At 46.2% G+C, this 144179-nt stretch overlaps 1 protein-coding gene and 1 long non-coding RNA gene across 3 annotated transcripts; both read right to left on the bottom strand.

Annotated features, from left to right (window-relative positions):
• Positions 1-32290: 32290 nt before the first annotated feature.
• Positions 32291-35202, bottom strand: LOC142019879 (uncharacterized). Its single transcript, XR_012647207.1, has 3 exons — positions 34829-35202; positions 33644-33790; positions 32291-32934 (listed from the first exon to the last, which is right to left on the bottom strand). It is a non-coding gene; the product is annotated as an uncharacterized LOC142019879 (long non-coding RNA).
• A 14205-nt stretch (positions 35203-49407) lies between these two features.
• Positions 49408-120649, bottom strand: SMAD6 (SMAD family member 6). Of its 2 annotated transcripts, XM_075006982.1 has the most exons (4): positions 118956-120645; positions 111892-111948; positions 109521-109598; positions 49412-50323 (listed from the first exon to the last, which is right to left on the bottom strand). In XM_075006982.1, exons 1-4 carry the CDS (start codon positions 119764-119766, stop codon positions 49782-49784), a joined length of 1488 nt encoding a protein of 495 aa, XP_074863083.1. In that variant the 5' UTR covers positions 119767-120645; the 3' UTR covers positions 49412-49781. The 2 variants fall into 2 exon arrangements, with proteins under 2 accessions (XP_074863084.1, XP_074863083.1); XM_075006983.1 differs by lacking the exons at positions 109521-109598; positions 111892-111948 and having other exon boundaries at positions 49408-50323; positions 118956-120649.
• Positions 120650-144179: the final 23530 nt, after the last annotated feature.

Below are 144179 nucleotides of genomic sequence, written 5' to 3'. Positions count from 1 at the left end.
CACACAGCAAAGTTATTAGCACAGGTGATTGTATGTTTCACAAGCATTATTCCAAAAGGTAGCATTTACCAATCTGACTAAGGATTTTCTTCACTCCCCTTTTTGGATTTATCTTCACACATTTTATAGGTATTAACCACATTTCATTTTTCCAATCGACTGGTATCAGATCACAGCCAGAGGCCCAATTTCCCTGTAAAAATTAAAGATTTAAATATGAATGTAACCCCATTAGATATGCAGCAAATTAGTTTTCAGACACACTATCACAGATATTTTCTCTTTGGCTCCACTATTTCATAGCTTGCAGCTTCTGCCTAGTTGAAAATCAGTGGTTTGTGACCCAGCTCCTGTCAGCACTGGGTAGCCTGTTTGAATATTGCACATAAAACAACATGTAGTGAATAAAGTGATCCTGTTGGCTAAATTTAAATTTCTCCTAAGACCATACTGGTAGGAAAGAGATCCACCACCATTACGAAAGAGATGGTAAGTGAAATTTGCAAGATGTTCCCACAAATCTAGTGATGCATTTAACAATTGTAGATGAGTCACCTCACAAACAGCCCAGAAAATAGATTTATCCTGCCAAACTTCCAAATGGATGTCACAAAAGTACAGTACTTAAGAGGGCTCCATCTGTGTCCCGTTCTGTGAGCGTAATTGATTGCACCTGCAGCAGTGGGGACATAAACATTTTACATCCCAGGCACCCCTCTGCACTCAGAGAACAGGGAGTTGTGTGCCCAAACTCCTGACTTGCCTGTGCAAATGACCAAGAGTTTGTGTTTCCACCATCAGAGCCCGGTTGAAATTGGGCCTCAATGTTCTCTTTGTGATGGTGTATGTGTAACAGCTGTCAAAATAGCCACTGTCCTGATTTAAGGTTGCAAAGCATGTCACACGTGCAACATATCTAGCACATATCACTATTTGTACATGAAGTTTTATTGTCCAGAATGATGGTCAGCCTCACAGACACCCTTTATACTAGATTATTAAGTTAGTGATCGCTCATGACATTGACTTAAGCTACAAAAATATGCATTGGCCCATGATGCATGACATTATAGTAGCAGCATCCAAACTTTTCATCAGAACATTTGATCCATCAGCAAAACTATAGTGAAAGCAGGGAAGGAGGGGCAATGACCGGCTTTGAAGGCAACAGCTGTGCAAAATATTGCCTGGTGGAAGGAAGATGATGAAGAGTGTTTATAATGCCTCAGCGGGCTCCCAAAAGTGATGGGGCACACCCCTCCAGCAGTTCCTAGATGGTAGGAAGGAGGGCGTCAGGGGTCTCTGCATGCCACTGCCAGCAGGCTTCCCTCCCCCAGGTACCTGCTGGCCACTATGCTATTCTGTATCAGCTTGTGAACAATCAAACTCCAGGCAGAACCTCTTTAGTCCGACAACCTCAGGACCTGACTGGTGCCAAACAAGAGAATTTGCCACACCACAGGAAGTCACTATTGTCTATCACATTACTGACACTTCCACTGCTTATTGGACTCTTAGAAGCCATTTAGGGATATATTACAGCTAAATAACAGCACAGAACACTGAGAGCCAGGACTGGTGGCTGTAAACAAACTTTATGGGGCCATGGGAAACCTGGCCTCAGCCATGATAAAGTGGACATCCAGCTAACCAAAATCAAGCTGGATGATGGATATTGCTGGATGAGAGAATGTTGGACTTGAGTGATTCAACCTGTACTTAAGTTATGTTAAATCTTTAGAAAGAGCATTCCCAGGACTATAATTCAAGGAGTTAAGAGCTAGACAACTGCCCCTTTTTTCTTAACTGGGACATAGAGACAATGGCGGGGGGTGGCGTGGAGAGAGAAACAGGAGGGCCATTTGGCCTTGGCCTCAAGCTCAAAAGGGGCCTCCAATTTAGACACATGTTAATTTCTTGGTATTTCATGAGTTTCACAACTTGTTTTTATGTGCATCCCTCAATCGTAAGGGCACATGCACAGAAAAGGGTTAGAAAAGCATTGTTAAATTAAAAAATATTCAAATTCTGCCTCACTTTTGCTGGTGCCTTATTTGTTTTCATTCATCATCAGTTCTCATTTTTATTTTGGTGAGGGGCCTCAAAAGCTGGATGTGGCCCCAGCCTCTCTGGACCACGGAGAGGCCTGCTGGGAAGTTTCTGAAAGGTGAATAAAAGGTTGTCTTGGATGAATATTTTCCTATAATGGGGGGCGGGGGCGGGTACCAAGGATGCTGCCCCTATAGCTTTTGCTTGTTTGCTATGAGTCATCTTTTGCCGCCCTTGTACACCAACACATTGAGCAAAGCTGATGACTGAGCCCACCTTAGTGGTTTATAGATAGTGCTTTTTGAAAATGGCCAAGTCAAGCCAACTCAGTCGCTTGGTTCTTATCCCCACTGCAGCACTTACTTCTGCCTATACATAAAGCTAGTATACCCTGGTTTGAACTTTGGCCACAGCAATAAGTATATTATCTCATCAGCAATGATCTTTGGTTGGTAGCTTCCCACTTGGGGTGGGGGGAAAACCCCAAACCAAAAACAGAGCCAGTTCTGAGGCCTCAGACTCAAGCAACACTCCCAACCCTACCCGTGAGAATGTTGCCACCAAAGTGCCTCAAAATTTTGTATAAACTGTGTCTTTAAAAACAATTCCCCTGTAACAGTGCAAGTGAGAGATGGTCCCAAAACAAACCCCAGTGTGGTCCATTGGCACTGAGGTACTAGAACTTTCAAAGATAACTAGAACACCTTCTGATGTTACAAAAGCTTCACTTCTGCTCTGGATCCCATTTTGCTACTTGGTCCTTTCTCTGTAGGGTGCCTCTGCATAATCACATGCACTCCAGTGGGAAGGTCTCTCTGCAGGTCACTTCCAAGAAGCTGACAGTCCCAAAAGTGTTCTCTTGAGGGCATTGGGGAGCTTCCAGCTCCTTTTTATCAAGGATGTTTCCTCCAACATTAACAGCGAACAGCTCATAGTGTCTTACTAGACCCACAATTGTAACGTGGATGAAGGAAACCCCACTACCCCACTGTTGTCTACAACAGCTACAGCAACAACTAAGGGCTGCTGCTAGGAGGCAGCCATTGTATTTCCAGAGCAGAGAAGAGCAGATCTGAGCTGGAAAAGGCAGGAATGAAGACCTCTGGGGGCATTGTCTGGCTGCAGTGAAATCACTCAATCAATTGCATATGGGCAATGTCCACTGATTGATGGTTATGAACCCTGAAAGTTGTCTAAGGGAGGTAGACCTTTTTGCTAAGCCACCGCTCCACTAGCTCTAATGTCTCACAATGTAGTGCTAACCCCGGGGTGATGCAGCTAGCATGGGCACTTTTCCCTGGCCCACCGGAAAGCAATGCACAGACAGTAAGTTATCTGCATTTTTATCCCATTGCTCCAAAAGATCTTGGTGCATTTATCCTCTGCTTTGCCAACATGGAGCTCCAAGGAGCGGTTGCATCTTCCATACAGCTTTAAGACTTTTTATTAACGCACCTTGACACGTTTACAGTGGAGACGTCTGATGGGGTTGCCCATGAGACCGTATGACCCACCTGCCACCTTTATTAGCAAATATCTCCAAGTACTGGATAGGGGAGGTTCCAGGATGCTACAGAGAATCCTTTTCCACATGTCTGGCTGGTGGGCTTTGCCCACTTGCTCAGGGGTTTACTAGTTACCATATTTGGGGAGGGTTAGATTGGCAGAGACCCTGAGTTTTTCACTTTCCTCTGCAGCATGGGGCATGAATCACTTTCTTCTTTGAACTCAAGTCAGTGGTGTTTCACAGCAGTGTTTTTCACCATTTTTAAATCACTTCTAAGTTCTCTGGTGCCGCAGATGCTGGTTTTGGTGTTTGCACCAGAGGCATGCCAAGGAATTTTTGTTGCTGTTTGCCTGTCTCTTGCAAGCACGTAACATCTGCTTTTATGTAAGAGAACATCAGCCTTCTCTGCAGAGAACCTCTTCCCCCATCCCTCCCTTGAAACTGATGATCTAAAGTTCTATTTTAGGCTGAGGCCCTGTAAGGAGCAGTTTATGTTGACATTTATGACAGTCTTCTTCTGCAGTCTCAGGGCCTATGGTTATCTTTGGTTTCTCCCACAGTTAATTGCAATGGGAGATTAACAACAGGTGAGATAATAGAAACAGACCCCTTTATATCAGCCTTGACTCATGGTCACAGGGCAAGTGACAGAGCCACATCAGATACCTAGCCTCAGCGTTGTTGTGCAAATTAACTAATGTTCTGCAATCGATTAATTTTATATATTAACATCAAGATAAAGGTTGCTATACAGTTATTCCACATGCAATTTATTAGACATGTCCTTAGTCTAACTAATCAATTTAATTGTGCCTGCTTTCACTATGATTTAATCACAATGGCATCTGACAAAGATAGGGTGAGGCTGCAGACTCTTACTACTGTTAATGAGTATTTGAATAGTCCTCCAATGGGCGAGTAAGTGTTAACCAAAATGCATTTAGGTCTCACAGTCTAGCTCCTGTTGACTGATCGAGCTATTTGGAGGGTAGAGTGAAGGACAAAATGCCAGAATGAAAGGCTGCAGGCACATGCACCAACAACATGGAGCACATGTCTTTGAGGAGAGGCTTATTTAGTCTACAGAAGGGTAGAGTGGGGCGCAGGGGGGATTTGAGAGTGGCCATCAACAACCTGAAGGGAGATTAATAAGAGGATGGAGAGGGGCTGTTTTCAGTGGTGACAGATGACAGAACAAGAAGCAATGGTCTCAAGTTGCAGTCGGGGAGCTCTAGATTGGACATTAGGAAAACTATTTCACCAGGAGGGTGGTGAAGCATTGGAATGTGTTACTGAGAGAGGTGGTGGAATCTGCATCCCCAGAAGTTTTTAATTCCCATCTTGACAAAGCCCTGGCTGGGATGATTTAGTTGGGATTGGTCCTGCTTTGAGCAAGGCGTTTGGACTGGATGACCTCATGAGATCTCTTCCAACCATAGGATTCTATGAATTTAGCCAGTAGTCTGCACCAATCCCATCCTCAGGCCCAAACTCCTTTGCACCTTCGCTCATCCAAAGAAACAAGGATTGGTTAAGATAAGAACATAAAAAGGGCCATCCATGGCCAGCTTTCAGGTCCATCTAGCCCAGTAGCCTCTCTTTTGACAACGGCTGATACTAGGTGTAAGCAGAACAGGGAATTATCCAGCAATCCATCCCTGCTCTTCCAGGACTAGCTGCTGGCAGTCAGGGGTTTAGGGACAGCTGGAGCAAGGGCCTGCATCTCTGGCCATCAGGGCTACGAGCCACTTATGGAGCCATGTTCCATGAACACATCTAATTCGATTCAAAACCCAGTTCTTACTTTGGCATTTATAACATCCTTAGAAGCATGTTCCTCAGGTGGACTGTGCACCATGTGATTAAATATTTCCTGAAGTTTGTTTTAAATCTGCTACCTATTAATTTCATTGGGTGCCCCCTGAAATTACAAGTAAGGATAACGCCTCCCTATTCACTTTCTCCACACCATTCATGCCTCTCACCGGCCGTGTCTACACTAGCCAAAAACTTTGACATGGCCATGCAAATGGCCATTTCGAAGTTTACTAATGAAGCCCTGAAATACATATTCAGCGCCTCATTAGCATGCGGGCGGCCACGGCACTTCGAAATTGATGTGGCTCACCACCATGCGACTCGTCCAGACAGGGCTCCTTTTCGAAAGGACCCTGCCTACTTCAAAGCCCCTTATTCCCATCTGCTCATAGGAAAAAGGGGACTTCGAAGTAGCTGGGGTCCTTTCGAAAAGGAGCCCCGTCTGGATGAGCCGGGTCAATTTCAAAGTGCCACGGCTGCCCGCATGCTAATGAGGTGCTGAATATGTATTTCAGCGCTTCATTAGTAAATTTCGAAATGGCCATTTGTATGGCCATTTCGAAGTTTTTGGCTAGTGTAGACATAGCCACCATCTCCTTTCCAAGATAAAACAGTGCTAGTCCTTTTACTCTCTTCTACCATGGAAACTGTTCCACCCCCTCACTATTTTTGTTACTCTCCCCTGTATTATTTCTAGCTCTTGTGTCTTTTTGCAATGGGGTGACCACAACTCTCTACAGTGATCAAGATGTGAGCGTACCATGGATTTATGTAGTGGGATTAAGTTACTTTCTGGTCAATACTATATACCTTTCCTAGCATGTTTTAACATTGTTAGTTTTAGTTTTTTTGACTATGCAGATTAAGGTGTTTTCAGAGAACTACCTGCAATGATGGAAATTAGCAGATTATTCCAGTCTAGGAGGGGTTGCAACTGCTTTGGAGCAAACTGCTCTGGACTAATTGGAGAAATGGTCTGAGATAAATAGGATGAAGTTTACTGAGGACAAATGCAGAGTACTCCACAGAGGAAGGACTAATCAGTTTCACACAAACAGAAAGGGAAGCAACTGTCCAGCAAGAAGTGCTGCAGAAAGGGATCTAGGGGTCATAAGACACCATAGGCTAAATATGAGACAACAATGTGACACTGTTGCAAAAAAAAAAAGCAAACATGATTCTAGGATGCATTAACATGAGTGTGGTGAGAAAGGCAAGAGAAGTCATTCTTCCGCTCTACTCGGCGCTGATTAGGCCTCAGCTTGATTATTGTGCACAGGTTTGGGCACCACATTCAAGAGGGATGTGGAGAAACTGGAGTGAGTCCAGAGAAGAGCAACAAAAATGATTAAAAGTCTAGAGAAAATGAGCGGTGAGGGAAGACTGAAAGAATTGGGCTTGTTAAGTTTAGAAAAAAGGGTAGACTGATAGCAAGCATCTAAAATAGTTTTACAAGGAGGAGGGAGAAAAATTGTTCTCCTTGGCCTCTGAGGATAGGACAAGAAACAATGGGCTTAAACTGCAGCAAGGAAAGTTTAGGATGGACATTTCAATGGATATTTCCTAACCGTCAGGGTGGTTAAACACTGCAATAAATTGTCTAGGGAGGTTGTGGAATCTCCATCACTGGGGATATTTAAGAGCAGGTTAGATAGATACCTCTCAAGGATGGTCTAGAGAGTGCTTGGTCCTGCCGTGGGGGCAGGGCACTGGACTCGATGACCTCTCTAGGTCCCTTCCAGTTCTAGTGTTCTATGATTCTGTGATGGTAAGATCTTCATTCAGATCATCTTACTTAGATAATCTAATTTAGATCCCATCACTTTGAAAAACATAAGCCTAACTTGGAGAACAAAAAGAAGTCTTGTGGCACCTTATAGACTACAGATATTTTGGAGCATCAGCTTTCATGGGAAAAGACCTGTTTCATCAGATGCATGAGTTGTTCTCGAAGCTACAGACCTCTCTGATAATAATCCTAACTATAGGTATAGGCCACGTCTACACGGGCACTTTTTTCAGGCATAAAAGGAGGGCGACAGAGGGGGATTTAGCCAGCAGAGGCATGTTTACACGGCCTCTGTACTGGCGGCACCCCGCCCCCCCACCAACAGTGAAATCTCACGCGGCTATGCTAATTACCTGCATGAGTTTGCAAATGGGCAACCATTTGCCATTTCTAGAATCCTCATTAACATAGCACTGCTAACAGCAGTGCTGTGCGAAGTGCCCATGTGGATGTGGCCGTAAGGTGTGGTACTAAGTACTTAACATTGAGTTTCATCTGCCATTTTGTTACCCAGTCTCCCAGTTTTGAGTCTTCTTGGTAACTCTTCTCAGTCAGCTTTGGAGTTAACTATCTGAGTAATTACATCTCATCTACACATTTTGCCATCTCACTGTTCAGTCACTTTTCCAGATCATTTATGATTATGCTGAACTGCACAGGTCCCTGCACAGTAATTCCCAGGTCATTGGGATCACATCTATGTAAAAACCCTGTGGCACCTTATAGACTAACAGATATTTTGGAGCATAAGCCTTCATGGGCAAAGACCCACTTCATCAGATGCATGAATGGCGGGGGAGAGAGTTTCCAGAGGGGCATTTAAAGAGGGGGGTCTTTAAATACCACTCTTTAAATATCCCTGTGGAACACCCCCCCATACATGCATCTGTTGAAGCGCTTCTTTGCCCACAAAAGCGTATGATCCAAAATATCTGTTAGTCTATAAGGTGCCACAGGACTTCTTGTTGTTCTCGATGATACAGACTAACACGGCTACCTCTCTGATACTCGTGGAGTGAAGGTACATCTACACTACCCAGCAGAGTTGATCTTCCAGGGTTCAATTTCGTACGCCTAGTGGGGATGCATGAAATTTAATTATCAGGGGTCACCTGTCAATCCCTGTACTCCTCAGACTACGTCTACACTAGGCTAAGAGTCGACCACAGACAGACAATTCTAGCTATGGCAATTGCATAGCTAAAATTCGACATATCTGTGGTCAGCTAACTTGACTGTCTATTCAAGGAAAGGTTGACAGGAGAGGTCCTCCGATCGACTTCCCTTACTCCTGCTGTCTCCTGAGGAGTACAAGGGTCAACTGTGACCCGAGAGGTTGATTTTGCACACCTCTACTAGATGCTTTAAATTGAACCCCAGAAGATCAGCCCTGAATGGGTCCATCTTCCAGGGTAGTGTAAACCTGCCTTCAATCTTGCAAGGCATAAGGGAGGGCGATGGAAGAGTTTCTCTCATCAGCCTCCTTCAGTGAGGACAGCCAGATAAATCGATCATAGATAAGTCGAATCGCGTGTCCGCAATCAGCTCTAAGGTTTAGTATGGACCTGGCATTCACTGCTGCATAGACAATTTCACGTATCTTCTGCTGGTAGCCTACAGATTCCAGTATATACCAAACAGCTTGTGCTCAAAGTTCTAGGCAGAGTGAATGGAATGCTTGTATGAAGAGCACTTATTTAATGATGCTGAAGAGATGAAGGTTCAGAAGGTTAATATTTAATTAATTATTCTTCACATCGTTCTTAATATATTCATCTTCGGCTTCCATAAATGCGGTAGCACCAGTTTTTCCAGCATGAGAACTTTGCCATATAACAAACATTTCATTTCAACGGCATGCTAAATAAGTGCAAAGGGTCAAGAGAGCTTAAAGGATGACATCATTCACTTTACCATTAATCCTGTGTTGAATATTATCCAGGAGAGAGTAATTTTTAATGAGGCCCTGGTTTGTCTTGTTTAAACTTGCACATACCTGAGCTGCTTTTAAGCCTGAACCCGCAGAAAGGAAAATAATACAACTTGGCTTAACTGCAAAAGAGAGAAGTGCTAAGAGTCCCAAATCCACCTTCTTTTATCTTTGAGTTTACTCAGTAGTACAGAGTAAATATAAGAAAATGGAGATTGTTACATTAAGGTACACCTAATAATAGTACAACATTTTTAGTGCCAATTAACTTGACCATTTCAACACTGCAAGTCATTCATAGTGAACTGCAGATAATATAACTGATGGCAGCAGTAAAAAAAGTAAGTACAATGCAATCAATAGTTTTAAGTATGATCAATTTCAACAAGTGGTACTAGCAGAGAGAGTTTGTAATAGCACCAAACACAGTACCTTGGTTCTGAGGATCTTGGGGGAGGGGGAAAGTGGCTACCAATAATTAAACAAGCCTCAAAAGTCTGCACCCAAGTAAGAGTATTAAATATTGAGGTCACAGATTGGGGTTTTTAAGGTTAACCCTGCCAGTCCATATTTATGCACCTAAAATATAAATTTTGGCATCTAGCTTCAGGTCCTCAGATTTTAAACATTAGGTCTATTTCTATTTTTTCCAAAAAACGAAAAGCAAGGCACCAGAGAATGAAGTAGTTGGCCTAAATTTGCACCTTGAATTAAGGAAAAAGGTTGGGGGCCCAAGCAGGGTTCCCTCTAATTTTTTCCATCCATGGGCAGAATAAATTTTGTTATGTGTGCCAAGGCATGTGTGGATGTGCACCACGAATAGAAACACACACTGCCTGCTGTGGGCGCTGAGCTAAGCATCTGGGCTGCACCCGAATCTCTCCTGAGTGTCCGCCCAAGTGCTCAGCTTACAGGGAACACTGGTCCCAAGCCCATTTCCTCTGCACCATGAGTATTTCAACACATCTGCATGAACCTGGAGAATACTCATGCAAGCAGTTCTAGACATTTCAGCGGCTATTCACGCAAGTGACAAATAATTTTGTCAGCAAGAGATTGGAATCAGGCCCCTAGAAAGGATCACTTCCAGTTTGCAGAGGAATATAGATTTTTCTGCTGTCCTGGAACAGGCTGGTTTGTTGGCCCGGGAAGACTGAGGTTTTGCCAGTCTCTGACCTACTTATGAGCAAACATTTACGAATGTTATACAATAGTGCTCAAGTGATGAATACAGAAAAACATCACGTATGAAAAGAAAGTGAGCAGAAAAGCTGGTGAGGTTCTTTGGTTTCGTTTTCCCCAGAGGGCTGCTAGAGACAGTCCAGAGTTGCCAGTGAGGTTCTAAAGTTCCTGATGACCTTTTAGAAGTTGAAATGTGGGGTTTTTGATGTAGGCTAAGTGGTTCCCAACCTTTTCACTAGTGTGAACCCCTAAAACGCCTCCCACACTGTTTGCACACCCCCATCAAAGCCAATGCTATTTTCTCTGATCATTTTTCTCTTTCATTTTTTTCACACATCTCTTGCAATACCCTCAAGGACCACTAGGAGTTCGCAGGCCCCGGCTTGGGAACCACTAAATTATAGGCAGATAAGTTTCTAAAACAAACTGTAGGCCTGGCCGAAGAAATGGGAGCCTAGGAAAACAATGCCGTGTTTGATCAGGGAAAGTCTTGGGCAGCTTACAGCGTCTGAGCCCCACGTTTCTGCAGTGTGGCTCAGGAGCAGGTGCCAGTTATTTATAAACATTTATCCTATGGCAGCTCCTAGAAACCTCAGCCCATTCTTTCTAGGCCCTGCATGAAAATACACAGTGATCCCCCTATCCCATAGAATGTGTCTAAAAGACAAGCAACAAGGCGTAAACAAGAAACAGTCAGACCAGGCTCAGGAAAAGAGCTGGCCAGGAGCAGTTTCCCCTGCAAGCTGTGTGCTTGTGCTGCCCCTGGGGAGAGAAGAAGATGCCACCCAGTTGATTAGAAGGACGCTCACAGCTAGCTTCGTGTTTCTATTGGTGGTACACATTTCACCCAAGCCTTGGTGCACTAAAATTATTCCACACATGAATGGAAAAGATTAGAGGGAACATGGGCCCAGAGTGTCCACAAATTAAAGATGTAGTCTGATTAAATGTCCAGGAATATGTACAACCAAAATTGGCCACCATAACAGGGCACATGAAGAGACCGGGTGTGCAGATCTTAACCAGTTAGCAGTAGTGCTGAGAAACCAGGCCCATGTCTGTAAACTCTTACTAGATGTAAATGCAGTGGGGCAGCCCAATAAGCATTTGCAGGCCTATGTCCAATGCAAGCAGGGCCTGATCCAAAGCCCTCTACAGTAATCAACTTCAGGATCAACTGCCTGTAACTATTCACTAATGTTTAGTGTTTAATACGCTCACAGCACATAATCACTAATAAAAACTGAACTGCCTTCCTCCTGGGGGCTTGTGCAGATTGTCCCCTCTGCCCACATGGGGGAAATGAGGCAGGAGAGTCAAGCAACTTGCCCCAGAGCATGCAAGTTAGCAGGGTGAGACCCCTGGGCCTCCAGCTTGCAGTGCCTCTTAGAGGCAGTGCATCTACTACCCAGTCCGCCATCAGCCCTGATGCGTGAGAAGTCTGACCACCAATAACCCTATCGAGGCCATGAGGCTACTCAGGGGTAAGCACTAAAGCATGGGAGAACCCTTCCTTTTGCTGGGACACACAAGTCACATGCTATTGTTTCTGCTCATTGATGGGCTAAGGGTTTGTTCAGAGAACCTGGCTGCCAGCGTGAACACGGACCTGTTCAAAACTTGCTTGTCCCAAGGATGCTAAATAGGCCCAGACTTACTATTCTGGGGGCCCAGGACTAATAGATTTTTAAGGAGCCTGCTAGGCACCAGGGTGGGGCCGAATATAGTGCTTCAGTGTTTGGAAGGGAGCTGCCAGGGAGCGAGTCTGGGGGGGAAGGTAGGATGTGGGAGTGGGCCAGAAGTTGGGTGGTCTGGGCTGGATATTGGAGGAGGGAACAGGATTTCAGAGAGAAGATGCAGAAGACTGGGATACTTACCCGGCACAGCACCGGGGGTGGGGGGAGGAACACATGACTTCATGCAGCCCTGCGCTTGCAGCCTATCCCTGCCACTCCCATTGGCCACAATTCCTGGCCAATGGGAGTGGTGGGGGCGGAGCCTGCAGGTGCACGCACCTAGCGGTGACACACATGGCTCCCACAGAGATGGGGGAGGGGAAATGGCCGCATAGCCTCTAAAGTCCCTTGCATAATCTGGCCCTGCTGCTAGCCATTCCTATGGGCTCATTTGCTAGACGGCGTGAAGAACGTGAACGCACCAAGCCGCGCAGGCTCAGCTGAAGTGAATTTTTATTCCAGTCAAGATCTTCTCGCTCTGTAAAAACGTTTCCTCCTGATGACAGAATCACCTCATCACACCTGTTGGCTGCCTGCGGGTGCAGCCAGGGCAGGCCGTTCTGTTACCTGACCCCTCTCCCCAGCACTAGGCCGGCCACCCCAGCTGTCGCTAGTGGCAGGGGACCTGCTTCCAGCGGCCTAACCTGGGGCGGAAGGAGTCAGCTCTGAGCGGCACCTTCTTACCACACCGTGGCCTGGTGGTGGCGGCTGCTCCCAGCTCTTCCCCTCACCAACAGCTGGAGGTGGTCCAGTGCCACCCTGCCTCCCTTACTGCTCCACTGGAGCCACCCTCAGCAACCTCTCCCAAGCCTACCTGGGTGCCAGAGCAACCAGGGTGGGGCAGGGGGGCAACAAGAAGGCCGGGGCTGACTGCATGGATCACTGACCCCCCCCGCCCTGCCAGGAAGGCTGAGGCATAGCCCTCCAGTTTGCTTTAAAAATGTTGGAGAGATTTGCCCCATTAGGCTGGAGTGAGAACTTGAGGTTTAGACAAGGTCACTCCCCCAAAGCCCATACCCCCATTCAGACATGAAAAATGCATGTCACACCTGCCCAGATTTAGCAGATCCCTGAAGTTTGCAACATTATAATAAATGAATTTTCACTCATCCTATAGTGTGACCCTGTGGTGGATTCCCTGGACTCAGTAAGGAAAAGAACAACAGAAAGGTGTCGTAACCCCACGGCTGACTCTAGAGACTTAGTAGATTACAACGTGGTACAGAATTAAAAAGTGAGCTTTTAATTTTTGTGGGCTAAGTCAAGTCCTCCAGCTCAGATGTTTTAGAGATGGCAGGTATGAGCTTCATTTCTAAAACGCATCCCCCAAGGCCCTAAAACAGTTGGAAAATTCTTTATGGCATGGAGGAGAAGCTTTGTAGACATCGTGATCTGTAAACCTCATCTCTGACCCTAAATGCAAAATGACTTTCAGAGTGACGAATAAATTTACAAGCAAAATATGATTTCAGCCCCAGCAACCCACTGAGAGAGTGCTTTATTCAGTAAGCTTGCATTAATATTAACGGAGCAATGCACAAAAGAGTAAACAAACATGTAATATTAGCTATATATTTGTTGGATCATTTTACGCATTTGAAGATCATTTGGTTTGTGGTCTTTCTTTTAAACTTCAGAACACGCCATTCTCCTTAGCTGCCCTGAGGACCAATACTGTTCCCATTGTAGAAAGTGTCAAAACCACTAATGACTTCAACAGGAATAGGATCAAGACCTCATATGAGGCCAGAAGCTTAGGCCAGGTCAACATTAGACCTTAAAGGTGATCGTAGGTCTGCAGTTCCAGCTATTGCAGCTATATAGCTGGAATCGGCATATCTACAATCAACTTATCTGACCATTCTCACTGAGGGAGGTTGACGAGAGAGTTTCTCCCATTGACCTCTTCTTACTTCTTATGAGAATGAGAACTACAGGGGTCAACTGTCAACCCCGATAGTTTGATTTCACATATTCCCATTAGGCGCACAAAATTGAACCCCAGAAGATCAAACCTGAGGAAGTCCATCTTCTAGGCAGGGTGGATGTATCCTTAGTTAGCTAGTGTAAATAACTGTATCGTCATTGAAGTCGAGTAACACAAGGATTATAATTTATTTGATTAAATGCTGGAAGGTAGTAAACAGATGAGAACGATTTTTCCCCCCCACTGAAATGTTTTGTGCATGAAAACTTGCTTTTCTGTGTGAAAATTTCCATTTTAATCAAAACATGGGGGTTTCCACAGAAATACAATCTCACGAGCTGAATTTTTTGGTGGGAAGAGTGGAGTTTTCAATAGAACAAATTTCAAACAAAAGAAAAAAAAATCAATATTTTTCCATTTTTGTTGAAAATTTTCAAGGAAAATATAATTTTCCAGCCATCTGGAACACTGGCTCAGGTTAGGCTGAGGGCTAGTGTATTTTCAAATGTTTTTTTTTTTTAAAAAAAACGTTTGATAGCTTAGAATTTAAAAAAAAATCCTGCAGACAATTTATAAAAGCAATTTGATCCTTACTCTGGATTAAACCACCAAATGTAATGTTATATACATATATTGTTCAGATAGAAAAAAAACCTTCAGCACAGTTACATACTTTTACACTGGTCCTCACATAACCAGGCTGGGAGCTCTGTGCCAAACAGTTAATGCAAAGCATGTTCTCTCAATGGCATAGCCCACGCGTGCCAAGTTTTACCCTGACGCTCATGTTTACAAAAAGCTCAGTTATAAATCCTTGGCAGCAGCACTGACAGCCTCTACAAGCCCTGGGGCAAGATGGGAGGAGGGCCCGGCTTCATATCCTAGAGGGGGCAGGGCAGATGGCTGAAGGCATTCAGGCTTCTGCACTGCCCAGATAATGGCCTGCTCCCCCACCCCGCCCCAGCCATGCGCTGCTGTGGCAACTCATAGGTGCCTGGAGGGTCAGCTGCCACTGCCACCCTGTGAACTGCTGGGTCTGGGGGCAATTTTGTGGTGTTCCCCCAGCCCCTGCTGTTGGCGGGTCTGATCCTCGGAAATGCAAAGAATTCTAATAGATCCGTTCTTGGTGCAATACAAACATTGTCCGTGTGATGACCTACAGCCAGATGACCTACAGACAATCCAAGCGGGTTTATTTGGAATTGCACTTGGGAGACGTTTGCTAATAAAGAAACATTTGAGTAAGCATCACAACATTTACCATAAAGTCATAAACAAACTGGGTCATTTAAAAGAAAACCACTTTTCTGGTGCAAAAACGGCCTTGCTAATGTTCGTCTTCAGCGAGAACCTACTGACTGTTGCTCGGTTTAAACCTATGTTGTTTATGCCAATATCGCCAGGTCGCGATATTCGCGAATTCACTTGTTTGCACCTGGCTTGTTGTCCCAGCACAGCGTGAGACACCGTAGCTGCCTGCATAGTACTGCTATTGCTGCTCCCTGGCGGCATGAGGCACTAGGCACCGAAGACGCCCGCGTGGTGCAGCTGTTGCTGCCAGTGCGGTGCTTCTGGAGCCACCGGGAGGTGCCCTAGGGGCTTGTGCGGTGCATCCAGGTATTCGTGAAATTCAACATTCACGAGGGTTCTCACCACCAAACCCTTGCAAATGTCATGACCCCACTGTATGAATGGCCATTCTTTCCAACAGCATTTTAGCTGCATCCCACAGCAAGCTGATTAGAACTGCCAGGATCTCCACGGCAATGCATGAACGCCTATGGCATTAAACGATGATTATTAAGGCTGCGAGTTTGACACAGATGTGGCCTCTGTGGGACCGCTCATTTCTGCAGCAGCTGCTGGCTGCAAGAGTGCCTGAGCACCTTGGGCAGCCACAGCCCCATGCAGCAAAAACTGTGCTCCTGAGCCACTGGGCCTCCCTGAAGTACCCCTGGCCACTGTACCTCCACTCCAGAGCACCCGCAATGTCCCTGGGCCACCCCACAGCACCCAAAATTTAGTCAGGGATACATAGTACAATTCATGGGACTTGCATTTTCGTTTACTGCTCATGACCTCTTCATGATGGACAAAAGTACCAGTCACTAAAACAGCCTCAATGAGAGCTTAAATATTTATGCAAGTTGAACGTCTCTTGTCTGGCACCCTTGGGACCTGACTGGTGCTGGATGAGCGAATTTGCTGGACCACAGGAGGTCAATGTCGCCCAGCAGCATTAGCAGCATTTCCACTTCTTACTGGGCTCTTAGAAGACATTTAGACATAAATTACAGCATAGAACACTTGTCAGACCTTGTCAGCTCTGGCCCTCCCTTTTACTGGGACCCCACTCTTTAAATACCCCTCTGAAACCACTGCCCCACTCATGCATCTGATGAAGTGGGTCTTTGCCCATGAAAGCTGATGCTCCAAAATACCTGTTAGTCTGTAAGGTGCCAGAGGACTTCTTGTTGTTCTCAAAGACACAGACTAACCCAGCTACCTCTCTGATACTTAGCACAGAACACTGAGAACCAGGACGGGGGGCTGGAAACAAACTTTATAGGACCACGGGAAACTTGGCCACACCCATGATAAATAGCCATCCAGCTACGTAAGATCATGTCGGATTATGGATATTGCTTGACGAGAGAGTTACGGATTAGAGAGTGTCAACCTGCAACAGCAATCACCTCCTCACCTCTACAGTAGGGCTACAGTTTTGAACAAAGTGTTAACGGAGCTAGGTTGATTACTACAGCTTGAAACTCGCTCAACCAGCAACATCCATCATCCACCATGACTTTAGTCACTTTGGATCTACCAGAGTAAATTGGACAGAAAATACCGTACCATCACAACAGGCTCCTTTGGGAGATACCCACTTCTTGCTGCTTCTGGCAAGGCTTGGGACTGCAACAGAGGCAGTCGTTCTGAGGGACTTCTAGAACTTCTGCTTTTGCTCCAAGGAAGTGGTTTAGATTCATTTGCAGCAGGAGGGACAAACTCAAGCCAGCTCTTATTACAATGCGATCACTGACCATTATAATTAACGCACCTACACTGCTCCTGCCATCTTCTATGGTAAATATTCAGCTAGTTAAGCCTCATGAAGTAATATTATCATTTCACAATCACAGAGAGGAAGAGACTGGGCCAAAGCCAGTAGCAGAGTCAGTAGAAAAATGCAAGCCAGGCTAGAAACCAGAAATCCGTGGCTTCCTCTCCATTCAATTAAGGCACAATATGTGACATCCCAGTTTGTTTTCTCCAGGTTTCCTATCAAACATTTTTTTCCAGGCCTTAAGTAAAATTTGCGTTACGTTAGCAGCTGGCTGCTAAAACTAGAAATCCCAAGAGCAGGGAGTTTAATAAATGAGAAGCAAGCCCATGGGTTACTGAAAAAATGCTCACTTTCCCAAGAGAATATAAGACTTATAAGAATAGACAAAAACAATCTTAAGAATAAAAGCCATCTCTACACTGCTAAAGGGCTGTTAAGTTATCCCAGTTGCATATGTTGCAAAATCATGTATTCCCTCTGTAGCAAGCTGTAAACTTCTGGCTTATCAAATGCTGAACATAATGCCAAAAAAATGGCTATTTCCTGCACTTGAGATAGAAGAATCCCAAGCATTGTTGCAAAATGAGGACCAACTGGCTAAGCAGCAGTGCCGCAGAAAAGGACTTCAGCATTACAGTGGATGAGAAGCTGGATATGAGTCAACAGTATGCCCTTTCAGCCAAAAAGACTAATGCCACATTGGAGTGCATTAGGAGGAGCATTTCGAGCCGATCTAGAGATGTTATTATTCCCCTTTATTCAGCACTGGTGAGGCCATATCTGGAATATTACATCCAGTTCTGGGTCCCCGCCGTAGAGAAAGGATGTGAATGTGTTGGAGAGGGTCCAGAGCAGGGCAACAAAAATGATTAAGGGGCTGGCGCACATGACCTGTGAGGCGAGGCTGAGGGATTTGGCCTCATTTAGTTTGCAGAAGAGAAGAGTGAGGGGGCATTTGATAGCAGCCTTCAATTTGCTGAGAAGGGAGTTCTAAGGGGGATGGAGAGTGACTGTTCTCAATAGTGATGGATGGCAGAACAAGGAGTAATGGTCTCCATGGTTACAAAGGGAGAGGCCTAGGTTGGATGTTCGGAAAAACTATTGCACTAGGAGGGTGGTGAAGGACTGGGATGTGTTACCAAAAGAGGTGGTGGAATCTCCATCCCTAGAGGTTTTTAAGTCCCAGCTTGACAACGTCCTGGCTGTTATGATTTAGCTGGGGTTGGTTCTGCTCTGGGCAGGGGGCTGGAGCCAATGACCTCCTGAGGTGGCTTCCAGCCCAAGGATTCAATTAACATAGCCAAAGATGACGCACTGATTGGCCCACCTGCTGTCTCAATTTTTTACCAGTTCTTACCCCGGCACCCCCATGGGCTTTCAATACCCAGTAAAAGAAAATGTCTGTGTTACAGGAGTAAAACCATGTAACCATCCATAGAGAACTTATCTGCTGAAAATCAGGTGACATCAACCACTGCGTCTAACACATGCTGTCTTCAGGGGCCACCCAGGGATTCCCTAGGGTCGGGGGAAGCAGGTTTGTAAATGTACAATGCTGTCAGTACATCTCCCTGTGCTAGCTCATCAATCAAAATGAAATCCACTCCAGCAGGTGGCAGATCCTCCAAGGATTCTCTTAGGATCATTCCTTGGAAAGGGCAGTGTTAGTACAGACCCAAGGATTCATACAAGAGCCACCAGCAAAGCCTGATAAGCGGAGGTGCAGAACAAGCAGAAGACATGGGCAACAGTGCCACCTGCTTTCCTTGATAGTACTCAGTTCTGGGCAGCTCTGAGGGGCAGTAATGGTGCTTCCTCTTCCAGCGTTGGTGTATCGTCCACACCAAGGGACCTATGCCAGAAACTAGTGTAAATGTGGGAGCCAATGAACTTGGCCCATGTTCTTAACATTACATGGAGTCCTACTGGCAACTTAGAGGATACTTGAAAATGGTAATGGGTAACTGGAGGCTGCCTAGTGGAGGTGCAACAACCTTCCTGCAGGTTTCAAAGTGGGAATCCATTTCTCTGGGTGTGTCAATCATAATGTGCATGGTCCATTTCTGAGCAGAAGACAAAGGGGGCTGTTTTCTCCTGGCACGTCCAGAAGGGCTCTACCTGCAGCTACACTGAGGTTGTTAGATGCTAGCACAGAGAGCTGGGATTCCTCGAACTCTGCCACTAACTTGATGTGAACCCTTAGGAAGGTCACGTAACCTCTCTGAACTGGGATTTTTCTCCATCTCTCAAGTGGAAGGGGATAATATTTACTTGTTTCCAGAGCTTTGGAGGAGACCTGTTGTACAAAGCAGAAGTATTAATAAGAGACAAATGAATCTCAAGGAGTCTGGAGTTTCAGGTAAGTACCTAAATGTTCTGTGTGCTCAGCTAATCTGTGATCTATGCCAGGAACCTGGGTCTGAGACTTGGAAATGGCACAAGACTGGGCTCTACTACGGGAGGTTTAAGTTCCCGTCCGTGTTTCCTATCAGCTGGGTGCATGGGTGGCTTCCCAGGAGAGAGTCAAGTGCTGCCCAGCTGATTAGCCAAGTGCCCACAGCCACGCAACATGAGCAGCATGTTTCTACTGGTGCTGCACATCTGCACATATTTTGAGGCATGTAAAATTTATTCCACAAGAGAAGAATGGAGAAAAAAGAGAAGGAGCTCTCATTACCATTCTGCTGTGAGTTGGGCTGGAGACGGCATAACTGGAATGACAGCCGTCTGCAGTGTTTTAGTGCTTCGTCCAACCCCTTCGGGAACCTGGATCTGGAGCAGCACTATATGCAACAGGGGGAAAAGTTATCTGACCTCTCTCTCACCCCAGGAAGCATGCAAAGGGATTTCTCGTTTTCTCCATTCCTGTTTGCCCATTCCTAATTAGTATATCAGAAATCCATGTCAGTATTTCATAACCTTATTAGAACAGGGAGTCTTAGCCAGGATTCTTGGTGTTCCAGACATTTATAGTTCACTCCCCATCCTGTTCAGAACACCGTCCTTAGGAGCCAAGCAGCCTGGGTGTTCCACAGAGACAGGGCCAAATTCCGCTCTCCACGGTTACGCTGCTATAACTCAGAGCACAGTTTGGCCCCATTGTGTCCTAAAAGGGGAACTAAAAGGGGCCCTATGGGAACCAGTGTGATTTGGCTCTAGATCGACTTCAAAGACTGGCCGGATGGAATATTATAACATTCGAGTTGCAGGGGTGACGAGTGCACACTGTTGCAGCTAGGGGCAGCCCCACAGGCAGATGAAAAAATTCCCACTCCAGCCAGCCATAAGGGAGTTCTTTTGTAGCTGCAGGGGTAGGAGGCCTGTTTAAGAGCTGGAGCAACAGAGTTGTAATCCCTGTTCCTGACATGGGTGGAAGAGCTTGGCTCAGTAGCAGCTGTCAGATGCAGAGCCTGAATTTGTCACAGTCCATTATGCAGTACAAGTAAAAACGTATGGATGTTCACCCACAACAAAATGAGACGCACAAGATGACAAATTTATGTTCTGTTCCACTTTGGGATGGAATTTGGACGCCCACTGCTCTTTGTGCTGGAATTCTTACTGGGGCAAACCACCTATAAGACACTGCCTGAGTCAGCACTCGGCAAACCTTCTGCCAGACTTGCACCCTCCACAACATTGCAGTTCTAATATCTAGCCGGGCTGTTCAGGAGTGCTCTTTAAAAGGGAAGGAGTTCACAGAGCTTTACCAACTGCCTGCTCAGCTGCTTGTACCTTGAAGGTACCAGTACCTTAACTGTTTAACGGAAATTCTGCTGTGGCGTGGGTTCCTGATAAAGTGATCCGTTCTAACTCCTGTGTGTCTTCAGGACAGATGTGATACAGAGCTTCTCTTATACCAATCAGGTTCAGTTGTCTGCAGTCTACTCAGTTTCAAAGACCCTGCTGTATATAAATTACCAAACTGATGTCCGCATACAACTGCCCACAGGCAGACTCAAACCTGGGGCCCTCCAGAGCTTAGCGCGGCAGCCTCTACAGCTTGAGCTAAAAGCCAGCTGCATCTCAGCTAACACTGAGGAGACTCAGAGGAATATATACAAAGAGTTTATTAATGTTCCTGATCGTGTTCCCTTGGGGCTCGCTGGATTATTCTCCGGACACAAGCAAGTCTGCTGGCAGGACTATTTGCCCAAACAGCCAATTTTAAGTCAGTCAATTACATGTACCTTAGTCAGCAGAAAAAAAATATCCAAATTTGAAATTCCAAGTACCCACCTTAAAAAAATCTACCCTTACGAGTTACTCTTACCCAGGGGTAGAACGCCTGCCATGTGAACTTCGTAGCCAATCAAAAGGAAAAAAAAATCAAATACACAGCGACCTGCTCCCAGACTAGTGACAGGCGGAGACTCTGTATATGCAGAAGATTTTCCATTGTAAATAATGTCATCCAAGACAACTGCCACAGGAGGAGACGGCAACACACACTGAATGATTTGTTACACAACATTAGGCCAATGCTAACCAGTTATTTCATTTCAGATAGGTTAGAGCAGGGGGCGAGGGGTCGGGGGGGATGAAATTTCTCGGGTGGGATGACACAGCATGATTGACTGCTGGGTCCCAGGCTCATCAGTCTCATTAAAAATATTGAAATGTTACTGGTTTTACATTTGTGTATTCCCATTTATATACCAATTAATATAGGTTTTACATTCTACAGACTTATTTTCTTACACGTGCAGAAAGGTGTTTTTTTTTTTTTCATATGAATGTAACCAAAATTTCCATCAGTTTGGATTACATTAGGCAGGTGTCAAAACACAAAAGCAGTAAAGTAGCACTTTAAAGACTAACCAAATAATTTATTAGGTGAGCTTTTGTGGGACAGACCCACTTCTTCAGACTATCGCCAGACCAGAACAGATGCAACATTTAAGGCATAGAGAATCAAAAATAGTAATCAAGGTTGACAAACCAGGAAAAAAATTGTCAACGTGAACAAATCAGAGAGTAGAGGGACGAGGGGGTGGTCAAGAATTAGATTAAGCTGGGATGTGAATTTTCTGGGTCATTATAGGGGCTCTTTTGCATACTTGACTTAATCTAGTTCTTGACCCCCTCCTCCTACTCTCTGATTTGCTCACCTCGACAATTTTTTTCTGATTTGTCAACCTTGATTACTTTTAAGGCACAGAGAACCAAAAAATGTTGAGTCTGTTCTGGTCTGGCTATAGTCTGAAGAAGTGGGTCTGTCCCACAAAAACTCACCTAATAAATTATTTTGTTAGCCTTTAAAGTGCTACTTTACTGCTTTTTTGTTTTGACAGTATATAGACTAGCACGGCTTTCTCTCGGTTGTGCGGCAGGTGGCGGGGGGCTGCTAATTGCAGGGATGAAAAGTGGGGCCCAATGTAAAAAGTTTGCCCATCCCTGGGCTAGAGATTCTGAGCCTGACCCTCACCAGGTGGAAATCAGCATTTCTGTATTACCTAAGCCTGATGAAGTCTGTGTTGGTGTCCACTGAACTACACCAGTTTACACCATCTCATAATCTGTCCCACTGATACTTCCTCTGGAAGGAGAGAGCTTGAGGAATGTCTCTGAGCATGCATCCTAGGGTGATATCAAGAGTGTATAGCACTCAGGTCACTTTTCCTTGAACAGCTGAGCTAGAAGTAGTAGCTAGAATAGTGGTCTCCAGGGGAGAGTTTTCATTTTAGAAAGAGATACCCTTCCTGGTAATATGTTCCAGTTCCCTCTTCCCCACTAACATCTGCTGCATATTTATAGGTAGCTGACTTAGCCAAAGGGATGATTCCACATATGGTATTGTATTGCTGTCTTACAACCACTCAAACTTGCTGCTCATGTGTCCAATGTGAGCTCCGACCCCTTTCTTGAGGTGGACGGGTAATGATGCACAGCAGCCTAGAACGGCCTGAGATACAAGCAGCCCATACAATAAAAGGACGTGCGAGGGAAAGAGGAATGCAGCACTCAAAGTTCTAATGCTAGCTATAGGAAACCCCCTGAAAGTTATCCCCTTTGTATAAGATATTATGAAACCCTGGATCAATCCATCATGGTTTTGTATTAAGCCCAGATGTAGACCATCTTCTCATCAAAAGCAGAGTGGCTGTAGTTATTAGAGTTTGAAACCAGCTGGCCAACTGTTTTTCCCTGTAGTGTAATAGATCCACTGCTCATTGGAGCGTATGTCCCACAGAATAGGTTTGCAATTTGTAGCCAGCATGCAATAGGCTTCAGCTATAATTTCATAAATCACACTGGAGCCTCTGTTTAAGCATAAATCTTCTGGTGCTCCAGCCTTGTGAGGGACAAAGGAAAGGTCTGAAAGGAGAGTTTGACTATATAAAGCAAAATAGATTGAAAGGCTTTTGTAAAATCCACAAGAGGTCACTGTCTTGGCAGAAATAATCCTCTAAACTTGGCTGAACATGCGTAAGTGATCTTATCTCAACTGCTTTGTTTAGTACGCTTGTGGCCAGGGATGGGTATCCCAGAAGGTGCTTGGATTCTGCAGGGTCAAGTGTATCTCTTGCATAACAAAAGCACAAAAATAAGAACCCATTGGTAACAGACCAGTCAGTTCTAGTGGAACACAAACCTTCCCGCCGTTCAGAGGCACCTGGTGAAAGTTACTCATTATAGGAAATGTAACAATTAATCAGAAAGTCTCAGAGGGATATTGGTGTAAGTACAAACACAAATTTCTCTGCCCCAGATTCGCAGCTAGGCAGAAAGCAGGCTCATGGACGAGCGCTCTCGGCACACAGCGCACATTTAGAAACGTCTGACATACCTGACATTTTTAATGGTTCTTTTATTTGTAGACCGGTGACTAGAGAGGCCTCACATATTTATCTAGCTCTTTTCTAAACTAGATAAATAGCCCTGGTCTTCACAACATCCTCTAGCAAAGAATTCCACAGGTTGATGCTTCACACAATGCACAAATACTTCCTTTCCTTGGTTTGAACCCTATTCATTTCATTTGGTGGCCCCCAGTCTGTGAGTTATGGGAACAAGTATTACTTACTTTCTCCACACCAGTCATGATTTAACAGAGCACTGTAATACGCTGCCTTAGTTGCTTATCTAATACATTCCAGGGAAAGGGAGAAATTCTGGTGGGTAGATTTCCATTAAGTCCACCTTTAAACTATGTAGGTTAAGTATAGCAGGGTGGGAGCGCTTATACATGTTACACATACACGCTTTGAACGTAATCTTCTAGCCACCCTCAATCCTGCTTGCAGACCCACTGATGGGTGGCAGGGGGGAAAGGGGCAGTTTCCCCAGGGATTCCAAGGGACCCAGGACACCCAGCCTCCACTTCTGTGTCAGAGACGGAGGCTGGCACCCCAGCCTTGTTAAATGGCCTTCGGAGCACCACTCCGTGTGGCTCTGAGGACTGGGTGGGGGCAGTGCTGAGGGCTGGCTGCCCTCCATTCTGCCCCTTCCACTCAAGGCTCCCCCCTCTTCAGGACCATGGAGCCACCTCCCACACTCCCCTTGCCCTGGTCCCATGGAAGCTGTCATCTCTCCTTGGGGTGGGGTTGGATGTGCATTACTACTTATTATTTGTTTAGATTTGGACTGGACTTTGAAGTGCCTCAGGCAGAAAACAGCGCAGCCAAAACAACAAGATCAAATTAGCTAGGTGATTTGGGCTGGGTCACTTTCTGCATTGGCCAGCACTTTGGCCCTGATCCTGCAAAACCAAAACACCAGCACCGCTGTGTATATAAGCAGCCCCCATGACTTCGCTGTGACTATTCAGCTGCAGCAAGCTATGGCCAGGTGCACATCTTCGTACAACTGAGATATTTGGCACAAACCTGCGGGGAAACCATCTGACCATACAACCTTTCAGTCAGAACAGCAGGGATCCAACACCATCTTTACAGTCAGAAAATATGACTGAACGACAAGAATTGGACTCGGGTCAGGTAAAATACCTGTTAAGTTGACTGAGGCCATTGAAAGGAAAGCTAGTGTGCATTTTGACAGAGCTGATCAATTATCTTTGCCCTCTTTGTAATCTGTGAACTTTACTTCAAAGCCAGGGGAAACCCTAAAAACCACTAGCTCCTAATCATGTTACAATAAATTTCTTTCTGGCAGCCCTGTACCATGTGGTAATCCTAAAAGCCAGAAGGAGAGAGAAAGAGCCCTGTATACCTTGTACAAAAGCCCTATAACTTAACACTATATAGTAAGTCAAAAAAATATTAAAAGGAGCAATTCCATTGGAAAATGCTGCTTTGTCACCATCAAAACAATCGGATAGCAGGCTTTCACAAATATTTGAATCGAAATGGAATAGTGCATTCCAAGTTTCTCATTTTGTTTGAACTTACCTTTATAATTTTATAAAGTTTTAACATTAAAATAAGCATGTCACTTTTAAAATAAAAAACTTTTTGGTAAAAATAATTTTTATATTCCCCCCGGCCCCTCCAAAAACAAAAAAACCCGCAGAATGTTGGTATCATTTCCTCTATATGCAGTTAAAAAAATTTCTCCTGGGACAGAAGTTTCATTTCCCAACCTGCTCTACTTTTCTATGCAAATTACATTTGTAGTATCAGCTTGCAGGGTTTTACCATACATTTCACATGATGGTTTCCCACCATGCTTTATCAAAATTGGGTTATGAATGTAAATATGCATAATGGAGAGATGCTTGATACCAGATTCCTGATGTAACCTATCAATTTTAACGTTACAATTTGCTAGATCCGTATATCCTATTTTGCTACCCATGCAATTAGAAAAGTGATGTTTAAATCTGTTCATAGTTTTAAATGTGCTGATGAAATCCATTACTGGTGGCCTAAACACAAACAACTGAGAGAGCAACTTAAATTGTAAACAGCCTTGTTTGTCCTCTATGCCTGGCAGGAGGTTGATAGTAGAAAGACACGTAACCATGCCACCTGTTAGTCAGAGCGATTTTGAATCAGGTGTAGCTCCATGGGAAGGAAGATTAGCTTAGGGAAGGGTCTTTTTAAGCAAGGGGAAGCTATCAGCTCTGTCTTCACCCGGCTTTTTCAACTGCTTGACACACAAAAAAAAAAAAAAAAGGAACAAAATCCTTTGTAGAGCTGGAGACTCAAGTCAGAATAAATGAGCATCTTTGACTTGAACACGATGCCTGAAAGTGCTCTTTAGGGTAAGAACCTGTATGCTTTAAGTTTTAGTGGATCAGAACTAGCTCTGTTTTGTTTTTATTTTAATTTAGTACTTTACTTAGATCTCTTTTCACTTCCAATCACTTAAATCTTACCGTTGGCACTTTGCAAACAAGAGTGTTTATTATCATGCTCAATGGCCGTGACCACACTAGCCCCTCCTTGCAGAGGGGCTATGCTAATGTGGCACTTCTGAATATGCAAATGAGGCACTGCTATGAAGATGCAGCATCTCATTAGCACAATGGGAGCCATGCACTCTCCAGAACTGCTGGTTTTTAAATGCATGCCACCTGTGTAGCCAGGGCCCTTGTGCAATGGCCCCGACTTCAAAAGCCCCTTCCTCCCATTTGGTTTTGGGCAGAAGGGGCTTTCAAAACCAGGAGGGTCGTTTCAAAGGGCCCCCAGGTACACACATTTCGAAACCAGCAGTTTCAAAGTGCATGCAGCCGCCTTTATGCTAATGAGGCTGCATCTTCATAGCAGTGCCTCATTAGCATATTCTGAAGTGCCACAGTACCATAGCAGTGTGGCCACAGCCAGTGTAAATAATTGTTACCTGGGGGAAACAATCATTGGGCATCTCTTTTTCCACTGATAGAGGGAACTTACCTGATAAGTCTTCCCTGTGTAAGACTTTTGCATAGGAAGATGGATTTATTTGGGGGTTTGGTCCCATTGAGGCTTGCTGTGCCCTGGAACTGCATCCCCCTAAAGGAGAAGTGGATCAGTGTCTGTATTGCTGGGGAGGGGAGCAGTAACCCCTACTCTGTGCATTGGCTGGGGGACAGCAGAGGATCTGGCCCTGCAGGATAGGGCGGTGGGGAACCCCAGAGACCAAGAAGGAGGAAGTCAGAGGCACGATCAGCACATCGCAGACATCCCAAGGGTTCGTCTGTGACCACATCCCATCACATCGTGTTAAAGTCTTTGTAAGCCACTTTGGCTGTTTTTCCTCCTTTCAGGAGTGAAATGCTAATAATAATCCAGCGAAGCGTGACTTTAAGTTGAAAAAGCTACGGGCTGTGTTAATTCAAGCAGCTCCCTTCTGTCTCCAGAAAGGAGAGGCGCAGGAGGCTTACATATAGGCCAAGGGCACAGCTCTCTTTCCTCTGAGCTTGTGGGCGGCATTGTGGCAGAAGGAAAACTGATGCCCCGTAGATAGAGTTAGGGAACCTAAAGGATAGATTGGCTGAAGAGATGCTCAGGATGGGCTTCCTGCCCAGCTAATGGTTTTCTAGCAGCTATTACGTGGCCTATGAGAGCCATAGGGGTGTGTCTACACTACAGCTGGGAGCAAGTCTCCCAGACCAGGTAGTCAGACTCACTAGCTTGACCAGAGCTAGTGTAAGATAAAAATAGCATAGACATTGTGGCAGTTCAGGCAAGCATCCAGGCTTGGACTGAGGGAGTTCAGGAAGCCTGGTAGTCCAAACATGGGCCTTCGTAGCCACACTGTTCTGTCTTAGCAAGCTAGTGTAACCCCCACACCTACTGGCTGTGGTTCATTGTCCTATGTAGTGGCGCTTAGAGAGGGTCTTTTCTACAGCCTTAACTAATGGGCAGTTGGCTTTCATCTCACATGATAGAGGCTCATGCACTAACCTCCAGAGGTCCCAGGTTCAGTTCCACCTGTTGGTGTTGCACTAGCTCAAGAGGAACTCACCCAGATATACCCATGCTGTAACACATGCTCCAAGCTGTTGACACGCCCAGCGAGACCACAGACTGGCTGGTCTGTAAGAAGAGAGAAACCACCTCAAGGAGGCTGCTGAAATGAACAGTGAAACAGGTTGCAGAAAACTTAAAACTTCTAAATTGAAAAAAGTGGAAAATTTCCAGCCAAAAATCACGTTTTATTTTCCCAATGAAAAATGGAAAGACGGGGAGGGCAGCCGGGCATGTCCTGGAAATGTTTATTTAATCAAAATCCAATTTTGCATCATTTTTTAAAATTCTTTTTTGACCAACTCTAGACAGCGACACTCCAAAGAGACATGCACTACACCTGGGTAAGGGAGATGGAGGGCTCAACAACTGAACACGAAAAGACCGTACAGACGAATAAGTAGGTACTTCTGCACCCAGGTCAAAATACGATATATGTGCACTCCACCTCCCAGTTGCAGAAGGTCTCTAGTGACTATTATTTATGCACCCTGTAATTCCTGTGAATTCTACCAGCCTCCCTCCAGCCCTCCACAGTCCCATGGCCCCCTCCCACCTCCTGAATCCCTGTTCTCCCTTACTGCGCTCTTCCCCATCCATGGTTCCCTATCCCCCACTGCCTTCTGGCTCCCCAAGCTCCCTGCCACCTTTCTGCCCCAGTCTCTCTCTCTTTGCCCAGGGCTCTCCCCTCCTCCCCTGCAGGCTGTGGCTCCAGAGCCTAGGTAGGCAGAGCCCCAGGGCTGTCTCCAGCCCTCAGCCAGGCACAGTTGGACATGCTGGAAGGAGTCCCTGACCACACACCCCATGGCAGGGGGACCTTGCCACTTACTAGAGCTGCACCCCAATTATGCCTCGTTTGCCTCCCCACCTCCCACCTTCATGGTGCTGACGCTGTAGGATTCTCATTTTGTGCTACTTCTGGCTCTCTTTGGGTTGGAGCAGAACCCAGCCCTTATGCAACTTCTCTTGGAGATCGCACTCAGTTTCATCCAAAAATTAAAACACTTGACAGCTTCTAGAATAGCAGTGCATGAGAATAGCTTCAATTAGTTATTGCTTAAGTAGCAACTCCAATAGGGAAAAAACCGCACAAGGGTGAGGTCAGTTCGTTTGATGGAGACCGTTCAACTCATGTGATGCGATCTGGCCCATCATCTTGGTTATGAATGTTTAGAGGAAGAAGAAAAGCGTTGAATTCCCCAGCATCTGAAGCATTTTAGTGTTTGCAAGAATGGGTTTCCCTTGTTCCAGTTCCCTAATCCTTCAGTCTTTTCAAAGTCTAACTCAGACCATCATTTCAGTAATAATTAACCGTGCAGGCTCTGAGTGCTCATAAGTCTTACACGTTCAAGCTCGGCACATAACAAAAGTAATGGCATGAAACAGACCAAACAACAAAATGCATTACACTAAAATAAAAAGCGAGGCAGCAGCTTGCAGGCATCTGAGGGGTTTTCCCTCCACCCCTTCAATTCTGAGCATTCTTCTCTCAGCAAGTATCAGGCATGTTCTTTGCAAACTGTGTTGTGGATTCGAATTGTGCCCACAACAAGCACACACTCAGTAAAAAGGCTCTCTCACATGTTCTGCACTAGCTAACAGGATCTCAGTGTTTTAACTTGGCTCTCATGGGTGGTGGGAGTCATTTTCCTCAACACTAAATGAGGTGCATTGTTATGCTCCAACTTTTTTTTTTTTTTAAACCCACAAAGTTAACTGAAACGTGGAAAATAAAGCTTTTGGAGCGAGGCCTGAAATAAATCAGGACCAGTCAGGGATGACTTACTCCTGGTAACAAACTGAAGGAAGAAGATGCCTCTCACCACAGTTTTCCTTCCCAATGAGAGCACAATTAAGGCACAAGCGTAAAATTTAGGACACTGAACTCAACTTATGCTTAGCCAGTCATAGCCTGCTGGCCCCAGTACAAGTCACTGATTCCCATCTGTGAAATGGGAATAATAGCACTGTCCTGCTGAAGATAGTGATAACCAGTGCCTCAGGCTGTGGTGGTGGCAGTATTTAAATTCCACGTACGGAAAGAATTATATTTTCCCATGCAAGAGCATCTACATTCTACACTGCAAAAATGGGATTTAGAGAGACCTAATCCTGCAAAAATACAAGCACATGCTTAAATTTACACCCAGGTAATCCCACTCGAGTTAAGCACGTGCTTAAGGATAGTCATGCTTAGCTTCTAAATTTCCTGGAATGTACAGGCGCTCTCCTTTCCCCATCCCTCAGTTTCTTTTCCCCATATTTTTCATAGCTGCATAGTCTCTGCTCTGAAATGAGGGCAGATCAAAGGCATTGTCGTGGTGACAAAATGGGCTTTTGCTTGGCTCAGACAGCTGACTACTAATGCAACCGGACTGTACAGATTACAAGTGCGAACCATTACCCACACTGCATTAGCTCTCCAAGACTGTTTTATGGCTATACTAGGTACGCGTGTTAAGCCTGGAAGCCCCTGTCCAAGAGGTCCCATTGCCAACAGGTTGCATTTCCCTCCGTTTGCAAGAGGCAAGTTCTTTTTTGGAGTGCAACCCTTATTCTTTAGTTAATAGAAAGCCTCTCTCATGACTTGCAGGAGATACCAGTGGTGGATAGCTAGTTGCCAGCACCCCAGTTTTTTTTCGGGAAGGAAGCAAGGCAGGCGGGTGACTGCTAGGCCGCAGGCCCCGTGGGATGCATTCCAATGCAAGGGCTTCAGAAATGTTTACGTTGATGAAGATTTACGCAGCGAGGGAGATGGGTTGGGCTGCACCACAGAGACAATGCAGAGCTCACAAGCCAGGCCTGGGGAGCAAAGGTGAACTTTCAAAGCCTCCTTTGCAGCCCTAGCTGGGGGTACCTAACCTACCCATGTGCGAGAGTAGTACCCAGAATTCCCATAGCAACATCGACTGTGACCCCAGCCTGACCCTGACAGGTGGGCTTGTGGGGTGCCCTTCAATCTGTGGCTGTCTCACTCTGTCCCTGCACCACGGGTGTCTAGCCCTGGCCAGATATGGGGCTTTTTTTGTTCCCCCTACACACTCTGTGTTTCTGCTGCAGCAGCATCTGGGGGCCACAGAAGGAGGGAGGCCCCCTCCCCTCACCTTTGCCTTCCACAAGGAGGAACCTGTAGCTAGAGTTTTTGTTTTTTCAGATAGTCACTGAAGGTACCTCTACACTTCTTGGGAGATGGAGGTGGTTCGGGTTGATCTTCTGCAGATCAGTTTCATGTGCCTTATGGGGATGCATGAAGTCAGATTATCAGGGCTTGACAGTCAGCACATGTACTCATTATCACACTGGGTAAGGGAGGTCGATGGAAGAGTTTCTCCCGTTGACTTCTCTCAGTGAGCACAGCCAGATAGGTCAACCCTAGATGAGTTGATTCCAGCTATGCACTTATCAGAGCTGGAATTGCATACCTAGGATTGATTTTTCAGGCCTAGAGTAGACCTGCCTTGAGATCCACTCTAGGCAGTTCTGTGTGTTGTGCTCACACATGGAGGAAAAAGAATCTCATTTGTTTTCTTCTCTGACCAAGATCTACTTGTCTATCCATCCTCAGGCCGCGAGCGTCTGAGGCACAGACTGTGCCTGCCTGAGGGCCTGGGAAGCATGTCACGAATCCTACAGCAGTGGCCCAAGAATTGCTATTGTTAAGAATAGGGAGATGCAATTGTGTCACTAACCTTGCAGGTGACTGGATACGTGTTGGGCACATTATTGGTGGTTGGGTAACACGATATTCCCACCTGAGCCCATTGTTGTAGCTTAATAGAAACCTGTGGGGGAAATAAGCAGAGAAATGAACACGCCTGATCCACGATCTCCAAGAGAAACACTTGGTGGCAATGACAAGACCATGAGAAAGGTTATTAACTTTCAGGATGCTGGATCCTGTCTCCAATGAAGATCGTCATCTCATCTTGCCAGGTCTCTGCTCTGAGCCCAGACATCAAAGCACTCATTGGTTAAAAAGCCCTTCTCAGGAGAAGACGGGTGGGGGTTTAACCGTCAGGGAGACAGGTTAATGCAGAGGATCTCTAGAGGAGTCTGAAAGGACTGGTCTTTCCCCATAGCTTACTGCTGCCTAGATCGGGGGAAAAGGCATGAGTGAGGGCATCACTGGTTCACATCTTTGAGATCAGTTTTCTTTGACGTGCTTCTAAATTAACACCTCACACTGAGGTGTCCGGATACCACAGTGTCATTTGTCATGGAGGGAGGGGAAGTTCAGCCACTTAAGCCAGGCTTGCTGAGGTAATCAGAGTTGGTCTCAGGACAATGTAGCCCCGAACCTATCCTAAGAGTGATGGAGTTGCACAGCTCCACCTCCAGAGAGGCCAATGCCAGAGTGGTGAGAAGAAGGTATCAAAGAGACCAGGAGGGCTCAGTGGAGCAGTGACAACCAAATACATTTTATTACTATGGATTTCATTTGCCAATGAAACAGTCAACGGCGGGTGGACGCAGTCCCACTGAAGACAACTCTATAAATTCAATGTGGCTGTGATTTCAGAGACTGCATTACTGTAGCTCTGGACTCTATGGTAATAGTGCCCAGAGGGATCTGTAAAAAGTGGTGTAGAATTTCAGGAGTGCTCTATGAGAGGCAGTCCCAAACACTGCTGCAATGACAGCAAAAATGGTACGGTGTGGTCGCATCTTGCCAAGCCGTATTAAAATGGTCATTGAACGCATTTCCCATACATAAAGATGTACTTGACCTACGTTGGTATCCCAACAAGAGACAGCCACTATACCTCTGTAGTGGGGTCAATTTCCAGATTTTACAGCGATTCAGTTGCAGGGGCAGGAAAAGGGCTGGAAAAAGCATTCAGTGCCTCAGGAATTCTGAAGCCTTCCCGCCTCTGCTTTCCATTTGTGGTTTGGAATGGAAGATGGGGTGGGCGTGGGGAAGAAGGAGCGTGAAATATTCTTGACGTTCCATAAGTAAAAAAAAAAACCTTGATGAGAATTGCCACTGTCATTTGACTTGGGAGAAGGCTCTTCACGGCTGTTAACCAGTCAGTCCTCAGTCATTAGCACAGCCCACAGGAAGATGTATTTGAGGGCCTAAATGGGGGAGAGGGAATAAGCCATTTGAAAGGAAATGTAGAGGAACAGTTAAACCATTTGACAGACAAATAGAAGGGGTTCCAGCAGGATAGTGAAGCTTATACACAGACCAAACCCTGGAGCTTCTACTGTACTGATCATGTAATAAAGCACTCTAGATTTCTCAGTCATACCCATCAGAGCTACATATGGGCCCAAGCCAAATCCAAGCCCACTTACCTGCCCACTTGCACACCCTCCGAGTATAGAGCCTCTAAGGTTAAAAATCTCTAAGCCCTGGATCACCAGGGACCCATATCTGACCTGTGAAATTTGCATCTCTTTCGGTTTTCCTAAAAATCAGGAAGTTTAAAGATGTTTCAGGAGCTTGGTAGGCACAAATCTATCGTCTCCCTGTGGCTGCTCTGGGACCTCCCTGCATGCCCCCTATCCATCTTCCTTCCACTGCCCTGGTCTCTGGCCACTTCTTCGGGCCATGGAGAAAGGTGAGAAGATGCAAATACATCATCTTGATAGGGGATGGGAGAGCAGGAGAATCTGTACCAGGCAAAGCTATTGTGAAGAATTCGTGTCCAATGTTATTAGATACAGTCTCATCATTCCAGTTTGCCCCAGGAGCAATCAGGACTGAAACGCATGAACTGGAAAGTTCCCATTCAGTTCATTAAAGAAATTAAAAATAGGTGGAGGCTCATCTGATGCTTACCTGAATCTCATTGGTCTACAAAGTGGGCTGGATCTCAGCCAAGGAAGCCTGTACTTGTGAGATATCCTCTATTTCCTGGTCCTGGCTGAGAATACTGTGGGAAAAGCTTTTCTCACAGAACATTGGTGGCTCTATCCCTGGCCCCAACTGTAACCGGAAAACAAAAAAGAAATAGTTGTGACATTTTTCAAGCCTCACAAAGAGTCATCTGGGTATTTACTTTATTCAAACCTGTTTGCTCACTAATGAGTAACAAGTTATTTGGACCAGAGCTAAGAATCTATCTACAAGACTAAAATCAATCCCAACCTTCTGGTTTAAATGACTGAGGACATGGTACATAGAATTGCCTCTTCTCTGTGCCACACACACAGGGATAGTCAATGGGAATCCCCTTTGTGGGACTGTCACCAGCCAATTAATAGCCAAAAATCCCAACCAAACAAAAAGGGTCACGAACTACAGGTTGAACCTCTCTAAATGAGGAACCCTATCACCTGGCAACATCCATAATCCAACATGATTTTAGTTAGCTGGACGACCAAGTACCTTGGCCTTGGCCAAGGTTTCCCATAGTTCCATAGTTTGTTTCCAGCCCCCAGTGCTGGCTCTCGGTGTTCTGTGTTGTTATTTATCCCTAAATGTCCGAGAGCCCAGTGCGCAGCAGAGGCGTTGGTAATGCGTTATCAGTACAGTAGGGTCTCAACATTTGCAAGCGTGCTGGGTTCAGAACCCTTGTGAATGTTGACTTTGTGAATGTGGGGGGTGGGATCGGAGCCCCGGGCAGCAGCAGCACGAGTGTTCCGGGCCTGGGAGCCCCAGGAAAGCAAGGCCACTCGCAAATAATTGAATTCGGAAATGTGTCACTTGAATGGCGAGACCCTACTGTATTAACATTCTCTAGTTCAGCAAATGCTCTCCTTCAGCTCTGGTCAGGTTCTGAGGGTGCCAGATGAATCAGGTTCATCCCACAGTGAAATCTGAGGTTATAAACCCTCTCTATTCTCAAGCCATATTTTCTCTTTCAGGCCTGTAAACTTTCTTCTTGTTCACGACCAACCCCCTGGACCTCTACCCACTGCAGCAGGGCACGTTTCTAGGTCTGTCCTTTCATGCCTTATGGCTGCTCCCTACGTCCAAGCTGATCTGTCTCTACATCCCCAGAGATTTGTTTCTGACCCTCACCTTCCAAGTCTTTGTCATTCGCCAAGCAACTTTGTTTCAAAGCTGAGCGAGCAAAGTAGTTGTTAGTGGGCAAGTTAATGAGTCAGAGTTCCTCAAGAATTCCGGGAAATGCTTCGCTGCTTTTTTAACGAGCAGGAGGTTTTTCTGCTTACTTCCACCGCCAAGCTAGTAAAAAATGGAAAGAAATAAGAAATTCCAGCAGAACCAGGGGTTGGGGGTGGGGGAGGACAACCACCTCATGTCTGAATCGGTGCTCAATGGGAGAAGATAATTAGCCACATACAACTAAAAAAAGAAAAAAAAACCAACCGTTTATGCAGTTTGAGGAATGCATAATTCAAGCATGTTCACCCAAAATGCTTGCTTTTATTAAAAAGGAATGGCTTCACAAAGGCACAACTGTAAGAAAGGTTGTAATTTGCCCAAATAAAACTTAATTTGATCCATGAAATAGCTGTGGTTTATTGTTTCATATACGTGCTATGCATTTTAAATTAATAGGAGTCAATCTAATTGCGAGCCATTTTAGTTGAAGAGCAACTTCGGATTGTTCCCACAATGATCATCATACAGATGCTACTTTGTGCTGGGTCGTAAATCAGGCAAACAGAACGGGATTACGAACACAGGACCAAGAGTAGCCGCAATGAAGAACAAACTAATGAAACAGTCTAGGGAAGCAGAAATGAAATGACTTTTGTAGGATAACCCTTGGTGATCAATATTGTGAGACTGAGACACTTACGTGGCTCTGGTCAGAAAGACCATGGGCCATCTCTGGACAAGTTAGAACTAGAATGTTACAAGGTATCTAAGCAGTTGCCTTTGATCATTTAGGACAGGCCTTTTGAAAGGCACGAGGGCAATCAGCCACTCAAGTCCCATAGAAAGTCAATGGGTGCCATTCAGAGCCTCACTGTTCCCTTGTGCCTCTGAAAATCTCCCCCTAAATACATACAGATCTCTTAAGGAGGATTTCTTACACTTCATCAATTAGGCTGGTGGATGACACATGGGCCTGCCTTTCCAGAGCCAAGACATGCCAGGAATAACGCCGGTCCTCCTATGGTATGAAAGAAGAAAGGGAGCAGTAAAGCAGTCCCCTATTCCTCTTGTTTTCCACTTTATTTTGGGCTCCTCTTACTGGTTTCTCTTTTTACTGCTGCTCACTGCGCCATGTTTCTTTTAACACACTGTGTTAGGAGGGCTCTGAACAAGCACCATAAAACGGTACGAAGCCATTACTGGTGACATCGCAGTCTAACAGTGTTATACTCCTGTGTTATTTCAGATCCAAAATTATTTTTAATAAAGATTTGCATTATGGAAGCAACTAGATGCTACCATTGAGATCAGAACACGGTTCAGCCACATATTCTATAGGTACTTGGGCCTGGATTTCACTAGAAAATTAAGTGCTGCCTATACAATAAATGCATTCCTGTCCAGGACAAAAAATCACAACACAATAACCTTAACTCTGACCCACTGAGTTGTCACTTATATATGGTATGCAAAAGTTTTCTTTGAAAAGATGCTATTAAGTGAGAAATATTTCCAGTTAATAGTGTCATACGAGCTAATGAACACGTTTGTTCATTGTAGGTGTCAGGTGCTCTCTTTTACCATTTTTCATGTGCTGATTTTGTACAGGTGCGTGGACACTGCACCGAGGCATAGTAAGAGACCACAAAGGCTCTGATCAAGCCAACAGATGCCCCAGCACAGACGCTGTGCCCACACCATCACCCTGATATCATCAAACTCAGCTACTTAACAGCAGGGACATGACCCTGTAGACAAACAGTGTTTCTCACTGGAGCATCCCCTTATGCTCCCATGCTGTATTGAAAATGGTTATGAATATAAATATGCATAACTTGGAAGTGCTTTGGACAAAATGCCCCTTGTGACCAAATCGTTTTCAACGTTGTACTTGGCTATTGACTGAAGCTGCATAGCATATCTGTGCATCTTTTGCACAGAAAGAAACTTATTTGGGGGTTTGATACCTTTTGGGGGTTGTGCCCTAAAACTGTACCCTCCAAGATCTGTGGTTAATCAGTGTTAGCATCACTCTGCAGGGGTGGCAGTAACCCCTACTCTGTGTCTTGGCTGGGAGAGACCAGAGGATCAGGCCCAGCAGGACAGGTTTGTGGGGAGCCCCAGGGAGCAAGAAGGCTGGTGTAAGTGGCAAGATCAGCACAGTGGGGAACATCCCAAGGGATCTTCTGTTACTGCACCGCATCACGCATCCTAATGTAGGCTCTGGGCTATCAAACGGTTTTGGTTTGCCTCCCTTTATTAAGTGTAGATACAGGACGCAGATACCCAACCTTACTTGCGTCGCCAACATGCCACTCCAAAGCTGCGTCTACACGTGCACGCTACTTCGAAGTAGCGGCACCAACTTCGAAATAGCGCCCGTCGCGTCTACACGCGTCGGGCGCTATTTCGAAGTTAACTTCGACGTTAGGCAGCGAGACGTCGAAGTCGCTAACCTCATGAGGAGATAGGAATAGCGCCCTACTTCGACGTTCAACGTCGAAGTAGGGACCATGTAGACGATCCGCGTCCCGCAACGTCGAAATTGCTGGGTCCTCCATGGCGGCCATCAGCTGTGGGGTTGAGAGATGCTCTCTCTCCAGCCCCTGCGGGGCTCTATGGTCACCGTGGGCAGCAGCCCTTAGCCCAGGGCTTCTGGCTGCTTCTGCGGCAGCTGGGGATCTATGCTGCAGGCACAGGGTCTGCAACCAGTTGTCAGCTCTGTGTATCTTGTGTTGTTTAGTGCAACTGTGTCTGGGAGGGGCCCTTTAAGGAAGCGGCTTGCTGTTGAGTCCGCCCTGTGACCCTGTCTGCAGCTGTGCCTGGCATCCCTATTTCGATGTGTGCTACTTTGACGTGTAGACGTTCCCTCGCTGCGCCTATTTCGATGTTGGGCTGAGCAACGTCGAAGTTGAACATCGACGTTGCCGGCCCTGGAGGACGTGTAGACGTTATTCATCGAAATAGCCTATTTCGATGTTGGCTGCACGTGTAGACGTAGCCCAAGAAGCAGAAAGCAGATGTAAAACTGGCTTAAGTGGCTAACTAAGAATCCCCTTTGCACCAGGGAATCCTCCAGCCTCATTGGTTTATGCCACCACGCAGTGCAACCCCAAGGGATGGCTGTCGAAATGGCCTCTGGCGGGCCACTGAGATTCATTTGGCTTGAGGATAAAGTAGTAAACATGATGGCATATCAGCACTAATGGTCAACACCTCCCCCTGCCCAACTTAAAACCCACTGAGGCTCTGTAACTATGTACACTAACAGGCCCTAGCTAAAGCTATACCCTAGATAACCATTTCGCTTTACTCTTTAAAAATCCCTTGTATGAGCCATCACTAGCTGCAATGTTTCATATAAGAAAAAAAGAAGTGTGATCGTATTGCTTCAGACAAACCTAATAGCCTGGTTTTCTGTTCGGCTCTAAAAGGAACAACGAGAAAGTACGCAAAGGAGGAGAGGAGGCAATCCAGCCTTGTCGGTCTGACATTGGGTGTTGTAAGCCTCATACCCTAACAAGTTTTTACTGTTGAGGAATAAACCATGGAAAGAGAGATTGTACCCGATGTGTCTCCCTGGTCTGGAATGGTCAGGGCCTGACCAGTTTTGGACAAAAGAATTTGCTGGACCAGGGGAGGTTCCCAAGTCCACAGTACGCATGCTGCCTTGACTTCCCCAGCAGTTGGGCTCCTCGCCCAGCTGCTGTGGGGCTGGATGGACTCTGTCCTCGGCCTATGCTGCTGCAGGGAGTTCTGACGCCACAGCTGCCCCCACTTGGGGCTGCTGGCTCTGTGTGGCTACCTCACATGGAGCTGATGGGGGCAGGAGGACACCAGCTCTGGCCCCAGACTGGGCCCCTGGGACTGCTGGGGCTGCCAGCTCCAGCTTCTCCTCTTGCCCAGGGCTCTCTGGTCCAGGAGCATCCCTGGTCCTGCCAGACCATGGATGTTGCCGGACCAGAGTGAGATTTTAGGAGGTCCAACTAGGTCCAACTTGTAGTCTGAAGACTGAGAGACCCTTACGTAATGTGGCAAAAATGGCACCACCTTTTTTTTTTAGTTCTTAAAACTTTTTTTGCTTTCTCAGTATTAATGTATGTTATGTTCTGTGCTGCAAAAGGAAAAGTTAGAGGCAGGAATGACAAACATCTCTCTCCCTGGAGGTGTCTGCTTCCCCAACGGTCCCTGATGGCGAAAAATATCCATTTTCTTCTGCGACAGTTTGCTTTGTACCAATTGGCAAATCCAGCATATGGAACAGATTTTTAAAAAGGCAGTTTTATTCCACTGAAAGGGAACCCACCAAATAACTATGTTCTGCAAAGGCTACACGTTTTTGCTAAACCACATACAAGTAGAAATATTAACTCAGTATTTCTGATTTCACTGAAAACAGTTTTGTTCTTTCAGTTGGACTTTCCACGGCAGTGCTGAAAACGGAACGCAGATTCTGCGGTCAGATACACACCGAGGATTTATGCCTGGGCAGGCCAGACTGCAGGGCCTGACATACAACACTGTGATAGTTGATGAAAACCAGAATGGGTTCCAAACTGCTTCCTCCCCATCTACACCACAGTTAAATCTTGTTGACCTTAATTCAATGGAACCTGTTGCTTGTACCCATTCACCATAGTAGGTAAGTTTTCCCTAACAAGCTTCCATCTTAAGTTATATTTCCCTGTGTGTGTATTTATTTTACAATTGTTAGTGATTTTTGAAATGATTAGCGTTAATCAGTCTTGGATTGCACCTAACCGTTCCATACGCTCCCTCAGATAGCAGGGATCAAGAAACGACTGGAGACCTTCATGTTGGGAAAGGTAACTCTTAGATATCACCCCAAGGAACTACACAAAAGCTTCTGGAAGACTTGGTAAATAAATACTTACTTTATCATGGGCTCCCGAGGGATTACTGGCCCTAACATTCATCTTGCCAATAAATGGCTAAAACTGTTCTAGATAGATATGGTAAAAAGCCTGTGACAGCCTGAACGGAGGAAGCTGTAAGCCAGGAATTGCATTCAACCCATATCTGTGATAGGCTTTGGAAGTTAATGTTTTTGTATTGGAAGAGACTCTCTGCTGTCGTAGAACAAACAGAACCAACCACATCCTGGCCTTTTAGGCTCAATTCTCAAAAGCCCGCTCTGTAAGCAAGAGGGGGAGAAAGAAGGACAAATTCTGTTCTCTTTCACAGGCACGAAGTTCCTGGTGAAACAGGCAACGGATCTACCAAAGACTCAGAAGAGCTGTGACATGGAGATAGAGCAGTAACATGGAAGAATGTTGGAAATCATGGAATGAAAAGGGAAACAGACTGAAGGTCAGGAAACCTTCCCTGTCTGTGAGGGCTACCAGAATGCAAAAAAGCTCCCAAGAAAAAAAAAAAAAAAAAAGGGTGAAGCCCTATAATTTGAAACGTTTCTGGGACTGGACAGGGCACCAGAAAGATCAATGTAACCATTCTGCACTAGCAGAGAGATGGACTAGGAGTTTCTAGCAGGTTTCTTCCATCTTCAGCCAACATGTCTTGCTTACAAGATAGTCAGAGACCAACAAGTAGTTGCCTAAAGACAAACCTGCTACAAAGAGCGTTACCGAACACAAGAACCAGGGTCACGCAATGAAGCAAACAGGCAAGAGGTTTAAAAACAGAACAAAAAAGTAAGTACTTCTTAACTCAATGCACCATCAACCTATATAACTCATTGTCAGGGGACGTTAATAGTTCAAAAAAGAATTGGGTAAGTTCATGGCCAATAGGTCCATCAGTGGTGGTTTTCCAAAATGGTCAGGATGTTACCCCAGCTCAGGCTATCCCTAACCCTCGGACTGAGCAACAAGGGACGGATTACTCAGTAATGGCCCTTTTCTGTTCATCCCCTCTGAAGCGCCTGGCACTGTATGCTCAGAGGACAGGACACGGGGCCAGATGGACCATTGGTCTGACCTAGTAGGGTTCTTATATTTCTTACTGGTTTTGTAACACATAACTAGGAGCTGAGAGGCACATAACACCACTAGTCTCGCTGAGCATTCCTGGCGTTCCTCCCACCCGCCATACAACAAATTCCCCATCAGTTAGGGGAAGGAGGCACAAACTTCCTTCTCTCCTCTCCACACCTACGTGTTGCTGATGTGCCTGGAGCTACTGCTCTTCTCTGCCGCTGACAAAGGTTGTTGGGTGCCTGGTGGTGGCTATCCTGTTGGTCAGGTCTGGAGAGGATTTCCTTGCCCTGTGCTCTTTGGAAAATAGTTCATCTCTTCCATCTATAGGTGTCGAGGACAGACAAGGTCCTGAGAGTTCCTTCCTGGGTCTCACGCAGTAAGGCAGCCTTGCCGGGGTACCGCTGGACAGGCTGTGGTACTACCAGCATGCCTGCCTCAGTTTACCTTTGTCATCTAGGCAAGGCTAGGCTTTCAGAGTCTGACAGATGCCTACCTGTGAGCACCTACCAGTGATTCGTACCTTTGCACTAGTTCCCTCTCCAGCTCTGTAGTGAAACTATTCACCCTGCCCCAGCAGCAAGCACCCTTTCTTTCAGATGCTGCTTCCCCTCTCCAGCCTAGCGCTTCCCATTTCCTAGGGGCTGCATCCCCAGCTTCCTGCTTGTCCAGTCCCCTCCCTCAGCACTGGGCAGCTCCTTCAGTTCTTCCCTATGGTTCCTCTCTGCTGTCCCTTCCTGATGCTCAGGCCTTGATTCACCCAAGCTCCCCCACCTCCCTCTACAGCTCAAGCACCTTGGGGGCCCAAGCGACCCAGCCATAGGTGCACTGGCCTCTTCCTCTTAAAGGGGCAATGTCCCCCTGCAATGCCCTGAAACAATTCAGGCAGGTGAGATTGCACACCAAGAACGTGCCTGGCCCCACACTAAATGACAGTCAGGAAAAGGCTCAAAGTTTCCCAGCAGGGCAGACAGCAGGCTCACAGAAAGCCTTTCACCATGGTTTCTACAGTCAGTATGCAGCAAGCGTCATACCCAGCACAGCCCATGATCCAAGACACACATATCCCTGCTCTTATCTTTTGCAGTCAGGGAGCCCAGCGCCTTGTGAGGTGAACAGCTTCCAGACCCATCTCAGCACTGACTGCTCAGCAACCAGAGGGGCAGGAGAAACAGCGCAAACAAGGTGCTAGAGGACATCAGCGTTTTACATACCTACATCTGCTCCGAACAGGGCACATGCTGGTCCTTGAAACACCAACTCCCTCCTGGAGCGAGGGCTGCACCGGCTCTCTCGGTATCAGAGAGGAAGGGCATGAAGCAAAACCAGGCTAGTGAAAACCACAGCTGTAGCCCATCTATCACTCCTAGTGATGGACCTGATCCAAACCAGTCAGCCAGCCGCTGACCTTTGGGCAAGGGCCAGAGGTGGGCCTTGGCTGCTGTAATTCATTTCTGCTTAAGTCAGGTGTCTTTTCTGGAACCCACTCACTCGCCGCTGCGTTTGCATGAGGCCTGCTCAGCTCACACCAGAATAAAGCAACCACCATTACTACTTAAGCCATGTCTCAGGTTTTATAAGCCCAACCCTTCCTCCCCTGCATAGAACCAGCATGTTCCTCACAAACCAAAAAGAAACTAGTCTCCTCCAGCAGGAGCAAACCAAATTAGGTACTTGGTCTCCAAGTCAAGCACAAACATCAGCAGAGAACCCCATACTCACGTGAGGGAAGGCCAAACAAGGTTGTTGTAAGAAGGTCAGAAGGAAGCTGGACTTGTATGGAGAAGAGGGAGTAAAGCTGAAGACTCAGGTAACCCAACTATTGCGAACAGGTGGCTGTTGTCTTCTCATTGATAGAGGGGCGCACATGTGGTGGAGCGAAAAGCAGTTCTGCACTTTAAATAAACCGCAGCTGCCTGCATTGGGTTTGTGTGTGTCAGAGGCACTTAGGGAGAAAACTCCCTGTGTGATTGATTGATGGAAAACCCTTTCCCACTATGCGGGGGGAGGGGGAGAGAGATTTGCTGCCAGGCTCTGATTCGAATGCATGTTTTTGGCTTGACAGCCAGTGTCTGAATCTTTGAAAATAACTGAGCTGGGTTAGAAGGCACGGGCACTGAGCAGTCATGTAACTAAAAAAAAAAAAATTGCGCTATACATATCTTGTTAAACTAAAAAGGACCTTGAGAGGTAACTGAGTGCAGGCCCCTGCACTCACAGCAGGTCCCATCAGCACCCCTGACAGAGTTTTCTTTTTAAATTTAACCTGCCCCTGTCCCTTGGACAGCCCCCTCAAGGGCTGAGCTCAAGAGCCCAAGTTTACAAGGCTAATGTTTGCATTGCCGAGCTATCCCTCACCCCTTCCCCCAACACATTGTTCTGCTACCCAACATAAAGTCGGTGTAAAAAACAGGGGCACCTGGATGAGTTAGTGGGTTGGAACTGGGATTCAGAGCTCCTGGGAAGTTCAAAACCAATAGTAAGCTGGGGCTTTTATCATTGGATGGCTGCTTGGTCACCTATGTGAAATGTGTCTGCAGCCCATTCCTTGAAAGCAGCTGTCCAAATCATACAAAAATCCACCATCACAGCAGTTCCAGCTGAGGACATAAGAAGGTGAACAAGCATGGAAACTTGACTGACTCTCCTGCCCTGAAAGCTGGAGGCTCCAAGTGAGCCTGAGGCAGGCTGGCGGACTCACAACCAAACTGAATTAATACAGAAATGGAACATTGGTGAAATAAAAGCAGTGTGACCAAGCTGAGACTATTCTCAGACAATACAAAAACAGCAGCTCCCTCACCTTCTTCAGAGGCCCCAGGAAATATTTTCATCTTTATCTGACTTCTGCAAACCATCTTGTGTAAGCTGAATTTGCTGAAGTTACAAAGCATGACTCACCATGTGACTAGAAGTGAGTTCTGGGTGGTCTGATTGCAAGATCTTTTTAACAGGGCTCTGCCTGAAGCCACAATAAGTGCTGTTGATTTACCATTACCAAGCAACCATCAGGTTCAAAAGTAGTGCAGGGGTTTGCACACCGAGGACTTAACTTACACCCGCCTAGGTTCTAGAATGGGGTTCAATAGCTAATAATGACTAAAAAGTTCAATATATCAAAGGACGTAATGTGGCAGTGAAAACAATGGTTGATGTCTTATGTCACAGCCTCTTCCTGAAACCTAAATCACATTTCGTTTCATGTCAACTGAATTTAACGTCTACATTTTTCATTGAAAAGTAAACACAAAATTAAAAACAAAACCAAATAACAACAAAAAAATCAGGAACACCCCTCTACCCAAATGTAGCCATTCGACTGCACAATGGCAACCTGAACAACACTTAACTTTTTCATGAGAACCTGTACGTGATCCCGGGCAGGAACTAGGTTCAAGGAAAGGTCTTTAATATCGTCAAAGTTACAGCAGAGGAGGGTCTAGGTTGGATATTAGGAAGAACTATTTCCCCAGAAGGGTGGTAAAGCACTGGAACGGGTTACCTAGAGAGGTGGTAGACTCTCCATCCCTAGCAGTTTTGAAGTCCTGGCTGAGATGAGTTGGGGTTGGTCCTGCCTGGGGCAAGGGAAGGATGTGATGACCTCCTGAGATCTCTTCCAGCCCGCGGATTCTATGAGTGAAGGGCAAGATTAAACAGCACAAACAGTGCACAGCAAATGGGATGCCAGAAAGTACTTCTTTTTGATAAAGACCAGATGTTAGTATCTCAAGTAACTAAGTTATAAATACAGTAAACTCTTTCATATCCGGCAGCCCCAGGACCGGATAGTCAAATATTGTGGTGAAGAGAGAGGTATATCTAGCAATGCAGAACACTAAAGAAAAACAAGATGAGATATCAAGAAGCAAACAAAAACGTTTGCAGAGTACTTTATTTATCAACGGTAGTATTGTACACTGTAAACTTGTACTGTACTTGCTGTATTTATTTGCATTTACTTTCACTATCCTGTACTTACGGGAAACGTAACCAAAATTTACTTATGATTAAAATGCTGGTTGTTGGAGAGTTCCAGATGATAGAAGGCCGGATATGACAGAGTTTACTGTAAATGGATTCTGACTCTGCAGTGCTGTCTAGGAACTGATTTACACCGGTTGAAAACAGACGTAACGTTATCAGATCAGAGTGGCAGCAGGGCCAGTGCAGGGGACAATCAGCTTGATGGTTTTCATCTGGCCAATGTCCTGCTAAGCGAGAGGGTAAAGGTTTTCTACAATGCAAATGTAACTCCCACACCTATGGGCTATGGTTCACTGTCCCAAGTAGTAGCACCTAGACCACTTACCCAGAGAAAGGATGGATATCCTCTACAGCTTTAGCCAAGAGAGGCCTGGCTTTTAGCTCAAACTATAGAGGCTGCTGCACTAAGCTCCAGAGGTCTCAGGTTTCAGTCTGCCTGTGGGCAGTTACACAAGGCCAAAGAAAATGGCATTGTAGTTACACCTTAAAGCCCTTGAATTTTAGATGAAACTACAATCATGGGTGAGTGCTTTTCTGCATAATATTAACCTGATCCAACTGGACAATGGGCCTCACCTTGTGGAGGACAAAAAGCAAATGTGGTCAGCTAGCTGGCAGATCTAGAAACTGTATACAGTACCCCACTGTGAATAAAAATGATGGGGCTTTGTCCATAAGTGTTTTCCCAATATCTCTCAAGGTCCAGGCCCAACTGAAGAGTTTGAAAAGGAAAAATATGGAAGCCATCTGCGAGACAAAGACTATGGAGCTGTCACACTTCGACACAGGGAGGATGGAAGTGTGCCCTATGGAATTCTACAAGATAGCAACCTTCATCTTTATTACTTGACAGCGGCCTGCACAGATTTTGAGTCCTGGGTACGTCAGAGATAGAGAAGGGCATGGTGGGACCTGTAGTTTTCACAGGCAGAATTTGGTCACATCAAAGGTGAGGGGTAGAACAAACCGATCAGTTCTACAAAATCTCCTTTGGGCTGGCATTTCGGACTCCTATGTGGGAAAATTTGGGTGCCCTGCTTAAAATGAGGCCATCAGCTATTAAAGTCCTAGACCCAAGCATGGCAAAAAAGAACAAGTTCTATAAATGATAGCACTGCACTTGTTCTCATGACATGAAAGAGCAAATGAATAATGAAAACAGGAAGGGATTGGGCTTATTTTGTTGTTATTACTGTTGTTTGGATTTAAAATATCCCCTGTACTGTTTTATCCAAACCATGAGGAACTGGCTAGTACATATAAATTACAAAATGCACCCCCACTCTGCCCCACGTTCATTGCTCAGACAGACTGAAATGCATGAAGGCTGGCTGGAGTTTTTCGGTGGGTGGGGGTGGGGGGGCGGCATTGAGCGTCCAATTCTCATGGAATTTCAGTGGGATCTGGACTTCTATCTATGAAGGCAAAAAGAACTTTGAAAAAAGGCAAACAGCATAAACGGTGAACTGTAAACTAGACCCTTTTTTGAAGTTAATAATCAAAGTCACTGTTGGAAACGGAGTAAGGGAGACCTGCTCTTTTTTTAAGAGGTGACAATAACAGCCTTTTAAAACACTGCACATGACAGATGTAGATCGTATGGCCTTACGCAACAAAACTATGCAAAAGAATCAACACAATATTTCTAGAGATGGCTTAAAATGATGGTTACATGTTATGATATAATACTGAAAACAATCGTTGTAAGGCTAAGACAGAAAAATAATGCTGTTCCGTGTCAATATTGACACTGCATGACCTCAATCAATCTGGTCCCAATTTAACATCATTTAAAGTGTGATTATAGTTTGCAAATGACTGGAAATGGCACTGTGGCTCGTATCAATCAAGTCTGCTTATTTTACAAGTGAGAAGACCTTTAAACTGCCCAAGTAGTGTAACTACTACTTACCTACTACTTAAATCCTTGTATTCCAAGTGGAGCATAGGTCATCTACAAGTCTCCTCCACTTCACTCTGTCTTCGCAAAAAACTTCTAGCTGACTCCAGGAGTACCCCAGTTGTTGTCCTTCAATCTCAGTAGATCTTCTCCACATTGTCCGAGGTCTTATTCCTCTATGTTTTTCTTGTAGGTTCCATTTGAGAGCTTGATGGACTAACTCCGGATGATGGTTTTCTGAGAGTGTGGCCTAGCCATCCCTACGTTCTTCTCTTGATTTAAATATGCCATAATACCACTATATAAATATGCATTAGGTCCATACCTTGAGTACTATGTGCATTCTGGTTGACTTAAAGCACAAAAAGATAAAAGATAGAAAAAGTACAGGAAAGGCAACAAAAATAATTAGGGACATGGAACAGAAAAACCGGGATTGTTCATCTCTAGAAAAGAGATGATTTAAGGAAGGATACCATCAATAGAGGTTTGTAAGATAATGAATGGTGTGTAGGAAGTGAATAAGGAAATATTTGCCCCTTCACATTACACAGGAGTCACCCAATGAAATATGAGGTAGCAGATTTAAAATAGTTATAAAGAAGTCCTTCTTCACACAATGCAGTCAACCTGTGGAACTCATGCCAGGCGATGTTGTGGAGCTCAAAGTATAGCTAGATTGAAAGAAGAATTAGGTAAATTCATGGAGGATAGGTCTGTTGATGACTAATAGCCGAGATGGTCAGGGACGCATCTTCATGCTCTGAGTCTCCCTACGTCTGACTTCCAGAAGTGGGGACAAGAAGGGATGGATCATTTGATGAATGGACCTTTTCTGTTTGTTCCCTGTCAAGCATCTGTCCCCAGCCACAGTCAGAAGACAGTATATTATGCTCTATGGACCATTACTCTGACCCGGTCTGGTCAGTCTTGTAAACTCACTCACTGATATGAGAACTGGGCAGTACCCTGCCTGGTCTGTGCATCCTCACTCATTATTGCTACCAAAAAAAAATGAATCAGGTTTCCCAAAATCATGGCATTGACTGAAGTTCATAAGATTTCTTTAAAAATATCATAATTTTCAAGGTCTTTTGATGTACTTTCTAGTTTATTAACTTTTCTGGGTCATATTTTCAAGCTTTTCTCTGCAACTGCAAGGGCAAGAAAATGAAATTCTCAATCACAGAACTTCAGGAACTGGTCATAGCAGGAGACTCAGAATAAAATGGCAAGAGGTAGCCACATCAGAAATGAACGATGCAGTTAACAATGGTACTAATAACAAAGCAGGAGTTAGAAAATGCCCAACATTCTTCCATGCTGAGTTAGCTCGGGCGTGCTGAATAAAAACTAGGAAAATCCTATCTGTCATCAAAACAGTAAGCGGATTTTACTCAGAAGTCAAAACTGCACCTCACAATTCCAATGTGATTACAGAACAAACGCTCTGCTCTCTTAGCTTAGTGGCTGAAATATAGACTAGCACTGTGGCAGTCAGAGCTTCCCCCACCCCAACGAACCAATGGGCTTCAAGTAGGGTTATAAAAATGGCTGGAGATCTTGGGTGCCTCCATTTTTGGTGCATGATGATCTCTAATGGGCGCTGAAGAATATTAAGAACAGAAGAATGGCCACACTGAGTCAGACCGAAAGTCCATCTAGCTCAATATTCTGTCCCCCAACAGTGGCCGGGGCCAGGCGCCACAGAAGGACTTAACAGAACAGGTAATCAGCAAGTGATCCACCCCTGCTGCCCATTCCTAGCTTTCAGAATTCCAGGCTGCTCCAAGAAATAGCACATTGGACAGTCCAAAAACGGAGGCTCCCAGAACTGCTTCTCACTTTTTAAAATCTTAGGGTTTTTCCATCAAGAGCTGGAGAGAGACTGAATAGCTACAAGGTCTTGATGTAAATTGAACCTCTCTCATCTGGCACCCTCGGGACCCGACTGATGCCAGATGAGAGAATTTGCTGAACCACAGGAGATCAATACTGTCTAGCACACTACCAACTCTTCCACAGCTTCCTGGACACTTAGAAGACATTTAGGGGTATATTACAGCTAACTAACAGCACAGAACACTGAGAGCCAGGACTGGTGGCTGTAAACAAACTTTATGGGGTCACGGAACACTTGGTCACAGCCAGGAAAAGTGCTCATCTGGCTAACTAAAATCATTCCAGATCACAGATGTTCCTGGATGAGAATTCCGGACTAGAGAGGTTCAACCTGCATTGCAACTGATCCCAACGGATTTAGTTTATTGGGAGAAGGCCTCGGATTATTTTCTGCCCTTTTAAGAAATCCTGACACCCTTGAATTTGTTAAACGTGTGTCTGTATACACACAAACATGCTTCACAATGTCCCAACCAGCCTACTTGTTTTACCAACTGGCATACAGACTAGCACGCAAAACTACATTTTAAAACACATTTTCGTTAATTCTTTTTTCCACCCTCCCCCCCCCCCCCTTGCTCTTGGCCTCCCTTCATTTGAGAAGCATTCAAGACAACTGGAGCCCTCTAGTCAGAAAGGAGCTGAGGTTTTTAAGGGAATTGGCACGGATTTGAGCCGACAATCTTCGCTCTGGAAAATCTAAATTGACTCCAGAATGCCTGAAGAGAGACTGCTCAAAAATGCATTTAAAGTCAGAAAAGTAACTGCTCTTTCCTCTTTGAAGAAGAAAAAAGACAATAAACCCCCCTATAATGCGAATACTTTATTATCAATGAGTGACTGGTATTAGCTTTTTGTCTGGTATTAATAATATTTCCAAAAACCATACATCAAAATTAGGGCTTTTTCCCATTTTTGCTGTATAATTTTTTTTTAAAAATCTGTATTGTAAGAATTATATAAGCCAAAGTGCATTTTCCTTTTTTTGTCCTTATACACATTGCACCATACATAAATAATTACATGTAAAAATGACTCCATAATTACAAGTATAATATATATTTTCATATAATATATAAAACTTTATATTAAATCTAGGTAGATGATATTTGGGATAGTCTGTTTCTCTCTCTCTCTTTTTTTCCTTTCCTTCGGCAGAGGTTGATTGTTATCTGTTGTTGCTGAGTAATATCTCCAACCAGCAAGGACATGACGTGATGAACTGTCTCGAGTAACAAGGCCCCCATCCTTTAGCGAAGCTTATCCGAACACTGTTTGGGTCATAGGGCCCATCTGCATAATCTAGGTCTGTCACGTGCTGTAAGAGGCAAGACTTCTCGTAATCAAATACCTTTATCGAATAGCCAGGCATCACTTTGCGCACGATTAAAGTCCTACAGTTGGGAATGTCCAGTGTTGGGGAGTTGACAAAGATAGGATGCTCGCTGCGATTGTAGGCCCATACGCCATCCGGTTCTTTACTTAGTAAAATCCCATAGCCGATTTTACTTCGAGTCCTTCTAACAGTCTCACTCCTATTTTCCAGGTTTAGCTGTCCAAGGCAGAAGCCATTTCCTTGAGGTAGGTCATAAAAGATACTGACAGACTGTTCATACACTGTGTAGAGGCGGCCCACACGAGTCCGATGTTCCCAGTAGGCGACATTACACCAGTGGCTCTGCTTAATGGCATCTGGCGACATACTGGCATCTGTGGAGGGAAAAAAGAGCAAAGAAACAGTCAGGGATGCTCCCATAGCATTAGCATAGGTGATGTGTGGGGGGATATACAGGGGGAGTCACATGCACCCCCCAGGGTCATCCTTCCCACCCCTCCACACCTGCAGCAACTCAGCCTGAGAACAGTGTGAGCTTCCTAGTTCACTCAGCTCTCAGGCTGCACCACTCCAAGAGCAGCGGGTGGATGTGAGGGTTGTGGGGATGGGGGAAAAGGGACTGCCCTGCACTCACTGGAAGTGGTACAGAGCTTCCGCAGGAAGAGATGGGAGGGTGCGGAGCAAGAGTGGGTCATGGGTGGTGCATGGTTGAAGGGAGGGGCATCGCAGGCACTCCCCCCCGCCCAAATCCCTGCACTGGTTGACTCAGAACATTCATCTATTTCAAGCCATCAGCTGCATTCGCACACAAATAAATAACTAATTTAATAATGATCATTGGTTGAAAATTACATAAAGAAAGAAACCCCAAGCTAAATCAATCCCATGGAAAGTCCTCTGGGCCTACATCAGGGCCATCCAACTGTCCCCTGCCGGGGGTCATTCCAGAGACTCGTCAGGATGCCACGGATCCACATATTACACTTTAACTTTTATATTGTGACACGTGTCTAAAGGCCACAAGCAGGTGAAGCTTTTTGTGCTCGGTGCTAGACAGATACATAAACCACCATCTCTGTCCCAAATGTTTACAGTCCAAACAACAAGACTGAGCGGGAGGATGATACAAATCAAGAGGGCTAGATGGGGTGGTGAGTCAAGAGTAACAACATAAAAATGTCACAGGATGTTCGAACTCTTAGCTGGTTAGCACCGCTGATTTCAACTTAGGGGGCTGATTATGCAACATCAACTCAGGCAGATTGTATTAACTCACAAGAGTAGTGACATTAATTGCAAACATCTTTAACATCTGGGTAGGGGACAAGGAAACCAAGTCTCACAATGCTGTGATCTGTCTTGAACATGTGAACCTGAGAAGTAACGCCTCCAAGGTTTGCCCTTCAGTATTAATGGGGAGGGTGGTAATAGCTCCTGCAAGCACACATACCACTTTCCACAACATCTCCAATTTCACACAAGTGTCTCAACTGCATGGTTTCAGACACTGGTATCAGTCCATATTATGTGCTGGCCAACTGCCCTGTTCTTCCAGTGTCAGGCGAACCATAGCAAGTCCTTCATGCTACACAATATGTCAGAGGAAGGGGAGAGTATTTTATCAAATTACAAGGGAAAAGCTCCCATATGAACTTACATGTTACTCCTTTGAAGATGTAGGAGACCAAGGACACAAAATATCTGGAAATGTCTTCCAACTAACTTTAGAAAACGGAAGTTACTTCCGCCATACTTTCACTGTCATTGTCACTGAACTTAGAAACCCTTGTATCTTGGTTTTCAAAGGCAAACTCAATGCCTGGATATACCCATGAAATGTTACTACTTGTCACGGTAAAGGCTTTGAATGTAAATATATTCCGGAAGACTTTTCCGTGCTAACAATCTTTAACAAAGGCTCTGGTGACACTCTAGCAGGCATAAGAAATGCGAGGCACGCTTTCATGCCAACATTATAATATTTTCCATAAACTATACAAGTATTTGTGTACAATGCTGACATACTAATCTTCCTGACCAATGACAGAGAAGCCTCCTCCTTTTCTGAGCCACATTTACTGAAGCCTGGAGGTATCAGCTAGCTAGCGGCTCCTTTAAAATTATGCTTATCACTATTTACAGTGCCTGTAGAAACCATGCAGGAATTCACATCTCTAACAGGGTCCCTAAAAGGTGAAGCAAGCTCTTTCCAAGCACATAATCCTGATGCTTACAGGCTATTTTCCAAAAATCCACTCTGTGATTCCAAGAATGACTGCTTAATAAACAGAGATTCTTCATCAACTACCTTGCCATTAGCTCTAGCTTAAATCTTCCAGCTAACTATGAATGCACAACAGACGTGCATCTCATCCAAGTTCTCTCAGCATTCAAAATACTCATGAAGTGCACACGCTCAACCCCCTCAGAAAAATGTGCTTCGCTCACTCTCCTTCACCTACAGCAAGTTCCTTTTTTATGGAGACTAACTACAGGGTAAGATTTTTCTGCATCCGATTTGTTTCGTGCTAAATGGTTCTCTTTGTTGGCAAAACTACAACTGGCTACAAGGGCCTGGCTTAAATAAATAAGCAAACAGAAAAAATAAAGAAAACAATTACTTCATTTGTTGCTGCAGGGGCAGGGGGACGGGTCCTCTCATAACCAGTTGAATTCAGCCACTTCTGTACAAAGTAGGCCTAACATTTTTGTTCTGGGCAAGGGTCCCAGCGTTACAAACCCGGCAAGGAGCCCTGCTTTGAGCCGGTCTTGCTGTATAGCCCGCATTAAGCTCCCTGACAATATATCACAAGACCGTGGCCCGTTGACCTCTCTGCCTTCATGACATCAAGTCTGATTAACTCACACACAGGGTGACGCCATTATTTTGCTTCAGAGACTCTATTAAGGCACTGGATTTAAAGTACAGGACTACAGCCCTATTTCTTTTCATTCTCAAATTACACTGGAGTGGAAGGGGCTTTCCCTCCCATTAACAGTCTTTGAATTAAGCTGCTTTGTTAGAATTTAACTTGAGTTGTAACTATACAACTTTACGGGGGAGGGAGGGGGAAGAAAGAGCAGAAAAAGGTAGGCAATTGGGCTTTTCCACTTCTAAACAGAGGCAGCCTGGCAGAAACTTGCCTGTATGTTCTAAAGGCCGAGTATGTTTACTGACGAGCTCCTTTATGTGGCTACTCATGAGGTGACACGAGCACACACCTCAACAGAATTAGGAGAACAGCCTTCCCCATCCCCCATACGTCTGTTTAAACGGCTGCCCAGCACAAGCTCCAGCCCTGTTTCTAGAGTCCCCACTGGGAGGTTTAAAGGCATTTTCAGAGTGGGGAATGAGACCGGTTAGATGTTCCCTTTCTCCTTACAGTGTCTAGGAAGGAGTTCAGCTGCTAGGCAAAAATTCAGGGTGACATTCTGGTCCCACTGAACTAAAGGGCAAAACTCCAGTTGATTTCTATATAGCAAAAATTTCACTCTCAGGGTCCTTGGGCTTTTGAAACCTGTTTTCCAACTTCTCTCATAACTGAGGACTAGGCCGGGTTAAAGGCATCTTTTGGCTTCACCGCTACGCTGCTCATAAACTAGATTTCTCAGAGGCCGCATGCTCAGTTGCTCTAATATTTAAATAAACAAATTAGTCTGAGGGCCGTTGATAAGCTAGCTACTAACATTCTGGATGAAAAGGAATGCAGAATCCTCGGGCTGAATTCCTTATTATCCAGGCGATGTATTTTAGATACAAGATTCTTCATTGTGGAATCTTAGAAAGAGAAGATGTGTTAAGACCTATAAGTGAATCCAAATCCAGCTCCCAGGACTGTTCTCAATAGTGCAGTCTACTCTTGTTTGAAACTTCCCTAACAATGTGGTTCCCTGTCCTCCTCTTCTTCCCCCCACCCCACCTCTTTCCCTGAGGAGATCATTACACAGTCTAATGGGTCTGTCAGGAAGTTTTCCTGCCTAATATTCACCCTTAATTTCTCATTTTGTATCACTCTAAGTATGTTATCTTGTTATCAGCTGCACAATGCTGTGAATCGTTTCTGTGACCTGGTCTGCATCCCTGACCATTTCAATCAGGGGTGCAACTGTCTACTCAAGGAGTTAGGCTGGTATAGCTCTTAGCATGGGCAGAGTTGTGCTGGTATGAGATTCCTTATACTGATAATACATTCCTCTTTCCTTGCATCCGCACTGCAGGTTGTGCTGTTGTAACTATACTAGGAAAGCCTTACAAAGCTTGTACATGCACACAAGCTTTTCCCCTAATTTATATTGCTGTAACTCTTTTAGGCTTTTCCAAACTGGTCTTTTTCCAACTTTTATTGGATTCCATCAGTGAGGCTCGGCGAATCTGCAAGGAACCAGAAGTACCCAGGTCCATCCCTGTGGCATGGCCAACAAAGGGAAAGCAGAAAGGTTAACTCCAAACCCACTGCCAGTTATGTCAGATTCACAAGTTCATCGGCAAATGAAATATAGTGTTCAAACAATTTCATATGCCTTAAGACCAAATGAAAATGGCAGCACACGTCTCAACTTCTTAATCCCAGCTCTATGGCTAAAAATCCAAAACAACGGGACAAATGATAATGCTGTAGAAAGCTCAAAGTTGGCATGCATTAGCGTAAATGCTGTGTTTCTATTGGGTGTGAGGATTGGCGGGACAGGAGCTACATTCAGGCCAAGTGAGATGGTTGAGCACTGGATTCAATGCAGCTTCCCCTTTCACCCCAACACCAACGAGAGGAAGAACCTCAAGGGGTCATCAAGCCCTGTCCCCTGTACCCATGGCAGGACCAAGCCCCACCTACACTATCTCTGACCAGTGTCTGCCTCACCTGCTCTTTAAAATCTCTGAAAAGAGAGATTCCACAACCTCCCCAGGCAATTTATTCCAGTGCAGAACCACCCTGAGAGTTAGAAAATTTTCCCTAGTCCCAGCCTAAACCTCCCTTGCTGCAATTTATGGAAAGGGACAGGAAGAAAGTACCTCTTGTGCAGTTGTCTTTGTTGGTATAGGATATGAAAGATACAAATAAGAAGACATTTGTGGCTGCGTTTAGAAATAAATACACCAGTTTCCCACTAACATATTCTCCAGATACTTACCTTTTGCACCCAGGAGCCCAAATTCCACCCAACTCTTTCTCTGTAACATATGGACACCAAATCCAACACTATTACCCCAATGTACACCAGAACACAGTAGCTTTCCTGAGGGCAGCACAGCTGCTCAGTTACTTCTTGGGCCAGTCCAAGACCAATTTATAAGGTTATTTCTATAGATTGGTGCTGAAATCTGACCCTTTGTGCCTTCATCTGCCATCTGCAAAATGGGGGTATAAACACTTCTCTGCAGTGCTGAGCAAGAGTTCACGAATATTTACACGACAGTTGGTTATTACCAAAAAGAACCTCTCAGAAACACCAATAAATTAAAAAAAAGAGGGTGTGATAGTTCTGAATCTCTTTTTATTATTTTAGCTCCCTACTTAGCACAAGGGAGAGTGTCAGGCTAGAAGTTAACACGAACCATCATTACTTGCAGGCTGGCCCATTCCTTGATGAAGAAATTAAAAGGGGAACTGGTATTAAAAGTGCCCTTTGGGCTCCTGTTTGCATTGGAAATAGCTTTTGTGCTTCTTGTTTGGAATGCCTGCTATCCAGCCCGAGAAAATGAGTCACCTGTGTCCATGCTGAAGAAGAAGAGAGTTTCTTGAACCATGCTTGATCTTCAGTGCAATATTCACAGTTTCTGTTTATGTACTATGGTTTACAATGCCCTGAACTATGTTAAAGCTTGCTGTGAACTAGGTCCCTGATAGCGAATGGGATAAGCATACAGTTCTGGAAACAGCACACGAGCACGCTGAGCCTTCATCTGTGTGCAGCAAGTCTTAAAAAAAGTGCTGGATTTCTATCTTCTATGGATTAAGGGCACCCCTAGCAAGGCACTGGAGCACCTCCCAGTCGCTAATGGATTCAGCTTCGCAGGGAAATACTACCACCTTCATACCTTACAGCTGGAGAACTGGGCTGTAAAGTGGCTACCGTCCCTGCCCAAACTCAGCCAGGTAATCTGCAGTGGGGGCTTAAACCCAGATTTCCCCATTCAGAGGCTACTCCTTAGCTGTGACCCATCCTTTGTTGTGTGTCATCTCCCTTGTCAGACTTTGAATGCCATGTAATTTAGACAGGAATTTAGCACTAATATGATAGGAAATTTAGCCAGTTTTATAGCGCGCCCCCCCCCCACTTAAAAACAAGGACATCACCTATCATCATGAAAACATGTTGCTCCAGCAGGAGAATGACCAGATGTGCTGTTACTATGAAAACGATAATGTTACCGCTGGGTTGACATGTTGGAGGTTGATCTTCCGGAGTTTGACTTAGCAGATCTAGAAAGGACCCACTAGTGCCCCCATTGACTGCAATAGGTGTGACAAGCAAGGGGAGTCAATGGGGGGGTTTCTGTGGGGATGGCAGAGCAGTTCAACTAAGATACGTCCGCTCCAGGTATGCTCTCCTCATAGCTGGAGTGGCATATCTTAGGTTAACTTTCTCCCCTCGTATAGACCTGGCTCAAGTTTAAATGAGTGCTTATCTTTTTTCTTTTCCCAGTAAGACGAAAGACAAATGGCTGCTGGGTGGAATATGCAGACAGAGGTTAATGTTGGGGCTGCAGTTTTCAATATAGCATCAGGGAGCTCGGTGCCCACATCCCACCGACTCTGGCTGGGAGTTAGAGGTGTAACACACGCTAAGGTGCCTTTGAAAAGCTCAGCCTGAGTCCAGAGAATCAGAAAATTAAATAAACTGCACTGAGAAAACGGGAGTCTTTTCTCACACTGAAGTCATACCCATGTTTTAATTCTACACAGCACATATGACATCTTTTGGGCTGTAACTCCTGCCATCCTCCACACACACACACTCGGAGATAAGAAAGGTTTATTCAGCTCTCGCCTAGCTCACAGGCCACAAGCTTAGCCTTTCCTCATCTCTCAAGCCCCTCATCTCAGATGCAGCATATCCTGTCCTGGACTGTAATTTTTAAGTCCAACCTCAAAAGCCTATAGACCCAGCTGTAAAGGGTCTGCCGTGTGCCTTTTGACACACTGGGCATTAGCACGGAGAGACTGTGACAAACTGAATACACTGAACTGTCAAACCTTTGGGCCGAAGTTAAAAGTTCTTGTTCAACTAAGAAGATTATTCTAGGGAAGTAACATCCAGCACAATCGTGTAACTTAACCCTTTGGCTCGACATATTGCACCAACCAGTATAAACAAAAGTACCCTTCCCACCTGTTTGCTTTGGACTCCAAAGCAACACAAAAAAGAAGAAAAATCCCGGCCGGCAAATTTCCCTTCCATCTTCCTAGATGGCTGGAACCAGCTCAGTGAGTCACTATGTAATGCGGAGCTCTTCCAAGTTCTCCAGACTGTTCACAATAAAACCAATTTGTAAACATAGAATTTTTTTTAACCATCTGACAAAAGGCTTTATGTCTTTTACCATCTCAAAAGACCAGGCCTGTTTGTGGCTGGGGGCTGCTCTGGCTGAGCTGAAGCGTCCCCCAGCCACTGCGATCCCCACAAGGTTGCACCGAACCCCTGCCCAGTTAAATGTTAATGTCCCTAGCTTGTAGGGGAGTTAAATGATGAGCAGTTTTCCTCTGGAAGAGTAATAACTTCATCCACAGTTCTGGAATGAACATTTATCTAAACCCATCAATAAATACCGTGGACTGGACTCTGCTCTTCTCAAACATGTCACAACGACTTGCCAGGCACTAATCATAGGACATGCCGTTTTAGGAGACAGAGTAAAAGAATAAGATGCAAAGTTAATTTTGAATCATAAAAGTATCTGTTTAGATCCATTATGACACTGGAAGTTCTTCATCCTTACACGTCTCTAATTAGAATGAAGATCAGTAACTTTAGGACATAAGGAACTGGTCAAAAAAGCTTCTGAACCTCTCTTCAGTATTACTGCAGTGTTTGCAAAACCGTATTAATAGTCGGTGATAATAACATAAAACGGCCCCAACAAAAATGTTGTCCAGTCAAGCATTCTACAATACTTATCAGTCACATCAAATGCTGTGCTCAGTTATCTCTGCACAAGCCACTGAATTCATGGCGTTTGGAACGGGTATGACTACTCGGTCTTTTATTACAATTTTCCCCACATATTGCCATCCAGTGAGAGTAATATTTTGTTCCAAGTCTGCATATCAATTTTCTTCTGTATAAAATACTGAAGCAGTTATAACTTTCTATTGAAATGTTAAACTTTATAAGAGAGAAGAGGATAACTAGCAGACAGAACAAGGGTAGAAAGAACAAGAAAGCAGGTATTGAGCAGCTGAATTTCATTTGTAATTAAATCTTTCATGGTGTACAGTATAAACAAACATAATTTGCTGTGCAGCATAATTGTACCTTTTTGCTAGCTTTCGAGATAATCTTTTCCCTAGCGTATCATGTATCTGAGACGCCCTCTGTCTCTAAACCCCTTCCCACCCCAAATGTTAAGGTTTGTTGTTATCCCACATGAAGTCTAGTCATGCCAACAGCCTTTGAGCTACAGTAAAGTTTGTGGCTTTTCATGTACAGGGTCTGGAGCCTGCTAGCAATTACAAAGTTCTGCATCTGTTTAACCTCATAACCTCTGCAAAGCTCGGTTTGCCCATTAGGTAAGTAGTTTTTGTTGTTATATTTTTCAGAAATTACCCCTTCACCCTAAATTTCTCCTACAAACTAAAAAGAGGATAACATCAACACTTGATTTTACATTGAGTTAAAAGTAAAATTACTGACCAGGCAGCATTAGACATTTTAATAGATGTTTTTTCAGTCTTTATTGCAAATTGCTCTGCCTTCTGTCCAATAAAACCAGCGACTAAGGAATGCACAATACGCTTCACATCCATTTCCAGCTCTAATAGCAGGCTGTTAGTGCCTCCGATAGTATGTGTACTTTTCAAGAATCTGCAATAATCTGATAGGAATTCCTCTTCCTTTTCTGGAGTAGTGAAAACAAGGGACCTTTTTAATCAGCTAGGATGTTCCTAATCAATCATTACATCCCTGTTGATGAAAGCAGGAGATCAGATGCCTTTATTAAAATAACCCCCATACATGACCTGAGAAGCAATTCGTACAGCTGTACGCCCAAACGGCAGTGTACACACACATATCTATCCACACACCCACTCAGTACCTCTCATCCAAAGCAACCAGCCAACACACTTCATCTCTTTTTCCCTCCTTTCAGTTCCTTTCAAGGATATCCAGAAAGTAGGGAGGCAAGCAAAGAAAAAGTATTTGAAACATCTCCTCTATGTTTAGAGCTGAGACGGATGTTAGTTTTAGTTAACTGCATTGGGATGGACTAGGCAGCTACAAGTTTCCCCTGCAACCCTACTTTTCTTTGGGGGTCAGTGAGCTAGTAATGGCTTTTAAAAACCATGCAATAGCTGAAAAGGAAACCCAGCTATGGCCCAAAGGCAAATAAAACCAACTGAAAGCAGACAGTTAAAAGGTTCGAATGAAAAGACTGTGCCTCCAGAAAGCTTTCTAAAGGATCTCTTTATGCACCTCGTACATGGCTTCACTTTCTGCAGTCTCCCTGCTAAACAAAGTGGCTGCCTGTGCAGAGGTGGATTGGTTTTCACTCTTTTATCTCCCGGGGTATTCAAACAAATCCTGAAAAGATGAACTCATTTTGCAACACTGACATAAAGCAAGCACTTCAGCCAGCCCCGATTACAAGGGAGCCTGCTCTGTGTCTTATCCGCTGCCAAGCATTAACTTCACCTCCAGCCATTAGGGTCTACCACTCTCCAGACAGCAGGGGCAACGCACAGAATGACATATCCCTGCAATGTAAATAAACAGCCTACTTCTCCCCCTGCTTTGCACGCTGACCTTTATAGGCTGACAACAAGAGAAGGAGGGATTACTGGACAGAGCTGCGATTGTTCCAGTTATTTTGGGAGAAAAATAAGTATGTGAGCCCTATGCTGTCCTCAGTGGTACCAGCCACATTTTTAACAACTCTCAATGTAGGCAGCGGCAACTTATAACAGGCACATTTCAGCTGGCGTCAGAGCTATCTCTGCCATCAAAGCCAGCTTTATCGATCGGCTGGGTACACTGGAACTCTGGTTCTTGTTTACTTGTGGGCTTGTTCCTCGGCGTCACCGTTTCCGCCTGGTGATGCCATGACTCCCAGCAGACAGATCCAAAAGGAAATCCAAAAGGAAATTCTCTCTCGCTCTGTGGGAGGGTCTCAAGGTAAAGCAAACATTACTTGAGGGTTGGATGGTTTTGTGACCTGACAGGCCCTTCAATGGAAAGAAAGTTCAAAGCACTTCACTAATAAAATGCTCCTTGTAAACAAAATGCTCGCAAAAAAAAAAAAAAAAAAGCCCTTGTGGGCTTGTCTTGTTACCTTGGAAAGCACAAGAGAACTGTCCATCTAATTTGCCAAATTTTTCTGGAATGCATCACTAAAATCATACGGGGGGAGAAACGTGCCAGATATTATTATATAAGATGCAGGATTAAAATATCTCTGCTGCCCACTTTCAATGTTTGAGTTTAGGCCCCAATTTCGAAGGACAAGCACAAACTTTTAAACCCTAGTCTGTAGAAAGCAGGTGCTAAACAGTTACGTCCAAGTTGTTCTGGGAGGGGAAGACCTACGTATCTTTGTGGTGCCCCAATGAAGCAAATCAATGAGGTTCTCTGAAAAGAGTTAAGGGGTTCTTCCATGCAGCACACCCAACAGGGCGGACAGCCACTGTAGGCCCTGGGGCAAGAATGTGTGTGTTTGGGGAGGGATTCCCCACCCCCAGAAGGGGCAGGGCAAAGGCGGAAGGGGCGGGTCCTAGGGCAGTCAGCCCTTAGTGCCGCTCATGCCGGCTGGAACTCCAGCTCCAGCTCCCTTTGAAATATTGGTCTCCTATGCAAGTGCTCCCTTTGCCCTCCTCATTGGTGGCCGTGAGCACACCTAGCTGGATCGAGATCCTCAGCGTGTTAAATCTGGGTACTAAAGTCAAACTTTTGCATGTGCAATGGAGAGATTTTAATAGTTCTTTATACACTACTCTGACCCCACTCTTTTAGCATTGCTAAGGTACTTCCACAATACAGACACATGGTTGTGAATGAGATTTACGTGTGTGTGTGTGTGTGTGCGCGCGCGCGCATTTTTCAGAAACCTGTTCTCAATCTTTGGTCATTATTCTGTTGTGTTTCGAATGGTGGTAAAAAGACAAAGGCATCTGGTTATATTTTTGTTCCAAGACACAATACAATTAATAAAAAGCTTTGAAGCTTATTAACATTCCAGTGCTATCATATCTTAAATAATCACAAATCAAGCTACTTTATTTTCTAAGTGAAGACTCCCAAGAAGGATAAAAACTCTAACCCCATGGTATTCAATTTTTACAATTGATCCTGAAGGGATATTATTTCCATATGTTCTGAATGACACTTACGGGTTACCCAAAGAAAAGAGGGTTTAATGAAGTTACTCCATCTCCCAAGCTTTTTTCACGGACCTGGTTGGAGGGGCAACTTCTGAAATGCCCAAATTATTTTGGAAAACAAGTCCAATTAACTTTCACTAAGGTCTGTGCTCCTAATTCACTTAGAACTTCTCACAAGTCCCTGGCTTGAGCTGTAATAAAAAATTTCTAATGTGTAATGTGCCACATACCATTTCTACAATCATATCCTTCACTAACTCTACGGAGAAGCTTCTAAGAGGCTTTCCATTCTACTTCTATTCCTTTTTAGACTTATCTAGATAATTTTCATTTAACAGTCAGTAATAGCTTACCTTTGCCTCAAAATATATACTACATATTATATGAAAGCACAGAACTGCGATCGTTATGGAAATAAATGTTGTGCTGTGAATATTTCCAACTAGAAAATAGAGCAAAAAGAGAACGTACATAGTCCGAAAATCTTGTTACAGACCTCGAGGGAGCCATCAGCGGAAACGAACCCTGCTAATATTCTTTGAAACAAGTTCCAGGGTAGAGAAGAGGTTAAAACTTTCCACAGCAGAAATGGAATTTTTATGGCCCTACAGAAAACAATTAATTGTCAATCTGCCCCAGCCATGCTCACAATCATCGCTGTTAAGCCAATATACTTAACATACTTCAGCCTTACAAGTTTCAGCTGGAATGAATCACTAAGAAGGAACCAAAAAAAACCCCCAACCACTACATTGCATTAAGCTCCAACATAAAGATGCTTGTGCGGATTTTCTGCCTGTGGAGAAATTACATTTGTGATCATGTATACTGACAGAAGATGATAATCCCAAATGCTCTCATTTTCCACCATTTTCTTACAGTCATTCTTCCAAAGTGTAGAAATATTGATTTGTGGCAGATGGCAGCATCTTGCAGTTAACGGGTCACTGCTAAAATTGTTTTTTTATGGAGGCCAATACTTTCAGACAACTTCAGAGCCATTGGTCCCAGTTCGAGCTGCTCTGAAGACTTTTAACTGCCATTTCTGATCCAGTTTTAAGATTTAGGAAAATAAGCTACCAATCCAAAGGAAGGAAGATGCACTGCAAATTATCTTCTCATAGAAGAGCTCTGGAGCTCTTTCAGAGTCTGTTTCGCCATTCACTTGGCAGAGGAACTGCAAACCAAAATAAGGGCAACTTCTTTTATTGAGTCTCCTTGATGTGCCACCAAAGTTAATGCCACTAGGGTGCAATGTCCCACAAAACACCCCAGTGTCAAACTTCAATTCTTTGCCTTTGTCCCTCCTGCAGAAAATCCAATGAAAGACAGAAAAATATAAGCCATGAAGGTCCTGCTTGTTTGCTCCTCACACAGCAGGTCGGGGGTTCAGCATTCTGCATTCAGGGGCAGCTCAGGAACATACTATGGAAGGGAACAGAAAGGAGAGCAGCAGATACCGTGTGAGGGCAGGAGCACTGGGGATGTGTAGTTCAAGGAGAAGTGGAGTCGTATCTGCATCTCCACCGGCTGCCATCCTCAAAAAGAGACTTAAGAGCCTTCTGCAAAATTCTGCCACGGGGAAGCCAGAATGTGTGCAGAGAGAATTGGGGGAGGGGAGGAGGGAGCATTTGACTTGGGGTGGGGGGAAAGTAAGGAGAATTTCCCACAGGACTGTGCACTGCATGGGGCTTGGAGGGACCTTCCTTCGCCCTTCCCGCAGGATCTTCTCCAGAAGAGGTATATCTCATAGGGGAATACAGTGCAGACTTGCCTTCTACAGAAAGGACAAACTTGTAATATTAACACACAGGTGTTATGAAAAGGCCCATTCCGGGTCCCGGAGAGCCCCCAGTGACAGCAGCATCCATCCCAAGACGCCCTCGGGCATATTTCTGACCCAAGCAAGCAGCACTTCAGCCTTATATGTCAGCTTGAAACTTAAAATTGTAATTTTAAAAAAAATGTTTAAATTTTATTGAATTAACATTTAATTTTAAATACAATGAAAAAGAAAGAAAAAGGAGGGTTAGGAAAGTCCAGGGAGATAAGCACTGGGGCAAAATGCCTAGGGACACCATGGAATCTATCACTGGTAGTTCTCAAGGACAGGCTACAGTTGAAGTGCCGTTTGTGGAACTCCCCTTGCCCAGCCCTCAATTCTCCATGTGCCAGACAGGGAGAGAGCTCAGGACCCCTGTCTTACAGCAGTGTGGTGGGGCAGGGGCTTCTGCCCAGCTGGGAAGGAGGACTGAGGACTTCAGCAGGAGTCGGGTACAAGCCCAAGCCCTGGCAGGGGCCTCCCATGGGGCAGAAGCCCAAGCCCAGTACACGTGCTCCAACTCTCAGACTTCTGAAGACTGTTATATATGGCTCAGAGGGGCAGTAAACTTGGCCACCTTGGGTTAGAGAAAAGCCTGCCAGGGACGGTTTAGTTATCACTTAGCACTTAACCTCAGCAGGGCTGAAGGCTACAGTCTTTCATTTATCCACAGGGAATGTACAGCAAGAGCCGAGGCAGCAATGGCCAGCCTCAGCCCCAAAAAGGAAGTGACTGGTTGTCTGCTTTGTCCAGTGACTCCCTCGTTCCTCTGGGGGAACTGCTAGCAACAGCAACAAAGACCAGCGGCCATGCTGGTTTTTTGTGCGAGATGGAGACAAATCGCTAGTCCCTTTCTCGTGGTTAAAAGTTTCATTAGCTCATCCCTCTTATCTGAACTCATCTGTGTGGTGTGCTGTACACGCCACTGCTTTGTACAAGGCCTGCAAATTTAGCAGTTACATAAATACTGATAAAAATGAGCCCAAAATAGAACCACCTGCATTTGCTGCCCAGTTAAGAAAGCAGCAGCACCGTCCTCAGCCCTGATTGCGAGGCAACTCTTTCAGGTGTGGGAAATGAGGCCTGGGCAGTTCCAATCGCCAGCAAATGTCCCAGGTTCTCACCAGCATTAGGATGTTGTAAAGCAGCAGAACCTCCTTGGCAGCTTTGGTTGCTGTGATCAGCTGTGTCAGTCCACTCCCTGCCAGGTGCTGCCCATACAGAGATCCAGCCTCTCCCTACCAGTGATTTTTCAGTGGTTCTCAGGGTGCCCAATCCCATACACGTCAATGCAAGTTTTGCCACCGACTTCAATGACAGTAGGAAAAATCTTAGCAAATGCTCAGGTCAAGGCCATTTATTTTGATAAAGCAACAGGGCATGATGCCAAGGCCTAAAGTGAACCAAGTGACACGTTCTCCAGGTCACAGAGTACGCAGCCAGTCCTGGCAACTGATGGCAGGAGTTGGCCTGGGGTAATCAGTTCTGACCCAGGCAGAGAGGAATCTTCTCCAGTTCTGGTGGAGGGACAAAACACAAGATGGTGGAAGATGGGATGTGGAGGTTGGAGTGGAGGAGAAAAATCCAACGGCCTACAGTCACAAGAAGCTTTTGGGTTAATTTTGGCGAGAGTTAGCTCAGGTCTCGGTTTTCTTTCTGGCACACTTCTGCTTGGTTCTCAGGACACACCAGCCCTACATGGAGAAATCACTCCATGCCCATGGCGCCCCCTGGAGGACAGGAGCAGCAGAGTGTGAAGTGCCCCCAAAATGCTAAAAACAGCCCTCCCCTCTTCCAAAATTCCAAATCTCAGGAACGGTGACTTTCAGATCCTAAAAGTGCGTCTGTGGTCCTTCACCAGGAGCATAAAACAGAAAACACATGAGGGCCTGGGAGAACTTGTACAATAAATCATTCGGTTGTAAGTTTCCCTGTAAGCCACAGTGAAGTCAGACTCTTCCTTCCCCCCTTAGCCATCCTTTGTTTGCTTTATCTCTGGCTGCTCAGGTGGCACAGAGCCAACTCTTGTTATTAATTAATCTAGGGGACGCATGCAGCATTCTTGGCCATCCTAACCACTTCCTACTTTGGCTGGGATGGTGGGCAGAAACTCAGCCTGCCAAATCCTTTCAGCTACATTAGGCTCTTTGCAATCTCTTAACTGTATCTTGTGACCGGAAGTTGCAAGGAAGAATATTTAGACTCAAACATTACAAAATGAAAAACCCAACCACCTTTTTGACAAGTGACAATATACTAACCACCCTTCATCCCACCACCCTTTTTACAATACATGATCAACACCCAGAGAGATATGGGAGCAATACACAGCCTAGTCTGGAACATGAAATTAAAATTCCAGCTTTGTGCCTATCAGGTCCTGCCCCAGGTCACACTCCCACTGAAGTGTTAAAGAAGGAACTGGACACCTAATTATCCTTTATTCCTCTGCAAATGTTCCTCTCTGTGTCTGAAGGCAGCTGAGCTATAATAATACAGAGATATAACTGCATCCTATACGCGTTCAAACTCCCTTTTACTTTGGAGAGAGGCTGCCAGAAAATGGGATGAGGTTTCTGCATAGCAAGGGTGATTCTGGGGAACTGGGTTCTTTGTGGTGGGTAGTTAATCCTGCCCCCTGAGATAGGACTGAGTAACGGTGGGCATTAAGGCTACAGTACATCAGTAACATTTTCACCTGTCCAAACCTGGACAGAGAAAATGGGAAGAGTTCCTGCTATTCCCCTGCCTGTCAGTATTCTCACCCTTGAGTAAATCCACACAGACACCCCAAACACACATTTCTGTGCATGCACTCACACATGCGCACACACACAGACACACACACAGAAACTGGCACACACATTTACACACACATTTGGTACATTTTTTTGATAACACGTTCATTTTTGTATGTGTAGAAAATTCCAGTAACAACTGCCATGCCTGCTTACTGACAGCTGACCCCTCACCCTTCTCCCCCAGAGGATTACTCATGGCCCAAATATTTGGGCTTTTACTCCCACTTAAGTCAATGGGTAAACAATGAATCAAGAGCCACAGGATTTCGGCTTTGTATCAATGTTTATTTTTTAACATTCATAATTATCTCACTGAACGTTCCAGGTTGCAGATCCCTGCCCTCTCTGAAAGCATCATACATTGGTCCCTCTGAGAGAAAATATCAATGGACAATAATTCTTGCACCTTTTGCATACTATGCTTGGTGTTCTGTCTGCGTAGTTCAAAGTGTGTTGTTGACTTACACTCCTCCTCAAAATTCAGGAGAGAAAGTTTATAATCCCCAGGGTTTTTATTGCAATTACTACAGGTTGAACCTCTCTCATCGCCGGAACTTGACCAGTGCCGGATGAGAGAATTTGCCAGACCGCAAGAGGTAAATATTGTCTAGCACATTACCAACACTTTCACTGCTTACTGGGCTCTTAGAAGGCATTTAGGTGTAAATTACAGCAATATAACATCACAGAATGCTGAGGGCCAATGTAAACAAACTTTATGGGACTGCGAGAAACTTGGCCACACCCTAGTAAGTGGTCATCCGGTCAACTAAAATCATGCTGGATTTCAGATGTTGCCAGATGTGGGAGTTCCAGATTAGAGAGGCTCAACCCATATATCTGGGCACTTATTGGATAGTCTTCTGCTAGCATGGGTTCAACATAGTTATGGAACAAACATAACCATATTTTTTATACTCACTACAATGGGCCCCATAAATACACTGATGTCTACTAGATAAACATAATGGAACAAATTGAGACATGGAATTAGTAGCTGCGACTCTTCACTGTGGTTGCACATACTTTCATTTGGTGAGACTGGACCTCATGTGTTTATTAAATTACCTCAAAAAAGCAGGTACATGCTAACTAATCCACAGCATCTAGCAGAAATCTGCTACAGCCCAGCAAGGCTGGAATGCATGGTTTTTATCCTTCCCCTAAGCTTTTTCACAATAATATCCCATTTGACAAAATCCCTAGCCATGCATCTACACATTGAGAATGGAAGTGACTCTTGCCAACTGCCCACCCCTTCCCAGAGGGATTTGTTTTCAGTTCTAAAAAACCACTACTTTTTTAAAAAGAGGAAACAAAAGAAAATACCAAAATACGTGCACACAATCCCCCAGTGATGGGACAGAAACCAACTTACGAAAGAAAATTCATACTCAGAGGCTGCCCCATTACATTCACACAAATCCAGAGGAAGTCTATTAAGCATGCCTTGTTTTGTGTCTCCAAAGAGTCGGTGGTCTGATGTGATACCCTCTCCGCATGTTAGCACCTACGCCATGAAGTGTCTGATGAGGACACATGGACAAGCATTAATTGAGTCTCCTGATTTTCCATGTCGCTCATTCAGCATAATTTGACTGTAGTCATTTGTTGAGTCATGATGGAACTCATTGTAGTCAGGAGAAATAGGATTGTTCCCAGGAAGAGAAGGGACTTCAATTGATTGATATAGCCCCCTAGTTTGCTTGGGCAAGCAGACAACTTGTGGGGTGCACGTGTGCAAGACTTTAAAGCTAAATAAATCCCTTTTTCAGAAAACACTTGATTGAACCCCAACAATGGCAAATCTAAAATTCTGATCCAGACCAACGTTACTGTTCTGTTGCCCTGCCAGCCCTTCACGTAGGATGCCCACACATTCCTGCACAGAGGCAAAGCCTAAAGAATTCAGTCATAAACACTGGTAATTAAGACCGCTGGCCCAAGTACAATACTAAATGACTTTCTCGTTTCAGGAAAACAGGACACGCAGGGAGGTAGGGAAGTTTGCAAATCAGGGAGAGTCAGATTAGCAGAGCAAGGGAATGCTTCATTACTGTACACTCTATTCTCAGTTTAGCATTAAAGGCAGGGGTGACATATGGGGAGCATGTGCCCACTCACCCCCAATGCCGTGGGCAGGAGGGGCAGAAGTTGGGCAGCAGCTGGCAGGACCAAAGACCCTGGACAGCCCAGAGGACAAGCGAGGGGCCTGGCGCCCACAGCATGCATCTCCCCTCCCCCACACTCCCCAACAGCGGCGGAAGAAGAGGAGCAGCACGGTCCCAGCTTGCTCTGCTCTCGTGGGCGCATGGTTCAGGGGAGGGGTGAGACCACCCCTGATATCACCATTGGGAGGTAGAGTGATGCAGCCAGGAGACCAGAGAGAGCTGGGGCCACGTTGCTCCGCTTTCCCTGCCGCTTACCCTCAATCCAGCCGTCTCACAGCCAGCAAGCCCTGTGTATACGAACTGACCGAAAAAAATACATATGCACGTATTTTTGCTGAAGTATGCTCAACAGTATGGTCACTTGGCTCCATGCTATATATTTCCCTTCATTCCTAAAGTATCTTGTCAGTACACAAAGAAATAAGCCCCTAAAAGCCACCACAAAAAATATTCTGTGAAAAAGTGAGGACAGCTGTATTTTGCTGATGTATTTCACAGAGCTGCCGACCCCGTTCCACAGCTGGCACCTGCTTAATTCCTATTTACACCTCATTAGCTTTACTCCTCTCCTCCTCTGGCCCACAAGATTTCCCACTCCTTGTGGTGGGGAGAATTGTGTGGGCAAGAGGTGGGGAAGGATGGACCACTGTTAAACCTGAATACAGTAAACAACGCTGCTGGCATGCATTACACACACTGTCCGGCAGTGCACTAAAATCCTGACATTGTTAAAAATAGGAAAGAAACAGCACAATTCCCATATTTTACAAAGTTGGGTTAAATCAACATCTGCAAAAAGTATCCTAGTTAAATGAAGGAGCAGGGTTTCATTAAGTAAATTGCAAGTTGGCAAAAATTCTGAAGGAATGAGGGGGAAAAAAACCACAGCCAGCCCTGTAATTTAAACCTTATTTTAACGGTGACGACGTGACGGCAATAGACTGCCTTTCCCAACGAAACAATAAAATAAAGTCTCTCCCCATCCTCCTCCTCACCACCTCAGTGGCCTGCAACGTTTGCAGTAATTATAATGTTACCTAAAGCTTTCCCATGGAGAGAAAGAAAGAAACCGTAAGTCCAATGGGGTTCTCTTATACAGTCTCCATTGTCATGAGATGCAAAATAACCTGCTGGGAGTGGCAAACCCTGGGAGTTTCGACAAGAGGTGGGTCCGAACATTTGCACAGCTGAGGGGTTGCTGGTTGGCAGCTGCACCCTGGGCCAGTGGGAGGTCCTGAAGTCCAGCAGACTTCCTTTTATACAAAGCAAGTTCACCTTCAATAGAGTAATAAAACCAGCCAAGGCTACAGGTTCCAAGAACATATGAACAGCCATATTTGGTCAGACCAAAGGCCCATCTATCCTGGTGCCCTGTCTTCTGACAGTGCCCAATGCCAAGTGCCCTGAGGGAGTGAATAGAACAGGTAATCTCCTGCCATCCGTTTCCAGCCTCTGACAAACAGAGGCTACGGACACCGTGCCTACCCATCCTGGCTAATAGCCTTTGATAGACACAACCTCCATGAACTTATCTAGCTCTTTTTTGAACCCTGTTAAAGTCCTGGTCTTCATAGCCTTCCCTGGCATACAGACCTCCACCTAGACCCAAGAATAGGTTTAGCTCAAGATGCACCACTAGGTCTTATAGTCTCTGCAAACCCTAACGGTTTATTAAACAGAGCGCAGGATTCTGTGGCTGTATGCTCACACAAGGCAAACTGCTGCCCTACGATGATGTAAATCTGAAGTAATTCCATTGTCACCATTATGACCTTGGAGATACGTGACTTTAACCGGTCAGCTCTCACCAGAGACAGTACCACAAGGGTCCACTGGGCAAAAGCTTTACTGTGGCAGCTTTGGCACCAAGAAATAGCGTGACACTCCATCACACACAGTTTTAAATGCACAATGCTTCCCGCACAGGCCCTAAAGCCAGCCAGAGGTCCAAGAGAGCGGGGCAGGATGGCTCATTAACTGTGCTGTCTCCTTTCTTTATCTCACATTAAACAAAAAATTGGGGCCCTTTTATCAGTAAGTCTTTGGAGAGGAGTTATCACCAATTATTTATATTAGCGTAATGCTTGGGAGAGCCCCACAGCACCCACAGTGCTTTGTGGTCCTCAGGTGCACACCGATTTGCCTTAGCAAAAAATACAGCCTCCCCTTCAGAGTGGTGTGAATGGGAACTGTCACCACATTTCCAGCCCTTTTGCTCCATCCATCACACCTGCCTCACAGCCCTTTATGTCTCCCTCTCCCACACCAGCCTTTCCGCCTTTGGGGATGTCTCCACAACAGCAAAACAAAACAAAATGGCTTCAGCAAGTCTCAGAACCAGGCCAGTGCTCTCTCTGTTCTTTTTCATCTGGGCGGAATAAATTTTATTAGGTGGAGAGAGGCATGTTCAGATGCGCACCACATCCTGCCAGGTCAGTCTACTAATCAGCTGGGTGGCACCTGAATTTCTCCCATGTGCTCAGCTTACAGGGAACACTCAACAGAGCCAACCAACATAGCTCCCAGCGCATGCCTGAAAATGACTGTAGTTTCAGAGGGTTTCAACACCCAGACTCCAGCCTGAGCGTAATTGTCTATACCAGAGTTTCTCAGACTGAAGTCTGTGGACACGCAGGGATCCATCAGCCCTGATGATCAACTCCTCCCACTTCCTTCTCTGGCTCTGCCCTCCACCTCCTGCACAGTGGGGAACTCCTATTCTGTGGCACGTGCAAGGTACTACGAAAGAGGGTGAGGCAGTTGGGGAAAGTGGTGGAAAGAGATGGACAAGAAGAGGGACAGGGGTGCAGTGGCGGGGGAGTGGAAGGGAGTCTTGGGAGAAGAGGTGGAGTGGGGGCAGGGCCAGGGGCTGAGCAGGCGATGGGAGACCTTGGAGGTCCTGGGATGGAGGCCCCCAAGTTGCTAAAGTCTGAGAACTGCAGGTCTACACCGCTGATTGTAGCCCTACAGTGCAAGCCTGAGCCCGCTGCCCCGGACGTTGAGACTTGCTGCTATGGGTCCTATTGCGCTGTGTAGATGTACCCTTTAGGTGCACGGAACTAACCCGTGGTCCCACAATGCCAAGCCTCCAATTTCTCCTCCTTCCAGACCTTCCAAAGAGCCCCTCAATCCCCCAGACCCAGCATAACAAAAAGAACCACCCCCTCATGGGGCATGCCTTCCTCTGCCCTGCTGCTTCCCAGGACTTCCCCAGCTCTGTCCACCAGCTTGCGCACGTACATGCCATGCCACTTTGTGCGTGGCGTTGTCTGACAATGAGTGACATTCTGAGTGCCACCCTGCAACAGAAGCCACAGTCCCAGCAGAGGCAAGCCAGCCGCTCCATGCCAGGAGTCCTGGGGGAGTCACAATTCCTCCCCCACTCAGTCCTTGATCTGGGGGTAGGAATTTGCTGCTCACCTTTACCAGCACCCACTAACTAGGCCATTTTCAGCTATGCTGCCCAGGGAGCAGCAGATGGGGATGGGGTAGATAGGGCCATTCTGAGGGAGGCGCAGGACCCCTGTGGGGCCTGGGACAACCCACCCATAGCAGGCCCCACCCTTGCTCTGCCCTATCTCCTTACCCCTCCCCAGAGCAATGCCCCAAGGGATTATGTGGCCACCTCCCCCGGTCCCAGTTTTGCTGTAACCACATCACACAGAAGTGTGGCTTTTTCACACCCATGCACAATGCAGCTACACCCATGTAAGTTTATCGCACAGCCCTGGCCTTAAAATAATAAGTGCCAGAGATCTGTTACAACAGGTACATCAACCTGCTTACAGCTAGGGGGCAGGATCAGCCTTGCCAATCACAGGTAGCAAGGGAATTCCCCATCCCCTGAAGGTCTCTCCATCTGGGACAACTTCAGCAGCCAAGATAATTCATTTCTACTTCTCTGAATTACAGGCTGCGTTACTGGTACTTTGAGGAGAAAACACATCTCCTGGGGCAGAGAATGGGGAACTCTCCCTAAAGAGACAAACCCAAAAATCTGCCTGTCAATTTCCATCTCTGTTCTGGAGGATCCATTTGTCTCCAGTGTAGATCTGAAACTGTGGATCTTCTTACCCAGCCTGGCTCACACCATGAAGCCTCCAGGGCCAGAGACAATCTCCCCAAAAGGGAAATGCAGCCCTGGACACAGCTGGGAATCAGATGGACACGTTACTGAGTCCAGGTATTAGCAAGGAATTGGAAATAAAGTCTGCAATTTCCTTTCGAAAGGTTCTGCAGCAGGAAAGGCGGGGTGGGGGTGGGGGGGAATCAACAGGGCTTCCCTATAACCAGCAACTGACAGGGCTAGTTCTGCCCCCAAGCTGCAAGCAGGACAAAGTAACCGTCCTAATGGTTCACTAGATCTCAACAAAATGAAGAACTGCATGCTCCTAATTCCCTTAAATTCTCTTGGGCAACCAGGTAGCCCAAGTCATAGTCTAGACTTTAACATCCAACTAAATCCACCTCCCTAATCATCTAAAATACCACCTCTGATGCAAGCCTCCGCTGAGCAATAATCTAATCAAGTTGCTTCTGAAAGTGACTATCCATTAAATAAAAAGTAAAATAAACGCAGCCTTCAGTGAAACGAGACAGATGCGTAATCTTCGAGATGAGGTGTATAATTTTGAAGTAGAAGACCAATTATTTGTTTACAGTGTTTTGTCTTCATTTTCCCCTTGCCTTTAACACGTCAGTCAGTTATTCTGTGTGGCTATTCGCTGCATACAGAGCTGAGAAACCAACATGCTTGTTTCCTTTGTGATCTAAACATCCGTTTGCTGTGCTAGCAGGAGAAAACTGTACATCTCAGGAAGCACAAAACAATCAGCAAGTCATACAGAGCAGAGAGAAATGAACACACACACACATGCTGCTGAGTACAAGATCTGGGATCACTCCCAGTCCAGTCGTTGCTTAGGGTTCACTGAAGTTCTGACATATTGCCATTAAAACATACATTGATTCTGATTCAGCCTTCTCCTTTAATTTAGTTGGACAAAAATGGAAAGCAGTTCAGTAAAGAACGTCAGCAGGAGGTAACTGAAATCTGCAGAATAAAAGGTGACGTGTGCGTGTGAGAGGGATACAGAGACTTTCAACTAGGTGACATAATTTCTTCTAGCAATGCCAACTAACAGGACCATGACAGCGTGCACCCTGAATGAAAGAAAACAGCACCCACCAGGGGTCTGGACCACTTTTTTCTATACTAGGCCAAGAAAGGGGCTCAATCAGCAATATTTCAGCTTTGTTCACATTCTCCTAGAACAGACCATTTCATTCAGAGGAACAGGGTGGTAATTTTGCACACCCTTTATCTGAGTAGTCCTTCTCCACGTGAGCAGTCCTTCTCCACGTGAGCAGTCTCTACTGGATATGCCAGCAAACTCGCTTAGAATCAGGCACCTTATTTCTTCTGGCACATGCAGGATCCAACCAAAAACCTCTAGCCCTAATAGCCACTAGCACCGACAGGGCCCTTGCTCCATTCCAAAATCCAGCTCACCAACTGATATGGGCTGACCAATTTCAAGGGAATTTCCACTTGGGGTCGCTTTTACCTCGGTGGGCCTACCTGTGCATCTGGGGCTCAGCTGGGGGTGAGAACTCCACAATGGGCTGCATACCACCAAGTCCCAGTGAAGTCCGTCAAGTGATTCCCAACTTACTGAGAGCAGAAGCGGGCACAGAATGGAGACACAATGGCACTTGCGCAAAGGGATACCACCATTTTGCGCCCAGAGCAAGTCTTCAAAGGGGAAGTTCCCAAACAATTGCCGACATCTGAAAGCAGCACTGCCACCATCGCAGTCCAATCATTTAGACATCCTGTTTATTCGGCCATCTCTGCATCCCTCTGGAACACATGGGTGGAGAGTGAACTCACTTCTATAAATGGTCTTTACCAAGGGACCACAGTTGCTGGTGGAGAGAGCATTCTAAAATGCTGACATTTAAGGGAATGGACGGGTTTAAAGCTGCAATGCAGTGAAGGGATGGAGGAGAGCCTTATCCTGCTCCCAGTGAGGTCAAAGGGAAGATATCTGTTGAGTTCAGCAGGAGCTGACGAGAAGGCTGAATTTCAGAGAACACGCAAGTGTTGCGACACACGTAAGCCAAAATATTCAAGCTTCTGTTTCCCTCCACATGCCCTCACCCAGCACCACCCATCCGCCTGTGGTGTGAGCTCCCCACATCAGTTGAGAAGTTAGCTAGCTGAATGCAGTGCCTTTGCATTTACAGGAAATATTATCGTGTGGCTGTCACGGGAATCAAGATGCTACTGAGGAAACACTGGCGCCTGCCTAAGCTCCGCCAACAGAGCGTTCACACCATCACTGTATGATCACCGTGTTCTTTCACGAACAAGAAGGCAAAATGGTTACTTACAAAGTGTAACGTGGGACAGCAACAGCCACAAAAGCTGCCAAAATCAAAGTTCTAAACAAAACCTGTAAGCAAAGTTTGGCGCTCACTTCACTTCTTGCAAATACGGCTCCTACAGCGTCTTATGAACACTAACAAACCGTGCCTTGCAAGATGGCCATGAGACAGCAAGTGAGAGACAAGTTAACTGGGATACAGAGATAGTCAATCACTTGTTCCAAGTACGGTGGCAGAGCTAGTAGTAGAATCCGTCTTACTGGTTCTCAATCCCAGTCCTAGACGGTACACATTAAACCACATTCCTCTTCCTTCCTTAACTCCAGGAGCTAGGTACTGTGGCATATCGTGTCAAGGGCCAAGGTTAGCCCCTGGTGGTCTGTTGCTGCTATATTTACCTACACCTCTGCAGGCAGGGGCAACTACAGCGCCACTTGGCTGTGCATTGCCAGTCCCAGCCAATGGGAGCTGCAGGAAGCAGTATCCTGGTCTGTGCTTCTTCCAGCCACTCCCATTGGCCAGGAACAGTGATCCACAGCAAATAGGAACTGCAACTACCCACACCGGCACAGCTGCAGGTAAATACAGCAGTGGCAGCCTGACAGGGGCTAACCCCAGGGAACCAGATCTGCCTGGGGGCTGGTATCTGCCCACCCCAGTCAAGAGACCATCCTGATGTCTGCCGTCAGAGAATATACTTAGATACGCTACTTAGTAAGTTTAGGAGCTAAGGGCAAAGATTCAGTCACGATTCTTTATTTCCTGCCTTCCAGGGATTCAAGCCAGGCCATTAATGTTATTTATAGATTCCTGAGTATGAATTTCTATTTGTTTGTCTATTTAAAAGCAATTAGGTGAAAAAGAACTCCTGGAGTACAGACAAGTTTTTTAAAATGCTGTTAATGGTCTGAAGGATCTACAGTGATCAACAGCTCCTTTGGAGACATACCAGAGTTTCCTTAAATGCTTATTGTGTAAATATTTAAGGTACTTCATAAAATCCCTACAATGCACTTAGCGGGCTATAAATCTCAGTGTCAGAACCATTGCCGTCTACTGACGAAGCACCCACTTCATGATTTTTAAAAATACAAACACAGACATTTTCAAAAGCTAATTCTGGGCCCAGCAGACCATATGGTCTCCTTAAACCATGACAATCAACTGTGACAAAGAACCCTTACAGAATTCACAAACGCGCACCATTTCTCTGCTTCACTTACACACTGGGTGCTCCTCATTTTAAAAATCACCAGGAAATAATTACTAACCTGTTCCACTCCTCTCTCCCCACAAAATGGAGTGTGGATGTGTAATAAACCATTATAGTAAACACAGCTCCAGAAGCCACTCCGTATTTTTTCCAAACTCCCTACAGTAGCCACACAAGGGTCTGCATTATGGCTGGAAGACCTCAGTTTTTCAACTTAAAATCCACCACTGGATCTTTTTGCAGTAAGAGCGAAACTGGTGTTAACTCTAAAACAAGCCACTTCCAACAGCTTTAAGAATGAAATGGGCTTTTCAAATGCCATGTGGCAGGTCTGAAGCGAAGCCTCATTTGTTACCACTGAAGTCTAAAAAATTTCCCTAACACATTACAGGTGCCTATACCAGGCACATTTCTATAGCACCACTAGAGGATGCTGCTAAAATAAACCACATCTCTGGTAAACAAATACCTGGTTTTGTAAAGAAAAAATGATGCATCCACTAAGACTGGGCAGAAACTTGCTTGCAGGTGACCAAACAATTAAAATTCTTAAATAAATGCAAACCATCCTAATGAATGGTGCAAATAGCAGTTTTCCAATCAATTGCTTGCTGTTCAATTAAATGCTCAAGTAACTTTGTCTGAGACTAAATCATTGGAAGGCTTTCACATTCCTTGCACTTCTAGATGCACTGTTCACTTTTCTGTATCGCTGAACTCCACCGCCCTGAGCCATGTGAATGATGCTATTTGAGGCAAATGGCTTTCTAAAGCAAGTTGGGTCAAGACATAAAAGTTCATTATATGCTTGGTACCAACTTTTTAATTATATGGTGAGCAGCCTGCACCTATTTTCCAAGATGCATTATCTTTTTCACTTTATTCTAAAGCACACCCCAGTGTGACTCCAGTAGCTGAATTCAGTGACACTGATTATGTCCAGCACCAGGGATTTCAAACATGCTGGATTTGGTTCTTCTTGGATCTCATTTCTCCTTTTTTCCCCTTAAGAAAGGCATATCCTCCTTTAACAAACATTCATTGCCACCAGTTATTAAACAGCTAACTTTCCTCTGTCTGCAACAGGGAGCTTTCAATCAATGACATGAGATAGCACCACAAACCTTAAAATTCAACAGATACTTAGATCAGTGTGACGCAAAATTTCATTAAAATGAGGTGTTTTTCTAAAGAAACAATTAGCTGTACTTGATCTTGTCCACAAACATTTTACCCATCTCAGATTATGCCATGGACTCATTTCATTCTGGGCGTTCTAGTTTTAGGTCAGTATTCTCTGGTTTGGCATATACCCAAAAGGCCAGTGCTGAGAGGTGACCTGATCATCTATGATATTTTCATTGAAGTGACTTAGGAACCTGAGTACCATTTTCAAAAGAGGCTCAGGCAGTTAGGAGCCAGAGTCTCATTGCAAATCAACAGTAGTAAGCTCTTAAATGCCCAAGAACAGCTTTTTAAGGTACGTAGGCACAGAATGATGCAAATGGCACCCAGTAAGATTGTAAAATACACAGAGGTGTCAAGCTCTCCTATTTGCATCTTGAGCCACCAAAATAGCTGAAAATCTGACCCTGAATTATACTTGGGGGGGGGGAAATTGTTTGGATTTAGGCTCCTAAACCCCTTAGGCACTTGTGAAAATACTACCCTTAATTTTAGGGTAAATTCTGCTCCCTTTGCTTATCCTAAAAACCACGGTGACTGCTACTGTTAGTAAAGCAAGGAACACACTGCCCTCAATAACCACCAATTTGCTCTCTGCCACTCAGTCCAAAAGCTTCAGAAAAGCTCTGTGCTGTAGGAACCATTCCAGGGGCAGTGTATATTACCGACATCACACTGTGCTTATCTGTACCACATTTTTACAGCCTGATCTTGCAAAGCCATATGCACATGCTTAAGCACACAAGCAGAAGCCCAGCAGTCAAAGGTACAAGTATCAATCAGAGAGGCAGTCGTGTGAGCCTGTACCTGCAAAAATGAGAAGTCCTGTGGTATCTTATAGACTAAAAGATGTTTTGGAGAATAAGCTTTCCTGGGCAAAGACCCACTTCGTCAGAGGTGCCACAGGACCCACAGAAGGTGCCATAGGACTTCTCATTGTTTATAGTCAAAGGTATGAGTCGGGTAATTAAATTATAGTTAAAGCTAAGATTTTGTCCTGGAAAATTTTAGTAAATGGCTCAGCCAGGTCATGGGCAAAAAGGAAAAGTTCACACGAGCCATGAGCTGCCCATGACTTTTACAGAGAATATCCGTGACAATATTTGGATCTGCGAGTCCCCACGCTGGCTGAAGGGGGGCAGCTGTGTGAGGGACAGGAGCCACCTGCAGCAGCTGGAGACTGCAGAATATCCCTGTCACCTGCAGCTCCAGGGGCACATGGTGACAGGGAACTCTGGGGTTCTCCCATCATCCATGAGAACTGGGAGCGGGTAGCGATCAACGGCTCAATGTCGGGATGGCGGTCGGTTTCTAGTAGAGTGCCCCAAGCTTCGGTTCTGGGTCCTGTTCTGTTCAACATATTTATCAATGACCTGGATGAGGGGTTGGATTGCACCCACAGCAAGTTTGCAGATAACACTAAGCTAGGGGGAGAGGTAGATACACTGGAGAGTAGGGATAGAGTCCAGAGTGATTGAGACAAACTGGAAGTCTGGGCTGCAAGAAATCTGATGAGGTTCAATAAGGACAAGTGCGGAGTCCTGCACTTGGGCCGGAAGAATCCCAAGCATTGTTACAGGCTGGGGTCCGACTGCGTCAGTAGTAGTTCCGCAGAAAAGGACCTGGGAGTTGTAGTAGATGAGAAGCTTGACATGAGTCAACAGTGTGCCACTGTAGTCAAGAAAGCTAATGGCATATTAAGTTGCATCAAGAGGAGCGTTGCCAGTAGATCCAGAGAAGTGATCGCTCCTCTTTATTCGACTTTGGTAAAGCCGCATCTGGAGTACTGTGTCCATTTCTGGGCCCCCAATTATAGGAAGGATGTGGATACACTGGAGATGGTCCAGTGGAGGACAACCAAAATAAGCAGGGGGCTGGGTCATGTGACCTATGAAGAAAGGTTGAGGGAACTGGGACTGTTTAGTCTGCGGAAGAGAAGACTGAACGGGGACTTGATAACAGCCTTCAGCTTACTGAAGGGAGGTTGCAAAGAGGCTGGAGAGTGGCTGTTCACAGTGGTCTCGGATGGCAGTAAACAGAACAATGGTCTCAAGTTGCGGTTTCGGAAGGTCCAGGTTGAACATTAGGAAAAACTTTTTCACTAGAAGGGTGGTGAAGCATTGGAATGGTCTATCCAGGGAAGTAGTGGATTCTCCAACCCTGGAGGTGTTTAAGTGTCGCCTTCACAAAGCCCTGGCTGGGCTTATCTGATGGGTTTGGTCCTGCCTAGGGCAGGGGGCTGGACTTGATGGTGTTTTTAGGTCTCTTCCAGCTCTATTGTTCTATGATTCTATGAGTCTATGGTCCCTTACCAATTTCTGTGTTTATTTGGAATATAATTTCTCTAGAACCCTTCTGAATGTTTACAAAACCCTATCGGTTTCATCCACATCAAATTCTATCAGACTTTCCCATAAAGGTTTGAGTTTGTTGCTTAATTAACATGTCTTAGTATCAAACTCTATATTCACTCAGGAGGGAAAGAAAATGGTTGAGGTAATATCTTGTATTGGGCCAACTTCTGTCGGTAAGAGAGACCAGCTTTCATGTAAGCTCAAGAGCATGTCTCGCTGACCAACAGAAGTCAGTCCAACGAAAGATATGACCTCACTTTGTCTTTCTAATATCCTGATACTGGCATGGCTACAACAATACATTCAACAACACTTACGATATTCTTTAGATAGCAACCTCTATTGAGATTGCTTGATGAAGCTATCTGTTAATAAAATGACAACTATAAATAGGTAATATGAAGGAAAGCAACACTGTGCTCATATTCAATCCTACAATAACAACCTAGTGTTTGTGTAATACAGCTGGAAAACATTTACAAAGGGGACAGATTTCTTCTTTTAGCTTCCAGAGGGTTACTATAAAAGGGAGAAATAACAAGATATTCTTAAACTCCTACTCAGATAATAATTAATTCTATTTGCTGTCTCTTACATCATGTTCCTGATTTTAAACAATGAAACTACACAGCTCTGATTCACATTAATGAGAATTTTGCTACTGATTTCAACGGGAACAGGTAGAGGCTGCTAGGTTACATTATTTTTGACTTTTTAAAATGTTTCTTTTTTGCCCTCACATGCCACAGATAATCAACCAACTACCATTTGTTAGCTTGGCTGCCAAAGAGAATAAACCCAGGTGGCCAAGTTTCATAGCAAACAAGGGAAATCAGGTGCCACCAAGTTATCTCAGATAGTTGTCCACAAACTCCATCTTCTGAAGGTCTCATCTTTTCATCAACTGTACCGATAAAATGCCCAGTGCCTTTATTTTAATTTGGGCTTAAAGCTGTGCTGAAATTGAACTGTAGTTGCAAACACTACCATTCTAACAGCAACAATCTGCAAGCACAAAGAGTGCAGGTGCTTGAATATTAGCACTGGTGCCTTCACTTAATTGCACCTGCAAAACTGAAGGGTATTTTTACATAGTAGGGCCAGGATGTGTTTCAGTGTGTCTGACAACCTGCATGTACGTGGTTCTAATGAAGGAAACCCTCTCCACCTCTAGCTGCTAACATACATAGGATGGTCTTTTTAATGATCTCCAAGTATACAATCCACAAGCTCACAACAATCAAAAATCCCAGCCCTTAATTAGAAAGCCTACTTATCCAACCTGTGGCTGGATTATTCACCATGTTGCGGTACAGACTAGTTTGCCAGCTATAACTAGTATGATTCTACCCCAAATGGCATTTATCAATAATGGCATAAAAAACACCAAGTCGTAATTCAAAAAAGACTCATTAAAACGTGAACATTTGTACGAGGAAGTGTCAGCCTCCAAGCACACACATCATCAAGCGTGTAAGTAACATGTTGAATTCAAGTGGCCTTGAGGGTGTGGATTAACAGAACTGGCACATGGGAGACCCTTACATTAACAAGCACACGTCTCACCTCAGAAACACTTTTTTTTTTTTTTTTTTTTTAAATAGGAGCTGCTATGAAGTTGTTTTGCAGTTTGAACAACCCATATGTTTGAACTGTCAAAGACAGACCATTAGCCTGTGGGTTAAAAAGGTTATTCTAAAATTATCAAGGTTTTCAATGGCAACAGAACTTGCTAAAGATTCTCTTTTTAGATGCACAACATACATGTACAAAACCTCTGCTTAATCCTGTCCTGGGTTCGTTACTAGGTTTGCAGCATTGCACATCCACTGAATTTCCACACTTCTTCTCTCCTTCTTTCAGCAGGTTTGTGGTCTCCCCCTTTTCATTTTCAGGAGAAAATTAAGCACTGCAAAGGGCCTCCTGAGTTAGCCAAGAATCCCTGGTCTGCACCAGGAAATCCTGATAGGCAAAAGGAAGCAGCATAACTTACAGGAGGAGAATGAAAGACAGCCTTCCTTCATCCACATGAGGTGGCTGCACACTTTGATTGTGTGACTACCAATGTTGTTGCCTATCACCCTGTGTGTACATACACACCTACGCACTACTTCTTACCATTCCAATAACTTGACTGAAGATGAAGCTTTTTTGCCTATTTCCACTTCCCGTATTCTCTTGGTGCACAGAAAACTCTCTGGACTTCACCAACAGATCTGGCTGAACAGTTAGACTACAATGCACCTGGAGGTAGATGCCCACGGCAAAGGGAGCTCTCCCTCTTGGAAGCTGAGTGTAAGATTGTGTCCTGGAAATACAGTCTTAGCATAGGGAACACAATCCCATTCTGAGTCGCGTACATCAGCTCTGTTCCCAGCCCGTAATGTTCATATTAGAACAGCCATTCAATCCTGAACTCTTGAAAGTTCACAGCCAGTTTGATTTTCCACTCATTTTCACAGGGGTGTACAGCACATAGACTTGTTGTAAGAAACCAGCAAATGGTAATTTGAGCTAAACTGTGCAAAGGGGATTTGGGGGGACGACCAATTAGAGCTGTGCAAAACTTCCCTAATGAGGCCTGAGACTAAGCCAAACTCACCTGGTTTCAGGTTTCCTTACAACTCCAGAAACATAAATATAATTGTAATTCTTTTGGTGAATCTGGGCCAAGTTTTGAGCAGATCAGTGCATGGGATTGAAATGAGCGGGAAATCAGCAGTTCTGACCAAAAACCAAGAAAAAAAAACCTTGGCATTTCAGACAAGCTTTGTTTTGTCACAAAACTCAGGCTCAGACACCCAAGATTTTGAAAGCTCTGAGATTTTTAGAATCCTATACCCATCCAGTTCCTAGACTAATGCTAGACATTACTACAGGCATATTTTCTTGTTGGTCCATGTTCGTCATTTTGAAAATGAAAAGAAATAAAAGAGACCTCTTATTAATGTGTGACGTATGGAAATGCTTCCAGTTTACTGCATTACCTTGCAGCAAAACAAACTTTGCGCTCACAGGGAATTCAACGCAGTCACGCTAAAAGGCTATTCAGACTCCCACCCCCACACACAGAGCTTCACTGCTCTTTGTTACTGCTGCAAAGTTGGGTTTGAAAGCAGGATGCTTGGCTGAGGCCTCTCTTCCCTCAAATAAACAATCCACAGCCTTACTCAAAACAGATGCACCACTGTGGAAGTACTCAAGTCCCATTATTTCCAAACCTTGATTCCTGGTTTTTTCACCTCCCCCACCACGGGAGGTCCACAGGGCCAGGGGCATCTTGCAAACACCAACCACTGCTGTCAAACAGCAGTAGCCAATGAGCATGAGGCTGGAACGATAACGAGATGGTGGCTCCACATACACACACAGTATCGTTACCTCAGACACAGATGGCCACTGGTGGGACTAACATTCAACACGCTCGCAAACTCTTTGGATCATTCAGATATCTCCCCACCTCTGATGCTGTGAGTTTGACCCCATCAGAAGAAAGGGACTAAAAGGGGGGACAGTGGATACTAGGCCCCTCGGCACTACAGGCATACAAATGGGAAAAGAATAAGGCTATGAAGTGGCTCAGTGAAACGAAGCCGTTTGCCTGGGGTCACTGGTTCATGAATGGCCACCGAAACCGATCTCGAGAGCCAGGGACTGACTGGCCACAGAGGACAAACTGCCATGGCAAAGCTCTTGCAGCTTGATGAGGAACTGCAAGGAAATATCCTTGCTGCTGCTGCTGTGGTGTGTCTTACAGAGCCTATCATTGTGCCTGTACAACATCAGCACTACTTGCACGAAGAGACGAAAAGTAAACCCACCCAAGTTGGGTCACGGCTGTTACTGCTGACATGCAGAGAAGGGTATACATCAGAGGTTCTCTCCTGCCCCAAGGAGTCTGTAAGGCAAATCCAGCATCAAGATGGCTGGACACAACTCCTCTCTGGTCCCAATGGGACTGAAAATGGCTCCTTCCCCCTTGCTGAGCCAGCCCTACAGCAGCTTCAGCAGGCACCCTGTTTGTTAGACTTATGTCAGTACTCCTGAGGAAGCGGGTTTTGTGTTGCACTGTGGAGGTGAAGAGGATCATGTGCACACTTGGGAGTGAGATCTGGAGGACCTGGCCAGGCTCCACGGAAGGTCGGTGTTTGGCAGACACCACTCTCACTCCTATGGCATCTCCACTGCCACTGAGGAACCTCTACGTCATGCTCACTGAAGGGCAAAGTGTTTCCTTTGGGTAACTTAGATGGACAACAGTGAGGGATCTGAAGAGAGTACCAAAACCCTGATAACCAGTTCTTATCCCATCAGCCTTTTATGTTTTACCCAGACCAAATAAAACCAATGAAGGGGAATGGTGGATAAAGGAAGTGGCTCAGTCATTGGTTTCAATCCCTCCCGAGCTCACAGACAGCAAAAGGGATGGCGCATGGGATAACAAATTCTAAGTGGGCTGCGTAGCTGAGAAATCTGATCGCTGCACCCTGAAAAAAGTGTAGGTTTTTAAAGGTCAGTGAATTGGTTACCATCATCACTGCCCCAGGAAGCAGTTCTAAAATACTTACCGGAAATGATAATTTTTCAGTAGGATTTTTGGAACATCCAACCTGCACAGAAAATTACATCTCTACCACAGACTTCCATATCAGAAAGCCTAGAGATACAATATTTTCTTTGCTGGATTTTATAGCTCCTTAGGGTACATCTACACTATCCAACAGATCGACCCTGATGGGTTCAATTTTGTGCACCTAGTGGGGATGCACAAACTTGAACTATCGGGGTCAACAGCGGACACCTGAACTCCTTATTCTCTCCCATCCACCTCCTTCAGTGATGACGGAATAAGTCGCTCATAGATAAGTTGAGTCCAGATATGCAATTCTGGTAGCTGGAACTGTGTATCTATGATCAACTTTAAGATGCAGTGTAGGCCTGACCCCAGTGTACTTTCCAGTTTTCATCCCTACTTAATTCTATTGGGGTTTCCCACAAGGAGAGAAGGAGCTGGAAAATCTACGCTATTCTGGACACTTCCCATCCTAAGCAGTTGTGAATCACCCAGCTGTGCACTACAAAGCAAGGGCTTGATTTCACCCTTAAGGTCGTTGTATTTCAGCAGCGGGTGAAGTGATCGCTGTAGAGATATGATCTACACAGCAGGTCCAACAGAACATATCATCTGTATAGACGCATAACTCCCTGTATAGGTTTATGCTACATTTCAATTTCAAAACTTTTGTAGTGTAAGCACCTTGAGCCAGTCTCAGGGTATTTCTTCACTTCCTGGAAATGCACCATGCAAAATAGAACTATCCAGGGTCGACAGTCGACCCCCGTATTCCTCAATGTAACAAGGAGTAAGGGAGGTCAGTGGGAAAATTTCTCCCGACAACCTCTCACATTGCGAATGGCCAGGCAAGTCGATTGTAGATAAACAGATTCCAACTATGCAATTGCTGTAGCTGGAATTGCGTATCTATGGTCAACTTTAAGGCCTAGTGTGGACTGGGCCTGACTGCCAAAGACACTTAGATCCCTAAAGGTGCAGATAGGTGTGCACTGGGCTCTCAGAAGCACCTTAGCAGGACAGAGATTTTACACAGAAATCCCCTTGTGATTCCAGCATGGAAAACTTCTTTGGCTGGTTCGCCATAAACCTGAAGCAACGCAGTCACATGGACCCAGTGTAAAGGGGGAACACCCCATGAGAATATTGCATGTTTCAGAAGCACCAGACCTAGAAGCAAAATGTTTAAAAGGCTATGAGAGCTGAATGAGTGCCAGACAGCACCAAGAAACAAGCAATGAACATGCACTGGCATCGCTATACGCCAATTCCAACCTAGCCAGGCCGCTGCACACAGCTTGCTCCTGCCTTCAAGGGAAAAGTCATTTTCAAAGTCACCTGTTTCTAATTGTGCACTTTTCACAGCCTGCCTAACTACCTGGGCCTGGGAGGTTGGAGAATGAAAGAATTACAATGATATTGTCTATAAAGCTCAATGAGAGCAGAAAAGGGGGAAGGGCAAGGAAACAAGATTTTTATACACCGAGGTGCTGTGGTAGTTCCAATTGCAGCTGATCTAGGATTATCTTTCAGCTCTCAAAAAATGTTCTTGTGTTATCTAGTTTGTCCTCATTTAAACTGGGACTGTGTGTGTAATATAAGTAAATCTCTCAAATGCAGTCTATTCATTTGAATCAGCTGCGTAACACAATCCAAATATAATTTGCCACAAATGAAGCACTTACATTCAATGCGGACAACCAAGAAAATTTTTCACATTATGACTATTCTGGTTTCATATTCTGCTATTTCAGCAATTCCCATTAGCATCCCTATACATAAGGGATCTGAAGGCAGTTCCATTAATAACCATTTATCCTGTGTTTAAAAAGCAGTAATTAACATTTTTATTGCTCTAAAATGAGGGTTACCATATCAAAAAGAGGACACCCCAGAGAGGGAGTGTATCTGTATCAAGTATCAGAGAGGTAGCCGTGTTAGTCTGTAGCTTTGAGAACAAGAAGTCTTGTGGCACCTTATAGACTAACAGATATTTTGGAGCATAAGCTTTCGTGGGCAAAGACCCGCTTCATCAGATGCATGAGTGTGGGGGGGGGGGTGGTTTCAGAGGTATATTTAAAGAGTGGGGTCCCAGTAAGAGGGAGGGCCAGAGCTGACATGGTCTATTCAGCAAGGTGGAAATGGCCGAGTATCAACAGTACTTATCAAAAGGGGAAAAAACAAGTTAGATCAGACAGGGGGATGTGAGCCTTTGTCATAATGGGGAGATATTAACGTCCAGGGCAGAGAAGCTGGTTTTGTATCTGTATCAGTATCTACCAACTCACGTTGTAGTAATGTGTTATAGTATATATAGTACATCAGTACAATGTGAGTTGATAGATACTTTTACAGATGCACGCCCTCTCAGGGGTGTCCTCTTTTTGAAAGGTCAAACATGGTACCCTTACTAAAACGCTGCATCCAGACATCAGCCTGGTAGAAAAGTACTTCCTGTCCCTTCATATTTTTATTTCACAAAACCAGGTCAGATACTGATACATGATGCATGTACAAAATGTGGTAAGCTGGCCAGTTTCTGACGTTTTTCGCATTCAAAACTAAATTATTTTTTGGAAAAAGATATTTTTAAATCCTGAACCTTTGAAGGCTATTTACTGGTGCGCCATCGAAGGCTCAAATCCAGCTGAGATAGGTGGCTTCTGGAGCCACCAGACAGCAGCTGACTGAGTGAACTAAACCAATGGCCCTAGCTCAGCTGTTAGTGTGCAATTGTCCTCAAATCTCAAAATCAGCTAGCATGTTCCTTTTGTTGGCAGTCACAACGATCAGCCCAAGGACTAAATCACAGGAACTGAACTGTTCTTCAAGCTTTCTAGGGCCATAAGGGATGCAAAATCCTGTTTAACTGGTTAAATGCGTGGGGGAAGCTGCTCCCCCCTGCCACACTGCTGCTACAGATAGGGGCTGCTCTAACCAGGCTGGAGCATCCCCCCCGCAAAGCTGGAGCAGCCCTCATCTGCAGCAGCTTGTCCTGGGCACGCCGTGGCTAGCGGGGACGCAAGAAATCAAACTTTCAGGGGTCGACAGTGGACCCCTGTGCTCCTCAGTCTCACAGGGAGTAAAAGACTCTCTCAGCGACCTCCGTCCGTGAGCCAGTTAAGGTGATTGTAGATAAGTCGATTCTAACTAGGCAACTTCTTTGGCTGGAATTGCATAGCTACAATCAACTTTGTCGTCCAGTGTAGACCTGGCCTCATTCTGGAAGCAATCAAGCAGGCATACAGGGAAAGAGCAGCAGCAGTAAGCGGCAGCTACGTTCCCAGGTAAGCAGCAGGGAACTCAAGAGAGCAGTTAACTTGCAGTCTGCAGATGCATAAGTCATCTGAAGGAGGAGCCATAGGAGCGTGCTGGTCACAGCACAGAGGGGAGCATCCCGCCACAGTGTCCCAGAAGCGCCTTGAAATGCACTGTCAGCTCAGCACCCTTCTGATCTCCCTGCAGGCCTGATGTACCACTCGACTGGTCTGTTGGCACTCAAGGGCTACGTCTACACGTGAAGCCAACATCGAAATAGCTTATTTCGATGTAGCAACATCGAAATAGGCTATTTCGATGAGTAACGTCTACACGTCCTCCAGGGCTGGCAACGTCGATGTTCAACTTCGACGTTGCGCAGCACCACATCGAAATAGGCGCTGCGAGGGAACGTCTACACGCCAAAGTAGCACACATCGAAATAAGGGTGCCAGGCACAGCTGCAGACACGGTCACAGGGCGGACTCAACAGCAAGCCGCTCCCTTAAAGGGCCTCTCCCAGACACAGTTGCACTAAACAACACAAGATACACAGAGCCTACAACTGGTTGCAGACCCTGTGCATGCAGCATGGATCCCCAGCTGCCGCAGCAGCAGCCAGACGCCCTGGGCTAAGGGCTGCTGCACACGGTGACCATAGAGCCCCGCAGGGGCTGGAGAGAGAGCGTCTCTCAACCCCTCAGCTGATGGCCGCCATGGCGGACCCCGCTATTTCGAAGTTGCAGGACGCGCAACGACTACACGGTCCCTACTTCGATGTTGAACGTCGAAGTAGGGCGCTATTCCTATCCCCTCATGGGGTTAGCGACTTCGACGTCTCGCCGCCTAACGTCGAAGTTAACTTCGAAATAGCGCCCGGCGTGTGTAGCCGTGACGGGCGCTATTTCGAAGTTAGTGCCGCTACTTCGAAGTAGCGTGCACGTGTAGACACGGCTAAGGACTGCAAGTGTCTGGAAAGAAGCACTCCAACCTGCAGAGCCCGTGGGCACCCGTCTCTGGCTCTGTGCTGAAATGAGTTCAGGCTCATTTCATTTGACATTCCAAAGGCCGCTTTCTCCTCTCACAGGAGGGTAGCCGTGAAGCATGAGAGGGCTTCAGCACAAAGTCTCGCTGTAGCAATGTGCAGTGTCGAAGCACACAGATTCAGGTGGCAGATGTCCTGATTTCATAGCGACAGCCCCCAGATTTAGGGCTTTTTTCTTACAGACACGTCTATTACCCCTAAAATCTTGTCCTGAATTGTCATACTTGCTATCTGGTCAGGCTCGATTCTCTTCTGACTCAGACCACTTGCATGACCATTAAAATCAATGGTGTTGCAGGGCAAAATGTAGCGCTAGCGGAGGTGCATGCACCTGCAATAATGTTCAATTAGGGCTTCAGGTTCTTAGACGAGTAATAAGAAGTCAGTCCCCCACTCTGAAGTCAAGGTAGCTCCATTTTGAGATAGATGCGGTTGTGAGTTTGCAGGAGACAATCTCAACTTGCAAAAGAACAAAAAGTAAACACCCAACTTGGGATGTTAACGTGTAACTGGTTAACCAATGGACCGGGAGCAGCCCCCTTCCCCCTCCAGCCCTGCGTTGCCAGCCATGAACAAGGGCACTCCATCGCAGCCCTCATCCACAGTAGGATGGCCTGGGATTGCTGTGCACTGAGGTGCTTCAGCCCAGCCAGAGGATCCCTGGAACACAGCAGCCCTGTGCGTGCTGTGAGCAGGGGTGCCCCAGCCTCTCCAGAACAGTCCCTGTCTGCAGCAAGGGAGCCACTCACACCCCATTTAACCAATTAACTAATTAAAGAGGATTTTACATCCCCACACCCAACAAACAGCAGCATTAAATGGGTCTTGGTTAATCTTGTCCAATCAAGTGGCAAATGTTCTGCCGGCTGCATTTCCAAACCACCTGCGATTTTTGCAGTTCCAGTTTTGCGCACAACCAGACTGTGGATAAAAAACAGGCCAACTGTGCATCCCTGTCATATGTGTAATGTATATAAACAAATGTATGTATGTGCATGTGCATATATCACACGCGTACATATATTTCCTTTGCAGATTCTGGCTGTGATTTTCCTAGTGTGTAAAGACTCTAGATGTCCCATTGTTATTAAGAATGAGAATTGGCCATCCAAACCCGTAGGTGGCTTTGAAAATGTCAGCCTCGTTTTTCTTCCCTGAAGATTTGAACCAAGCCAGTCACTGAGGCTTTCCCCAAAAGCAACAAGCTTCATGGGTAGTGTATGTCCTGGTCTAAAATACGAAGTGTGAGTGAGCCTTTGAAGCAAACCCCTTCAAAGAAGGACACATTCCAAAAGCCACTGAGGTTTTCTGCACAAACAAATTCAGTATGGCAAGAGCAAAACTCATTTGCAAAGATCTTTAATGTTAAAAGTTTCAAACGACTGACCCTTTCAAGCACAGCTGAATTCAATTCCCTCTCGAAAGATTCATATCGCTGGCTTGGAGTGGAAAACACAACGCGTATTTTAAGAATATATGGCCATAATTACCTGAAAACTTTAAAAAAGCCACTAAATTTTTTTGTTTCATAAAGCAAAGGAGCTGCACAGAGTGTTTCCATTCTACAACCAGCTCTGTGTTTGTACATACTTGTTCTGACATTTCCCTTTCATTAAAATAGCTCAGTAACAGGGGCAGTGGACAACTCCTCATGCATACAGAATCTCTACTTCACTTTGTACTTTCAAAGGAATTTCCTTGATCTCTTGCAGAGTGGAAGTTTCCATAGATCTCAGGCTTATGCTGCATGCAATTCACTTAGGAAAGTGTCCTGCACTATGGCAAAAACTGGTTCTCTCTCTTTCACTTGTTCTGTTGATGGCTGATGGGCAGAACTCTTTCCAGAACGGGCACAAATGAGTTCGGCTCAGAGAATACACATGTGACGTTATTACTAACTGAGTGAAAATGCAGGGTTGGAAATTTCCCAGGAAAAACTAGGTTAATACCATCTTAAACCCAGTTTAAATAATTGTGTCAGTGTCCAGCACATTCAGCAAGCCCAGAAGGAATCTTTTCACACTCTGGATACATCCATTTGAAACTGAGGCCGGGTCTACCCTAGGGGAGAAGATCAATGCAAGATACACAACTCCAGCTATGTGAATTGTGGCTGGAGTCAAGATGCCCAACGCTAATTTTCTGCGCCATCCCCACAGCAGGAGGTCGACAGGAAGACTTCCCTTACTACGTGCAGTACTGGGATCAGGGAGGGCACCCTGAGCGTTCAATTGAGCACATTCCTATTAGATTAGCTAACTTGAACCCTGGAAGACTGACCTCCAGAGGACGGACTCGAGAGGCAGGTTCAGTCACACCAATATGCAACAGTTGGTCTGTTGCTGCTGTCCAATGCCACATGGTCTAACTGGGCTGGGCCGGGCCGGAGTCTGCTTCTGACGGCTTAATGCATCAAGCCAGCAGTTCTGCACGGCTGGAACTGACTGTTTGACTTTTGTTAATATGATACTGAAAACTGAAACGTAAGTCACACCATGTATAACTGCTTGAAAACATCCCCAACCAAAAAGTATACAGCCATTCCAATGCTCAACACTCTAATTACATACATTAGCATTAACCCTGCTTGCAGGTTTACCTTTTTTTTTCCCCTTTTCCCCCCTAAACTAAGCCTCTCTAATTCTTCCCAGAGCAGTAAAACCTATCCCGGTAACTACTGGGCAGTCCCTGTCAGAATGACTGTCTCCCAAACACCCGTGTTCCCAGAGGTGCACCTGAAAGAGCCGCCCTGCCTCCATGCAAAACGGTTGTGGATTAGCCACGCAGGGGCCCGGGGGCAGGGAGGAGATGGAAGAGAAAGAGGGATGGGGAAGAGGTTGCTTAATGCTTTGCAGCTGGCTACAAATAATTAATAGTTGCTTTAAACTGCTGGCAAACCCCCTTTAACCACCGCTTTAGGTTGCCGTAGTCAGTCTTGCCAGTGACACATCAACCTGTTTGGTTAATTAGGGCAGAAAAGAGAAACTTTGCTTTTCATTTCACTGGGCAGGCCCCAAAAGTTTGGACTTAGGTTTTTAAAGAGGAAAAAGCTACTGATTCTTTTGCCTGGGTCCCCTCGCTGTCCACAGTATGCCGCAATGCTGGTAATGAAGCAGCCAGGACAGCCACACAGGGAACATCTTCCTGTATTTAGGGCCAAAACCAAAAAGCGAGGACAAAAAAGTGCCTTTCCTGCCACCTTCCATGCCCTTCCCCATGCTTCGGTCATCTGAACCTCATCTGCCAATCTCCCCTGCCTACCTCCAGTGCTGTTAGATGCTGGGCCATGCTCTGATTCCCCTACAAAGGACAATATCCAGGCTCCTCTCTCCTGGCAAAACTCCTACGGACTTCAGATGAGACAGGATTTCACCCAGCAAGTTACAGCTTACTCCACATTGGGTCTAACTGCACTACTCAAGGAGTCGGGTATTATTTTGGTCTGAATAAGGATGGAACATTCTAACCCTTGCTATCAGGTTTGGTGGGACCGGTTGTGGAGTACAGAGGAGCCAGGATTTCAGAACCAGGCCCTGAAGAAATTACTTGTCTTTTAGGACTTCTCTCCCTGAGAACACTGTGCTAGGGTCAGTGTAGTTAAGCCTGCGAGGCTGTGTGGAGATGCTGCTTTCTACAGCTTGTTTCAGCTTTGCCACATTGAAACCAGCCTCCTTTTACAGATAGGAAAGACCACAGCGCCGTTTGTCAGTTCAATGGCTAGTTCACATCGCACCAGTGCAGTCTTCTCATACAGATGAGCCCTCAAAAGCTCAGCTCCTACCATGCTGGGAATCACAGAAAGCAGAGAGAGATTCAGCTCAGAAATCAGAGTGAGCAGCAGATTACCAAGTCCAGACGAGGAAACCAGAAAGCCTGAGAATTTCCTATTGCCCGCTGCCCACAACCTCTACCCCCCACCCACCGGTTCTCTCCCCACTGGACAGAAAAGAAATGGAATATTGGGGGGGTGTTAAAAGCTGGACAATAATATAATCCCCAAGAGGGTCTCAAACGTTCAGAGAATGGTTCCCCTTTGCAGACTGCCTGAACCGAGCCCGCCTGCTTCCTCTTTTATTTCTGAGCTGCACTACCAAATGTGCCCCGAGGAGCTCTGAATCCCACTGTGAAATCCTCCCAGGCAGCATCCTTCCCAAGCTCTGGCGGATGCCTGCTTCCACGCAATGCGACAATACCAAACCGAAACAGGGCAATGGCCCAGTAGAGCCACTGGAAGGTTTGGGGCAACCGCCCTGGACTCTTCACTCCCTAGCAGGGGTGGGAAGCGGAACAACCCAGCCCTAGCCTGCTCTGCTCCCCTCAACCCCAGCTTGGGGAGGGGTGGAACCGCCCTCTGCACTCACCATCGGCAGTGGGAAGTGGAGTGACATGGCAGGGGCGACCAGGGGTAAGTGGAGGGGGTTCCTCCTCTGCTACCGGAAACAGGACCCCTGTAAATCCCCTGGGTCAGGCTGTGTGGGGAAGAAAGCTGTGGGAAGCAGGGGCTTGGGATGGGGTGGGGGTGGAGCAGGGGCAGGGTGAGTCAGGGTGGGGGCAGGACCTGGGGCAGATCTGGGGGAGACAGGGAATTGTCCTGGGTCCCACAAGTCCCTAGGGAGAGCCCTGACCTAGAGACTTAGGCTAGCAGTGCGTTTGCGCTGTCCCACTCCCTCCACCCAGCTCACTCCTGGCATGAGCACAGCCCCTCTGCCTTCACTGGAGATGTACCTGCCGATGCCCATGGTGAACCTGGCCCTCTCTTGCTTGATAGGAAGAGGCTGGAAACCCAAAGTGGAGTCAAGCAGTGGGATACAAGCCTGATCTCCTAACCCATCTCTCCTGTTCTACGTGGGGGATAACACATCGGCAACAGGTTCTTTGGTCTGCTGCTCATCACGAGGTCTTTCAGGAAAGCTAACCATGTAAAAGATTGTGGTCCTCTATCAACAGCCACGGGTGGGGCGGACCCAGCCTCCACGGTGATGAGCTACAGTCTCTAGAAACGTGTTACTTTGCTGCCATCGGAGCTTGAGAAACTATGTCCCAGACACAAGATGGAAGCGATAATATTTTTTCTGCTGGTGAGAGAAACAAGCGTCTGTGCTACTCAGGTCTTCAGACCTGAAAAATAATAAAATGGGACCAACACAGCTACAACCACATTGCAAAGGTCTCAATTGGCTTTCACATCTATGGTGACCACCAGCTCCAGTGATATAACTGGACAAGTGAACACCCAGTAGCTCCTACTTCTTTGCTGGAAAGAATCCTCTAATTCTCACCGGCAATAACCAAAACCCCATGGAACTAGTCTTCCCATCATCAGCAATAACACCACTGACCGCAAAACTAGTGGGCGCAATTTGGCTCTAAAACATGATCACCCATAAATCTTGGATGAACATGTTTTCAGAATCCAACCCAGATCTGAATTTCACTTCTGCCCATCTGGAAGAACTAGCACCTTGCATTTGGACACAACCAAACCTTGGGGAGATTGGAATCCAGGTCTGAATTTGGCAATTTGGGCTAGTCACTAAGGCTTGGTGTATAGTAGGCAGGTAAGTTGATTGCAGATACACAAATCTAGCTATGGCAATTAGGTAGCTAGAAATGACTTATCTGCAATCAACTACCTGGCTGTCCACACAGAAGTGTGTACCTTGTTACCTGTGTAACGTGTAGAGTGAATGGCAGCTGTGACGGAGCTCAATTTTAATGCTCAGAGATCACAACAGTAAAGATGTTTAAGGATTCCAGGGCCTGAGTCTGCCCTGAGGTATGCCCACATGGCTCCTGTTGGCTGTGGATGTGTTTTCAAAGGCAGCATTTGACCCCAGTGAATAGGGATAACTTGTTACTCATGCAGACGTGACTAAAAGCAGAGACAGGGAGTTTACAATCACAACGGTCAATGTTTGCTTTCTCTGCTCCATGTGTGTGCTGTTGGGGAGCAGACGGGGATGTGCAGAGATTACTGAGCCTCGTCACCGGGAAGGATGACTCAACCCCGCTATTCTCTGAACTAGACAAATGCACATTTTCCCAGCATCTCGCCTCACAAACAGGCCGTTGTCTGCATCCACAGCAGGCGCAGGCCCGAACACTCTGACAAGAATGGGAACAAGCGTACCGTTGTCAAGGGCCGCTCTTTACAGCAGTCACGAAAAGGAAGGAAGGCTAAGGGCTGCAGATGAGCACGTATGTCCATCTGGCACCTGGGTGTAAATCAAGACATCACCACTGAAAGGAGCTGGTTTAGTTTACCTCAGATGTGAATTTGGGCCCCATGTTCAGAAGCACATAGCTCCACACTGCTGTGTGCGCAAACTGGAGTGAACCCCTTCTCTTCCATCAAGGGCCGTGTCTACACTAGCCCCAAACTTCAAAATTGCCATGCAAATGGCCATTTCGAAGTTTACTAATGAAGCGCTGAAACACATATTCAGCGCTTCATTAGCATGCGGGCGGACGCGGCACTTCAAAAATGATGCGCCTCGCCGCCGCGCGTCTCGTCCCGACGGGGCTCCTTTTCAAAAGGACCCCGCCTATTTTGAAGTCCCCTTATTCCTTATGTTGAAGAGGAGCCCCGTCAGGATGAGCCGCGCGGTGGTGAGGCACATCAATTTCGAAGTGCCACGGCCGCCCGCATGCTAATGAAGCGCTGAATATGTATTTCAGCGCTTCATTAGTAAACTTCAAAATGGCCATTTACATGGCCATTTCGAAGTTTGGGGCTAGTGCAGACACGGCCAAGGAGTGCTTGCAGAGGGCGGTTTTTCATAAGCAATTGTTTGAAGCAAAGTTAAATTAAAAAAACCACAAGGAAAATGATCAACTGTCTTTTTTTCTTTTTAAACAAATCCTTTAACATTCTTTGGCTTTTCCCATGGAAAAAAAAAAATCTCAAACTAGGCCCTAATAAATGGAAATATCCAAAAACCAGTCGGGCTGTGGAAGTGTTTTTCCTCCGACGATGGACTATGTAGATAAATGTGGCACACTCACTGCTAGAGCTCTCTTTGTCTGCTGAAGAACCCACTCCCACGCCCGGGTACTTCAGATGGGGTTCTTCTTGGGCAGGAAAGAGCTTTTTCAACAGCAGCTGTTCTTTTTCAAATCCCAGTGGTTAATACCAGGCACATGACCAAATTCAGACACGTTTCTTCCCTCTCAATTGAGCTACAGTCCAGGTAAGAGGAAATTAACTGGAGGACATCATGATGAAGGCATCATCGTGATTGGTCCTGCTTGAAGCAGGGGGCTGGACTAGATAACCTCCTGAGGTCCCTTCCAGCCCTATGATTCTATGGTTCTGTGCAGGTGAACACAAGGGTCTTGGAGTGTGGTGGAAATGAGGCCTCTGCTATGTGCTATCAAGAACTGTCTAGCAGCTGCAGAAAGGCTCCTGTCTATTTTTCCCACTCAAAGGCTGTTGCCGAAAAGGGTATTTCTGACAAGAGAGTTCCCCAAACCTGTAAAATTAGAACGTGGGCAGGAGAGCAGGGAAGGCTAGGGGGGCAGGTAGATATGTTGGAGGGTAGGGACAGGGTCCAGAGTGACACAGATAAAACTGGAGAATTGGGCCAAAAGTAATCTGATGAGGGTCAACAAAGACAAGTGCAGAGTCCTGTACTTGGAACGAAGGAATCCCAAGCATTGTTACAGGCTGGGTGCTGACTGGTTAAGCAGCAGGGCAGCAGAGAAGGACCTGGGGATTACAGTGGATGAGGAGGTGCATATGAGTCAACAGTGTGCTCTTGAAGCTAAGAAGGCTAATGGCTTATTGGGGTGCACTGGAAGAGCACTTCCAGTAGATCTGGAGAAGTTATTATTCCCCTCTATTCATCCCTGGTGAGGCTACATCTGGAGTATTGTGTCCAGTTCTGAGCTTCCCTGTACAGAAAGCATGTGGACGCATTGCAGCGGGTTCAGCAGAGGGCAACAAAAATGATTAGGGGGCACATGACCTATGAGGAGAGGCTGAGGGATTTCCACTTATTTGGTTTGCAGAAGAGAAGAGCGAGGGGCCATTTGATAGCAGCCTTCAACTTCTTGAAGGGGAGAGCCAAAGAGGATGGAGAGAGGCTGTTCTCAGTAGTGACAGATGGCAGAACAAGGAGCAGTGGTCTCAAGTTACAGAGAGGGAGGTGTAGGTTGGATATGCAGAAAAACTATTTCTCCAGGAGGGTGGTGAAGGACTGGAATGTGTTACCTAGAGAGGTGGTGCAATCTCCATCCCTAGAAGGAACGGTCAGGCAAAGAACAGGTTATGCTGGGATAGGTTGGAGCCAGCCTGAGCTATGTTGAAAAGGGAAATGGCAGAACTGGAGTAACAAAACGGAAGGTTTTCATGGAGCTGGATCAGGGTGGAAGACTTCCAACCAATCAACAACCCAGCTCAGCTTTTGTGTCTTCCCAAACGCAGGCATGAACACAACAAAGCTTATTCTACCCTCCCTCCTCCTTGGTGGTACGGCTGTGCAAATCAGGGACAGGGTATCTGTCTCCCAGTCTCTTTGGATGCCAGCTTTGGAGACCTCCCTGATGTCGGGCTCACACCCAGAGTTTTCTGGGCTGGGAACAAGGGGGTTGTCAATAAATTCATGTGCCCACAAATGTGTCGTGGGTTCAAAACAAAATTCTTCCAAGACTGAACAAACTCCCTTCAAACCTTTTGAAAAATATACCATCGAGTTCAGCAGCAGGGCTGGATTTGGGGGTTATTTTAACCTGCATCTGCTTCCAGGTCTGACTCCGTCAATATTTTCACAAACCGAACTCCCTTTATGACTAACAAAACCGACATTCGGATTCCTATCAAGGACAACAAACAAGAAAGTGGCTCAAGGAAGGGGCTAGCGGAACAGACTGTTAACACGTTCCAGCGTTTTATCGCTGGACATGGTCTAATCCCTGTTCCAAACCAAGGAACTATAAAGGCCATTACAATTCAGCAGTTAGTCACCGAGGAGGAGGTTTGCCAAGACAGGCATTTCCATGCAAAATATTTTTATACTTCTAAAAAAACCACACTGCAGTTTTCATCTGATGTTGTGCTGATGGTTTATTGCACAAGTTTTTGGTTTTTTGTTTCCCCCCCACCTTTGTAGGTCACTGTAGCCCTCCTTTCTGCTTGAGGGCTGTGCATTTCCATATCCCCCACAGAAATGCTTTCCTCCGGTTACCCTGGTACCCTCTCTCTGAGGGAGGCACCAGAGGCAGGAATTTGAGCTATACAGGCAGGAAATGCAACCAGCTGCTGGGAGAGAGCATGGGATAAAGCTGGTGCATACAAACTTGCCCCAAACAAAGAAAATGACTACTAGGACAGCCCTTCTCCACTTGTGGCTCCATCAATCTGCAATGATTTGCACGTCGTTTCTGAGGAGATTGGTATTCTGGACCATTTGTCTGGCCAAAGGTGAATGGTGGGGAATAATAAACACTGCCTTGATATTAAAGGAGAGGAAAAAAACTTCTCTGAACTCATGCCCAGTGGATGGAGGCCAGGCGTCCTGCAGACCAGAATGCACATCACCCCATGGATGAGGAGTCCAGCAACGGAACCAAGAAATGCGCTCAGAGCGAAGCTACCTCTGTACTGCACAGTTAGCCCAAGTGATGGTGGTGGAGGCTCTGTGAGTTCCCAGGATGCATTATGCTTCAAACACAATGCACCTGGGAGCGCAGTTCCTGCTTTGCCCAGCAAACACTCCTCTTATGCAGCCAGCTCCTCACTCTCTCTGGCATGCCTAGTCCACCGTAAACCCCAGCTTACAGAGGTCCTGCACTAAGCACTAGGGTTGTACACTTCCTCTTCCCTCTGACTTCCACGCCAACCGGGGGTAACTGAGCAAGGAGGTGAAGATACAAACGGTCATGTACATGTTGGTAGTCCCCTCCGACCCAGAGCCAAGCCTCCTCGGCCAGGAAATTTAGCCTGTGGTCCCAAGGAAGCTAGGCAGTTCAAAGTATTGGGCAGCACAGCCAGAAACTGTAAGGCCTGTACTTGTCAGATGTTGAATAACACAGTAAAACCCACACACTTAGCCAGTGTTCCAGAGAGGCAGGTTTAACCATCTGAAGAAAGGTGCATATTTTCCTGAAGTCACGTTTTCCCCCCACGGCTTGTCTTATGAGGAGAGGGTTTCAGTGGTTTTTCCCCTTTAACTAAAACACATCTCCCATTCCACCCCTTTCAGATTTGAGCATCCTCTGGAGGTAAAAAGCTCAGCTAGGTATTGGCTTCCAGGAAAAGGAGGTGCCTTTGACGAATCCCAAATCTACAGACTTCAATCGTTTCTGTGAGTGCCGCGCTTTTAATAAGTTATTTCCGTGGAAAACCTTAGTCACTCAGTTATGAATCAAACTTATAAACACCTCTCCTCATCAAAGCACCAAAGCAAAACATCTATTACTGTAACTGTGAATTCTAACTTCTCCCTACCAGTTCACATGAGAAGCCAGACTTTCTCCTTCATACTGTTTTCCATTTTCAAAGGGCATAAATAAGTTATCTCCAGCAGCAGTAAACCCTTCCCAAAGGCAAAATGCACACATGCACACAGAAAAAGAAGTCGAGTTCCAACGAAGACATCCCATCAGATATACACCATTGAAAAGACATAATAGGCGTTGCATGAAACACGCGTTAACTACCCGGAAAGTCACATCCAAATCCTAAGAGGGAACAAGATTGTAATGTTTTGGCTAGAAAGACTAAACTCTTTTTTTTTTTAAAATAACCTCGTGTATTTCCTGATGTTTCCTTTTTAAGTGTGATGGTTGGGTGTCTGGAGAAGGGAAAGCTATGATTATTCTGTGATTCAAGGTCAAACATCATTAACTACTTAATGTAACAGACAAAAACATAGTTTATCTGGGTGTTGTGCTTACTCAGAGAACTTCTACATGAAAAACATTCTCACTGACGGCTCAAACCTGCTCCCAATTCCACGTAAAGGAGGGAGGAAGGGTGAGCGCTTGTCTTTTTTGTAAGATGAAAGTGAACCGTCACTTCACTGAGCTACATACGATAAACTCTTCCGTATCTGGCAACCCTGGCGCTGGAAGGCTGCCAGATGTTGGAATATTCTGGTTAATAGAGAGCAGCCGGGGGGAGGCACAGGCGAAGGTCAGCGGCACCCCCCAATAACAAAGTTCAGCTTTCTCTGCACCCCAACGCCAGCTCCTGCTCGACTGCTGCCCCTACCTTGTTGGTGGGGATGGCATGGAGCTGCTTGCAGATTGCAACGGGGGACTCGCACATGGCCGTGTCTGGGCAGCAGAGACTGGGCCGGAAGAGTGGAGGAGCCATCCAGCTGAATGCAGCACGCATGGCAGGCTCTGAGTGGGCCAGGCCCTAAGTGGCGGGGCATTGCTCCCATGCTGGTCTGCTCTCTGGCAGAGTAAGGGGAAGCAGCGTCACGGCTCAGGGTTCGAGAGCTCTGCCAGGGATTTGAGAGCTCCGGCAGATCGAATACCAGCTAAAACAAAGTTTGCTGTACATGAGAGTGGCAGTCCTCAAATACTGCCCCTCTGATAGTTCACCTGGCCCAGCCAGTGTCCTTCTGATTAGACACATCCGCTCTGCTGCCAAACAACGTGCTTTTCGAGTTACTGTTTAGGGCTGTCTGCAAATTCTGACTGTACCAGTTCAAGCCAAAGGTACCTCTACACTTACCAGGAGATAACCCTGCCCACAGCAGTTGTGAAAGCTCCCAAGAGGCAGGTGTGGCCCCAATAGCCACTGTTGTTCAAATAGAAATCTGGTCTCGTGTGCATGGGGCACAGCACACCTATTGTGCAACCTGTGTGGTAAATTAGTCACTGAATTATTACCACAGTTTGGCCCCAAGGTACAAAAGCATTGATCAAAGAACCTCCTCCAGGCAGGGAAAGTGTCTTTTGTTTACCCGTAAAGTGCTGTGCAGGGCTACAGCATGGCATTAGGATACTGTGCAGAGAAACAAGACACCAAGGCTATGTCTAGACGGCGGGTGCTGTTTCGGGATACGGTGGTATCCCCAAGTAGGTGCCCGGGTCTATGAACCATGCCTGTTGTCTCAAAACAGTTTTTGAGAAAACAGGCACGCTATTCTGGCATCCCTGTACACCTCAGTGCATAAGGAGTACAGGGATGCCTCAAAATAGGGCTTTATTTTGGTACATGGCACCATTTAGACAGTGCCGCATGCTGAAATGGCCTATTTCAAAGTCTACTCGCAAAAAGCTACGCGATTAATGTAGCTCAAAGTGTGTTGCTTATTTCGAGGTTAAGGCGCTGTTTACACACAGCCCAAGCACGCACAGGCCCTCCAATGTACGAGTCCACCCCATGGTCTCTTCCAGTTGCCCCTCTCTGCTCCACTCCAGCGGCGCTGGGACGAGTCCATCTCTCAGCCAAGTTCTTTTTCCAGACTTTCAGCAAGAAGGCTGTGCAAGAGCTCCCCATCTCTGCATGCTTGGTTGTGATATCACACCCAGGTTAATCTCTCGTCGCAGCCCGGCAAAGGCTGTTCTCAGGAAGCCAGTAGGATTCTGTGATTCCTTCTTTTTGGCTGTGTAAAAGGCAGACGAGCTGAGAACAAACTTCATTTGATGTTGGGGCAGCTGGAGAGTTACCAGATTTTGTTATACATGAGCATCTTACTGCATCCGCAGTGGAACACTCCAAAGGCCCTGCACCTTCTACATCAGTGATGGGCAACCTGCAGCCCTCATGTGGCCACTGCCCCACACTTCCTAAGCCTTCCCGCCCCCCAGCACTTTCAGAGTAGCATGAACATGCAAAAGCAGCTTGGAGGAAATCCAGCGTTCCAGCTCCGGGAAGGAAAGGAGCAGCAGGGATGGAACGTCAATCAGGGGATTCCCATGCTCTGGAAGTGCTGGGAGGGAGGGGAAGGAGCAGGTAAGTGTGGGGCTCTGGTGCACAAGGGGCATGAAGGTGGGGGGCACACAGAGGAGCTGTGAGGTGGCAGGTGGAACTCCAGTGGGTCACCAGCTGCTGTAGCTCACTAAGGTGAAGGAGGGCTGCTCATCCTGGTTGCCCATCTCTGCTCCGCATTGCTTATTTCCCCATGGCTACTAACACGGCTCAGTCTCTGCTCGGCATTGCTTATTTCCCTGTGGCTACTAACACGGCTCAGGTTAGGTTCTACTGCACTGAGCAAAAGGCTGCAGGGAGGCCCATCGCCAGCGAGGCTGTTTAACGATCTCGTGTAACTCCCATCTGTCATGCTTCTGCAATCTCTTCTCCAGTGACAGGCCTGACACAAAGGCCCACATTTCCCAGCCGAGCCCCTACACATGGTCTGACGTTGCTCCCGCTGAAATCCATGGGCATTCTCCAGCTGACGTCAATGGGAGAAGGCCTTACAAGTGTTGGGCGAAGTCGCACACATGCACAAGTAACTGCACATACAAATACAAGGGACTTTTATTTTTTGGCCACCCAGTTGATGACATATTACAATACAGGATGGTCCCCAGCCAGAGAGCCCCAGTGGCCAGGAGTCAGGCAGCAGGAGAACCAGGTCCCAGAGCTTGGCTGGGCTGGGAGTGGGGCCATGGCCCTGGGGACTGCAGAAGCTGCAGGGGAGCTAGGACCAGGGTTGTGGCAACCCAGAAGCCAGCTGAGCCAGGACACCAGCGGCAGGGTGGCCAACTGGAGTCAGAAATGGAGCTGGCAGCAGACCAGGGGGTCAGTGGCAGGGGACCTAGCTCAGGACCTGTCTGGTACTGAGGGGGTGCCGGATGAGGGGGTCCAACTTATATTTAAATGTAGTAACAACTGCGCATAGGAATGTATCTTCTGCAGCCTGCTGTAAGTTATAGGGCATATAACATTCAACTCCATCTCAGGAACTTTTCCTTCCTTTTGCAAATCACATACCAAATAATATTAATTAACTCTAATGATTATGGACAATGTTTGCAGCAGCACAATAGCTTGGCACAAGTGGATCATCCTATTATATTATGTTCCAGATTCCTCCACTAATATAATGGGCTTGCTTTCTATATTACTAAAAGTCAACCAAGCTGCGCAGTCTATTGCTGGTTTTACAGCCTTTTATTAGAAAACCGGTTTCATTCATAAAGTTGTTATCTAGGCCACCTACGGCGGCAGATATAATTCTGAATCTAATCCAGATGCCCATCAGTATCTATTTAATGTCGATCCAACAAGACATTAAACTTTTGTTATAAAATAAACTACACCTGGATCTCCCTGCCACCTGCATATTCCAAAATACTAGGCACGAGATATCACACTTACACTAACGTTCCTTTGAGAGATTAATTAGTTATCTGAATAGCAATTCACCTTGTGGTACGCAAGCGTTGGCTTTGATGTCAATTCCAGACAAAGTAAAAAGTTTTGTGTTAAAATTTTTTCAAGCCACTGAGAAATGATATTGCTCAATCACGCTCTGTGATTTTAACTTCAAGGTTTATAGAGCAGTATGGGCCACACGGGGAAAGAAGCCAAGAATTATTTTCTAAAGTAAACTGGAAAATAAATGCACTTTATTTCCCGTTGGCAAAGTAGGACTATGGAGGGAAAATATTTAATATAAAAACATCTGACAAAGCACCTCCAGGATGTATTTTTTTGCATCAAAGAAGTAGCTCTTGGCAAAGAACACGCTACCCTGACAAGAAAACTTTTTAGCCGAGCCCTGATTGTTACAGACTGCTCGGAGTGAGGAGACATGCCAACTAACCTGAAGTTGAGTATGAAAGAAAAAGGAAAACATTACAGGCGTAAATAAACATCTGTCTAGGATTAACCTGGACGCACAGACATGCACTGCTTTTTCAATGTCTTTTTTTAACCAAATGATACACAAATACTTTGAAAGCTCTGATCCTGCAGATGCAAGCTGCCCACTCGCACAGGGCCCCCGTGAAATCCAAGGGGCCCTAAGCATAGCAGGCTACCGGCCATGCTCAATTGCAGAGACTCATCAGGACTACTGGCTCAGGGAGCAGTGGCTGTGGCATATGCAGAATAACGAAGCACCTAGTGAAAAGAATGACTTCGTCTAGTGCCACAATCTCCCACCCAGAGCGAAACAAGAGCACGAGGTGGGATCTGCACTCCGGAGTCGTAAAACAAATGTTTCACCCCCAGCAAGAAATTCCCTCCCAGCTTAATGTATGTGAAAAAGAGTCCTGGGTTTTCTACTAACCGATAATTTCACAATTTCTCTTCAGACCTGGAAAGGCTCATGTTTGTCCAGTCTCCGCACACATCCGCCTCACATAGTCAGAGACTTTTTTCCGTGCTCCGAACAGAGGAGATGTTCATAAAGCTCCTGAGCACAAATCCTGCCAGACCTCTTTTGGGAAGTGGGCTGGAGAGGGGGTATTCATTTCTCCCATCAGCTGCACCTCAAAACATGCTCCCTTACATTCATCTTCAACACGTGCTGAGAGCGGGAGATACCAGGCCCATGGCTCTGTGCTAAGGGAATTCCCGGTGGACTGTTTTGAGCTGTAATTAAACATATTCTTCTTCCTGATCAATTACATGGTCACAGCCACCCTCCTCCTGCTGCCCTGTGTGCACCCCCTACTCATGACACCCCCACCCACAAACACTGGCTTCCCAGACACTGACACAGGTGAGATCTAACCGCCATCCACATATTTAAAAAACCTCCATGGGTCTCCTCCTGCTGCTTCCTAGCCTCTCTCTCTCTCTTCCGCTCCTTGGTCCTCTGCTAGGTTAGCACCAGCGTCCGTTCTCTGTCCCTCCACCTTAGCGCAAGGTGAATAATCTGTATCAAACTCTTGATTTGACAGCTCTCGCCTCTTCTCTTTGGAAGCCATCTGCAAACTGAGCTGTGCTTTCTAGGCTCTACCCCTTACTCACAATGTTCATTGATTTGCACAAATCTTTCTTCTCTGGGCGAGCAGAGGCAGGGAGGCCACAGGGTGAGCCTTCTGCATCCTCGCTGGAGACAGCTCCAGTGAACAGCTACGAGCTGAGACCGAAATCCGCTTTTAACAACTGTCCTCCCACTACTGATGTGAGAGTCGCCGTTTCAGACACACACTGGGGCTGTGGGACACCAACTCCCCAGGGTGGGAACGCCAGGGAAGGGAATAATTCTGAAAGTCGGAAAAAAACTCACAGAAAACCTTCTGCTGTATTTGGCCAGCCCTGCTGCACACAATCTGCAGCACGCTGTTAGTGCAAGAGCCTTCTCCTTTTTAGCACCCACCAGCTGCAGCTGCTTTCTGCCGATCTCCCCATCAGCCACCTCTGTTTCATTACAGTTCGTGGCCCATGATTCCTCCCTTCTCCCTTTCCTGTAGCTCTGAACTCCCATCTCCTCCCTCATCCTCCCCCCCAACTCCCTGCTCTGTTTTCACGTCCTACTGAACTCTGTCAGGACAATGGATATTGCTGAACCAGAGGGCACTTTGAGCAGAGAGCTCCAGCTACATGGGAGCACAGCGGAGCCCTGCTAGTGACAGGGAGCCCTACTGGCAGCCCACTGGCAGGGAGCCCTGCATCTGTGGGGAACCTGGTCAGGGTGGGGGAGCTTGGCAGCCCCATGGGAGAGCTCCACAGCCCCACAGGGGAGCCCTGGAGGAGTGAGACCCCTCCTCCAGACAGCCTGGGGGGGCCTGACTTCCCCTCATCCAGCAAATCCCCTTGTCCAGGACCACTTAGGTCCTGAGAGCGCTGGGCGAGGGAGGTACAATCTGTAGCACATAACCATCCAAAATCTCCAGGAGGAGTAGAAACTCTCCTACACGAGGACTCGGGGTCCTGTTTGCATTCATGGATTGGTTAGCTGGTCAGACAGTGCGCTGGTGTACAGCCTGCCGCATGCCTGGCAGCGGACGGTAACGAAGTGCCAGGCCAGGGGACTTTTAAAAATTTGTTCTGCAGGAGAAGGCACCATTTAGTGCTCCAGGAAGGTGAGAAAATTCCACCGCCGCGCAGCCCATCTTCCACAGCCCCCACTGTGAGGCCTGGCTCCTTTCGCTGGAGCATGTCACGGCAGTAAAGAGCCGGCTCCCACAACGGAGCACAGGCCTCTCCATGCCAGGCAAGTCTAACGGGACAACAGCTGCTTGGCCTTTTGTACAGGAGCCAACTGTCTGGGGGAAGAACTACCGCAAATGTTCCATCAGTGATGATGAATCACAGGGTTGAGGTTTCTGCCCTTTGAACTGGCAGGCCCACCTTCTCCCCGGGGAATGCGAGGAGCCTGTGGGTGAACACTGAGGCTCTATGGACCCAGTCAGGAGGTTTGCGCTCTGCAGTCAGTTCAGGCGTGCCGCAGCTCAGGGCTGGTGCAGAGCGTTGCGTGTACAAGTGCAAGAGAAACAGGATTGAGCAGGGCATAAGAAGAGTACAGCTGCATGACTGCCAAGCTCCTCGTGGCCTGCAGAGGCAGCCTGAAGTGGGGAAGCCTGGCTAGGAGCATCATCTAGATGAGAGACCAGCACTGTCCCACCCCTCCCTTTTTCACCCTCTGACTTGAAAGGACAGCTATGGAGATTGACTTCTGCTGAGAATGGAAGACTGCCTGTTGTCCGAGTGTGAGTTCACTGGCGCTCACACGTGCATTGCAGCACAAGCAGCCAGCACACCCGGCCGCATATCACACCACCGCTCAAAGGCCCCAGACCTACAGCTGGGTGCTGCTCACACTGAGAGGCTCCATCAGTAACAAGAAAGTCTTCTTACCAATGTATCAACCTGGCCATGACTGGGCCAACCACACGTCCATGATCCCGACTGAGCCAAAGCATCACATGTGCGAGCAAACAGAGGTAAGGAACTGATTCTGGAAAGGGTAGAGCACTCGGGTCCCAAGCCAGGAAGGCACTTCAGCATACGCTTAACACTCCCCGATGCTCTCAGACCACCGCGAGAGCTGCATGTCTGCCCCAACTGCCTTAAACACAGACCCACAACAATCAGAACTGCCTTAAACACAGACCCACAACAATCAACGGTCATAACAGCCAACAGGGGAAATAACTTCTAAAATACGTGACCTCTCTTTACACTCCCAAACCCTAAATCTGCTGCTGCTTGAAGTTAAAGAGGCTGGAGACTCTTTGTGCTTGTCTTTCCTGAGCAATCATATCTTATCAGGAAACCAGAAGCACCAGCCCAGACTCTGCTGCCCTTGCTGGCTGTTTTCGCATGGGAGAGTATGGTTGGCACAGCGTTATCCCAGCATAAAAGATTTACTTTTGTGACCAAAATGTTTTAAACCCCAGCTGAGAGAAGGTCCCAGGATTCCACTTTTGTGTGCATTTGCACAGAACAAACCTGTCAACATTTTGAACAATACATTTAAGCAGCTTTATTTTTTATAGCTTAATAAATGACTTCTTTCCAATGCAATCTTAAGCAGATTTTTGATAAAAAGAAAAGATATAATTAACTTTTTGGTGTCCTTTCCCAGACTCTGATTATGCCAGCCATACTTTGCAATTCCTCTAGTGGATCTGACAGTTCATTAGAGACTTATCAAGACTCTTAAAATCAATACTATGCTCGTGAAAATAAGGTCAAGTTCAAAAATGGGGGTTGGGGCGGTGCGGGGAGTTGGTTTCGTTTTACAGTGATAACCACTTGACTTGTGGCTAAAACTTCCTGGCTAGAAGTTCATCAGCAAAATGAACGACAGTGAAGAATGGACCTCTTTGTTACCCAGAAACTGAAATTTGTGGTTTTAGTAGGAAAAGCATTTTTGGTGATCAAAGTTAAAGTAATAAATAGTAGTGGCTTGATGCTAGATCCAGAGTTTTCTTATTTTTGGAACAGGAGTTAAATGCACAGTTCAGTTCCTTAGACACACAGAGAAGGCATGACAGATATAAGTGGTATATGTCACTGCATATGTAAGTTGCAACTAAAACTAAACAGACCAAAATATGACACTCATTGTTCTAAGTTAAGTTTTTCACTTCCTGGTTGACAACATGTATGGGCCAACTTCAATGAAACTCTTATCATCTATCGGTAATCACGACCACTGGGGAAAAATAAATCACGTAGCCCCAGCCTTTTATTAGGAGTTGCACCATTTGAAACTGCATGGGGGGAGAGAAGGTATCAAATTCAGTGCAATCCTGGTAACATTATCATGCGGTTGTTCAAGTAAACGATAAAATATCTCTTCTACCGCAGAAAACCTTCCAGATGTCCAAGTCAAATAACAAAGAAACTAAACCAACATCATCCATAGGAACTCCGTTCCTAAAATTCTGAGGCTACAATTATTTGTAAAATTCCATAAAAGTGAGGAACATCAGGACCATTGTGAACACAGAACAAGAAAATATAAACATATATATTTTTCTTACAATGCAACTCAAAACAATCCAACTCTCCGCTCTTAAGTTTTTCCCTAGTACAGGCAATTGGAAGCAGGCCTATTTGATTCAGTGTGTCAAAACAGGAAGACATATTCCACTGTACCAAAAGAATCCTAAAGTGCAATGAAAATGAAAAATGTATAAGAAAGAAGAGCTTTAAATTATTATTGTGCTGCAATGCCAAAACCATGTACCTCTAAAATGTGGAATACTCTGGAACTATTTAAACACCCTAAGAAATACACAGCTCTCCCAAAGCTCACGATACAAGGCGTACAGCAAAGAGATCTTCTGACATTACTACACAAACCAGCAACACCTCAACTGAGATTTTAATCATTCTGTTCCCTTCGTTCAGCCCCCAATGGGGTGCCACAACTCTCTACTGATCTTTTAAGCATGGCCGTAAATCCAATAATGATCAAAGTTGGGATTCAGGAAACAAAGAACAGGAAAGCTCCTACCTTTTGGTGTATTTAAAAACTGAGCCTGGTGGAGCTGCACTGGCCTTGTCACTGAATGAAATAAACAAGACTAATCTCTAATACTGTACTACACATGAGTCACCGTAACAGAGGCTACCAAAACTAATTCAAAGTAGCTGTGTCTTTCGGCTACTTGCTTCTGGTACAAGCGTGATGAAACAAAGGAGGCATAAAGGCTAGAGCACCAGTTCCTAAACTTTATTGGTTCATGAACCACTGTTTTAAAAGCTATTGGAAGCGAGTGGAGGGAACATCAAATTCACCTACCATGTTTTAGAAACCCCCGTCTCAGAGGATATACCATCAGGGACAGTCTCCGGCTGGCTGGGAATGAGCAAGTGCCCCTAAGAACCAGGAGTTCCATGGTTCCATCAGTGGTTATAAAAAAACAATCAAAGGCGGCTCACTGGCGAGTGCATGTGCTGCTGGTAGAACCAGAAAGGGCCACCAGCCATTGTGCCAACATTTTATCCCTGCTGCCTGAGGTTCACCGTCAGCTGTAATATCTCCTTGTTGGCATGAAGACTAGGTCTGAGCCTGTGAACAGTGACCTCCCTTCACCTCACATTTGCAGGCTAAAAGGACGGCTCACCCTGGGATTAATTACATGGAACTGCACCATGGTTCCTCTCAGCAGCAGCTTACAGTCTAAGTCTCCAAGCCTACAAATTCTTGCCAGTGGGCCTATGTGACATCCCAGTGAAGTTCTGGGCAGATGGGATGGAGTTAATTCCAGAAGACGGGTCTATGGGCCTGATTTTGCAAACTCTTGCTAAAGAGCTTCAGTGAACTTGTATGGGAAAGAACGTTCTGCTCCCCTGAGTCAAGGTCTACACCTGTGGTGTCCAGGTAGTTCTAAAGCAAACTAGCCATGTTATTCTGAAAATAGGTTTACTGTCCAAGACAACTAGCCAACACAACCGCCAAATAGCCTCATGTGACTAGTGGCTGGCATGCTGGACACCACACGTCACTAGATCCTGAAACACAATGATTAAATCATGCAGTGACCACCCATTCATTCTATTTGTTATAAATACCTGGAACATAGAAACTACTCTTAACTCACTCTTCTATGTCAAGGTTTGAATGGGATCTTCAAGCAATGGGTGATTTTACCATACAGTATGCACAACTCTCCAGAGCAGGAACAGAGTTCGTGCTCTGACTTCGACTCTCCTTGCGTGTCCAAGCGTGCATCAAACAGTGAACAACAAAATAAATAAAGCCTGGCCTACTTGTCCACAGCCCCTTCACTTTGGCGGGTTTGCTCTTCCTGAGAATCGCACCTACAGAATTCTGCTTTTCTGCTAAAACCAGCAAACTACAGCTCCAACCCAGCAATCATTCATCTGCTGATGTGTTAACGTCTGCCAACCTGAGAATTCTCCAGGGGTGATGTTCGGAGAGCTAGTAGCCTCTGTTTCAGTGTAAGACAACGTGGAATCTGATAGATCTGGAAAACAGAAGGGGAACCTTTAGTACTTATGTACCACAAACCACTCACACACATACTGTGCCACTTTGCCTGCCCACGCCTTCCAAGGAGAAACTGCTACTCAGCCAGGGTGGCAAGTAAAGGCTTAACTTTTCTCCTCTGCCATGAAAAAATGAAGTTTCAATGGCTTTGACCACAAAAATAACTGCAGTTCAGTTGATTAAACAAGTAGAAACTTGGTGCGTACTGGATGAAGTTACGTTAAGCCTCTGAACAATTCATAGTTACTGTACTTAATTATCACTATTAAAATTCTTGAAGCTGTTTATTCTTGCTTTTCCCTTCCTTCCTCTTTGCTGAAGCTAAGGAAACTTTGTTTTAACAAGTTAAGAGTCCTTGTTATTTTCTCTTTCTTACCCCTTTAATTAAGCACTCAAATGTTTGCTCATGGATTATTTTTGCAGTCAAAGAAACCCATGAAGTACAACTCACTGCTTTCCATACCAGCAGCACAAGTAACATCTAAAAGGAATTAATTTTGAGCTTATTTTTCTTATGCAATGTTAACATGACCAATCCTTTTGTTGTCCAGAATATATTCTAGGGCTGGCCCTCCAATGGGAACCATTAGCCATGAAGCAAATGCCACTGTAAGCTACTTCTCAGAGTGAGATGGTGCATCTCAGCAAGGTGGGGCAAATGCTCTGCACCACCCCACGTGTGGTCCCACAATGCACGGTGACTCAGAAACACCCTGCCAAGCCCTTCCTAATTCCCTTGCTCTGCGGGTTAGTAATTTGCTGCTGGCCCAGACCATCAGGGAATTAAGAAACCTCCCAAACCAACTCAGTTGGCTCCCCCCGGCCTTCCCGGCCCACCCGCTCCTGGATATGGGGAGTACTAAGCACACAATACCCATGTGCTCCTGCAGAGGCCGACCCAAGCTCTGAACAGCCAGCATAAACACAGTAAAAGGAGTTCTCAGTTTTCATGAGTCTTCACTGTCCATACCAGGGTCCAGTCTTTGGTTGGAATTTTTTTTGCTTGCTCGATTTTCTTGTTTGTTCTGAGGGGTTTTAGAAAGGAGCAAACCAATCTTTACTCAGTCCTTTGGGTCTGGCTCTACCTTCTGCACAATCCCCCAATTCCCAGTCTGGCATTTGCCCAGAGAGTTTATGATTGGGCCCTGCCTAAACCCCTTGGAGACCTCAAAGCAATGTGTGTGCCAAGTGGGTCCTTGTCTATCTGGCCAATTTGGAATGATTCCTCATCCTGCTCTCTCTCTAGTTCTAGCAGCTCTGCGATGAATACTTCTCTCTTTTCCTTACTCTCTCTTTTGCATGCGAGCCTTGCTGACCACGGGAGACCAGGAGGAGTGAAACACCATACAATGGCACAATCTGGCCCATTGTGTATAGAGTCTCTCCCAAAAACCACATCAAACTTTGCCCTTCTGAGGTGCTCTTCTTGATTCCTGCTTCTTTTTTTGCCTGCAGACTGTGAAAGCCAGGGAGAATTTGGCACAGCCTCTGCTGAGGGATATATTTAAAATTTCCCAGTCACAATATGTGCTTTGGAAGGCATTCACTATTGAATTTTGCCAACTTTAAAGTAGGTCAAATTTTATATTTTGCCATGACCAGATTTATTTCAATGATATTTTAAAAATGTGGAATAATCCAGTGGAAAAAGTGAAATTCCATTCAAATGTTTTACAGTATGAAGCTTAAAGAGCCCGGGTCTCTGTTAAATAAACACTATATTAACAAAATCCTTGGCTCTCACGCAGCCCTCTTCATCTCAAATCTTAAGGATCTTAACAGTAAAAGTATAATCACCCCTATTTTACAAGGTGATATGCCCCAGGTGAGAGAGCGGGACAGTTGGAGAGCTGAGGGTAATATCCAGCAGTTCTGATCCTGCTCTCCCAACTCCAGTCTGCCAGTCAATCTATAAAATAAAAATGCAAGTCTGATAACCTGTCGTCACATCTTCATTACTCATGACAGAGTTTCACTTGAATGTAGGTTATTCTGAAACATATAGCTGTAGCAAAGCATGTCTATTAAGAGATAAACCCGCGGCAAGGAAGATGTGATTAAAAAAAAATACAAATTATTTGATTTTTATACATTTTCTTTCTTATAACTCGTCAGCTGATGCTTGTTCCAAATTAGTGAGAAGCTCCACGTTCCCATATTTTGACATTTGTCTGACATAACAGGCTGGAAACTAGCCCAGTAAAAAACAACGCAATGTCTTGGTTGTGAACTGTGCGTGTCTGAAGAGTTTGTACAGAGAAAATACTTACCCAGTGGCTTTTGCTCATCGTGAGGAGACAGCCGAGAGTAAGGAGGTGGTGGAGACTCTGGAAAAACAAGACCTTACATTAGTGCTATATCAAGTTAAAAATTCAAACCCTCAAGTTTTCCCTCCTACAAAGTAAATCCCTGTTTATAACATGGCAAAAAAGTCAGGTGCAAATAATTCTTCGCCAAGATTTTTCAAAAGCAGCTGATGACTTTTGATGCCCAATGTAACACACCTCTTCCAAAAGTGCTGGGCATTCGTCCTCTGGAAATCAGGTTCCTTTGGGGGCACGTCCATCAAACCAGGTATCCAAAATCATCAATCCCTTTTGAAAAGCTTGGCTTTTTTTATCTGATCATCAGTCTAGTGTATTCCTGTTTCAGAACATAATTGCTGGCTTAACAAGAACTCCCTGGACACTGTGTCACAAAGACTTTAACATCAAAAAGGGGAACTAGCACTTAAATCAAAAAGGGGAGCTACACAAAAGCAAGGAAGCTAGTTAAAAAAGATATTAAAAGGAATAGTCCTGAGCATGAAATGCCTGCAAACTGCCTGGAAATTTTTTAAACACATCATAGGAGAGTCAAACTAAACCTATACGCCAAATTAAATAAATAACTACAGAGGACCACCAAAAACAAAAACAAACAAACAAAAAAAAGCTGAACAACAGAGTAAATGAGACCATCGGAGACAAAAAAAATATTTTAAAAACCGGAAGTCAAATCCTGCCGGCAAAAATACAAAGGGACATAAAGTCTGGCCAGTTGAGTGTAAAAGTAAAATCAGACAGACCCAAAGGAATATGAAAAGCAACTAGCAAAAGACACAAAAACTACCAACAACATTGCTTTTAAGTACACCAAAATCAGAAAGGCTGGCAAACAATCAGTGGGGCCACTGGATGAATGATGATAAAGGAGCACTCACTGAAGGAAGACAAGACCATTGCAGAGAAGTTAAATGAATTATTGACACTAGTCTTCACTACAGAGGATGCGAGGTAGAGTGACACACCTGAGCCATTCCTTTTAAGTGACAAATCTGAGAAACTGTCCCAGGCCGAAATGCCAAAAGAGAAAGTTTTGCAACGAAGTGGTACATTAAACACTAATACACCAACCCAGCCAAATGGGATTCACCCAAGAGTTCTGAAAGAGCTCAGATATGAAACTGCAGAAATACAAAGTGTGGTATTCCGATCACTTAAATCAGCTTCTGTCCCAGATGACTGGTGGTCAGTTAATTTAATACCATTTTTTAAAAAAAGCTGCCAGAGGCTACAGACCAGTAAACCTAACCTCAGTACCAGGGAAGAGTCAACACAGTTTTTATAAAAGGAACTCGTGCTTTGCCAATTTATTTGAATGCTTTGAGGGGGTTCAACAAACATGCAGACAAGCGTTCACCAGTAGATATAGTGTACTTGAACAGGTTTTGGTACACTCCTTCATAAAAAGCTCCTAAGCAAAGTCCATAGTCACTGGATAAAAGGGAAGGTCCCCTCATGGATCAGTAGCAGGTTATAAGATACTAAACAAAAGGAAGATGAAATGATCTTTTTGTTTCACAGTGGACAGAGGTAAATAACAGAATTCAAGGATCTGTCATTCCACATACTCATAAGTGATCCGGAAAAAGGCTGAACAGGGAACTCACAAAGTTTTCAGATGATACAAAATAGTCATGACAGTTAAGTCAGAAGCTGACTCCTCAGCGTTACAAAGGGATCTCACAAACCTGTGTGGCTGGGTAACCAAGTGGCAGATGAACTTTCGTGTTGAGAAATGAGTAGTGCACGTTGGAAAGCACATTCCCAACTACGCAGACAAAATAATGGGGGCTAAGCTAGGTCTTACCTCTCAAGAAAGAGACCATTGAAGTCATTGTGGGTGGTTCTATGAAAAAATCCACTCACTGGCAGCAGTCAAAAAGGCTACCAGAATATGAAGGAAACCATTAGGAACGCAACAGAGAGTATCATAATGACAGTATAATTCGTAGTATTCCAGGTGTAGATGTACTACGAATTATACTGTCATTATGATACTCTCTGTTGCCAGCCACTGCTTACTCCATCTCAAAAACTATATTAGAATTGGAGAAGGGCAACAACAATTATTAGGAGTATGGAACAGCTTCCATAAAAAGAACGGCACAGTTCAACTTAGAAAAGAGAAGATGTAGAGGCATATGCTTATGAAAACATGAATGGTGAAGAGAAACCAAACCATGTTGTTTACCCATGGACATACAACCAGACAGCGGACATCCAAGTAAATGAATGAACAGCAGGTTTAAAAACAAAAAGAAGTCTTTCCTCACACAGTGCCCATCAAACTGTGGGACTCATTTCCAGGGGATGTTGGGACAATCAAAAGTATAACTGGCTTCCGAAAAGAATTAGATAAGTTCAAAGAGGTCCAGCAATGGGTAATGGTCGGCCAAGATGGTCAGGGACACAGCCTCATGCTCCATGTGCCCCATAACCTCGGAATACCAGAAGCCAGGACTGCATGGCAGAAAATTAGAAGCAACCCAGCACAGCCACTCGTAGGTTCTCATAGTTTTTAAAAGGTAAGATTCAAAAAAAATGAAAGCTAAATGCTATTGCCAGGGTTATATCAGTTTGTGGGAAGTAAGTAGAAATTGCCACCAACTTCAATGAGGAGTTCTGCTTAAAATTCAATGGCATGGTATGGTTATTGACATTAGTATATGTTCTTCAGTTTTCTACAGTGACCTAAAAACAAATGGTTCTGGCAACACAACGCCTTCCTAACCTACCTGCAGTTCAGTTTTCAATTACTAACAATTATCTCAGTTTCCACTGTGGCGCTTTTGATTTGGACAGCAGTCAGGTTCTGCTCCTGTCGGAGTAAAGATTCTGCATCTTGAAATGAGCATCAGTAACATACACAGTGCTCTTACTCTGCTCCCATGCACAGGGTCTGCACAGGCAAGACCACCTTCTCCCATGTATTTAAGAGCTTCAAAGAAACTAAGGTAGCTAATATTCCAGGCTGTTCTGATGCCACGGGAATGAGATCTAATTGCAATAATACTGTCTGCAAAATATACTTCTTACAGTCTCAAGATACATCTACCACGGCACTCAGTTTCATCTGTCATAGCGCAGACATTTGCACATCATTCCGCTAGCTACATATTGTAAACTGAGGGATTAATGGGTGGATACATGGATGGGAACGAACACACACACACACACACACACACATCAGAATCCCCATACATTTGAAGAAAGTCATTAAGGCCAGACAGAATTCTTACTGAATCTCATTTCCAGATTACCCTCAATGGGAACAAAATCCAACCCCAAAGGGGTGGCTCCCAACCAGTGTTCCCTCTAATTGTTTCCATTTATGGGCAGAATAAATTTTGTTATCTGCACACGGGTGCATGTCAACCATGAGTAGAAACACATGCGGCTTGCTGTGGGAGCTGCAGGAATTCTGCTAATCTGTGGGAGCTGCAGGAATTCTGCTAATCGGCTGGGCCACACATGAGTCTCTCCTGGGGTGGTTGCCCAAGCACTCAGCTTTCAGGCAACAGGGCTCCCAACACATCTGGGCAGTATGAAAATGATAAAAAGACAATCAACTCCGTTTGGGAGTGCTTTTACACTAAAAGGCAACTTGAAAATTCTACAGCTGTAGCCTTCTTTAACGTATGCACACATCTGCTACAATTAAAATCTGATTTCATGTTCAGGCACCTAATAATCTCCAGGGGAAATTGCTGCATTAGTTCACTGCTGAAAATACAGCAGTTTCTTACAAATAATTGGTACAGAGATAAAGATAATTCTTGCTTTCAAAATAAATAAAGAAAAGCTCTTCCCAGGAAAGAGCAGCATTAACAAGAAATTCAATTTCCTTCAGGATTTCTAGTCATAACAAAAGAAAAGCAGCATTTATGCATAAGCTAATGAACCTCAAGAAACTTCAGACAGCATGAAAATTAGAAAATTTTCTTCCGTCAGCACCTTCCACCTCGGAATCTCTTTTAGTCTTATTATTTGCACATTGTGCTTTTACACAGAAAATGAATAACTAACTAACCTCCGTTATTCAGGGTTGTCTCTAGCTGGTTCACTCTTCCAGGTTTTCTCTGCACTAAAACAGCTGTCACAAGGGGCATGTGCTCCCTCCCATCCCCCGCCCAGCCTGAACGGGCTGGAAGAAGTTAAAAAGGGGCACTGCAGCTTTAAGAAAGCAGCAGTAATTGCCTAGATCCCCAGTCTGTCAGATAAACAGCTAGTCAGACTGGCGCCAGCAATATGCAAACTGCATATTATCACCACTTCTTCACCTAAATAGCAGAGGGGGACCTCCTCCGGAAAAAAAAGGGCTTTTTAAGCACAACTTGAAACTGATCTCAATTCAAAGCGGGCAATGCCGGGCCAAAGAAAAGTTTTTGTCTGTTAAATTCCCCTCTTTGCTTCAGTAAACCTATGATTTTCCTAGCCTGCCTTCTAAGTCCCTGCAAAGTTGTGTCTCCTTCAGCGTGATAATTTCGTGACAAATAATGACAGCAATTTAAGAAAGGGTGGAGCGAGGAGCCAGGGCTCGGAGTTCCTGGCTACTCTGGGTACAAAGGGCTTTAAACAGCAGTTGTACTGGTGAGAGAGTATTGCTTCAAATTTCCATCCCCAGACATGAAACACGGCTATGATCTGTCGGGTTAAAGGCAGGCAACTTTTGAGTACAGACACATGCAGCTCCCTGGGAGTTGTCCTGCTTTCTCAAAATGGGGGCGGGGGGCAAGGCACAGGAGAGGAAGGGCTCATCTTTTAGATAGATCCTCCTTTGGAGAAGGGGGCCAAGGGGGAGCCCAGGTCGCCTCCCCTCGCTGACAGAAATTACACAGAGTCTTATCACGCCACGCATCAGTGAGTGCCAGCTATGTGCACAATGCAGCTGGAGCCTCGCGCCTTCTGCCTAAGCGCCAGAAGGGGTGACGGGAACAGGGTAGGAGGCTTTCTCCAGCTTTGGGAGCCTTCGGGATCAACCTCGGTCCACAAATCCTCCCCCTCGCACGCCCACACCCCAGGGCTGGGAGTTAGGTCACTCCTGCCAGCTGCCTGTGCCGTGCCTAGAAGTGAGCAGCTAACTGAGTGGGTGGAATGTCCAAGCTCACAATAGGCCATCTAGGCCCTGGCGTCCAACACCCCCTAGCCGCATGGGGCTATTCGGGCCAGCTGAGTGTGCCTAGTTGGCTTGAACAATAAATACATTTTCAGAATAATATTCTACTTCCGGGAACATAGTGGCTACTGCTTCAGACCTGGCTGGGCACCGCAACTGTAGGGTCTATTACCTGCACTGGCTGCTACCGCCCTTCCCTGCCTGCACACCCAGGCTCCAGGAACAGTAAAGGCCGCATTACAGGGCTGTGTCCCCTGACAGAAGAGAAGCTCTCAGCAGAGCAGCTACACCAGGAGAGCAGGTGAAATGGCTAACGCCAAGACACCAGCCGGTGACGTGTTTGCCCCAGGCCACTAGAGCTCACCTGTGTTGCGTCATGTGGCTGGTGCAGACGTAACCCACTTGCCTACTGGGTGTGGCTCACTGTCCCATGGAGCAGCACCAAGACTACTCAGAGAAAGAATGAGACTCCTCTATGGCCTTAGCCCAGAGCCAGCTGGCATTCAGCACAAGCTGCAGAGGCTCCTCCAGCAAGCTCCACAGGCCCCAGGCTGGAGCCCGCCTGTCTGCCCTTACGCAGGGGAGCTGGGGCGGGCACCTACTCCAGGTGACGGAGCTTGGGGAGCTGAGAGTTTTAGCAGCAGGACTCAGAACAGCCTTCTGCATCCCGGACTCTAGCGCCTCCTGCTGGCCTGTGCACAAAGGGAACGTGCCCCACCAAACTGGCCGGGAGACAGAGGCTGCTGAGGAGTGTGCTGGCTTGTCTGAAAACGTCGCACATGCAGTTCCAGCGCACTCAGGCGCTCTCAAGCTCCTTGCATGGGTGGACAAATACGATTCACGACATCAAATGGCTGCGCACGAAGCGTGTTTTCATTTGACTCCATTTGGAAACAATGGTGCACGTCCTAGAATGCACCTGAACCGCGAAAACCAGGAGGAAGTTAAGGCCTAGGGACAACATACTGTGCATAAGGGGAAATGCTCTGAACCTTCCTGAGATCCAGACCAGCCAGGCTAGGAATAAACGGTGACACAGAAATGCCCCAGGCATTTCACTGCAAGAAACTAGAAGATCCGCGCCCACCGCTGGGCTGTTAACACTGCCGCACGTTTCCCTGCAGGCTTCTAAAGCTCCTGTGATGGGCTCCCATGGGGACGGGTCAGTTTTACTGAACAAGCAAACAGCATCGGCCTACCGGAGTCCAAATTCTCTTCATCACAGCACAAAACAGCACTCCTGCTTTTGCCAGAACTAAAATATTCCCTCCCACTGGCCCCACTTCAGTTGTGCTTTAAAACCTAAACCACCAGGCACGGCCATCCTTATGAAAAAACCGCGGGGAGTCCTCATACAGCGCACCAGCAGCTCATCCCATCTGCTACTGCAGCGTGATCCAAAAGGGGGGGGGGTGATGCCACTTTTCTGGGCTGCAGGGCTTTGGGCTTGGGAGAGCCTTTGGGCATCTTTACACCTTCCCTCTTAACTCTCCCGCCTGGCTACGGTCAGATCCTTCACGCTCCCGAGCTGGGCATTTCGGAGTTGTCTTCTCCAGTCTGCTGAGGGTTAAACCAAAAACCAGCCCTGGGGAAGAGGGGAAACGGGCGACGCAGCCCTGCAGAGCCAGCAAGGCCGCCAGGTGCACCTGGCTGGGACAACGCCGCAGGCCCCCGGCGGAGCTGGGGAACCCGCCGGGATTTCAGAAGGGGAGCGGCTCCCCAGCGCCTGGCACAGACTGGGGCTAATTTCCATCCTCTGCCCCCCCCCAACCTAGGAGACGCCACCGCTGCTAGAAGCGCTGGGGGCGCCCCCTGTCGCGCCGGCGGGGCCAGTGTGGGGTGGGCCGGGGGCGCAGTGCCGCGGCGGGGTGTCCTTCCTCCCCCGGCCCCTTACCTGGCCCACAGAGCCGGCTGAAGTGGTAGGGGTTGCAGCAGACCGTGGGGCTGTCGGCGAGCCCGAAGCTCTGGCACTCGCACAGCGCTTTCAGCTCGGCCGGGTGCTGCAGGTCCGGCCAGCGGAAGAGCTTGCCCAGGAGCAGCTGCGGGGGCGCCGCCTGGCCCCCCAGGCGCACCTCGGTGCGGGAGACCAGGACGCAGCCGCTGGGCATGCCCCCGCGGGACTCCACCGCCTCCAGCAGGCTGGCCAGCGAGCGCTCCTTCAGCCGCTTCAGCAGCGAGTAGGTGGCGGACTTGAGCTCCTGCTCCAGCACCAGGAGCCGGGACCGGGCCTCCCGGCTGCGGGGCTCCTGCGGGACGTCGCCGGGGCGCAGCGGCCGGTCGCGGGAGGAGGCGCCCGCGGGCCTGGGGCTGCCCAGCTCCCGCTCCTTGAAGAGGCAGCAGGTCACCGTCTGGCACTCACTCTCCTGCGCCCACCGCGGGCCCTCCTCTGCGCCTGCCCCGTCCTCCTCCTCCTCCTCCGCCGCCGCCCGCAGCGCGGTGGGGCAGCCCCGGTGCCCAGCCCGCTCCGACATGGGGCTCCCGCTGCCCTGCTGGCCCGGCTCCCGGGCGCGCTCCTCCGCGGGCTCCCCGGCCAGGCTGCGGGTTACCGGCAGGATTTCCGAGGAGGGATCTTTCTCCGGGCTTGCGCTGGGGCCACCCCCGAGCTCATGGCTGCTCCTGGCGCTCGCATCTCCCCCGTCCCTGTCCGGGATGACACGGCTCCTCCAAAGCCGCCGCACCAGCCCTGAGCGTTTGGACCTGAACATACGACGGCTCGGGGCTCGTAATCTCGGGGGGTGGATCAGTGGGCTTGGAGGTCCCGGCCGGCCCCGACGCGCGCCCCGCGCTCGCCAGCACGCCTGGAGCGGCGGCCCCTCGCAGCGCCGGGCAAGCGCCTCGCACAGCTAATCGCCGAGAGACGGCCACAGGGCTGCAACATGGGGGAGACTGCGGGGAGGGAGGGGCGCAATGGCATAGAAGGCGCGCGGGGGGCTAGAGCCGCACACCCGGGGTGGGGGGTGCGCCGGGCGGTCGCCAGCACTCGCTTCTGCGTGCCGCGGGTGAGCCGGGGGGACGCTATGGAGATGCCCCGCATTCGCGAGCCATTCACAGCCCGGGGCTAACGCCGCCGCCGCCGCCTCTCAAACGCAGCCCCAGCCCCATCAACGGCGTTTCTTGGCCATCGGAAGATGCGGGGGAGGGGGGGAAGGTGGCCCGTTCCACGCGCCTGTCCGGGGCTCGGTGACCCGCAGCCGTGTCCTAGACTCGCAGCGCCTCGGAGCTGTTCCCTTTCCAAACCACCAGCGCGTGCATGGAAATTGTACAGATCCCGGAGAGAGCGGCTGGAAATCCTCACTTAAGGGAACTGGAGGTGGCGGGGGGAAGCGAAGCCAATCCACTGTCCGGCGCGCGGGGACGCCTGGGGATGTCCTGGGGCCGCCCCCACCCTACAAAGTGACCAGTTGGCGGGGGTGCGCTGGGATCAGCCGGAGCAGCGCGGGGGCTCCTCTGTCCTTCCCCTTCTCCGTCTCTCGCTCGCTCGCTCTCGCTCTCTTTTTTGTTCTGCTAAAACACACACAGGGCCCCCTAGGAGAGAGCCGGAGTCATTGGCTGCCTCCCATCATGTGCCAGTCTAGACACTTTGGCGGCTCTGTGCTGCACGGATTGTTGCGCAAACAAGGTTTCAAGTTTCTTCACTCTTAAAGGAAAACGCCTCCCTGAACCCGGCGCAGAGCCGCGGGAGAGGCTCGCGGGCAGCCGGCAGCCCGTCCCCTCCCACCCCTGCCCCCGGGAGACGCGGTAACGGAAACGGGGGTCCCCAAAAGTGCTGGAACTCCGAGCTGGTGCCGGGCGCATCCGGTCCCTGCCAAGTCCTCGTCTAGAGCATCCCGCACGAGCCCGTCACGGTTCAGAGAGCGGGGCCCTGCCCGCGCCACATGCATCACCGGCGGCTGGGGAAGCCTTCATCGCGCTGGGCTAACGCCTGGCCCGGACCTGGGGCGCGTCCCCACTGACTGCAGGGGGAAAGACACGACGTGGCTTTTCCGGCCCAGGCAGCCGGGAAGGGCGCCCTCGTCGCAGCCCAGCCAAGCCACGTTTGCGCTGGGACAAAACGCTGCCCGGTTGCAGCGTTGCCTGTTCCTGCGGGGCGCCCTTGCATTGCCAAGGGCGCTCCGCTCCCTAGGGACGCCTCGGGATAACCGCCCCCCCGCGCCCCGGAGCCGTGGGGCTGCTTGTCAGGGATGTGCTCAGCACCAGCTCGCAGGCAGGCGCTGGGGGAGGGTGTGTTTGTTCCCGAGCCGAGGTCTCGGGACGACGGGCTACTGAAGCCGCAGGTCCCGGGCGCAGCGCGGCACCCAGCCTTGAAGGGGTCGGTTTCCCTCACGCATTTCTTTCCCGTGCAAGCGCTTTCTGTGGCACATTCAGTTACAGCCTCGCCACGCGGGCGGCGCGTCCCCCGGTCCCCTCCCGGCTGTGCTTGGTTGGTTGGGCGGTGGAAGCGGCTGCCGAGCTCTGCGCCCTTTTACAGCCGCCTCAAGGCGGCCCCGCGCGCCGAAGGGATTCCCAGCTGGCGGGCCCCGCGCAGCGTCCAGCGCCTGCAGAGTTAAGGCCTGTCCTCCCAGTGGAGTCAGTCAGACGGGGACACACCCCCTGGCGGTATTAAGTTGTTCGGGGTGGCAAAAGTTCAGGCTTGTAAAGTCACGATTGGCTCGCGGCGGAAATACGCCTCGCCCCGGAGATGCTGATTGGTCGGGCGAGGGAACCGGAGCAACCTACTTTCCACCGCAGATTGTCACTGAATGAAAGGAATTCCGTCGCTGGTCCTCAGCGGGATTTCTGCCTCATTCACCTGAGGCTGGTTAGTAGAATGGCACCGGCTAGGAACATGATATGGTCAAATCCCTTCCTTTTACCGCGGCCCAGCGCAAGCCTTTGCATTGTTCCTGTTCCTAAGCTGCTGCAGAATCGTTTACTGTTACTTGCTAACTTGCTTGGGAAACCTGCCACTCACACCAGTCCTCTGGCTTCAGTTCCAGGCAAGTCTGACTACCTTTAAAAAATCAGCCTTCTTGTGGAACTGAGGCTTGGGTTCAGGTCTTGGATATTATAGGTCTATGAATAGAGCCCCTAGTTTAATTAAAAACAAAAAGAAGTCCTGTGGCACCTTATAGGCGAACAGATATTTTGGAGCATAAGCTTTCGTGGGCAAAGACCGGCTTCATCAAGCCGGTCTTTGCCCACGAAAGCTTATGCTCCAAAATATCTGTTCGTCTATAAGGTGCCACAGGACTTCTTTTTGTTTTTAATTAAACTAGGGGCTCTATTCATAGACCTATAACATCTGATGAAGCGGGTCTTTGCCCACGAAAGCTTATGCTCCAAAATATCTGTTCGTCTATAAGGTGCCACAGGACTTCTTGTCTTTGCAGATACAGACTAACAAGGCTGGCTACCCCTCTGGTTCTAGTTTAATCAGAGTGCCCAGATCCTGCTTATCATTTCCATCCACATGCAGATTTTTTCCGTTCTTGTGCAAAATAATGTTTTTATGTGCACCACCAATACAAACATAAAACCTAGCTGTGGGCACGATGCTAATCAGCTGGCTGGTGTTTTAATTTTTTCTGAGTGGCCAGGCAAGCACACAGCTTACAGGAGAACACTGCCTAGATCCCCAGGGCCAGCTGTAGGAAATGAAATGATCTTAAATATTGGCCTAGAAAATGCCAGCAATTAATTATTAGATGGCAGCAAATTTATCTATTCGAATGACACCCTATATGATGAGCAATTCAGAATATACGTCTGTGCCACAGATCAGGGGAATGGAGCTGTACTACAAAGTCAGTCCACTAGAGGGTGGCTCTGATAGCTCACAGCCCCCAAGTTTTACATGAAACTTTTTCTGAAGCAGAGAAATTGATTTATTCCGCCCATTAATAAGGTAGAGTTTGTTAAAAGTAGCAGAATCTTAGTCCTGCTAGGAATATAATCTTTGCTGTGAAACCAAATGGCTGACAAATGTGCTTTCATGAACTTACTATCTTAGGACTAAAAAAAATGATTGAAAAGTTGATGGGCTTATTATAAATAAAATAACTGTCATATCCTTTTTATGGCCTTTTCAGTCAAACTGAATTGAACTTTTAAGTGGAAAACTGGCAGCCAACCCCCTTGGGGAGATTTCTGAATGATACTGCAAACCTGTCACTTACTAAATGTTACCTTCCAGGAAGGGACATGGTCCATGTTCCCTGTAAGCTAAGCGCTTGAGATTCAGGTGCCGGCCAGCTGATTATCAGAGGCCCACCGCCACCCACAGCTGGCAGCATGTGTTTCCAGTGGTGGTGCACATAACAAAATTTATTATGCCCATGGATGAAAAAAATTAGAAGGAAATATTGGACATGGCAAAAACATGTAACTATTGGCGACTGGGTAGATAGCTAATGTAAGATAACTTTGCTTTGGTAGGGACCATCTACTTGAATAATCCTGCACTTTAACTTTCTTAGAACACAGCATTATGCAGGGGTTCAGACATGGTCAAAGGTTGCTCAGAAGTAGCAAGTGGCTCCTGCCAAACATGTTTTATTGTGCTACAGAGTTCTTGACACATTCTCACTTTCCTGTGCTTTTACCTGCTCAGTTCCCCTTTCTCCATTCATTCTCAGGTTAGGTCTACACTACAAGATAAATTCGAGTTTATTAATACCGATTTTTGTTGCACTGGATTTTATAATTCAAATTTAACTATCCTCCCCTCCCACTCCCCACGTGCTCCTCATAAAGTTGAGTTATTGCTGCCACACTCATTTGGCAAACATGGACTTTTGCAACAGTGCATTGTGGGAATGTATCCCACAATTCCCTCGTCCCCATAGTATTCTGGGTATTTTTGCTGGTATTTGACATCATCTTCCCACATTGTACTGCCCTCATTCCCCTCCCATGGTAAGAGGAGAAAGTGGGCCAATTGGCCCCTTCTCTAAGATGCTTTTACACTAATGCCAGACGCCTAGGGAACAAACAGGAAGAATTAGAGGCCCTGGCACAGTCGAAGTATGAGGTGGTTGGAATAACGGGGACTTGGTGGGACAATTTGCATAACTGGAGCATGGTCATGGAAGATTATAAATTGTTTAGGAAGAACAGACAGGAGAAAAGGAGGAGGAGTTGCGCTCTATATGAGGGAGCAGTATGATTGCTCAGAGCTCCAGTATGAGGAAGGAGAAAATCTGGTTGAGTGTCTTTGGGTTAAGCTTAGAGGCAAAAGTAACAGATGTGATGTCGTAGTTGGTGTCTGCTATAGACCACCAGATCAGCTAGACGAGATGGATGAGGCTTTCTTCGGGCAGCTAAGTGAAGGTTCCAAATCACAGGCCCTGGTTCTCATGGGAGACTTTAATCATCCGGACATTTGTTGGGAGACCAATACAGCAGCACACAGACAATCCAGGAAGTTTTTGGAGAATGTTGGGGATAACTTCTTGGTACAAGTGCTGAAGAAACCGACCAGGGGCCATGCGCAACTTGACCTGCTGCTCACAAAGAGGGAAGAACTAGTAGCAGAAATAGAAGTGGGAGGAAACCTGGGCTGCAGCAACCATGAGATCATAGATTTCAGGATCTGGACAAAAGGAAGAAAGGTGAGCAGTAACATACAGACCCTTGATTTCAGAAGAGCAGACTTCGACTCTCTGAGAGAACAGATGAGCAGGATCCCTTGGGAAACAAAGCTGAAGGGGAAAAGAGTTGAAGAGAACTGGCAGTATTTTAAAGAAGTCTTACTGAAGGCACAGGAACAAACCATCCTGCTGCATAGTAAGAAATGCAAACATGGTAGGCAACCAGCTTGGCTTAACGGGGAAATTCTTTGTCAGCTTAAACTCAAAAAGGATGCATACAAGAAATGGAAATGTGGACAGTTGACTAAGGATAAACATACGGCTGGAGAATGCTGGGCAGTAATCAGGAAAGCGCAAGCACAATTGGAACTGCAGCTGACAAAGGATGTGAAGAGTAACAAGAAGGGTTTCTACAGGCATGTTAACAATAAACGGGTTATCAGAGAAGGTGTGGGGCCATTACTGGATGAGGGAGGTAACCTAGTGACAGATGATGTTGGCAAAGCTGAAGCACTCAATGCTTTTTTTGCCTCAGTCTTCACGAACAAAGTCAGCTTCCACACGACGGTCCTAGACGATGCAGTATGGGAAGGTGGAGGGCAGCCATCTGTGGGGAAGAAACAAGTTCTGAGCTATCTAGAAAAACTATATGTACACAAGTACATGGGTCTGGATTTAATGCACCCCAGGGTACTGAGGGAATTGGCAGAGGTCATTGCTGAACCTTTGGCCATTATCCTTGAAGACTTTTGGAGATCAGGGGAGATACCGGGTGACTGGAAGAAGGCAAACGTAGTGCCCATCTTTAAAAAAGGACAGAAGAACAATCCAGGGAACTATAGACCCGTCAGCCTTACCTCAATCCCTGGGAAATGCCAGCAAAAGTACCCAGAATGCTATGGAGATGAGGGGTGCGGGGCTCCATGGCTCGAGGGCCACTTGAACCATTTCCCCTGGCAGCAGCAATGCGCCGAAAATCTTAGCCACTGGAGGAGACTTCCTCCTGGTGGCAGCTAGCCCCCCGGGTCCTTGTTGGATGGAGGGGCAGAGATGGTTTCAGTGGGGAGCCAGCTGAAGTAGTCCCCCCGAGGTGGCTGCAAGCCCCCAAAAAGCTTAGCCATCAGGGGAGACTTCCCGCAGGGGGCAGAGAGGCCCAGAAAGTATTTTTGGTGGGGGGGCCAGTTGAAGTAGTCCCCCTGGACAGCTGCAAGCCCCCGTAATTACTAGCTGGTGGGGGAGACTTCCCCCTCTCCCCCCAGAGGCTGCAAGCCCCTGAAAATCTTTCCTGCCCTTGGACCCCAAACTGCATGCAAGCTAGGACATGGTGCTGCCTGGAAGCATGGTCAGCATGGAAGGGCAGGCACACCCTTTTATTGGGCAGGGGGCTAGCCACATGATGTGGTTGAGCGCGGGAAAGGCCTTGACTGCGTGGCACCTGTGGGGGAGGGAGGGTGGCACGTGCACAAATATAAACGGTTGAGAAGAAGTTTCTCGACTTCTTATGCAAGCACGACCCCCACAACAGCCTTGCTGCATATGGTGCAGCAGGGCAGTGGCTGGCACCAGGCAGTGCAGAAAAAAATGCCAGGTGCTCAGCTAGCAGAGGTAGAGACAGAACCACTCTGGGGCTATTTGTAATGGGTAGGTGTGCTCACAGCGCTATTAGCAAGGAAAGACGTTTCTCAGCCTCTCCTACAAACATGACCCCACAGCCACTGGCTTCCTGGTCCTGATTTGAAATTCACGGTCTTCCTGTTATCTATTTCCTGCGCACCTGGAGAGCAGCGGCCAGAGTGGAGCACTGGGGGGCATTGTGGGTTACATACGGGACACCTCTGGAGGCTAATAAATTTGATTTTAAGACATGGTGCTTCCACAGTGGCCTTCATTTGAACTTTTCAATTTGAACTTGATGCTATACCTAGAAGGTTCAAACCATGATATATCGATATTAGTGCTCCCTAAATCGAGCTAATGGTCTTTACAGTGAAGACAGCCACATGGTAATATCAAGCTAACTACCTTAAATTCAAATTTATCTCATAGTGTAGACATAGCCTCAGTTTGCAAACAAGGTAGCTTTACAAGTAAAGATGGAGGTTTTCCCCTGTCACAAATGCTTGATGAGGTAATTGTTTGTTTGGGAATTCACAGCTATAACTTAGCTATAATATAACAAAAAATGAACAGATCCAGAGACCCTCTAACCCTGATCCTAGAACCAGTTGAAAAATAACATACACACACCAAACGTGTTAATAATTTACCCTAAAGCCCCTCTACACCTCCCATTCCCAACCAGTGATTGAACTTGTCAGGACATTTCAATGAAAATAATAAAAGGAAATTAAAATGTTCCTGATTTCTTCCTTCTCCATTTTCTGACCAAGCCTAGGCACCATCATGTAAGAACCCCTAGGTCTGGTCTAAACACAGAGTTATTCAACTTTACCCAAAGCTGTTATTTTAGATTGATTTTGTTAAATCAGCACAACATTGTGTGAACACTGACACAGATTTAAATATGCCCTGTAGCAGTTTAGCTTGCCCCATGTATTCCCACATAAACAATTTTAAACCAGTTTACAAGTGTCTACACAGGGGTTGCACCAATTTAGCTAAATTTGTGAGTAAACAGGTCCTTTAACTTGCTGTGCAAATCGTGGTTGTTTGTTTGTAATGGGACTGTGGAGAGGTGCTTGGGATGGGGTATTCCTTTGGGAGCTGAAGGAATGTGGGAGGCATGGGTTGAGTGATGTGACCCTGCTGTCTGCCTAGTACGCATTGCTGGGTAGAAGTTGGGACTCTTTTGGTGCTGTGGTTATTACAACATGTACTTTCCATTGAGGATAAGGTGCAGACTGGGATAGGGTTCTTTTTCTGATCTTCGGTCACAACAGATACAACTGATTAACGGCCTGTCCGCACCAGGGATATGTGTTCTGCAGAAGCTACACCGAAGCAAACGCCCAGCACAGCTATGCTGCACAGCTATAAAAGCAAGCAGGCGCTGGGGCAGCTCTCCTACACTGGGTGTTTGCATTTTATCTCCACCATAGCATCAGCTGGCAATACTTTGTGTAATTCAGTTGCTCCTGTTTACACCAGGGCTCCGTTTAGCTCCAAGTGATGAACCCTCCTATATAATTTCCAGGACAGAAAATAAAATGCTACCCTCTGATTATCATTATGTATATAACCATAGCATTGAGCAGCCCCAGTCATGGACCACGATCGCAGTGTGTTAGGGGCTGCTTAGTCCTGCGCAAGAACTTTTCTGTTGGTCTTTCCAGCACCATATTCTAAATAAGTTATTGTCTCATATAATGACTATGATGCCAGACCATCCATTCCAAATGCGAGTGTGTTCAGGGTCTCTCTGCAAGCAGGGAGAGCCCCTGTCCCACCCCACTCAGGGGGCAAAGCCAGGGACTGATTAGCTATTCTCTTCTGGACTCTCCTAGGGAGACTCACTAGGTTTTTATGCATAAATCTGGTTGTGAGTGAATGCACAGGATCTCATTCGAATGTGGACTCACTGTGTGTGGAAATAACAGCACGTAACAGACCATGATACTAGGATGTCCCCATGCTCAGCAGTGAGCTGCCATCTAACACCACTTGACACATATCTAATGCTTGTAAAGCAATTCACAAAAATTAGCCAACAACACTCCATAAAAGCAGGTATATATTTTCCTCGTTTTACAGTAGGGAACTAGGACAGAGGACAGGACTTCCTCTGTGACCTTAGAAATCAGTTTCAGAGCTGCAAGCAGAATTCAGGATGCCTGAGATCCGAGAGCTGTGTTTCGATCATGCTGGGCCTTTAGCGACTCAGAATTCATGGGTTTTATGTCAGAACTTGGTGGATTCCAATGCCCTTAAAAATTCTCTGCCAAACCAATCTAATGTGATTCTTGGATCTAGCCCTTTAAATGCAGCCAACTCTTTTCTTTTGAATACCAGCATTGCAAACTGGTGGCCAAATTTGACTGTCACAATGTGCAATTACTAGTGGCATCTAAATATAAAAACCCAAAATAGGATTGGCAAGAAAGTATAATGCTTCTCCAAGAGTGTATACATTATAGCTCAAAGAACAATGGAGCCTTCAAGATGATAATTAAGGCCTGCTCTCATTGTAAGCATAGGTATGTAATATAGCAGTCCCAATTTCACTAAATGTGCCATCAATTTTTCTTCAAAAAGACCACATTGTTTGGTGCCCTAAAATGGGGCAAGAAAAACAGAGAACTCAATTATACTTGTCATAATGGGCATGTGATTTATAATAATGTTGGTTATTAAAGGATTTTTAGTCACTAATAGTGGCACGCCATTTCACTGCAATTTTTGTGTCTTATATGGGCAAACGGTCTTGTGCGTTGCTCTGAAGTTTTGTCTTATAGGTCTCAGAATAAAAGCTGGATAAAGCATGAGAAGGTACTGAAGTTTGCCAGTCACCTAAAATTGATCTCTTTTTTAATTCCGCCCTCTGCTACCGTGAAAGGTAAAATCCTTTAAGCCCCAGATGGGCCATAAGTGGCCCCAAAAACGAGGGAAGGAATCAGCCCGCTTCTCTTGTCCAGAGAGAGCCAGGATGCTGCTGGATTATGCAGGGAGAAGGGAGACAGAGAGTACAGACCTGCAGTGGCCACCACACCAGCATACAGCAAAATTGAGGTCAAAGCCTGCAGAGAGGGGCCATTTCATTTTATTCTTTTAATAGGAAAATTAACAAAGTAATTTTCTAGATTTTATAGCTTCTTTGTTTTTAAAAGCAAATTAAGCATGGATAAGAAGAGATTTTAAAAATAATCTGAATAATTAACATTTACGTTTTTAAAAGCCTTATGCTTTGGACTGCTGCTGCTGCTGCTGCTGCTGCTGCTGCTGACTGATTTGTATTGGGGTAGTGCCCAGAGAACTGACCTGAGATCAAGGCCCATTGGAACTGAGTGGCATTCTTACATGTGACCATCCCTGCCTTAGAGTTTATAGCCTTAAGGAAGAAGATAGACAAAGGCTAGGGAGAAAAGAAGAACTATTATTGCCCTTTGACATATGAGGAATTGAGTCACAACAAGACTCAGTGACTTGTGAAGTTGGTCAGGGAAATTTCAATGGAATCATTTTTCTTCAAAATATGGGATTCCTTCAAAATCAAAAAGTCTTGTGAAACAGGGTTGCGTCTGCCAGAAAGGTGCTTAGGAAGAAAACTGCAGCTGGGACAGGGAGCATTTCTGATTATTATGAAACAGCCTTTTGTGACATTTTTGGAATAGAACATTTTGATTTTTCATTTTGAAATTATTTCATTTTGAATGTTTTTGATTTGTGCTCTACTGGGTAGTACAAAATTTCAAAAGTCAAAATGGAAGCTGAGCATTTCAGTCACCCCTCACCAAAAAGATTCTGGCCTTTTGCTTCATGCAGAATTTCAAAATTTGGGAGCTATTGGGGGGTTCAAATCAGATTTAGAAATCCTGAAATTCTTCTGGAAACTGAACCTCCATATTCTGTACAACTCCAGTGACTTGCTGAAGGTTCCCCAGGAAGACAGGATTGGAGGCAAAAACTGACCCCAGATGTCCTGCGTCCCAATCCAATGCCTTAATCACATGACTGTTTTCACTTCTGTATCTCCCAACAATAGAAGACTATAGGAAGTATGCGTTACGGATTTGCCAATGAAGGAAGACAGATCTTCTACTGGTAAGGACCTTCCTATGTATTTATTAGCTTCAAACTTTTACATGTAGGTGAAGCTAGTTGAAGAATGATGGTTCCTAGATGTCTTGTGGGCCATCATTTGTAGAAACAGGGCTACCATAATTTTTCTACTCTCTGGGACAGGCTCTCGGGCAGGTGTCAATGGCTTGCTCATTGGCCCAGCGGCTGCTAGAATGGATGGGAAACAAAGAGCTGTTAAGGGGAGAGCAAGTGTTTTCCCTACAGACCCAGGGCATTTGTGGTTGCTGGGATGCCTCACCTCTTGCCTCCTCTGCTAGCCTCATGCCCATGCCTGCAGGAGAGCAAGCCACTTGAGTTTGGGGAAAAGTTAATAGAAACTCTTCAAGACAAACTTTGCTGAGTTTCCAGACCTTTCAAAGCCTGTCCCTAGAGTACCAGCAGTGGGTGGGAAGTAGCTAGCCCAGAGTTTCCATGGTGTAGTGCAGTGGGCAAAGCTCCTTTTTCTGAACAGATTTCCTGCTATTTTCTTTTCTGCAACTTCACGGCTATCGTGCCTACTCACAAGGCAAAGTACTGTACTTAGGGAGGAACGGTCAGCTTCACAAGTACAGAATGGGAAGGGACTCCCTAGGATGGAGCACTGCAGAATGGAATCTAAGGCTCACAGCGAACCACAAGCTGAGTATGAGTCAAGAGTGTGACACTGTTGCAAAAAATAAGCAAGCATGATTCTGGGGTGCATTTACAGAAGCGTTGTGAGCAAGATGCGAAAAGTCATTATTCTGTTGTGTTCTCCACAGATAAGGCCTCAACTGGAGTACTGTGCCCATTTCTGGGCACCACATTTTAGGAAAGCTGTGGAGAAATTGGAAATGGTCGAGACAAGAGCAACTAAAATGATAAAAGGTTGAGAAAATATGACCTATGGGAGAAGATTAAGAGAACTGGGTTTGTTTAGGCTGGAAAAGAGAAGGCCGAGGGGGAACATGATAACAGCTTTCAAGTACCTACAAGGGAGAAGAAGGGAGACAAATTATTCTCCTTAGTCTCTGAAAGCAGGACAAGAAGCAATGGAGTGAAGTTGCAGCAAAGAAGGTTTAGACTGGACAATAGGAAAGATTTCCTAAGGCTATGGCTACACTACTCCAAAAGATTGACCCACTCAGGGTCAATCTTCTGGGGGTTCAATTTCACGCATCTGGTAGGTTGATTTCATTCATCCCTATCAGGGCTTGGCATCAGCCCCTGTACTCTTCACGAGATGCAAGGAGTAAAGGAGGGGATGGGAATGACCAGATAAGTTGATTTCAGATAAGTCGATACCAGCTGAGCAACTGTGTATCTGAAATTGATTTAGTTTCGTAGTGTAGCTTAACTGTCAGGGTGGTTAATTACTGGAATAAATGTGTTAGGGTGGTTGGGAATCTCCATCACTGGAGGTTTTTAATGACAGGTTAGGTACATATCAAACAGAGAAGATCTAGATGGTGCCTTGGTCCTGCCATGAGGGCAGGGGACTGGACTTGATGACCTTTTGAGGTCCCGTCCGGTTCAAGTGTTCTAAGATTCTATAACAAGTGGGGTTCACCAGGATCAGTTTGGGGACTGGTTCTGTTCATCTTCATCAATGATCCTCCTCATTGTGTTTCTCCAATTGCTCCTCACCTTCTTTCTTTCCTCTTTTGCTCCTGAAAGAACACTTCTTAGTACTGCAAAAATCTTAGTTCCTATTCAGTACATTGCAGAGGGCAGAAGAAGAAAAATAACAGAGTCCAATCTGCAGCCAGCACAGAGCTAAAAATATGGTTCATTGTCTGACCTCCTGTCCCCTCAGATGTCTTTGACATGGACACTCTCATACCACAGCCAAAATATTCCTTTTCACCCCAGTGTCTCGTAGTGTAATTTCACAGTTCAGCAAGAGCTAAATAATCACACTACAGAAGTGGCTACCTTAAAAATATTTCCAGCCTCCTCCTCAGAAATACTAGACAATTAGAAATACTATACTATACAATTAGACATCCCATACTATATTATTAGCAATCCTTACTATATAAGTTTGATTAGTATGTATTCTAGCAAGTATATTTCTTTGGTATTGTCAAAAAGGAGAGCTAGTAACCCACATGGGTAACAAGCTTATTTTAAAGAGGCAATATTCACAGCCTGGGTCATGTCATTTTCTGCTAGCATCAAACAGGGCCCTGATTTCCAGAGGCAGAAATTACTTCAGGCCTCAAAAATCAGGGGTTCTGCTAAGGTCCTTCGGTGAATCAAATCCATAGAAAAGCCAGAAGCCAGCAAAATATCACAGCAGACATTTAGGCCAGCTCTCCACTAGACTTTAAAGTTGATTGTGTAGCTGGAATAGACTTATCTACAATCAACTTACTTGTCCATGCTCACAGAGTCGACGTGAACTTAAACTATCGAGCTTGACAATCAGTCCCTGTACTCCTCAATCTTAGGGTATGTCTACACTTACCCAGCATTCGATATGCTGTGATTGACCTTCTGGAGATTGATTTTTGCTGCATGTGTAAAGACGTGGCAAAATATCTCTCTCTGGGCTCAGCCATTGACCCTGGTACTCTTCCATGCTATCACATGGAGTAAGGGATGTTGGTGCAAGCTGAAGAGCCCCAATCTATACTAGGGTACAAAGTTGATCCTCATGTGTCAATTCTAGCTACGCTAATGGCGTAGCTAGATATGCGTATCTGGAATCTACTTTGTTCCCTAGTGTAAGCAAGGTCTAACTCCTTACGAGATTGAGGAGGACGAGGGTTGACTTTCAACCCCAATGGTTGGATTTTGCATCAACCCTGACCAGGTAAATCTTCCAGGTAGTGAAGACATACCCTTAGTGTAACAAATGTAGTATACCTCTTAGGATTTAAAAAAAAACTGCATTAAATGTCTTCTGTATGTTACTCAGAAACTCCTCTGATGCCCTCCAGATAAAATAAGAAGTTGGATGGTTCTTAGCTCTTTCCTCAGATTTAGGAGACACACTGAAATGTAGAACCAAGTACAGGAAGCAGTTTCTAGTGGTATAGAAAACAGAAAACCAAAATCACAGATGCTAGGAGCACACTACTCATGGGCAGACACAGCTAGGAGGGAACATCATAAGAATAAGAGAATCAGACTTAAACTGAGCTTTCTGTACCCCAAGATTGGTGAAGAACGATAGATCCCCTAGAGATCCCACTTGGGACTCTGCTTCGCCATGGCCTTTGTCCATACCTCATCGATGTTATGAGCAAGGTGCCCAGATGGCAATGGGCAGCAATACAGAACTCTAAAACAGAACTTGTCATAATCACACTTAAGTCAGCCTTGCCTGCTTTTAGTCTGGACGTTCACACTTAGCTGAGTTTTGAACACTAGGGAATTCTGATGGGAGATGAGCAAAGAGGTCAGAGTAAAATAAATGGTCTGATTGGAACCAAACCAAACTCTTACCAAGGTTGAACAAACTGCCTTTCCTCACTATTTCAGGAGCTACCCTCCTGATTTCTGCCTGAGCAAGAAATGGAGGCTCTGGCATGTCATGGGTGAGCCCATTCTCATGAGATGTCCTTCCCCATTTTGCAGAATCAAACTTCAGCTAAGCTTCCAGAGTTCCAACCCTGTCATTGCCTGATCCTCTACAGACTGAGCCTTCAAACCCGTGCCTCTCCATTACAGGGTCTTTAAAACATTTATTCTCACAACATCCCAGTTAGGTAGAGAATTATTGTTATCCCCAAGTTCCCAGATTGAGAACTAAGACACAAAGAAACCAAGTGACTTATCTACAGTCACAAAGAGCATCTGTGGTAGGGCAGGGAGTTGAACTCAGGTACCTAAAGTGCTAGGCAAACACCCTGTCTACATTACCTGTAAGATCAACCTGCTCAGGTTGATCTTCCTGGGTTTGATTTCATACACCCTGGTAGGGATGCGCAAAATCGATATATCAGGAGTCAGCAGTTGACCCTTGTATTCCTCGCTGTCATGAGGAGTAAGGGAGGTTGATGGGAGAAACTTTCCAGTCGATCTTCCTCACTGAGGACCACCAGGTAAGTCAATTGCATATAAGTTGATTCTACCTGTGCAGTTGCCATAACTAAAATTGTATCATTGCAATTGACTTTCCTGCGAAGTGTAGACCAAGCCTAAGGCCCTCCTATTGAACCCCCCACCCTCCTTTCTGTTAACCCTCCACTGACATGTGTTGTACACTACTCTTTCCCCAGGCGCGTGTGATACGGAGGGACTGAAGGGCTCAGGGGAGCAGTAATAGGTCCGTGCATCCTTCACTGCTTCATCTCCGGTTCAAAGTGAGACTAAAATTGTAAAACGCATCCGATTGCCCAGCAGTGAAAAAAGGCTGGGGGTTCTGTTTGGTTTCCAGGGAGCAATGGTCACCAAAGGCTGAATGGGTCATGGAGACAAGACCATCCTCTTGAGCTGGTCTCCCTAGGAAGAGTCTTAGGTCCCTTGTGAGCGTCATGTTGCTCTGCTTCTGCTTCACTCTCAGGTGACCTAAAACTTCAGCCTCCAGGTGCCAGTCCAGCCCTAATTTCACAAAGGCCCGAGTAACAGGCAAGGTCAGTGCTCTGTGCTTTGTGGGAGAATACGCTGCTAGCCACCAGAGCACCGTGCGGGAACATTTGCCATTCTTTCCCCCGCTTATTGGTGCTTACAAGCAAGACAAAGGGCAGGAGAGGTCTCCTGAATCCCAGTCTGGTGCTTTGTCTGCTAGGACATACTGCCTCCCAATGCACATGATAGGAGCTGAGCAGGTAGTACATGTGTTTATATGATGTGACATTATTCCTGCACCTCATGCATGCAAATGGAACGAGCATGACTCTGGTGTTTGCAGTGATCCCTTTCCCTACGCATGGCCCTGATAACAGAGTTCACCCTACGGAAGCACCACTCGAGGAAGGAGAAAGATAGGGGAAAGGAAATTCATGGTGTGGGGCCAGATCCGGAGCCTGGGCACATGCTCATGCAGCAGTGACAGCTGTGTTTGTTACCTTGCAGACGCTGGTTGTCATCTTTCCAGTACAACAGCCAGTGCAGACGAGATGGTGACCTGTGTTGGGAAGAAAGGCCAAGCAGTTTACTGGCCCTGAGCAGAGGTGGAAGCAGAGACTTTCAGTCACAGTTCAGTCCTTGCTCTGCTCCGAGGACAGCACCACACTTTGCTGTCCTTCCCACTAGGAAAATGCCAATCCCGTCTGCGGTACATACATGAACCGCAGCTAAAAGTGCACAATCTCAGGGGACGCACATCTCAAACTTCATTTCTGCCACTCGGATACTTCCGGCTTTAGCTAGACAAGAGGGGTTAGCAGCTTGAATTCTGTTGGCTCTGTTGTGACTCCAGGAATTAGATGATATCACAGAAAACAGACACTTCATTCCAATAGGAAGGGGATTACAGCAACCAGTATCCGCATGGGGATCTAGTCTACAAAAGCTACCACCCATAACAAACACGTCATATTTTGTCCTTTTTATCAGCATTTGTTCAGCAGCCTGTGGCGACAGTCTGCCTTTCTGGAGTCTTTTCCAGGCAGATAACACCCCGTGCTGAAACTGCCCTGAATGTTTTTGGCACAATTTTTGTGGATTGTCATTTTTCAAGCTGAAAACGTTCCATAGTAAGAAAAACATTCCGGCTTTGCATGGGCCACAATCCTGATCTAGAAACAGCCTGGGCAACATGCCAAACCCAAATTAAAAAAAAAAAACATTTTTAATTACAAAATTTGGCCTTAATTAACAAAACTTGCCCTCCACTGAAAACAGCTGCACTCAAGGTGCCACTGTAGCCTTGCGAGCTACAAACGATGTGTGATGGGATGAGAAGGAAGCAGAATGCGATCAAAGCAGACCTGAGACATGTCAGATATAAATGGTAGTTTGTCCTGTTACGCAATAGTTTGCTCTTCTGTTTATGTTGGTATTTTCTGGGAATTACTGGTCAAAGCCAACTAAGGCAGGCTTGTGAAAAAGGATAATTTTTCTTCTCCCATGGAAAGCACAAAGACAGACAGACTGGGCTGCTGGCTCTCCTTCTTCCCCTAGATCTGCTGCCATGGGCAATTTGTTCTGTTGCAGGAGCTCTCTGCTGAAGTGACTGGCGTCTGGTACATTTCAGAGCAGACGCCAGTCACTCCAGTAAAGAGCCACTTACCACATCTTTGGTAAATATTTTCTGCAGTGGTGCAGTAGCGCTCTTATAGGGCAGCACTGTTATTTCACAGTCATCTCCAATAATAACTCAAATGGAGCAGTAGAGAAATGCCACAAAATACCAATCAGCAAAAAGCTGCTGGGACAGAGTGCAAGTTTGGAGCGGCAGGAATAGGGGAAGGAAGAGGGGGAAGCTGCCTTGAATTTCCTAAGAAAATGAACACTATTGATTCTGAGTTAATGACTAAGGAAGGTCATCAAAGTTAGAGTGAATGGGACAACTTCAAAAGGCTCATATAAATGTGTATGTTGGTCAAGCCCCAGATAGATATTTGGATGCGTCCCTACAACAGCGTTTCTTACACTTTTTGAGATCACAGAACAACAAGCAATAATATTTTTTATTTGGAACACCTATGAAAATTTTCTTCAAAAAATGGTTAGCTCAAAAAAAGCCAAAAACAAAACCAAACAGCAATGTATGCAGCAAAAACAAAATGAAATAATCTAAGCAGGTATCATAGCAATGAAGAAGTAACACTGGATCTAGTTTTACTAGCAGACAATACAGATCATCAGTGTATGAGATCAACGAAGTATCAGACGCTCGCAGCATGCCTGTGAGTTGTTCACAGAACACCAACGTTTCGCAGAACGCAGTGTAAGAAACACTGATCTAGACGCTATCCAGACCTCTTGGGTCTTGCAAGTTGGGATGTGAATCTCATTTAAAAAAACAGGTCTTTTCTAATTAGAACTGATCAAAAACATTTTGTTTTGTTTTGTTTTACGAACTGTCCAACTCCTCTGCTTCTAATCATTACACTTTTCTGGTTGGATTGCAATTCTGCAAAGCTGGCTCAGGAATAAAGAGAGGTGTGACCATGGAAAGTAACAGAGGAAGGGATCTGACCTGGAAGTCCTTAGTAGTTGAGAGTGTCACAAGGGGTGCATCAACTTTAAATGCACACAAGGGTATGGTAGTTTACAACTGTTATGGAGATACATACACCTCTCATAGAGCTGGAAGGGACCTCAGGAGGTCATCAAGTCCAGTCCCCTGCCCTCTTGAGCCGTGTCTACACGTGCACGCTACTTCGAAGTAGCGGCACTAACTTCGAAATAGTGCCCGTCACGGCTACACGTGTTGGGCGCTATTTCGATGTTAACATCGCCGTTAGGCGGCAAGACGTTGAAGCCGCTAACCCCATGAGGGGATGGGAATAGCGCCCTACTTCGAAGTTGAACGTCGAAGTAGGGCACGTGTAGATGATCCGCGTCCCGCAACATCGAAATAGCGGGGTCCGCCATGGTGGCCATCAGCTGAGGGGTTGAGAGACGCTCTCTCTCCAGCCCCTGCGGGGCTCTATGGTCACCGTGTGCAGCAGCCCTTAGCCCAGGGCTTCTGGCTGCTGCTGCTGCAGCTGCAGCTGGGGATCCATGCTGCATGCACAGGGTCTGCAACCAGTTGTCGGCTCTGTGGATCTCGTGTTGTTTAGTGCAATTGTGTCTGGGAGAGACCCTTTAAGGGAGCGGCTTGCTGTTGAGTCCACCCTGTGGCCCTGTCTGCAGCTGTGCCTGGTATCCTTATTTCGATGTGTGCTACTTTGGTGTGTAGACGTTCCCTCGCAGCGCCTATTTCGATGTGGTGCTGCGCAACATCAATGTTGAACGTCGACGTTGCCAGCCCTGGAGGACGTGTAGACGTTATTCCCTATTTCGATGTCACTACATCGAAATAAGCTATTCGATGTAGGCTTCACGTGTAGACGTAGCTTTGGCAGGATTAAGCACCATCCCTTTTTTTTAATCTATTTGCCCCAGATCCCTAAATGGCCTCCTCAGGGATTGAGCTCACAAGCCTGAGTTTAGCAGGCCAGTGCTCCAACCATTGAGCTATCCCTGGCCATACTGGTAGCACAATTGCTTATTTGACAGTCAGCAATTTTGAAAAAAGAGAGCAAGCGAGAGTGTTGTGACAAAGCTCCTAATTTCACACAGGGGCTCCTGTGCCGCATTTCCTGTCTGGGGAAAACAGCAACTCCTCATCTAATTGCTCACCACAGTGGCTTACTGTAACTCTCTGTCTAACCTCTTTACTTCAGGGACATGCCATCATCAGTCATCGGATGTAGCCACTCTCATCATCAGCATAACAAGGGGAAAAGGGGGCAGGACAATCACTTAGTTTCTAGTGGCCTCTCCAGACTTGGAGGCAACAGACTAGCTTTCTTAACTCCCTCAGACTTCTGGGGCAGGACGTTCTCTGCCCCCTTTCCTCTGTACCCACTTTAATGGAGTGGGGCCATTCTGTTAATGACCTGAAAGTTTGCATCTTACTGAAGAGGAATTTTCACAACACTTTGGAAAGAGAGGCTGCTGAACTCTCTTTTATACTCAAATTCGACACATTAACTCGTGGTTTGAACTGGGATGGGAATTTGTTAGATCATAATAGGGGCTCTTTTGCATTCTTAGCTTAAGCTAATTCTTGCCTTCCCCCACCCCCAGTCTCTCTACTCTCTGATTTGCTCACCTTGATAATATTTTTCTGATTTGTCAACCTTGATTACTGTTTTTGGTTCTCTGTGCCTTAAATATTGAGTCTGTTCTGGTCTGGCTCTGGTCTGAAGAAGTGGGTCTGTCTAAAGAAAGCTCATCACCTAATAAATTATTTTGTTGGTCTTTAAAGTGCTACTGGACTGCTTTTTTGTTTTTTTATTCAAAGTACATTGTTCAGTACATTTCTGGCATAGAAGCCACCCACAGCTTTATGGCACTGCAGAAATTAGCTGCAGAAACTCACAGAAAACTCACCCAGAGTGATCACTTTTTAGATACTTAAAAAGAACTTCTAAAATGAATAGCACTCCATGGCTCGTCAGATTACATTCACCGATAATGCATGTCAAGAACACCTTGCTGCTCATAAAAGTCATGTAATGGGCTATAAAAAGGTTTAGAACTTCTTTAAATAAAGGTTAATTATGTTTAGTTGTCTGTTTCTTTTTACTTAATTACTAAGTAGGTAGCTTTTAATTAACAACATTGTTACAGCAAAGAGGATTAACCCAGAGAGAGTCAGAGAAATACAGGGAGTGGTGAGGAAGGTTTGCTATTCATTTAGGGCCCCCAAAGCATACTGTGAGGCTGGGTGCTCAGGAGCCATAGATGTACAGTGGAATACTACTACTGCTTGACATTTCTATGCACCATTTCAGTCAGCACTGAAATGTATCCACCACTGCACAGGAGCACAACAGCTAAAGACTGGCAACATTTAAGGCGGAAGGTAATTAAAACACCAGGATTATGTCAGGAAGTCTATGTTACCTGAAAGACGCAAGTGCCAATGCTACCGAGATCTCTAGCCTTATTACTGGGCACAGGTTCAGCACTTGGCTCAGATTTAGGATGACGCTTTGCGAATCACCAATAGTTCCACTCATGTAATGTTATTACAGTTTGGGAAAACTATATAATAGAGTGGATCCCCAACTATCCAGACAGATATGTCCCAAATCCTTCACATAGCAAGAGGCGCTGGACCAACAGTCTTTGAACTGCAGGCTCACGGTCTTCATACCTTTGATCAGGGTGTGCAAACTTCTCACAGTGGGCCCCACTTTTCGTCCCTGCAATTAGCAGGGCTCTGCCCCTCCCCGTCCTAACCTGTCTAATGTAATCCAAACTGACAGAAATGTGAGTTATGTTCATACGAAAAAAACCCTTTTTCAGCATTTTTAAGAAAATGTGTGTAGAATGGGACAAATCCATGAATTTGTACATGTGACTACACATAAAACAGCAACAGATTTCAACATTTGTAATGAGATGGATGAGCCTGAGATCCAACAGCTGATTGTGCTGCACCCCCCTTATGAAATGTCATGCCCCCCCAGGAGGCCTGCCCCCCCACTTTGCATACCCATGCCCTAGACCCAGCTCTTGAATACATAATACTAAATAATAATAGCAATGATCACAGAGCTGGTTTTGCATCTGGATGTAAGACACACAACCAATGCTTCTCTCTAGGGCATAAAAGTGAAGGCAGCTGTTTTATTAGTTGAGATTTCTTTATTTTTATGGCCTTATCCACAAGTGTGCAGAGCCAGAGGGACTCATTTGTTACCTACATTAAAGGAGGGAGCCAATAGACCCCAGCAGCACCTCCACCCCTCATCTCATTACTTCTCTGGGATTTATATTATTCTCATTGTTAACCCCTGCCCCATGCAGTTCCCCTTTCAACACCCGGAGTGCGCTATCACTTCTAAGTCGCCATCCTGCTCATCATTACTACTGCAGCATTGAAAGTATGGATTATGGTAATGGGAAGGATGTAATTTGTTGACATTGATGTTGCTCCCAGGGAAGACAATGGCAGCAGGGCCATCAGCCACCGTGGGCCCCGGGGCAAGGTGACGGGGGGCCGGGGGGGCTGTGTCTGCAAGGGCCAGGGCGGAAGGGGTGTAGAGTGGTCAGCCCTTAGCACTGCCTGGATCACGTCCCTGGGGACCCCTCCTCCTGCTCACAGACACATGGCACAGCACTGTCACGGCAGTTCACAGGGGCACGGAGCTCTGGACAATGGTGAAATTAGCATCGCCTTTCAAAGGGAGTCAGGGCTTAAACATACACCGCCCTGTACAGGGGATGTTGTTGCCTCTGGTCTCTGTGCCCAGAGATGATGTGGGGTTGGGATATTGCCAAAGGGCCCCCTCCTTCTCATGGTCTGACAGAGCCTGACCTTGGCCACCTTTGAGGGAGGCCTGAGGATGCAGATCCCAGACATGCTCCCTTTGGGGGAGTTTTGCTGTTGATCTCAGTGGAAGAAGGACAGGCTCCAAACTCTGTTGTGGGTTGGGAGCAAGTCCCAGGAAGGGACTTTCACTGAGCAGGAGACGGTAACAGCTAGAGCCCTGAGTTGACACAAAAATATGGCTCTGCATCTGAGCCGCATCCTCCAGCCTCAAGTCCTCAGCCAATCCATAATCTGCAATCCGGGTTTCCCTTGTAGCCGCTCAACAAATTTGGAAGGGCAGGGGCACAGACCAGCAAGGAGGGGACAGGGTTGTGCAGGGATGAGGCAGGCAGCAGGAAAACGGGAACTGGCTGCAAAGGGCAGCAGGGACCCAGGGACAGGGCTCCGTAGGTCAGTGCTCACCAGTCAGGGCAGAGAGGGAACGGGCAGGACCCACATTTGGCCCCACCTGCAGGGAGATTTGGGATGCAGCTTCTTGCATCCTTTCCCCATCAGCAGTGCTGGAGCCTGCCCTGGTGCCACCCCATCCACCTCCACTCTCCATGGCTGTGAAGTGGGTATCTGCGGCTATGCAGACATGTCCAGAAGAGAATGGCCTAGTGAGTCACTGGCCATCCATCCATAATAGATGTTGTTAGGATGGCTGCAGTTAAGACCTGGATTCTGGAGCCAAATTATATAGGCAGAGCACTGGCCAGACAGCACCCCAGGATCCAAAGACAGGCTCAGCATGTGGCACCATCGCCCTTACTCACAAGAATAAGCCCCTACTAACAAAAGTGATGCTCAGTGGGCTTCCTCCCAGGAGGGTCGCATTTAACTGCACCCCACTATATATGCTTGGTTAAAGAAGCACAAAGACAAGAAGGCATTTAAACCAGGTTTTAAGCAGCTCAGCGTGTGTAAGCAATTAAGAAAGATCCTGCACCCCATTTGCTGCCTGAATATCCAATGGTTTCCCTAAACAGCTAACCTCACTGCATTATCACGGCTGAAATAAATGTGATGATGTTTAGTTACGTTGAGCCTCTGTTTTACTGAGGGGTTGAAACGTTTATTGCAAACTCTATCTGCTGCAAAGAGTTAAGATTTCACTCCTTCGCCTGTTTTTGCTTCTATTCACATGTCGGTGCCTGTCAGTTTATTTAGTCAATAGGACATGTCCAAGGGATGGAGACAGACTGGGTTAGTCATTCTGACCATGGGTCGCCAGTCACTGGGAACTGCCTGAGGTCATTTCCAGATATACCACGAACAATGAGAGGGAATCTAGACCCAGGAGACATGCAGGAAATACTGCTCAGATTAAAGACAGAGATAGTCCTTTATGAACGTACATTGGAAGAATGTTCCCTATGTTCGGTCAACAGAGTTTCTTCCTTGATCAAGACTGTCTTTCTATTTTAAGTCTGTTTTCAAACCAAAAATGGTAATCCTATTGCTTAATGACAGCCAGCCAGCTTGCACTTCTTTGAGTGGCAGTTTTAGCCCCAGGAGCTATACTCAAGGAAATGAACCTTCCAAAGCTGCTTTTGTTCCTGGAGTGGCTTTAAACAACGTTTCCTTCGCATGGAAAGTCTATGATTAGTTTGTTTCTCTGACCAGTCAAATCACATGGCATTAAAGCTGGCCTGGAGTCAGGACCCTTGATCCTGTTCTGGACTCTCTGCAACATCCGTAGAACTTCTAGACAAGCCCAGTGGGTTATGAAGCACCTGGCCCAGATTATGATGTCTCTTCGCTGCATAACTAGTCCCTTTGACATGAATGGGTCTGACTCCAGGAGCGAGATGTTAGGCATGTTAGAACCCACTCTTTGCTCTGCCGTAGCTAAGGCTGGGTCAGCACTTAGGCCGTGTCTACATTATAGAGTTTTGTCGACAGAAGTTGCTGCCAGGACATATTTCCCAAGAGAACCTCTGTTGACAGAACGCACCCACACCTAACAGAGGCTCCCCCGTGAACACCCTCTGTCGACGGAGAGCGGGCAGACTGCGCAGCCCTTTGTTGATGGAACAGCCAAGTGGAAGCTCTGCAAACAGGGCTGCCTGGTGAACTGGAAGCCCTCCTTGTTGACAGAGGGCCCCAAGAGCATCTACACTATTTTTTTATTGGCAGAATATGTCGACAAAGGCGCTGTGACTTGCATGGGAGCGACTTGACTTTCCCGAGAAAACTGCTGTGTTCTGTTGACAGTCTCTTGACAGAACGCATTTGTAGTATGGACATTTCATGAGTTTTGTCGACAAAACCCCAGTGTAGTGTAGATGCAGCCTTAGATAACAGTCCTCCCATTTCATTAAAGGGCTTTGAAATGCAGCACCCATTATGATTTGTTTTTATCTCTGGAAGCAAAATTGGAGTCATGGAAAGCCCCCTGGTAGTTAGTTTACTGGGGGAAAGGAGAACAAAAACTGGAATGAGACGAGTTTTGAAACTGGAAAACAGCTTCATGTTTAACTAACGCTGTGCAGGCCATTCACCTTCTGCATGTAAGGTGCCTTGGGTGTTTTTGGAAAAGTAACTTCCATTAAATGAAGTGGATTTTACCCACGAAAGCTTATTCCGTAATAAATCCATCAGTCTCCAAGGTGCTACCAGGCTTCTTGTTGTTGTTACAGATACAGACTAACACGACTACCCCTTTGTGACTATGTTTACACTGTGGAGCTATTTCGGGTTACTGAGGTATCCTGAAATAGTAACTCCACATCTATGAAATGCGCCAGGTATGTTGAGACATTCCTTGAAATACCAGGCATGCTATTTCGACATCCCTCTACCCCTCATTGAGGGAGGAGTAAGGGGTGCCTTGAAATAGCGCAGGGTAGATAGTGTCAAATCCCAAAATAGCCAAAACTGACTCAAAATAGGATACACAATT

The sequence above is a fragment of the Carettochelys insculpta genome, chromosome 12 (genome assembly GCF_033958435.1).
Source record: "Carettochelys insculpta isolate YL-2023 chromosome 12, ASM3395843v1, whole genome shotgun sequence".
In the NCBI taxonomy this organism is placed as follows: domain Eukaryota; kingdom Metazoa; phylum Chordata; order Testudines; family Carettochelyidae; genus Carettochelys; species Carettochelys insculpta.
The sequence above is the reverse complement of the archived record's forward strand: the minus strand, read 5'-3'. Positions and strand labels throughout refer to the sequence as shown.

Coding starts and splice junctions, on each gene's coding strand:
- SMAD6 (XM_075006982.1), bottom strand. CDS start 119,766: ATGTTCAGGTCCAAACGCTCAGGGCTGGTGCGGCGGCTTTGGAGGAGC. Junction 109,599..111,891: donor CGATGAGCAAAAGCCACTGG/GTAAGTATTTTC, acceptor TCTGTTTTCCAG/ATCTATCAGATTCCACGTTG. Junction 50,324..109,520: donor CACCCCTGGAGAATTCTCAG/GTTGGCAGACGT, acceptor TTCCCTCCACAG/ATGCCAGTATGTCGCCAGAT.